Genomic DNA, 144,179 nt, shown 5'->3' with positions numbered 1-144,179 from the left:
GGATCTCCAACCTTGTCGCGATCTGCGACAACATTAAAAGCATTCGACGGAAGGACATATACCCCGTACGGTATCCTAAATAACTTGAAAGTTGAACTAGGAGGGAAAACAGTAGAAATAGATGTTGAAGTCATCGATGGGAATCTTGATTACAACATCCTACTAGGACGACCATGGATATATGCCATGGCCGCTGTTGTGTCGACCTATTTTAGAAAGATTGCATTTCCCTTTCAAGGAGGGATTACAATCGTCGACCAACAAAACTTCCTCCCCAATGGTTCTCAAGTTACAGGAAGCATTCCCATGATCCATGGAAGCCCCCATTCGCTTCAGAATATCGGAGTAGGCCTACTAAAAGATCCTATACTAATGGGAACTTTCGCTCTTCCACCTCCAATTGATTTGGCGGAAGTAGCGTCGATAGGAACCTACAACATGATATCTTCCACAAAGATCTCAGAAAACGATATCAACATGGATCATGCAATGGTTTTTCCCCCGAGCCCAATGGAAATATTATAGCAATCAATGTTTCTGGCATGGGAGGCAAACCCAAATCAACGCTCATCAAGCGTTTGGATGGATAGGTCTAGAGAATATGGTACTCCTTCAGATCCTTGGTCGCAAGTGCATGACACCGACGAAGGAATTCTCCAAGCTATGGTAGTTGAAGGAGCACCATGGAATGATTCCCACCATCGTTCTCTTCTTCCGAATTATGAAGAAGATACTCAAAATGACCTCTACCATCCTTCAGTAGTTGATTTTCTATCAAATACTGTAAATACGGTGGATTCCGAGCGAAACTTGTCCAACATTGAAGAGACTATAGCCATAAATATCTCGACCAAAACAGATGTTGTAGAGAATATTTATGTCAGCAAATGTTGTTCTCCTTCAGAACTGGAAATATATAACGCTCTCTTTTGCGAATTCAGAGATGTCTTTGCTTGGTCATACAGTGAAATGCCAGGCATCGACTCGAGTATCGTTGAACACGAAATCAAGATGTATCCAGATGTTAAACCGGTACGGCAACGGCTGAGGCAGGTGCACCCCAAGAAAGCCGCTGCCATTAAGGCAGAAGTTGAAAAACTCCTCCATGCTGGTTTCATCTACCCGGTTCCGCTAACCGATTGGGTATCGAATATTGTCCCAGTTATGAAAAAACAGGGGACAATTAGAGTGTGCGTCGATTATAGGGATGTAAATCAAGCTTGTCCAAAAGAAAACTACCCTACACCCTTCATTGACCAGATAATTGATGAATGCGCCGGATGCGAAATATTTTCATTCATGGATGGATTCTCCGGGTATAATCAAATAAATATCCGCCCACAGGACCAGTCAAAGACTGCATTCATTTGTCCGTGGGGCACATTCGCATATCGAAAATTACCCTTTGGTTTAAAGAACGCAGAGGCGACATTTCAGAGGGCAATGAATTATGCCTTCCATGACATCAAAAGCATCGTTCAACCTTATCTCGACGACCTTCCGGCTCATTCGCGAAAGCGGACTGATGATCCGCAGCATTTAAGAGCGATATTTCTACGTTGCCGACACTACAAGATACGACTCAATCCGCACAAATGTGTATTTTGCGTCAGTTCTGGTCGTTTGCTTGGCTTTGTAGTCTCCAAGGATGGGATTCGTCTCGACCCTTGTAAGGTCGAGGCAATCATAAATTTGCCTCCACCTTCGAATTTGCTTCAGATTCAGAAACTCTAAGGGAAAGCAAACTTTCTGAGGAGGTTCATTCCAAATTACACCGAACTTGCTAAAGGTTATACACGTCTTTTGAAAAAGGGGGTACCCTTTAACTGGGATCAGGTCACGCAAGCCTCCTTTGATGCTTTAAAAGATTCCCTAATGAAAGCATCATTAATGTACGCCCCTGATTATCAAAGAGACTTTAACCTGTATCTGGCTGCAGCAGATACGACCATCGCAATGGTTTTAGTTTAAGAAGTCGATGGAATAGAACATCCTATTTATTATTTAAGTAAGAACTTAAATGATACAGAAAGCAAATATTCTTATGTTGAAAAACTAGCGCTTGCAGCGGTTCAAGCAATACAAAGATTTCGACACTATGTCCTCTTTAGGAAGACTACCATTCTGTCAGATTGCAACCCCATGACTTATATATTGTCGCGAAAGTTGCCGTTTTTATATGAGACATTCTTGTCATATGACTGGATTAATCAAGCAGTTTTAGCACATAGTTTAAGCTCGTTAAAAAATAAACATAAGACCGAGCAAATGTTTCCACCCGCGTTTAAGCTCGTTAAAAAATGAACTATCCCCCCGGTAAATAACTACCGTGAATGAAGCATTTTCAGCCATTAAAGCCTTGGTCGTGTTTGCACCGTCACCTCCACTTTTCCATTGGCCGATCATTCACCTCCATTTGATTGTTTACCCATTTTGAGGAACAGCTGCGAAGAGTGATTTCACTAGCCATCCTTGTGACACTGCCGTGATTGGAAAATTCCAAACCTTACCTGGAATCAGCTGCTACCCATTTTATCACTCGTTCCTCAAAAGACGAGTCTTCTTTAAGCTCTTTTCATCTGACTCATAAAATATGAAAAGATTGCCGAGTTTTGGCCTTCCAGCTCGTTAAAGCGACCGGAAGTGATATCCCTCCTCTAGATTTTAATCTTTTTGGACCTGAGGGATTGTTGCACAAAAAGATCGAGCGCTTGTTTTGTTCGGCTCATTAAAACTATCGAAAACTCATCCCTTCTGTATTGTTTTATACTTTTTCCGACTTAAGGGATTAGATGACGAAAAAGGAACTTTGGAGTTACCTTTACGTACCTTTTCAGACTCTCTAAAAATGAAAAGGACCGAGTTATCTTTGTCGTTAGACTCGTTAAAAAGATTAATAGCGACAAACTTGTCTTCAGGCGAGAACGAGTTTCCCTATCGCTAGGCTCGTTAAAACATAGCGATGGGTTTGCCCGAAGGGCAAATTATAGAACAAGCATATGTTATCCTCCTCAAGCTTGACAAAAATAAAGAGGTACTGGTCAGCAATGACTGGGGAAAAATTGGGAAGAAAACTCAAAGAAACTTTATTGGTAGCAAGTCGCTCTTGAACATGACACTTCCACTCCGTGCCAGAGTCAGGTTGGGTTGTTTCATTCACCGGTCACATCACCATGATCACGCCATACCATCCACATTTGGGGTAAATGCTACCAATCCATCACATAAGTGTCGCCGACATGTTCAAGAGAAGTCACCTGTGTCCCATCCACTACCATACATTATACTTCATTCTTTCATGACCGCCACCCTGAACCATATATCACCAGATCGTTTTCACCTCCATCAAAATCATTTGCTCCGTTCCGTGTCATTGATGTGGGATTCATCAAGGCCCTCCTTTAACGGATCGCTTTTTGTCGACATCAGCTCATTATCCAAGAAGTTGATCTAGGAACAACCCCTTCAGTACTTTGAAGCTTGCATGCCTCAATGGCAAGTTTCTCACTTCCGGCGACAGGTATACATCAATGACCTTCGACCGAAAGATTTTTGCGTGGTGTTCGACGCCAAGTCCTTTATTCACACCACGTGAATTGTACTGCAGTACCTTGAGGGTCATTATCATTATCGGTGATTCCTCTCGCGCTTGTTAACAGTTTACATCATTGACTGGTAATCAAGCGATGTCTTTCCATGTTCGACTTCAAAACAATGCTCACATGGATCGACTTGTACTTCGAGTGAAGATCGGATGAGATTGAAGACCCCGGATCTAGTTTCATCCATCCGGGCTGCGAGATATATTCAGGAAAAATAAAGACATTGAAATGTGCAGCATTGCAGCACAGATAATCATCCTGCCAAAAAGATGATGACTTCATCAGAATCATCAGTCTAACATCAGACGATTGTCTGTCTTATGTACATGAAAATGAATTTATAAAGTTGAGCATGGGAATGCCCGCCTCAGCTAGATCATGAAAACAGTATGAAGATAATGTATTGTATTGTATCTTATTACAGGTCTCCTCCCCAGCATTAGAAGAACTTCAGATCCTCCTAATAAAGCATTTCACCCGATAAACGGCCTCATACTTTAGGGGGAAACTGTTATAAACATTTTTGTGCCTTACAGCTATAAGCATGAAATGTCCATAAACCAAGGGATCCTAAGTCCCTAAAAGTGTTGTTCCAGCTCCTAAAGAAACAAGGTCAACAAATTACAGCGTCTCCCAGAAGTTCTCCACCAGAAACTGCTCAGAACTAGTCAAATCAGGATCATTTCAGATGCTCCACTAGCTAGCTGTGTTGCAAAACACCCAAATACACTGGCTAGGTGCGTTGCAACGCACTTGAATGCACTACCAGGGTGCGTTGAGCGGGAAATGACAAATGGCAGAGTCATTCCACGAGGTGGAGAGACAATGGAAGCTTCCAGAATCTTCTCCAATGACACTTGCCTCACTGAATTCGACCAGTGATGAGTAAGAGGCTCTCAGTCTCCAAGTGGAAGCAAGAACTGACAGAGAGAAGCCACTAATCAATTCATGAGCTGACTCATCCTCTTTGCATACATCTATATATGGATCCCTCACCAAGAGATCCACAGGCTGGAATTTTGTACATTGCAGAGAATTGTTGTTGGTTTTGAGATAGATATCAGAGTATTGGGTGATTTATGCTTTGTTAGAGGTGAAGAAGGGATTCTATGCTGGGAGGTTGATGCTGGATCAGGAATCATCGGTTGTAACTCCTCCTGGATCTTCTTGTTTTATCAATAAAACTATTTGAGTTTCTCCTACATGCTTGTATATCATTGATGTGTGTTATATTTGTATGTTTAGCTTAAATCTGATCCTAAGCTTTTTATGAACATAAATCCATGTCTTTGTGTAGTTTCTTTCTTCTGTGAACTTGCAGGAACTTGGTGACGCTGGGCAAGTAAGGGAGCAGGTAGCTGGAAGCTGTCAAAGAGAAGAGAGATTGGATCAAAGGACTAGCGCAAGACACAGGTTGGTTCATCTTATTCCTCTTCATTTATAGTTCATAAAGGAGAATACAAGAGTAGTTTTCCCTGTTTGTTTCTGAGGTCTCTGTCACAACCCAGTGGGATAGGGTCGTTCTGAATAGACACTTTTCCCGATAACACATGCTTCCCTTTCAAGAAATTAATTAGATATCCATCTTTATCAAGATACAATAACAAGGTTAATTTACCCTTTTTGCACCAAAAATCAAGAAATCAACACAACTCATCTAACAAGACAAACTTTTCAAGAGATTATTATTTTCAAGAAAGTTAACATAATCACTTTCTCTACGTACACACAAAATCATACTTCCACAGTCACAATAGCTACCCTTATGTGTATGCAACATGTGTTTTTCCTAACACAATTACTTTTACTTCAATGCACATAATCTTTTCATGAAACGAGTATGCTTTCTTGATATGATATGAACACTATTCATATGTCTTTCAAAAATAGGAAACTCTATTTTTGTTTCAAGAGTCTTCTCATAAAAACCATCATTTTCATACATGAAGTATGCACACTTTTCTAAAAATAAAACTATAGAAATGAATATCTATGAGCCTAGAAGCACATCATTAGCTAATTCTATCATGCATGTAATGCATAATTATTTCACAGGAAACTTAGAAATTAGCTAGTATCATAATGCAATTAGCATATATCCTTTCACCAAGAAAACATATTAAATATTCAATCTTTTACTGCATGCGCTAACATATTTTCTTTACCAAGAAAACATATAAAATAATCATTCTTTTACTGCATGCATTAACATATTTTCTTACCAAGAAAACATATAAAATAATCATTCTTTTACTGCATGCACTAAAATTCTTTCTCTATAAAGAATGCAATTACTTATCTTATCCTTGGTAGCCTCCTTGCCTCCATCACCTGTCAGAACTATGCCTTGAAAGGCCTTTCCCTCGGCGGTTCTTGGTCATCGAACCATAACAAAAGAGAAAAGCAAGGCCGGCATGAATTTACTCCAAGTATGAGAATGAATTAACTCAAATATATACAAAAGGACAGAGCTGCTATCTAAATGAATAACACAGTCAAGAAAGAGCATCGATCGCCCTTAAACTCCTTTTATGTTGGCTCATCCAAAGGCACACCCTCTCTATTCAAATTTTTGGGGACTCCCAAAATGTGATCAGATGGGTAAACGGTCAAAGTACATGCAGCAATTTTGGGAGAAATTCAAAGACTGAAATCAATGTTTAACAGTTTTTCCATATGTCACATCTACAGGGAAAGAAATGACAAGGCGGATAAGATCTCAAAAGACGGTCTTCAACAGGATCTGGGCTGCTGGCAAATAGTAGAAGACGATCATGGACAAATCAGCAGATCGAACCAGCCCCCTTATCAACCTATCTGATTTCTGTGGCAAGAAATTGTTGTTTTTATCAAACAGAAAATGTGTAAAACCTCAAATCTTACAGCTACGATTCCGTGGCTTTTTTAAAATCTTTTCAGGAACAGTGGCGGGTTGTTTTCCTCAATTCCGAGGAGACCCGTTTTAGTTTTGCTCTCTTTCACGATTTTTCTATAGTCTCTATGTATGTACACCCGGCATTAAAGAACCACGGGTCAGCACAAATCAGAGACATTCACAGTACTTAAACGGATCAGTTCAGCAGGCATAAGGCAGAAAATTTTGCAATCCAGTTTTGAAAGAAACTCAGAATGAACAGTGATGCTTCGGCATATACAATGTAAACTTTTTATAATCTTAATAAAAAGTTTCGTTTTTTCCTTTGGAAAAAAAAAAAAAAAAAGAGCATCGATCAGATCGATTGCATGTAGCAAACGATCTTCTTTTAAAGAAATAGCATCAATCAGATCGTTTGCATGTAGCAAATGATCTTCCTTTAAAGAAAGAGCATTGATTTTATCCAATTGCATGTAGCAGAGGATTTTATGGAACATGGCATATGCCCAAATCCATTGTGCACGTAATGCAAGTTCTGACAAAATCCAACAAACTTTTCTCATGAAACTATTATTTTTTGAAGCCAAAGCACCGTGATAAATAACAAAACATTTAGCCTAAATGTTGTGATTAAATTCACAACAATACTTTCCATTGCGGATCTTTTCCAGCTTTCTTTACTCACGAAACAATCCTTGCTTCTACTCGTTCTGTTGCTGCGAGGCTTCGCGAGAAGCTCAGTAGAATTGTCCACAAGCAATAGAGCCCGTCCACAAGAAACAAAGCCGACAGTTGCTTGACCGTCCAAGTTTGGGGCCCGCGGTAATAGAATGACCGAGTCCCTGCTCTTCCCTCCAACCTGCAGGCGACAGCCTCGAACTTCCACCTTTTGTCGGCAACCGCTCATTCCCTTTCCATTTGTTTCTCATCCTGTTTCCAATATCAAGAATCAGTTTTTATAACTGATGTGTAACTTTTAACATTACTACTTCATAACTGATTGATTACGATGAGTTATTACGGTAGGGATCTTACAACCTTGAATTTATCACATAGTCTAATTTATAGATAAGTTTAAGTTCTTTAATCTGTAAAATTGGAGTGTTTAAATTTTTTAATCTGTAAAATTGGAGTGTCCCAAGAATTTTTCAAAGTACTGATTTATATATTCTAAAATGTATTTTAAATAACAAAAAATCACAATCTTGATTAAACATGTATCACCAAATTCAATAAAAAATTAATTTCATCTATAAATTAGACATTATAATTTATAACTTCTTCACAAAACACATTGAAATAATTACTTTAAAAATATTAAATTATTTTATTAAACTTTTTAAATTATATAAAAAAATTAAAATTTATTTTAATTACAAAAATATTATAGAAAATTTATAAAAATCTCAATTTTATTTTTATTTTTATACTTAACTTAAAAACTTTTATAATAATATATCTATCATCATATAAAAACTCACATTAGTAAAATCACCAATAATTTTTATAGTAATTGATTTATCATTCATATTTCACTTCAAAGTGGAGTGATCTTAACTACCTCATGGCATGCTCATGGCATGCTCAGCTAGCTATTAACCTAGCTATGTTAGGATCTTTAACCATTATTGTAGCTCTCCACATGCTATTGAAATATGAATTTTTCCAAATACAATTGACCGGTCCTGGAAGACATATTTCATACTTCATATTTGTGAGCGCTTTTTCTCGTGCATCCGCGTGCCCCCATTCTAACTTCCTTGGGTAAGGTCCCATCCCCCTCCCCCAGGGTTGAATAACCCCCTCTTCGCACGATTATTACCAATGTAATCATAAAAATCGAGTTTCTCGGGAATTTTGGAGCATAGATGTGATATTAATCAATATAATCGGTAAGGCTTATAATCAATATAAATGTATTAATATATGAAATGAATTATATACAAAGTAAAGGTTCGAAAAAAATCCTCCTCTTATTATAAATTTTTGAATAGAAAATAGTATTATAATAAAAATAATAATAATAATCAAATATCAAAATTTGCAAAAATTTAACAATAAAGTTCAAAACAATTATATTTTATTTCAAATTGTTAAAATTATTTTTTTTTAAATCGATTAAACTATAATTATATTTAAAATTATTATTGTTATTGTCAAACATTTAACATGTAATGTTTAACATTTAACATTTAATATTTTTTATCTAATGTTGGCCTAAAAAAAAAATCTAATTATTATTATTATGTAACAACACAATAAAAATAAATAAATAAAAATTAATAAAAAAAATTACGAACACCCAAGAAAAAGCAATGGTAAGTAAATAAAACTTATTGTTATACTTACTCTAGAGGTATGGTAAATAAACAAAAATATAAATAAACTAGAGTTGTGGTAAATAAATAAAACATTTTTTTATATTTACTCCATAAACCTCTTTATATTTACTAAAAGTCAAAAAAGAGGTTTTATTTAGGTGAAACCTATGGGCCAAATACCATTTTAATACCATATGCTAAATACCATATTTATAAAAGAGATATAGTAAATAAATAAATATAAAAGAAGTATGGTAAATAAATAAAAATATATCAAATAGCAACATCTAATTATATACCAAGTTTGTGGGCCAAATCCTAATTGATTGCTTGCATTAGATGCATTGATTTAACTTATCCTTTTCATATAATCGATATGAAAAGATGACAAAAGTAACAAGGGTGACAATAAGAATAGTAGAAGAAAATGGTTTGAGATTAATGTACATTGATTTTTGTGTTATAGTAATTCAACATATTAATATTGGAGAGCAAGAGACATAAGGTATGATGTTTACTACAACAACTTGAACTAAAGATTTAAAAGGTTTACGATTTAACTTGTTACTTTTGTCATGTAGAAAAAAAGTAACAAGGGTGACAATAAGAATAGTAGAAGAAAATAGTTTGAGATTAATCACAATGAAGACTATTTGTAATGGACTATATTCTTATTATTCACATTTTCTATCATTCAACAATGTTACATTGTCACTTTGCATTCAAATTTTTTATTTCATGAGTTAAAGTTATTAGCAATATTTATCATCTCAACAAACTGAGGGAACTAAGCAAATTTAAAATTAAAATTTCCAGATTAATCTCAAACATATTTAACATATTTAAAATGAGTATATTAATATTAGAAGTATTTACATATTATTGATAAAATTAATCATATCTTTCATAGATTTTCCTTGCCACAGACGATTGAAATCAGCCTAGAGCCATCTTAACTCTGGATGTATCAAGCGCCTAGAGGGATCAAATCTCTGGAGGTGCAAACATTTACTCAAGTTTTGCACTCAAAAAAGAGGTTTGCACCTCGAGAGGTTTGATCCCTCTGGTGCTTGATAAATCTGAAGTTAAGAGGGATCTAGGTCCGCTTATATATATGTGTGTGTGTGTGTGTTTTTAAAAAGCATGTACCAAGATTCTTGACCATGAAGATGCACTCCCATTTTATTATGGAGATTATTAATATATAAATAGACTTTGTTATAATCTTGTGAGAAAATACCATGGTTTATCAATACCAAATGTCCCAAAAGCCATATAAACTCATTTCATATGACAAATGTTCAAAAAACTTCCCGATTTCAACCATAGTTACCAAGTTCGGCCGTATCGGCAAAAAAAATTCGAAAATTCGTTGATTCTGTTTAGTACCGTGAATAATTTGTTAGTGTCCAATTCGGTATGGGTCAGCGGTGAATGATTTTGGTCAAAGCTTTCTATCAGTTTATGTCAAGCGTCCACTGTGTTGCTCCTGCTGTGTAGAACGATGAAGCTCAGGCTCTGTGTAACCATGGATAGGAATGCTGACAAATCGCTGCTGAATAAATCATAGAGGAAGTAAACAGAGTTTTTCAATTACCTTTTATAAAAATAACACAGCCCGTGGAAATTTGAGAATTGAAATTTTATAAAAATAATGCAGTGACTGAGTTTTTCAATTACCTTTTATAAAAATAATGCAGCCTATGGAAATTTGAGAATTGAAATTTTATAAAAATAATGCAACGAACCTTTAGCTTTAATGCTAATTTTTTTTAGTTTTTATTAAAAAAAAAAATGTGGGTACTTTTTTTATAGAAAATTGGAAAAAAAAAAATAATAATAATTTTTATAAAAAACAAAATAAAAAACAATAATTTTTATTTTATTAAAAAAAGACAATTTCTATCAAATTTCTCTATAAAATGCTAAATATTGTTAGAAATTTGGTTAGAAAATTGATTATTTTAATCTTAGTTTGATTTTAGTATTTCATTATATATTATTTACAAATTGTTCTAGGACATAATATGGTATAATCCAAAACAAATAGCTGATACTAAAATATAAAATTTTTATTAAATAATTAATTTCATTAAAAATGAATCAATATTGACATTAAATAATATAAATAGCTCCTATATATATTTAGGAGGCATCATGTGACTCAATTGTTTTAAATGAGAGGTGACTTAGTAATTTCTATATAATTGCAACTAAAAAAAATATAACTTCTATCTTAACAAAAATTATGAAATAATAAATTGGTTGCAAATTGGTACCTCTTTTATAAAAAACAAAAAACCTAATTTCTATATTTGAAAAAATTATAAATGGAGAAATTTCAGTGTTAAATGGATAACTAGTTAGTAATTTCTATATAATGGCAAATTGCAAAAAAAATGGATAAATTCTATCTTAAAAATAATTATAAATTAGTAAATTCTTTGCAAATTGGAAACTCTTATAAAAAAACAAAAACCATAACTTCTATATTGGAAAAAATTATAAAATGACAAATTTAAGTGTTAAATGGATAACTCCTATAAAACAATAGAGAAAAAGATAAATCAATATTAGAAAAAATTATAAAAGATATCCTCAACTTTTATACAAAAAAATAGAAAAACAGTAACTTCTATATTACAAAATGGATAAAACTTATGAAAAAAAAAAAAAAAGATAAATCCAGTATTAAAAAAATAATAAAAACTAAAAAATGGAAACCTTAGTTGCACTCATATAAAAAAGTATAGAAAAATGACAACTTCTATATTACAAAAAATTATAAAATGAGAATACCTAAAGATAAGTTTGCACTTGTGAATAAAAGAAATAGAAAAATAGTAACTTTCATATTACAAAAAAATATAAAATGGCAAATTTCAGTTTAAAATGGATAACTCTATGAAAAATAGGAAAGGGATAAATCAAATATTAAAAAATACATATAAAAAATATAAAATGAAAAATCTTAGTTGCAAATCCATAACTCCTATACAAAAGTATAAAAAAATGGCAACTTCTATATTACAAAAAAATATAGAATAAGAAATTGAAGTTACCTAAGATAAGTGTGCACTTGTGAATAAAATAAATGATAGTAAAGGTAAATTTGGCTTAGAATAATAATTAAATTTACATGAAAAAGCTAAAATAGTAATAAATGTAAGTATATACTTGTGAATAGAATAGAAAGTAAATTTACATTTTAAATTTTAAATTTTATGTATAAAATAATAAATAACATGTAAAAAATTATGTAGTTACAAATGGTATAGTAAGATTGGTATGCTTAGTAAATTTACATGCTACATGTTTTATATAAAAACAATAAACTAAATTTACAAGTTCAATTTTATATTAAAGTTTGGTAGAAAATTATAAGTTTGCACTTGTATTTTTTTTCCATATTAAATTTAAATTATGGCATAGAAGGTTAGTTCTATTTTTTAAAAATTGTACCAACTAATCTTGTTTTTTTGGAAAAGTAATGAGAATTAACATGGAATTATGTCTTAATGTAGTAGCAAAGTATACTTAGAAATTATAATTAAAAACTTATTCCCTTCCATAAAGAATTGTTGGTCAAATTAGTAGCAAAACAGAATTAGAATTAAGAATTTGTTCTCTTCAACAGAGAATTTTGGATCAATGCATCTACTAAACACTTTTGGAATTAAAAAAAATATAGGGAATTGTAAGTTTTATATTAAAAAATGCAAATATATTTAAATCACATTTTTGTTTTTATTCTCATGGATTTTTTATGATATCCATTACCAGGTTGGAGTATAGTGATTACCTAGATTGTATCCCATTGCAAAACAAGGATCACTGGTGTGGAATTCAAATAGAGGGGCTCATTTTCCATAGTCAACCAGAAAGTTTGGGCATTGCCACATATTGTGTAATAAATTTGGATAAGATAGGACATATAACAAATTGAAATTAAATGAAAACTATTATTTGTTCTTTGTGATCAAATATTTTGTCTTAGTTGTTAATAGACATGTAAATATTAATTTCCTTGTATCTATCCAATTATCACTCTAGTAATAGTTTAGAAATTATTCCTGGCCATATTTGCAATTTTCTACTAGATTCCTAGGAATTAATGTGTTTTAGTTTGACATAGACTACCATGTTTTTAATTCAATTATAAGTAATATCATAAGTAAGCTTCTATAGTTTGAAAATTTTTGTTTTTCAAAATATGTACAAATATAGCTCATTGAATTTGAATGATTTTTTTTCTTGCGAACAGGATACTTGGAGACCCTCTAAAGGACATTGATGGCACCTAGATCGAAACTTCCAGAATGGAAATATCTTGAAAGAAAAAATGATGGAAAAATTTATTGCAAGTTCTGCAATAATACTTATGGGACATCAGTGACTCGAGCAAGAGATCATCTGCTTGGCATTGTGGGTGGAACTGGTGGAGGAGTGGCAGCATATACTAAAATTGATAAAGATGTGAAGAAAATTTTAAGTGAAGAAGTCAATGCTCATAAGCAAGGAAAGGTAGTCTAAGTAGCAAGAAAAAAAAAGAACACAAGATACACTCATGGGAAGAGAAAATGTTATTAATTCAACACCAAGCTCTTTCCCACCATTTGTGGCATTTACAACATCTTTTATGCCATATGGATCACAAAGAGAACCTACTTTACCAGACGTTGATCCAACACAACAAACATTGGAGAAATCTTGGAAGCCATTGGAGCAAAATGAGGTAGATGATGCAGTTTATGATTTTTTCATTGGTTGCAATATCTCTTTCAACACTATCAAAAGCCCATTATTTCATGATATGTTAAAAAAGATCGACCATTTTGGTCCCTCATATGTTCTTCCCAGTTATGAAAGTCTTAGGACCAAAGGAATTGATAGGAGCAAACAAAGAATAGAGGAAAAAGTTAAACCAATAAGGGATTCATGGGCTATTCCTGGATGTACTTTAGTTAGTGATGGTTGGACTGATTGCCAGTCTAGACCTCTTGTGAACACACTTGCTTGTTGTCCTTAGGGAGTGATCCATTTGTCTACTATTGATTGTATGGACAAAACAAAGACTGCTGAATATTTATTTTAGATACTAAAGGACACCATATTATCTATAGGAGAGGACAACGTAGTCCAAGTTGTCACTGATAATGCATCCAATTGTGTTCGTGTTGGAGAGCTATTGATGGAGCATTTCCCTAAGTTGTTTTGGACACCTTATGCAGCGCATTGTATTGATCTAGCCCTTCATGACATTGGTAAAATAGGTTGGGTGCAAGTAAATATATCTCAAGCAAGGCAACTGGTCAAATTCATTCTTAATCACCGATTGAGTTTGAGTATATTTAGAAAACAAAAAACCAGGAATCTACTAAGACCAGGTGACACTAGATTTGCCACCCATTTTATTGCACTGCAAAGGGTAGTAGAGCAAAAAGTTGCATTATGATCATTTTTATGCAATGAAGAGTGGGTGAACTCTCCTTTGTCAAGGTCAGAAGATGGTAAACTAATAGAGAAAACAATCTTCAATGAAATGTTTTGGTCATGTGCAGAAAAAGTCATCTCTATTTGTAAGCCTATTGTACAAATATTGAGGATGGTGGATTCTAATGCTGCATGTATGGGTTTTGTATATGAGGGCATGGATAGGGTAAGAGAACACATATCATTGATATGTAAGAATGATAGTTCAATATATAATCCAATATGGAGAATTATGAAAAAAAGGTGGTGTATGTTGCATATGCCATTACATGTTGCGGGGCTTTTTCTAGCACCTAATTACTTTCATGTTCCTAAGGATAGAGATATCATGGAGGGATTTTATAATTGCATGGAGAGGATGTATCATGATCCTGAGATACAATATCAAATACGAATACAATCAATATCATATAGGCAATGGACTCGTCATGCTTTCACTACAGCTAGGGCTCTACGAGATATGCACCATCTAGAGGTCACCCCTGCTCAATGGTGGTTTCTCCATGGATATGAGACACCTCAACTACAAACATTTGCAGTCAAGGTGTTGAGTCAGGTATGTAGGCATCATAATTATTTATACTTTGTATGTATATTTGCAAATTATTCCATGTAAATTATTATACTAATATAATATTATTTTCATGTAAAAAATAGGTCACTAGTGCATCAGCATGTGAAAGGAGTTGGAGCACTCATGAGTTCATCCATAGTAAGAAAAGAAACCATTTAGGAGCTAGCAAATTGGCAGATTTGGCTAGCATTCATTGCAATTTACACTTGTGGCTGAAATCTTTGGAGGGGAAGAAAACAACTTCAAATATAGTACGAGAGGTTCCCCCTATTTTTAATGCATCTAGTGCAACCTCACAAGCACCAATTGTGGGATCGTCTTCTACATCCACACATCACATCAATGAGAATGATGTCTTGCTTAGAGATATTCTAGATGAGAGTGCTAGTAGTGATAATGCCTCTCTCATGAGTGAATACACTGATGTGGATGAGGACAATGGAGATGAAATGACCTACACACCTTAAGATAATTTTGGCCCTTCATTTATGGTAATGATCATAAATTTTTTATTTATATTAGCATTTTGTATAAGCACATAAGTCTTAAACTATGTTTTAACTTTTTGACATTTTATGATTGAATTGTTCTAGTTTGACATATTATGATTCTTAGTTACTTTTATTGCATTCTTTTATAAGGTTTAAAAGTGTTTATTTTATAGTTAACATTGTTTTTTAACTATAATATATAATACAAAATAAGCATGAAATAAATTATCTAAATTCATATTTGAATCTTAAATTGGATATCATTGTTGTTGTCTTTCAAGAAGATTATCTAGAAGTTTGTAGATATCTACAAAAAAGACCGTTAGGAGTTGTATCAATGTTTGTAGATGGCATGTACATTTTCAAATAGATCTATTTAGTGATTTAGATATAAATTTCATGGTATTTAGAGATCACTTAAATCATTATTTTAATATCCAATGTTTCAATTTTTACATTGAACTCTAGCTTTCTGTGTTGTGACTCATATTATTATATTTTACTTTTACATGTTTTTCTAGTCTGCAATAATAATTATTTGATGTATTTTGATTTTCTAAGTCATTTTAGAGAGAAGGGGACTATAACATTTTAAATAGGAGAAATTAACGTTGGAAATAAGTAAACATAAATATACTTGGTAGAGAAAGATTTAATGAATTTTCATATAATGATTGTTTAAAAAAAAAGTATGTAGAAGATGTATAATGTCGAATTTTTTCAGTATTGAATTTTATTCGAGCGAATTATTTTCATATCCAATCGAATTCAAATTCAAATTTGGTAACTATGATTTCAGCAAAGTGGTGTTGACTTGTGGTGTTGACTTTTAATTTGGAAACTTTCCAAATGAACGGAGGATATTTGACGTGACAGGAATATCCTTCCTCTGCATACGCTTTCGATGGCCATGATCTTTCTTCATGGGAGTTACAAAAAATAAATGAATATTTTAAATAAGAAACTAAAATGATTTGGCCCTGTCCATGGTTGCGCGCCCTTGCGATTCACTGCCGCTTCATTTCAATAGGCTTCCAGCTCACCTCCCCATCTTCCATGAGCCCTCCATGTTGTTTTTGATACACACTTTGTTGGCAACGCACTAGTCTTGAATAAGTCGACGGAAAGTATGGTTGGGAGGTCCAAGGAAATAGGGTATCTGAATAAGTGAGGGACGCTTATGCTTATGCTTACCATGCTTAGGGATAGATCACTTCGGTTCAAAGGCATTCTTGAAAATGGAAGGAAGCTCCTAAACAGAAATGAAGGAATATCGAGGATTAGTACAGATGTATATATACCCGCCCAGTGTTTTCTTTTTATTTAACATTCCTCCCCTGCATTCCATTCAAGTGTTATTTGACAGTGCAGGTTTAAGGATTAGGGATTTGCAGGACTCCGACGATGAGGGTCTCTCGCAAGCAATCTGCATGTGCCATTGGCCTTCCACAGCCTCGTCACAGAGCGGGCAATTGAAATTTGTGGTCGTGGCTCTGGACGGATTCAAGCGACTGCTGCTTTAGATAGTAGAGGTAGTTATACGAAATTAAAAAGAATAAACAATAAATATGACGTTTATCGCTAAACATCCTTACAAAGAACAATTCAAAAAGTTGAATGATCTCTATCATATTATATATATATATATATATTTCAATATGATTTTAGTGACTGCCTTTTCACTTTTACCCTTCTCATACCGTTTAAAATAGTGTTTTTCTTATTTTAAGCATTTCAGGCACAGTTTACAGTACCTTGATTTATGCTAAACGAACTGAAAAGATTTAAGCATTTCCGGCACAGTTTACAGAACCTTGATTTATGCTAAACGAACTGAAAAGAAGGTAAAACCAACCTAATTCAAACAAAACCTTTTCACCCGATTCCACGTTGATTGAGTTAGAAGTTTGAATTTTCCATCTTACAATTCTAAACAACCATGATGACTAAACCACAACTCCACACGAGATATCAACAGTACCCATTGAAATTTACCTGGAAATCTTGTCATTCTCCAATAGCACTGTAATTTCGACATAAGAGATTGACCTTGCTTATTACGAAGAATACCATTTTGAAAATCCACACGAGATATCAACCGTACCCATTGAAATTTACCTGGATATCTTGTCATTCTCCAATAGCACTGTAATTTCGACATAAGAGATTGACCTTGCGTATTACGAAGAATACATAAGATAATCATTTACTATTATAACATTTTGAAAATCTACATTGAGGTTGATGTAGGTGAAGAAGATCGCTAAGAGTGAAGGATCCCTCTTCTCTTCTCTTTTCTTCTCTTCTGTTGTGTTCTGCGTGTATGATTAAAACATATTTTATTTCTATTTTTAATTAGTTTTTATGTTTAATATTTTGTCAAATTACATCAGTGTAGAGTGGATGTGTAGATGTAATGTAAGTATGTAAACAATTTTAAATGTTAGCTTAAAAAATAAAAAGTTAAAAGTGACACTCGTGATGGTGATGAGTGCAAACATTTAAATGTTGGTTCAATTAATAATAAAAAGTTAAAGTAATAAAAATAATAAAATCAATTTGCTATTATATCATGGTTTATCAATAAGACATACACAAAAACCATAACTTATTTCTCAACCAAAATATTTTATCACAATATGAAAAGATTCTAAACCATGATGTTGGTTCAATTAATAATAAAAAGTTAAAGTAATAAAAATAATAAAATCAATTTGTTATATTTTGATTTTTTGAATAGGATTTGTTACAATACCATGGCTTATCAATACCGCATGCCCAAAAACCATAACTTATTTCACAACCAAAATATTTTATAACAATATGAAAAGATTCTTAACCATGGATATTTACCCCCATTTTACCGTGGATATTATTAACTTGTAATTTAATTAGCCTTTGTTACAATACCATGGGCCAATACCATGGCTTACCAATGCCACATGCCCAAAAAAACATGACTTATTTCATAATCAAAATATTTTAAAACAATATGAAAATATTATTAACCATGGATATTCACCCCCACCTTACCATGGATATTATTAACTTGTAATTTAATTAGGATTTGTTACAATACCATGGTTACTATGGCTTATCAATACCACATGCCCAAAAACCACAACTTATTTCACAATAAAAATATTTTATAGCAATATGGCATGATTCATAATCATGGATATTCACCCTCACTTTATCATTGATATTATGAGCTTGTGAATAGACTTCGTTGTAATAGAATGCGATGATACCGTGGCTTATCAAATACAACATGCCAAAAAATCACAATTTATTTCACAATCAAAATATTTTTCAACAATATAACAAGAACCATGGATATTGACCTCCACTTTACCATGGATATTATTAACTTGTAAATAGGCTTTGTTATAATACCATGGCTTATCAATAACACATGCCCAAAAACCATAACTTATTTCAAATAAAAATATTTTATTTTAATTTAATTTTATAACATTTTTTAATTAAAGCTAAAAGGAAAAAAAAATATAATTACTTTTGAGATATATATAAATCCTCTATCCTCACGACTACTAAAGATATTCCCATAGAAATTAAATTAAGGTTTTAATAAAATTGGAAATTAAAATACTTTCATATTTAAAGATGTGGAATTTATATAATATAAATAATATTAGTAAGAACCAACATAGATCCATCTTAAGTAAGGATCCAATTGATGACAACAAGCAAAGCGCAGGGCAGAGAGCAGGGTGAGAGGGAGGAAGATTGTGACAAAGCTGGAGGGCAGAGAGAGAGAGATGGAGGGGGAGAGAGAATGAGGAATGAAAAAAGGAGAGATGGAGAGAGTGTGAGGGAGAGAGGAGAGGAGGGAATATAGAGAGAGACACACACACAATGATGGAGGGGAGAGGGAGGAAGAGGAGAGTGAGGGAGAAAGTGATAGAGTTGGAGGGGATATATATATATATATATATATATATATATATCGAGAGAGAGAGAGAGAGAGAGAGAGATATGGAGTTGTGGGGGGAGAGAGGGAAGGAAGAAGACAGATATAGAGGGAGAAAGGTGGAGAGAGAAGGTGTGACAAGGGAGAAATGGAGAGAGAGTGAAGGAGAGAAGAAAGTGGGTGATGCAGGAGCATCCTGCTCAGAATATTACTGTTCATTTGATTGATTTAGGGGTGATGTTTTTAATTATTTTTAGGAATCTTGTATAGATTGAGTGAGAAATCTTCATGTGAGGTTTTCAGTTGTGAAATATTCTCAACTATGTGAGAATATTAGGGATAATTGATATGTGTAGATCTCGTAGAGATCTTAGGGATTACGAGATCCTCGAATAGGAATTAGCTGAGTAAATTATGGGAAAAATAATGGATTTAGTATAATCCATAGTTATGTAATTAATCTATAAATATATGCCTACGATGAGAGTGAGAAAAAGTGTTAGAGAGAGCTAAGTAGTGGGGAGAATAGATCAGAGCACGAGATGTTCTGAATATATATATATATATATATATATATATATATATATATATATATATATATATATACTGTTATGAACGAAAGGAATTTTGTGTTCAAAACTTGTTTTTGCATGATCTTTTATTATGTAATTTGGTTTAGTTGATTCTTTAAATTGTAGGCTAAATCCTCTGTTAAATACAGGAAATTGTCTGTGAAATTAAAACCTTTAGTGGAATCTGGTGTTTGAGGATCGCCTGGACAAAGGCTTTAATTTGTTGATCGTCGATTGAAAGTGGACAAAGATTGAATGAACTAACAAATCATCATTGATCACACGGTGTATCAATGATGATCTATTTGGAAGAAGATCGACGGTGTTTTTTGGTGAATGTGCACGCACTTTAACACAAGAAATGGACCCGATAACATTATAAAATCAAGTTAAATGATAAATCGATTGTGACCATTGAAGTGATCCGACGGTAATCGCGTCAAAAGATGCACATTGTTTAATCCAGCTTTCGGATGCAATATTTTATGGATTGTGATTTAATCCAGTTGAATTTTGGATCGATCATAGCCATTCATTATGAATGGAAAAGAACCGACGGATATCGCTCCAGAAGATGCGTGTTGGTTAGCATTTGATTCAGACGCGATAAGGTTTGAACTGGATTTTAATTTATTTGGGATCCGCTAAAGAGATCGAGGTAAGATAGTTTGGTAAACAGGGGTTTTAATTGTTTAAATTCTAGTTTGTGTGAAGTCCGTTGATTGAAATGCTTTCAATGTATACATGGGCCCATAACCCACAGGTCCACGTGCGAATTGTGTAATCGGTGCAGCTTTGCTGTCATCAAAATGATATCAGAGCAAAAGAAGATTCTGTGTGAAGAATGATTATACTTGTTAGTGTTAGTATTTACAATTTTTGTGCAAAGTAACAACAGAGGAAGGTGAGAAGATTTGTAGAAACCTAGAGCAAGGAGTGCTCATATGGTTCCAGAGAAGAAAACCAGAGAAATGCCAAAAGATTTAGCTCAGAGGAGAAAATCTTAGTGAAGTATCGTGTAGCAGGGAGAACTTGTTACTGCAGAGCTTTTGATGCAGCTCATGAATGTTGTTACAAGAGATCAAGAAAGCATATGTCAAGGAAAATTAGAGGCGCAACAGAAGCAAAGGGAAAAGAAGAGGAGTCAGTTTTAGAATTTGATTGAGATAAATATTTTCTTTTATCGAATTTCGAATATTGATTTGAATTTGAAGAATTAGTGAAAATGAACATGAAGAAACTTAGGAAAGGTTCAAATAAATGTCAGATGAGTCATGAAGAGCATAGGATAAGTATTGCAGTGATGAGAGCAGAGTTGAATATACTACAGGAATGGTTTCAAGAGAAAGAGAATGAAGACCGAAGACATAGATGGAGAATAAGGAAACGGGTTAAGTGGAATCTATTGCAACAGAAATGGAATGCTATGTTGATGAACAAACTTGGACAAAGACATATTTCTTTGCTGGAGAATGAGAGACTCATAGGAATTAAGTCACAGCAAAGAGGATTTGCTGAAACCCAAAAATTCCATGGTGGGAATTTGGTGCTTGAAGCATCAAAAGAGACCAAAAGTCTGGTATTTTTAAAACTGATAGTTTGTATGTGAATGCAGGTATGGTACTAAATAAGGAATTTGTTGCTATAGAGACAGCTAATGACCATTGTTATGATCAAGAAGTCTTTTGTGAACCTGAAGGAAATTGGGATGATTGTTTTTCATTCCATGAAGTTAAGTTTGCAACTCAATTAGAGAAGGAAACAGTAGCTAAAGAGACAGAAGCCAAAGAATTTGAGACCAAAGAAACTGTAACAAAAGGAGGAAAGGACACCATAGAGAACATCAACTGTGTTGATGTGATTAACAAAGAGGAATTACTCCTAGAGCATGGTGGAGAAAATTGCTTTACAGATATACAGAATTTGGTTGACAGTTCGAGTGATGATGATGGTGAACTTTCAGATTTAGTTCTTACTAATCTCAGCACGACAGAGTTACCTGGAAAAGCTATAGGTGCAGACGGTGAACCAGTTTGAGACTCGTTCAAAATTTGGAAACCAGGAAAATGGGTATTCAAGTTTCCACATGCAGTTCACGAGTCTATATTTCCATAACAGAGGATGATGAGGTATGGAAAGTCGAGAATCATGTTTAATAATTCTCTGAAGATATTATTCTGCGAATTTAATGCTAGACTACATGATGAAGTTATTCCTTTGAAGGACCATCAGCAAAACAGAGTTTGGAATCCTGGAGGTAGCAAGTCATTCATACTTGTAGTTGTCACATTACTACAGAAAAGTGACATACCTCATAGACAAGAGTCTATGATTTTTTTTCTACATCGAGAGTCTGATGCAGGAGCATCCTACTCAGAATATTATTGTTCATTTGGTTGATTTAGGGGGTGATGTTTTTAATTATTTTTATGAATCTTGTATAGATTGAGTGAGAAATCTATGTGTGAGGTTTTCAGTTGTGAAATATTCTCAACTATGTGAGAATATCAGGGATAATTGATATGTGTAGATCTCGTAGAGATCTTATGGATTACGAGATCCTCGAACATGAATTAGTTGAGTAAATTATGAGAAAAATCATGGATTTAGTATAATCCATAATTATGTAATTAATCTATAAATATAAGGCTGCAAGGGGAGTGAGAAAAAGTGTTAGAGGGAGCTAAGTAGTGGGGAGAATAGATCAGAGCACGAGATGTTCTAAATATATATATGTAAATATTGTTATGAATGAAAGGAATTTGTGTTCAAAACTTGTTTCTGCGTGATCTTGTATTATGTGATTTGGTTTTGTTGATTCTTTAAATTGTAGGGTGAATCCTCTGTTAAATACATGAAATTGTGTGTGAAATTAAAACCTTTAGTGGAATCTAGCGTTTGAGGATCGCCTGGACAAAGGCTTTAATTTGTTGATCGCCGATTGAAAGCAAACAAAGATTGAATGAACTGACAAATCATCATTGATCAGAGGGTGGATCAAAGATGATCTATTTCGGAGAATATCGACGGTGTTCACTGGTGAATGTGCACGCACTTTAACACAAGAAACGGACCCGATAACATTATAAAATCGAGTTAATCGATAAATCGATTGTGACCATTGAAGTGATCCGACGGTAATCATTTCAGAAGATGCACACTGTTTAATTCAGCTTCCGAACGCAATATGTTATGGATTGTGATTTAATCTAGTTGAATTCTGGATCGATCATAGCCATTCATTATGAATGGACGAGATCTGACAGATATCGTTCCGGAAGATGCGTGTTGGTTAGCATTTAATTCAGACACGATAAGGTTTGAACTGGGTTTTAATTTATTTTTGATCCACTAAAGAGATCGGGGTCAGATAGTTTGGTAAACAGTGGCTTTAGTTGTTTAAATTCCAGTTTTATGTGAAGTTTGTTGATTGAAATGCTTCCGATGTATACATGGGCCCATAACCCACAGGTCGACGCACGAATTGTGTAATTAGTGTAGCTTCGTTGTCATCAATGGGAGGGAAGAGAGAGAGAGAGAGAGAGAAGGAGAGAAGGGTAAGAGAAAGTGGTAGAGAGGAAGAGGGAAGGAGGGAGAGAGAAATATATATATATATATATTGAAAGAGAGTGTGTATGTTTGGTGGTAAGATAGAGAGAGAAAATAAGAAAGAGACACATAGATATTATATAGTTTTATATAACCAGCCCAGATCCATCTTAACCCTGGATCTATCAAGCGCCGAGAGGGATCAAATCTCTTGAGGTGCAAACCTTTACTCAAGTTTTACACTGAAAAAAGAGGTTTGCACCTCAATAGATTGGAACCCTCTCGGTGCTTGATAGATCTGGGGTTAAGATAGATCTAAGCTAGTATATTATATACAAAATTGTGTTTTGTATTTTAAGCATATAGTATCGTTTTTTTAAACTGATGGTTATGAAAAATATTTTCAATAAATCATATTAATATAATTTCAACCTTATACTAAATTAATTTTAGAATAAAAATAGAAATTTCCCTATAATTCAAATTAGAATAAATTCACCACTTCAAAAGAATAACATATCTAGATACAAAATTCAAGACATTATTCTTCACTACTATATCATAATCTCAATCTTAATGGTAGGGATATGAGTATTTTACACAAAAAAAACTCATTTTGAATGAGAATGTTTCATTCAATTACCATATGTATATTTTTTTACTATTAATTTGACAACCCTTTTTGTTATAGGAAATGCTTCCAAATTGTTACCAAGTAGAGCATCATTCAAAATTATGATCAACATTAAAACTACAATTTAATTATATCACACTATTCTAACTAAAAATCCAAAACATTATTTTCCTAAACCAAACCATTATTATGTGCCAACATATATTAATACTTGTTGCGTACGAGTTATTTTTATTTTCAAGAGTAAAGGAAATATAAGCATTTTGCCTATATCTCATCAAATTCAAGTTTAAAACTACAATTATATATTTAAATTTAAATAGTTCTTATTGTATATTTTGTTGATAACTATTCAAATTTAACATTAAAACTACAATTTAATTATATCACGTTATTCCAAATAGAAATCCTAAACCAAACTATTATTATGTGCGAACATACATTTATGCTTTCTTTGTAAATAAAGTTTTTATTTTTTTTATTAATCGTGTCACTCAATCAGTGAAAAGGCTAAACAATATTGAGATCTTGCTTCATAAATAAAGTATCTATTTATTTTTTTTGGTTAATCGTGTCACTCAATCAGTGAAAAAGGCTAAACAATATTGAGATAGTAGGGACAAATTTGTGGGAATTTTAATTTTTTAAATAACCAGAAAATATATGAATGTTTTGTGTTTAAGAATAATTTAAGAATATTTTAGGGAATGGTCAACCATGTTTTATAAATCAATCATAGTCAATATGGTCAATCACAGTCAACCATGGTCCAACGTTGCATTGTGACAAAGATTGTCTCAATATGAATATAAACCATAGTCAACCATGGTCCAACGTTGTTTTGTGACAAAGATTATCTTGATAAGAAAATCAATCATGGTCAAGCATGGTCAATCATGGTCAACCATGGTCAATCATGGTCAACCATGGTCCAGCGTCACATTGTAACAAGCAATGTCTCAATATGAAAATCAAACATGGTCAACGATGTTTATTTTAAGGTTATAATATTTATCTTATGGTTTATATACGTTGAGCTTATAATATTTAGCCATTGGGTTTAATATTATTCCCTTGGGTTCATAAGACAAAGATTGTCTCAATATGAAAATAAACCATGGTCCATGGTCCAATGTCGCTTTGTGACAAAAATTTTCTCCATATGAAAATCAATCATGGTTAATGATGATCTAATGTGTCATTGTGACAAGGATTGTCTCAATATGAAAATTGACCATGGTCAACCATGTTTATTTTAGGTTTGTCTTAGTATTTATATATCTTGGGTTTATATTATTCTCTTTGGTTTAACATTATTCCCTTGGTTTTATAATCCCTTGGGTTTTTAGTATTAATCTCTTGGGTTTATTAGTCACTTAGGTTTATAATATCAATCATGGTCAACTATGATCAATCATGGTCAACCATGGTCAATCATGGTTGACCATGGTCATCCATGTTTTATAAAATCAATCATGGTCAACCATGGTCCCACGTCGCATTGTGACAAAGATTGTCTCAATATGAAAATCAACCATGGTCCAGTGTTGCATTGTGACAAAGATTGTCTCAATATGAAAATAAATCATGGTCAACCATAGTCATTCATGGTCAATCATGGTCCAATGTCGCATTGTGAAAAATATTGTCTCAATATGAAAATCAACCATGGTCAACCATGTTTATTTAAGGGTTTATAATATTTATCTTAGTGTTTATATATCTTGGGTTTATATTATTCCCTTGGGTTTAATGTTATTCCCTTGGGTTCATAATCCATTGGGTTTTTAGTATTAATCCCTTAGGTGTATTGTTCCCTTGGTTTTATAATATCAATCATGGTAAACCATGATCAATCATGGTCAGTCATGGTTGACCATGGTCAACCATGTTTTATAAAATCAATCATGGTTAACTATGGTCCAATGTCTCTTGAGACAAAGATTGTCTCAATATGAAAATAAACCATGGTCCAATGTCGTTTTGTGACAAATATTTTCTCTATATGAAAATCTATCAGGGTCAATCTTGGTCAAGCATGGTCCAACGTCACATTGTGGTAAGGATTGTCTCAATATGAAAATTGACCATGGTTAACCATGTTTATTTTAGGGTTTATAATATTTATCTTAGGGTTTGTAATATTCTTCCCTTGAGTTTAATATTATTCCCTTGGGTTCATCGCTTAGGATTTTAGTATTAATGCCTTGGGATTATTACTCCCTTGGGTTTATAATATAAATCCCTTGGGTTTATTAATATAAAGGTCCATATTCCTAGGGTCTAATAGTATTCCCTTCGTTCAACCGTGGTTGAGCACAGTCCAACATTACATTGTGATAAAGATTGTCTCAATATGAAAATCAACCATGGTCAACCATGTTTATTTAAGGGTTTATAATATTTAACTTAGTGTTTATATACCTTGGGTTTATGTTATTCACTTAGGTTTATAATCCATTAGGTTTTTAGTATTAACCCCTTGATTCCCTTTGGTTTATAATATCAGTAATGGCCAATCATGATCAATCATGGTTGACCATGGTCAACCATGGTCAACCATGTTTTATAAAATCAGTCATGGTCAACCATAGTCAATCATGGTCAACTATGGTCCAACGTCGCATTGAGACAAAGATTGTCTCAATGTGAAAATCAACCATTGTCCAATGTCGCTTTGTGACAAATATTTTCTCCATATGAAAATCAATCATGGTCAAGCATGGTCCAACGTCACATTGTGACAAGGATTGGCTCAATATGAAAATCGACCATGGTCAACCATGTTTATTTTAGGGTTTATAATATTGATCTTAGGGTTTATATACCTTGGGTTTATAATATTATTCCCTTGAGTTTAATATTATTACCTTGGGTTCATAATCCCTTGGGGTTTTAGTATTAATGCTTTGGGTTTATTATTCCCTTGGGTTTATTAATATAAGGTTTCACATTCCTAAGGTCTAATATTATTCCCTTCGTTCAACCATGGTCGAGCATGGTCCAATGTCGCATTGTGTAAAGATTGTTTCAATATGAAAATCAACCATGGTCAACCATGTTTATTTAAGGGTTTATAATATTTATCTTAGTGTTTATATACCTTGGGTTTATATTATTCCCTTTGGTTTAATGTTATTCCCTTGGGTTTATAATACATTGGGTTTTTAGTATTAATCACATAGGTTTATTATTCCCTTGGGTTTATAATATTAATCATGGTCAACTATGCTCAATCATGGTCAATCATGGTCGACCATGGTGAACCATGGTCAACCATGTTTTATAAAATCAATCATGGTCCAATGTTGCATTCCCTTGGATTTATAATCCCTTGGGTTTTTAGTATTAATCCCTTTGGTTTATTATTCCTTTGGATTTATAATATTAAGCATGCAACCATGGTCATTCATGGTCAACCATGGTCCAACGTCGCATTGTGACAAAGATTGTCTCAATATGAAAATCAACCATGGTCAAGAAAGGTTCAACATCGCATTGTGACAAAAATTCTCTTTATATGAAAACCAATCATGGTCAATCATGGTCCAACGTCATATTGTGACAAGGATTGTCTCAATATGAAAATCAACCATGGGCAGCCATGTTTATTTTAGTGTTTATAATACTTATCTGAGAGTTTATACACCTTGGGTGTATAATTTTAGTCTCTTTGGTTAATATTACTCCATGGGGTTTATAATCCCTTCAGGTTTTAGTATTAATCCCTTGGGTTTATAATATCAATCTCTTGGGTTTATTAATCTAAGGGTTCAACCGTGGTCGTGCATGGTCCAACATCGCATTGTGACAAAAATTGTCTCAATATAAAAACAACAATTGTCAACCATGTTTATTTAAGTGTTTATAATACTTATCTTAGGGTTTATATACCTTTATCATAGGGTTTGTATTTAATTATTTAATTAATTAACAATATTCTTAAATTATGAATGAATTATTTAATTAATTTACAATATTGACATAAATATTTAATTAAAAATATTAACAATATTTATATTAATAAATTGATTTTTATTTAATAAATTAATATTGTATTTAATAAATGTATATTTATTTATATTAATAAATAATAATGATGAATGGATTATAATGAATGAAATTATTTATTTATTAATTACTTAATGGGTTAATTAATAATGACTCAAAATGAATGAATGAATTATTATTATTATTATTATTTATTAATTAATAGTGCTATTAAATTTAATTAGCAAAAAAAATAATAATATTAATTAATAATAGTAGTAGTATTAATTAATAATAATATTCACGATAATCAGTATTATATGTCTTCGGTGTATATCAATGATGCAGGAGCATCCAGCTAAGGGCACCATGACCGGGTGTTGGTCTCAGCTAAGGAGGAGAGGTTCATCAGTATTTAAATTTCATTTGTGTTTGTTAATTAAAAACAATATTAGGAACTTGTCTTATGTCATTGTCAGTTAATAGGTATTTAGGGTCAGCACAGTCAGGTGGAAGTGGTTACAGCCACATGGTTGTCTGGTCTCTTTTATTTTTAGTTTAACTTTACAGTTATTTACTTTTGAAAAAAAAAAATTTAATAACATAAAGGAATATATTATCGTTGTACTCTACGGAACGAGAAAATTAAAACAGTGAGATAGTTATCAACTGCATAACTAAAGAAGCAACTGCAAACAGTTACAGCATGGAAAAGGGTTCGACATTTTTCAGCATAGAAGAATAATACAAAGAGAGAGATATTTCTTTTCATCCCTGAATTCATCTATCTAGTTATTGTTTTTTTTAATCTAATTCTTATCATATGTAACGTAAAGACAGTTAGACAATCTGTCAGAAATCCTTCCAGATTGAACAAAGGCGAAGTTCCCATAATCAAACAACAAGCAGGGGCACAACTTCAAAAACAAATACAGCCAGAAGCATCGAAGACTGAGCACGCAGTTCATCTCATATTGACAAGCTACAAAAGTACCATAATTTGCTACAACCGAAGACATTTACCAACAAATACAACTACAAGAAGAATTCAACCAAGAGGTAACCCTGTGCTTATTAAAAACAAAATTCTTTTTCATTGATCTTTAAAAGCGATTACAGTAATAAAAAAATTGTATGTCGACTTTATAACCACAAGTCCAAAAGTCCAACGACCCTAAGGGCGAGTAAACCCTCCTCCAGGAGTAGAGCAGAGAAAGAAAAGAGGGTTAGGGTTATAACCTTGAGAATCATTACAGTTCACTGGAGAATCATTACAGTTCAGCATTCAACATAACTAAATCGAAGGTCAAAATTGCCATCAACCGAACAACGTTACAACAGAAACCCAGGTCGACCGGCTACACTACAAGATAAAGCAACTAAATAAACCCTTGACTTAACGACTGCAGCAAGGAAAGAACCTACCGGTTCCACTCGAAGGAAGGGCCGAGGGAGAATCCAACTAAAGAGGCACAGCAACCTACATAAGTACCACAACCAAGTGTTAACAGCATTAACTGGAAAGTGAATGACGGATAAAGTGGAAGATTGACAGCAAGAGAGAGTAACGTCGGAAGAACTTACCAGTTCAACAACCAACGCTGGATGAGGAAACCCACATAGGGTCACGGCCATTACAAAACAAAACCCTGCTCGCAAGGAGCAATGACTGTTAGTGTATAAAAAACACTAAGAATGCAACATTTAGCAAAGAACAAAATCTTACCTTGCCAGAGTTGAGCGAACACAGAGGAAAGGGTCATGTTGAGGCCACGACCTGTGTTTACAAGCACGCAGATAAATCAACCAACGAATAACCATACAAGTAGCCGAAGGAACCATAAGAAAGCTCAAAAGAACGAGTGAGAAACGAAGGTGAGACAGTGAGCACTGAGCCACCAAAAGAGCAGAGGAACCCTCACAACAATTCAACAATCAAGTAATAGAGCCAAGATAACAAGAGCGTGAACCAAGAACGTTGAGCATAGTTACCACTTACCAACAGAGAAGCCACAGTCAGCACGGACAGAGCATTGTTTCAAAAACAGTTACAGTCACCCACAGAACCGTAGAGCTCTCAACCCAAATAGAGCAGAACGAAAAATGACCGAGGACGACAAACAATCTAGGGTTTAGCCAAGAGTGGGAAGGAAACCCGAGGCCAGGACAACTGTCCACTCGGCGTACAGAGTCATTAATACAGACATCAATGCAATCCAAAATATCGGTGCTAATCTCTGTTTTATGAACTAATCATATGCCCATTAATTAAATCATTTGTTGATCAATAATTATTGGAGTGATTAATTCACAAGTCACGGGTTGGTGCCATCATAGTGGTATCAGAGCAGGATTTAGAATTTGCCTGAGAAATGGAGGTAGGAAGATGAGGACGTGGAAGAGGTGCTCGGAGAGCAGCAAAGGAAGGATTGCGGGAGGAAATCAGGATCCTTACTGCCCGTTTGGAGGCAGTTGAAGTAGGAAGGAGAAGGGATCCAGAGGTAGGAGATGATAGTGAAGAAGAAGTTGTAGAGACAACAGATGGATCGGATGAAGAAGGGCCGGAAATGAGATTGTTGAGGTTGGTCCTATTGGCGAGTAGTAAGCCTAAACCTGAAATTCCAAATTATGATGGCAGCTTGTCCATAGAAGTTCTGTTGGACTGGATCAGCGAACTAGATAAATATTTTGAGTGTGAAGAGGTCAGTGAAGATCGAAGAGTTAAGTTCGTTGCAACAAAGCTGAAGGGACACGTAGCGCTGTGGTGGGATAGTTTCCAAATAGAGAGAAGGAGGATGAACAAGTTGCCAATAAAGAAATGGTCAAGGATGGTGGCCAAGTTGAAAGGCAGATTTCTGCCCAAGGATTATCAGATTGCACTGCATCGGCAAGTGCAGAATTTGAAACAGAAAGGGATGACAGTAAGAGAGTATATTGAAGATTTCTACCAGGTAAACTTGAGAGCTGGTTATATAGAGGATACCCCGGAGGAAAACAGCAAGGTATGTAAATGGTTTAATATTGGAAATATTAGATGAAATCAGCATTCTTTCCCCGAAAAATATAGAGGATGCATACCAAAGCGCCATGAAGGCGGAGGAGAAGATCACCAGAAAGAAAAATGCTAGGAGAGGATGGGGAACCGGCAGAGGAAGAGGACAGTCTTATGGCAGAGGCGAAATGCTAACAATAGTGAGGAAGGCAGCAGTTCCAAAACTTCTGGGGCAATAGAAAAAGGTGACAGCACTAGAGGTGGCAGGCCATATCAGCAAGGAAGAAGAAATGGCCGAGTTATAGGAGCTAACTATTAGTGCTACAGGTGCCACAAGTGGGGGCACAGATCTTTTGAGTGTCCTGAAGCGGAACAAGCTGGACAAAGAGGTGTATGTTGCACAGCTAGAGGAAGCAGAGGCACCTCCCCAGGAAGCATAAAATGTGCCAGAAATAGGGGAAGCCTTAGTTTTAAACAAAGTGTTGCTGAAACCAACCAAAGAAACAGTTGAACAAACTCAAAGGAAAGCATTGTTCGGAAAGTTTGTAAGTCACACGGGAAATGTTGCACGTTGATTATCGATAATGGGAGCACGAATAATATAGTTGCCACGGAGATGGTGGAGAAGTTTGGATTGAAGTGGTTGAAGCACCCCACTCCTTACAAGGTATCATGGCTCCAGAAAGGCCATCGGCTGTTGGTGGATGAACAATGCGAAGTCGAATTCCATATTGGCAGGTATAAAGACAAGGTTATTTGTGATACTATGCCAATGTACGTATGTCACATACTGCTAGGAAGGCCATGGCAGTATGACAGGAAAGTAGTGCATGACGGGAAGACAAATTGTTATAAGTTTGTCAAAGATGGGATCAAGCACACACTTGTGCCCATCAAGGAAGAAGAGACAGCAGAAACAAGTGGGACGAGAGTGTTACTAATGGGTGGAAAATAGTTTTTGAAGCAGATTGAAGATAGTGAAGTGAACTATGTTGTTGTGAGAAGAGCAAAGACAGTGTTGTTACACACAAAGGTGTCAGATTTGCCTGCGGAAATTCAGCAAATGCTACAAGAATTTAGCGATATAGTAGTGGACGACTTACCAAATAAATTTCCTCCCAAGAGAAGTATAAGTCATCATATTGACTTTATACCCGGAGCAAGTCTAGCGAATAAGGCAGTGTATCGGATGAGCCCCGAAGACAATGAGGAGATCAGAAAACAGGTGCAATAATTGCTAGATAAAGGGCTGATAAGGGAGAGTTTGAGCCCCTGCGCAATTCCAACAGTTCTCGCTCCCAAGAAAGGAGGAGAATGGCGAATGTGCACAGATTCAAGGGCCATCAACAATATTACCATCAGGTACAGATTTCCACTGCCACGGATGGACGACATGATGGACTGCCTCAGTGGGGCAACATATTTTTCAAAGATTGATTTAAAGAGTGGGTATCATCAGATTTGAATCAAGGAAGGGGATGAGTGGAAGACAGCCTTCAAAACCAATGAAGGACTGTATGAGTGGCTGGTAATGCCATTCAAACTGAGTAATGCACCCAGTACCTTTATGCCACTGATGAACGAAATGCTGAAAGAATTCATTGGAAAGTTTGTAATAGTGTACCTGGATGATATATTAATTTTCAGCAAGACGAGGGAGGAACACTTTCGACATGTTCGAAGTGTGCTGGAAAAGTTGCAGCAGAATAAGCTGCTGATAAATCTGAAAAAATTGTACTTTTCTGCAAAAATAATTGGTTTATCTAGGTTTCGTGATTGAAGAAAACGAGTTGAAGATGGACCCAGAGAAGATTGCAGCAATTGTCAACTGGCCATCCCCAAAAAGTCTGTTTGAGGTACATAGTTTTCATGGGTTGGCAAGTTTTTACCGTAAATTTATAAGAAATTTCAGTGAAATCTGTGCACCTATGTTGGACATTATAAAGAAGGCAAGTCATCCTTTTCATTGGACCGAGGCAGCAGAGAGGAGTTTTCAGCTACTGAAGAAGAAGATCACAAAAAGACCGATCCTGAGATTGCCAGATTTTAAAAAGCTTTTTCAGGTTCAGGCAAGCGGTACGGCCATTGGAGTTGTACTTAGCCAAGAAGACAAACCTGTTGCGTTTTTCAGCGAGAAGTTGAATGAGAGCAGGCAGAAGTATTCATCCTACGATAAGGAATTTTATGTTGTCGTCAAAGCACTAAAGCATTGGAGACACTATCTGTTGGGGAATGAGTTTGTTTTATTTTCGAATAATTCTGCACTGCAATATGTGATGCAACAACACTGTAAGCTAAATCACAAGCATGCAAAGTGGGTTGAATATTTGCAGAGTTTCACCTTTGCGTTGAAACACATTAACGGGTAGGCCAACAAGGTGGTAGATGCATTGAGCAGAAGTGCTTTGCTCCTGCAGGAGAGTACGATACAAGTGTTGGGCTTTGAGAATTTGAAAGACTTGTATCAGACCAACACGGATTTCAAAGAGGCTTATGAAGCCTGTCAGAATCCTTTGCTGAGAAACAATAGTCCGTGGTTGGACTATAATTTGCAGGAGAAGCTATTGTTTAGAGGGGGACAGTTATGCATTCCTAATTGTTAAATGAGAGAGAGTATCATTCGGGAGAAGCACAATGGAGGTCTAGCCGGACATTTCAGCATAGACAAAACATTAGAGCAGCTCAGCCATTTTTATTATTGGCCAAAAATGCGAAGGGATGTGCAGAGGTTTGTGACCAGATGTAAAGTGTGTCAGTTGGCAAAAGGACACAGTCAAAATACGGGACTCTACACACCATTGCCCATTCCAAGTAGACCATGGGGCTCAGTCAGCTTGGACTTTGTCTTGGGTCTACCAAGGACGCAATGGGGTTATGATTCGGTGATGGTAGTAGTAGACTGGTTTTCAAAGATGGCACATTTCATCCCTTGCAGAAAAACCAGTGATGCCACTCACGTGGCCCACTTGTTCTTTATAGAGATCGTCAGGCTACACGGTCTACCTAAGTCCATTCTCTCTGATAGGGACGTGAAGTTCACAGGGCACTTCTGGTGCACCTTGTGGAAGAAGATGGACAAGCAGTTAAGTTTCATCTCTGCTTATCACCCGCAGACCGACGGGAAAACAGAGGTGGTAAACAGGAGTCTGGGGAACCTGCTACGAAGTTTGATCGGTGAAAATTCGCGAATGTGGGATCGAGTACTTGCCCAGGCAGAGTTTGCTTACAACGACTCGCCCAATCGCAGCACGGGTTATAGTCCTTTTCAGATCTTATATGGCATGCATCCTCACGAGTGCATGAGTTACGAGATCTAGGACAACAGGAAAGACGGAGTGCTGATGGGGAAGATTTTGCTAAAGCGATGAATGATTTACATGAGCAGGTGAAAATAAAGTTGCAGGACAGCAGTCAAAAATATAAACAGCAAGCAAATTTGAAACGGAGAGAGGTGAAGTTTAATGTGGGGGATGAAGTCCTCGCGCAATGCGCGAGGAGATTTTTCCTAGAGGTGCATACAATAAGCTGAAGTACAAAAAGATAGGCCCCTGCAAAATTCTACCAAAATTTTCAGCCAATGGTTATGAATTGCAGCTGCCACCAGGAATAGGCATCTCGCCCATCTTTAACGTGGCAGACCTATTTCCAGAGGAAGACATTACCGCACGGCCTACAAGGGACACACAGGAAAGGAATGATACTTGGATGAGACAAGTGCCTTATGCTTAGCCCCTCGAGATCGAGAGGATCCTCAACACAAAGGTGGCCAAACGAACTCAGCGGAAAGAGTATCTGCAATATCTGGTCAAGTGGAAGAACCATCCTATTGAGGACAGTTCGTGGCTTAACGCTAGACAGATAGAGCAGGCGGGTTATTCAGTCGAGAAGCTCATGGACCGGAGTCATGAATTTTTCTTACCCTGGGAGCCTGATGCAAGGCCATCGAGCTAAGGGCACCATGACCAGGTGTTGGTCTCAGCTAAGGAGGAGAGGTTCATCAATATTTAAATTTCATTTGTGTTTGTTAATTAAAAACAGTATTAGGAACTTGTCTTATGTCATTGTCAGTTAATAGGTATTTAGGGTCAGCACAATCAAGTGGAAGTGGTTACAGCCACATGGTTGTCTGGTCTTTTATTTTTAGTTTATCTTTACAGTTATTTACTTTTGAAAAAAAAAAACAAAATAACAAAAAGGAATATATTATCTTTGTATTCTACGGAATGAGAAAATTAAAACAACAAGATAGTTATCAACTACATAACTGAAGAAGCAACTGCAAACAGTTTGCTTAACTATATTGTAACATTATAAAATAGATGTACACAACGTGGAAAAGGGTTTGACATTTTTCAGCATAGAAGAATAATACAAAGAGAGAGATATTTCTTTTCATCCCTGAATCCATCTATCTAGTTATTGTTTTTTTTATCTAATTCTTATCATATGTAACGTAAAGACAGTTAAACAATCTGTCAGAAATCCTTCCAGATTGAACAGAGGCGAAGTTCCCATAATCAAACGACAAGCAGAGGCACAACTTCGAAAACGAATACAGCCAGAAGCATCGAAGACTGAGCACGCAGTTCATTTCATATTGACAAGCTACAGAAGTACCAGAGTACGCTACAGCCGAAGCCATTTACCAACAAATACAACTACAGAGAAGAATTCGACCAAGAGGTAACCCTGTGCATATTAAAAACAAAATTCTTTTTCATTGGTCTTTAAAAGCGATTACAGTAATAAAAAAATTGTATGTCGACTATATAACCCCAAGTTCAAAAGTCCAGCAGCCCTAAGGGCGAGTAAACCCTCCTCCAGGAGCAGGCAGCAAAAAGAGGGTTAGGGTTATAACCCTGAGAATCATTACAGTTCACTGAAGAATCAACAACATTCAACATAACTGAATCGAAGGCCAAAATTGCCATCAACCAAACAACGTTACAATAGAAACCCAGGTCGACTGGCTACACTACAAGATAAAGCAACTAAAGAAACCCTTGACTTAATGACTGCAGCAAGGAAAGACCCTACTGGTTCCATTCGAAGGAAGGGTCGAGGGAGAATCCAACCAAAAGGCATGGCAACCTGCATAAGTACCACAACCAAGTGTTAACAGCGTTAACTAGAAAGTGAATGGCGGATCAAGCGGAAGATTGACAGCAAGGGAGAGTAACGTCAGAAGAACTTACCAATTCAACAGCCAGCGCTGGATGAGGAAACCCACATAGGGTCACGGCCATTACAAAACAAAACCTTGCTTGCAAGGAGCAACGATTGTTAGTGTATAAAAAAAATGAGGATGCAACATTTAGTAAAGAACAAAATCTTACCTTGCCAGAGTTGAGCGAACGCAGAGGAAAGGGTCCTGTTGAGGCCACGAATTGTGTTTACAAGCACGCAAATAAATCAACCAACGAATAACCATACAAGTAGCCGAAGGAACCATAAGAAATCTCAAAAGAATGAGTGAGAAACGAAGGTGAGACAGTGAGCACCAAGCCACCAAAAGAGCAGAGGAACCCTCACAACAATTCAACAATCGAGTAACGGAGCCGAGCTAACAAGAGCGTGAACCAAGAACGCTGAGCATAGTTACCACTTACCAACAGAGAAGCCATAGTCGGCGTGGACAGAGCATCGTTTCAAAAACAGTTACAGTCACCCACAGAACCGCAGAGCTCTCAACCCAAACAGAGCATAACAAAAAATGACCGAGGACGACAAACAATCTAGGGTTTAGCCAAGAGCAGGAAGGAAACCCAAGACCAGGACAACTGTCCACTCGGCGTACATAGTCATTAATACAGACATCAATGCAATCCAAAATATCGGTGCTAATATCTGTTTTATGAACTAATCATATGCCCATTAATTAAATCATTTGTTGATCAATAATTATTGGAGTGATTAAGTCACAAGTCATGGGCTGGTCCCATCAATCAACCACATTTACTAAAATGACTTTGGACTGTGGTTGACCAGGGGATTGATATTATAAACACAAGGGAATAATATATCCAAGGGGTTAATACTAAAATCCTAAGGGATTATAAAACCAAGTGATAATAAACCCAAGGGATTAATACTAAATGTATTAATCCCTTGGGTTAGTATTAATCCCTTGGGTTTATTATCCCTTGGATTAATATTATTCCCTTCGGATTTTAGTATTAAAACCTTGGGTTTTTTATTCTCTTGGGTTTATAATTCAATTCATTGGGTTTATTAATCTAAGGGTTGTATTCCTAGGGTATAATATTATTCCTAGGGTTTGTAATTAATATTAATCCCTAGGTTTTAATATTATTCCTTAGAGTTTATAATTCCTTGGGTTTTAAATATTAAACCTATGGGATTATAAACCCAAAGGAATAATAATAAATTTTAGGAATTAATATTATAAACCCAAGGTATATAAGCCCAAAGATAAATATTATAAACCTTATAATAAAGATGGTTGACCATGGTCAACGATGGTCCAACATCGCATTGTGATAAGGGTTGTCACAAAATGAAAATCAACCATTGTCAACCATGTTTATTTTAGGGTCTATAATATTTATCTTAAGGTTTATATATCTTGGGTTTATAATATTAATCTCTAGGGTTTAATATTATTCCCTCGGGTTTACAATTCTTTGGGTTTTTAGTATTAATCCCTTTGGTTAATATCCTTACCTTGGGTTTATAATCCCTTGGGGTTTTGGTATTAAACCTTAGGAATATGAACCCTTATATTAATAAACCCAAGGGGTTGATATTATAAACCCAATAAAATAATAAACCCAACGGGTTAATACTAAATCTCAAGGTATTATAAACCGAAGGAACTAATATTATAAATCCAATGTATATAAACCTTTGGTTACCCATGATTTATATTGAACCTAAAGTATTAATATTATAAACCTATGAATAATACTATACCCTAGGATTATTAACCATTACATTAATATACCCAGGGGAATAATACTAGAAACCTAAGGGAATATAAACCCTAGGGTTTTTAGTATTAATCCCTTTGTTTTATTATTCCTTGGGTTAATATTATTCCCTTGGGTTTATAATCCCTTGGGGTTTTACTATTAACCCCTTAGGTTTATTATTCCCATAGGTTTATAATATCAACCCCTTGGATCAATGTTATTACCTTGGGGTTATAACCCTTGAGGTTTTATTATTAAACCCTAGGAATATGAACCCTTAAATTAATAAACCCAAGGGAATAATAAATCCAAAAGGTTAATACTAAAACTCTAAGTTATTATAAACCCAAGGGACTAATATTATTAAACCCAAAGGACTAATATTACAAATCCAAGGTGTATAAACCCTTGGTTGACCAAGATTTATATTGAACCTAAGGAATTAATATTATAAACCTATGAATGATATTATACCCTTAGGATTATGAACCTTTAGATTAATATACCCTAGGGAATATAAGCCCCATGGTTTTTAGTATTAGTCCCTTAAGTTTATTATCCCTTGGTATAATATTATTCCCTTGGGGTTTATAATCCCTTCTTGTTTTAGCGTTAACCCCTTGGAGTTTTAGTATTCCCTTGGGTTTATAATATCAATCCCTAGGGTTTATTAATCTAAGGGTTCATATTTATATTACATAATTTAAAATTAAATAATAATAATTAACATTTAATATTAAATAATAATCATTATAGAGAAATAATTATTTATAATTATAATTATAATAATAATATTTTTATTACAATAGTTTTTTTTGTATTACTATTCTTATTGTTATATATTTATCAATAGTAGATACAAATGAAGTCTTTAGCTCTATCAACCACATTAATATTTTGTGTTAAGTTTAATTGTTGTATTTAATAAAAAGGGAAAAAAACATAATTATTTTAGAAAATAAATTTTAGTCTTTGATTTGTAAATATTACTAAAAATATTCTATAAAAGTTAAATTCCTACCATCAAATTAAATTAAATTTGTTATTTTAAAAAAAACATGTTTATCAACATAATTATATAAATAGTTCTTATAATTAAAAAATATATTTAAAAAAAATTACTATATACATTTCTAAAAAATTAATAATAATTTAAAATTAAATTAGGAAATTATCTTATTTTTATTTTTATTATAATTATAATTTTTTTCAATATTATTTAAAAAATATGAATAAGTAAATTTTCACAATTAATGATAATATTACTTAAAAAAATTTACGTCTTCTTCATTTATTTATTTTTACACCCTTTTAAAAATAATAATAATAAAAATAAAAACCAGTTTTTATTTAATTCTTTTAACTTATTTCTCTTAAAAAATCTTGCTGACAAATAAGAGGTTCCTGGATTGCACCAAGGAAGGCACGGTGATTCTCAATTTACCCCGTCTTCGGCGCTGAAAAAATACGTCGTCGCCGGGAAAGCGAACGGGTCAAAATACGTTGTCAGATCTGCTGAACGCACTGCGGAAAATCCAAGCGGGGATTTCTCCATCCACATGCATATGAATCAATCAGTCGGTCAATGTACATGTGTGTTTTTTTGTTTTCAGCACTGAAGAAGTGTGGCATAGGCGTACATAATTTTTTTTCAATGTATTCAATATATTTATGCTATGAGATTGGACGCTGAATGAGGAGGTTATCATTAAACTTTCTCAACCATCTGGGTTATACATTATTGACAATGTAAATGTGTTTTGTTATTGGAAATTTTATAAAAAATCTAGTTGGATCATAAAATTGGCACATAAATTAGAGTTAAATAATTGTTTTAAATTGTGATTTTATAAATTTCTAATAAATTTTAATTGGAATTTGTGAAAAAATTATAATGAAATTTTGATTTGTGTTGTTTAAATTAATTTTTTATTTTATATATAAATTCAATACTTTAAAAAAAAATTACACATTTATTACACAAAATTCATAATAAATCCCTATTAAATAAACCAAAAAAAATTCTAAAAAATCAACACATTAAATCGGTGTCAATAGACGCCACATATTCTCTCTGCCAATTAATCCCCGCATGACGAGCACACATTCTCTGTCACATTCACGCTCAACTTTTCTTTCATTAATGAACCTCACGGGATGAACCGTTCGACCCTTATATAATAAAAACTAGATGTATAACTGTTTGTTTACACTGATAAATTGATAATGTTTGTGTATTAAACTTCAAAGGCCGTTGGGCTTTATAGAATAATATAAAAATACGAGCCATCAAGAATCTTCCAATTAAACCCTAACATGCTACATTTCTATTGTATTGATAGCGATTGCTTATTTTATAGATATATTGGGCGATTTCTATTTCTGTCACAGTTTTTAATTAATGCTCTCTGACATGAGGCGCGATAGGGATATAAACGCGAGGAAAAAAAAACTGGAGGAGAAAAAAAAACAGTCTCCGTTATATTTCCCTTCGGCCCCCATGTCAGGAAGCATTAATTAAAAAACTGTGACGGAAATAGGAATGCCCTATAATTGGACTTTCATTAAATGGCCTTCATTAAATGCATATAAATCCGTTATGGGAAACGTGAGCAAGGACTTCATGCAATTTCAATAATAATTTATTTATTTATTTGTGATGCTAACTAAACATAAGGCCTACGTGTCTTTCTTGGCCTCAATCAACCCTTATATCCCAGTCTATCCTAGTCAGCCCACCCGGCCTGTCATGCATTTAAATAGTATCAATTATGTGACGTGAATAGTATAATTGTCTCCCTTCGAGGCTCCGACTCGATCAACACATGTATATGTTAATAATTATTCTATTCTTGTCAAAACACTAATCCACTTTTTTCATTTAAATACACTAATTCTGTTGGAACGGATTTTCACGATTGGAAGGGGTTTTCCGGGCCCCTTCCCTAAAAGATACATGGGTCTCAGTATTCCGAGTCCCTTTCCCAACATAATACGCCGTCGTGGTGAATGAGGCTCCCACGTGGAGAAAAAGTCACCACTGAATTTGTGCCTTGGTAAACACATTATGTGGAATCCACAACAAACGTGTAGTTATGGTCTTTTGCAAAAAGTTTGTGAGAAAGAAAAGTCAAGGTTGGATGTGATGTAAGTGTTAGGGCGTGGCGTGGCGTGGCGTGGCGTGATGTGATGTGATGTGATGTAAGTGTAAGTGTGATGTAATTTTGAAGATAATTTTGGCAACCAATAGATCCATGATATCAGGTCATAAATGAACCGTGGATGTATATGCTCATCGTTCGATTTTGCATGGGAAATATGGTTTGCTATGTCTTTTATAAATGCATTGATAATTTTGTTTAATTTTGGAGATAAAGAATGGATGCGTAATTTTGTCGTCTTGTCTTTTTTTTCTTTTTTTAAATGTTAAAATTAAATTAATTGAATATTAAGTTTTCGAAATGAATTAACAAGTTGTTCGATTGATCATGACCTGTAATTATCACATGAGAGGAGATAATTTGCTCGTATGACCAGCGAAATGATGACTTTTTTGTTCAGTCTTTGTTTGTTCTTCTACATGTTTCATAATGTATTTCGGTTTCTTGGTCCTGTAATTTTGTCTTAAAGTTTTGTGTATGGTTTAAAAACTTAGACCTTCAAGTTAAAAATAATATGGGCTATATGAAAATTTTGCTTCTATGCTATTGGTCTTGCCTCCCTAGTAGTAGACCAAATCAATTCATCTATATTGTACTCAAGTTTTTTCTCAAAGTAATAGAAGCTAAGAAATATAATATTTGATTAATTGTTGAGCATTGTTTTCACTCTTTTATTGACATGCATTAACTTATTAAAATATTTAGCATATATTAAATTTCCTTTGGACTATATATATTCTAATAATGTTGCTTTATTATATAGGTTTTTGTAATGGACTGTGTATTGTGATTATTATGCCCCAACAACCTTCCCATTATTTTTGGATGCACATAAATACTTTTGCATTCATGTCATAAAGATATTTCATGCACTCTATAATATTTTTGTATGGGTTTGAAGTTTGACAATTTCTTCTTTTCGTGCGATACTTACGTATCTATTGTAAATTACATTATTATTGATTTAAATTTGCATGTTTTTTGAGTTGCAAATATCATTTTCATTTGTATTTGCAAATTTTGTTTTTTTCAAAATTCTCACATTAAAGAGTTGTAATATAGACCGTGAAAATTGTACTAACACACACACACACATATATATAGAGAGAGAGAGAGGCTTTGGCTTTGGCAATTGTTAAAACATCTCCTTAAAGTCTTCATCCTTTGAATATACCTCTCTATATGCATCATGGGTGAATGGCTCCATGTGCATTAGAGTTCCCAAAGTTATGACCTTTGATGTGGGTGGCCTTGAAAGCATGACAACCAACTTTTTTGTGATTCCCTTCTTATACTTGATCATTAAATGGAACTGCTACAAGAACTCCATCCACTTGTAATGCTTGTTTGTGGTAGCTTACCCTAGGCCTACATATACTATAGTGGTTGGTGATTTGTGTGGATTATTGTCTCCTTTCCCATTAGATAGTCTTTCCACATCTTCTGAGCTTGCACCAAGGCATAGAACTCTTTGTCACAGGTAGGGTAGTTAAGAACTTCCCCATGAAATACTTCATAATGGTAACATATAGGCCTTCCTCCTTCCATCAAGATCGTTCCCACACCATACCCACTCACATTTGTCTCCACTTCAAAGGGTTGATATAAGTTTGGTAATGTCGGAAGTGTTGCTTGATTGATCTTCTTCTTTATCTCCTCAAAGGCCCTTTTCTAACCCTTTCCCCATTAGAAACTCTTGCCACTTGTTGTTATGGGATGGAGTGATGGAGTTACTACTAAAAATGAGGTTATGATTTCCTCAATCAGGTATTATGTTTCCCCAACAAAAATCTTGACCCCAAAAACATTAGTAGCCATCAACCACTTCATGATGGCCTCCACCTTGGCAAGATCTATCTTCAACTCTCATTCACCTATCACATACCACAAATACACCGAAGACTGGTGCGCAAACTCTCACTGCTTGAGATTTTCCAGCATTTTGTGCTTCTTTAATTCTCTAGAACCTACATCAAATGTGAGATGTGCTCCTCTTAGGTAGCACTATATACCAGTATATCATCCAAATAGACAATAGCAAATGAACCTATAAAAGGGTGAAATACATCATTCAGTATCCTCACAAACGTATTTGGTGCATTGCACAAGCCAAGCATCATGACAAACCACTCATATAAACCTTGCCTGGTTTGGGCAGTGGTCTTTTACATATTTCTTCTCTAACTTGAACTTGGTTATATCCAAACTCGAGGTCCATCTTAGTGAACTATTTGGCTTGTTGTAGCTAGTCTAGCAGATCGTTTTCCTTAGGCAGAGGATACATGCTCTTAAACATAATTTTGTTTAATGCCTTGTAATCGATACACATATTTCAAGTCTCATCTTTCTTTGGCACAATGATGATGGACAACCCACATGGTGAGGTATTTGGTTGAATGACACCCTATTCCAGTAGTTGTTGCAATTGTTTCTTAACCTCTCTTGCTTCTATGACGGATTGCCTATACAACCCAATGTTTCGCAATGGGGAATCTGACAACAGCTAGATCTCATGCTCCACTTCCCTCTTCAACAGTTGCCCTTTATGCTTTTGGAACACACCCTTGTATGCAAATAGAAACTCTTCCAAGTGTTGTTTTTTATCCTAAGTGCACCCCTTAAGGGATGCCTTTGCTCTTAATGACTCTTCTATAGACTTTTCTCTTAAAAATAGTATAACATACTCTTGCTAGAACTGATCGATTTCTTGGCTTGGTTGGAACTTATCAGTGAAATTTTCTTTAGAGGAAATTTTAGCCTAAAAGTGGCCTCCTAAGGAAAAATAATAAAATAAATTTTGGAGTGAAAAGAAGGAAACTATTGTTTTTATTGTATTTTTAGATTATCCCCTTATAGGTTTACTCAATTTTCAAGTGTAGACAACAGTTGGATGCGGAATTAAATTCCACATCCAACGAGTACCCATTATGCATACTTCTGAGAAGACTCGCATTGATAAAAATTGAAGATACATTAAAAATGTTCATAGAACATGTTTTTTAAATGTATCTTCATTTTGTATCAATGTTGATCTTCTCATAAGTATGCATAATGGGTACTCGTTTGATGTGGAATTTAATTCTGCATCCAACAAGCGTATACACTCAAAATTTGAGTAAATCTATAAGGAGATAAGCCAAAAATAAAAAAAAAGCAGTTTTCTTCTTTTCCCTCTCAAATATTTATATATATCTCTTTTAAAATTTAAAGGATTTTGATTGGTTTACATATTATGTACATGAAAATTTCATGGGAACTTTTAGGCTAAAATTTCCTCTAATCCGAACATGCACTTGTGCGTGTTGTTGGTGAAGGATTTTCCATCCTTGATGAGGTGGTATTGGTTGGCTCTTCACATGAATATTACATCATGCATGTACATATAGGGACTTCCAACCACCACTCCACATGCATAAGGGGGAACTACATCTAGTGCTACTTCATCAATAAAATCAACACTAATAGCAAATCTAATGTTGCACTATTTTACTACCTTTATTTATGCATCCTTATTTACCCATCACAATGTATATATGCTTGGATGATCATGAACTTCCAATCCCAATTGTTTTACCAACTCTGTTGCAATGAGATTTGCCTATGATTCTGAGTCAAATAGAGCATCAATATTTGTCTTATTGACCTGTATCTTTATAAGGAAGAGTTTGGTATTTATGTTCTCTTCATATTGTTGAAGGTTACTCAGATTCACCTCCTTCAGCGTTGATCTACAGACAATCTTCTCATCCATGTTCAAGTTGCCTTCTTATTCTTATTATCTTTCTTTTTATTCTTTAGGTTGAGCTCAGGATGCAAGTTTCAACACTTCTCCTCTGTATAACCATCAATGTTACAGTCGTTGTTGGGATGATCTTTGCACAAGTGTGTTGTGGATGTTGTCTTCTTGTATTTTCCTCCTTCCCACTTCTTCTTCCCCTCCTTGGAAGCTTCTTGGTGCTTTTCTTCTTGGACTCACTTGATTTCCGTTTCTTTTAGCCTATGTTCTCCCAGTATTGTGCATGTACACAAGCTTGTCCATTCATCTAAGATTGAACGACATCACTTTCTTCCATAAAATGGTTGTGTATACCCTCTATATACTTGAGGATTACTCTAGGTTCTTCAGGGAGATACCCACATTATGGCCATATTTATAAATTCGATGGTGTACTCCAATACAATCTGCCCATGAATCTTCCTAAAGTAATTCCATTGGACCCACTACTCCTCTACATGATAGGGTAAAATTGTGACTTTATGAGGATTTTAAAATCCTCCTACTTAGTCATTGAAGGCTCTCTCTCCAACCTCAAGGTCTTTGTGTGGATTTCCCACCAATTAAGGGCATGGTCCTCTAATGTCAAATGAGAAAGGAAATGTTGTATCATTCCTCTATATGATGAACACTACAATAAAATTGTAGTTGTTGCAACCAATGATTTAACTTTAGAGCATCAATATCACCTTGATACAACTTGATGTAGACCTTCACTTCCATCTTGAATAAGGACTATGAATGGTTCAAGGCACTCAAACTAGGTTGATCCATTTCAACTTCTCTTTTAGACTCTCTCTCTGTTTCTTCTCAATTTTTCACTCTCCCCTCCAATCTGACCTTCGCATTAGAGCCTCCATCTTCTTCAAATAGCTTGATCTTATTATTTACGACCATCATGAGGAGGCTCACATTGTGGTTTATATCTATGAATTATGCTTCCAACCATGCAAACCTCTCATCTACAAGATCTTGAGGGTTATTAATAGATTTGTTAGCCATGGGTGGGGTTTTATGACTTTCGACTTAGTTGATCTGGATCCCCTACAAATCCTAATATACCCAAAGATACCTACTCTGGTACCAATATGATATGTAAACTACGTTTGTATTCCACTGGATAATCCATCACAATGATGTACTAAAATATGTTATAAATTCTAAAAAATACACTATGAGGGTTTATTTCTCCTTAGATTTATGGATCTGTTATTTACAATATATTGCACATGCATTCAAATTATAATTATGTAGAAATGGAGAATAGAAAAATAAAACTCACAAACCACAAATTAACATAAGATATAACCTAGAAAACCCTTTTGGAAGAAGACTCAATTGGAAGATGAGGTTGCTTTGCTCTATTTCTCTTAATTGAAAATGGATGCAAGTACAAGGAAGTGAGGCATGTGGCCCATGGGATGTTTCTCAACCCCTCTCAATTTTATCTATTACCCTATCCACTCTCAGTTATTATGCTTATCTATGGAAGAAGATGTACTCAAATAGAATGGAACCCCTTTTCCTCCTAGTGGTTAAGTTTGACTCCTTCAACTCTTAATTAGAGTTACAAAATGGTCTCTTCTGGAGTATTCTTCATCATGATCACATGGTTATCCCATTTTCCATGAATAATGGGGTTGATGTGGCATCCTTTCAAATTGTGGTGGTCAAGATAGGAAGGTCAACTTTCGAGTGGCATATGGACTCTGATTGATGTGATTCTTGTGCCGTTGAAAATTTATCTATGTGTAGAATAGCACATGCCACACTAAAGCGGCAAAAATTTTACTCCCAAAAAATGTAATTTGCTATATAAAACTACTCCTGGAAGGTTTTACACCCCAATTCACAAAACTAATACCCGCCAAAAAAATGGTCTTGTGAGCTGATTTCTCCACTTTTTCCACTCTAATAGCATCAATATGGATGAATATAACAATCCAATATTGATCATGAAACTACAAATTTTTACCAATTTTATATCTATGTTGTTATTAATTAAGTAAGTCATGTTATCATAACAATGAAGGCTTCTGCAAACATAATTAAATCATTCAATGGACAATGACATCATAGTTATAAATGCAAGATTAAACATGCAACATAATGAATAAAATAGAACTAATTTAATTCATAACATAAATTACAACATTGATTCAACACATTCATAAATAAATTATGAACACTTATCTTTCTGGGAATCAATCACCAACTAGTTCGAGATGAATGGTGTTCCATACAATTGTAGGCTCTATGTTGCACTTAATCTCTCTACAATAGAGGCCACCTCTAAGTTGACGTTGTGAAACCATAAGGGATATTCTACCCATGGCTTGCTCTAGCTCTCTTCACATAGCCCAATTCCTAAAAGTCACAATACATAAACTCTTATAACTATGTGAATTAACTATCCCTCTTTCCCCATTAGCTTGCACAACCCAAAGAATGGGATCCCCTTCTCCATAATGAACCTCCTCAACCTATCCTACTTCCCTCCAAGAATCCAACTCAAATTGACCAAGAAATATCACTATTGGGGACTCCAAGGATTATTAGTTGTAATTAAGTTTATTCAATGGAAACAATTTCCCTTATGTAATCATAATTCTACACATAGTTTCATGTCACCAATTTTCATAAGTGTTAGATAAACTTGACTCTATAAAAGATTCAAAGTTAATTGGCCAACAATGGTGGATTTGGGCAAATGGTTTTGGTTTCCCATGGTTTTGTTTATGTGGATTACATGTAATGAATCCTATAAAAGGCTTGGGAATATGTCATTCTAATGGGTCGAGAAGGTGAGTAGTGAAGGGTCAGTTGGATGATAAGCATTGTGCTTATGATTTGTGATTTGTTTTTGGTTCTTTTTAATCTTCTCACAATAAATTTATATTTCGCTCTAGTAATTTTTAACATGGCATGAAAGACATATTCACCTGGACTCTCCAAACATGATGGTTTAATGTAGGGATCCAGGAAGAGTTTGTTGGGTGTGAGGATAGTCATCTGCAGCTATTGCAGTGCTACGAAATTTCATGAAAATGAGTTTCACCTACACAATGAGTGCATCGAGGATATATGATTCCTAAAGCTATGAAGAGAATAATTGTGTGAATTTTTGGTAGTAGTGGTTGATAATAAAAATATATATATAAGATTCCATGGACTGAAGATTCTACTCTCCCTAGTGGACAATGTCATGATTGTTGGCTGAGTAGGCGGTACCATAGGAAGCATATGACTAGGTAATTTATTCTAAGCATGCACTCAAATTGTATCATAGAATGCTTCAATGAGATTATTTGTCATAGATTGACTGAATGTGGGTATACATGGGTGAGGAGAGCATCAAGTGTGCCTAGTCAAGAGAATGGTGGCATAAGTGCTAGGATAGTTTCATAATAATTTAAGAATATTTTAGAGAACGGTCAACCATATTTTATAAAATCAATCAGGTCAACCATGGTCTAGCGTTGCATTGTGACAAATATTGTCTCAATATGAATATAAGTCATGGTCAACCATGGTCCAACGTCGTTTTGTGATAAATATTTTCTTGATATGAACATCAAGCATGGTCAAGCATGGTCCAATGTTGCATTGTGACAGGGATTGTCTCAATATGAAAATCGACCAAGGGCAACGATGTTTATTTTAAGGTTTATAATATTTATCTTAAAGTTTATATACCTTGGGTTTATAATATTTAGCCCTTGGGTTTAATATTATTCCCTTGGGTTCATAATCAATCATGGTCAACCATGGTGCAATGGCACATTGAGACAAATATTGTCTCAATATGAAAATAAACCGTGGTCAACCATGGTCCAATGTCGCTTTATGACCAAGATTTTCTCCATATGAAAATCAATCATGGTCAATCATGTTCAAGCATGGCCCAACGTCGCATTGTGAAAAGGATTGTATTAATATGAAAATTGACCATGGTCAACCATGTTTATTTTAGGTTTATCTTAGTGTTTATATACCTTGGGTTTATATTATTCTCTTGGGTTTAATGTCATTCCCTTGGTTTTATAATCCCTTGGGTTTTTAGTATCAATCTCTTGGGTTTATTATTCACTTGGGTTATAATATCAATCATGGTCAACCATGGTCAATCATGGTCGACCATGGTCATCCACATTTTATAAAATATATCATAGTCAACCATGGTCAATAATGGTCAACCATGGTCTCATGTTGCATTGTGACAAATATTGTCTCAATATGAAAATCAACCATGGTCAACCATGGTCCAGTGTTGCATTGTGACAAATATTGTGTCGATATGAAAATAAATCATGGTCAACCATGGTCCAACCTCACATTGTGACAAGGATTGTCTCAATACTAAAATCAACCTTGGTAAACCATGGTCAAACATGTTTATTTTAGTGTTTATAATATTATTCCCTTCGGTTTAATTTTATTCCCTTGGGTTTATAATCCCTTGGGTTCATTATTCCTTTGGGTTTATAATATCAATCATGGTCAATCATGGTCAACCATGGTCATTCATGGTTGATTACGTCTGCCTACTGCGATTAGAAATTCCGAGCTATTAATATCCTTAAATAGGCTCGTAAATGCATTAACCATGGTCGTAGTTAGACCAAAGGCTAAGGTTATCTACATGTTATGTTAACCATCTGGCCTATGTTATTAATAGCATGCTATTGTCCATACATAAGGTATGACGGGTAATAGATATCTAAGTATTTATGCTTGTTGTCAGGTTAACAATGGCTAGTATGCACGACCTTTCTGTAACCCTCGCATTGTGACAAAGATTGTCTCAATATGTAGCTCATTCATGGTAAACCATGGTCCAACATCACATTGTGACAAAGATTTTCTCGATATGAAAATCAATCATGGTCAACCATGGTCCAATGTCGCATTGTGACAAGGATTGTCTCAATATGAAAATAAATCATGGTCAACCATGGTGAGCCATGTTTATTTTAGTTTTTATAATATTTATCTTAGGGTTTATATACCTTGGGTTTATAATTTTAGTCCCTTGGATTTATAATTTTAGTCCCTTGGGTTTAATATTCCCTTGGGTTCATAATCCTTGGGGTTTTAGTATTAATCCCTTGGGTATATAATATCAATCCCTTAGGTATATAATATCAATCCCTTGGGTATATAATATCAATCCCTTGAAGATTATCATGAAATCGAGATTTACAACGGTGCCGAGGGACACGATGACGGAGCTCCCGAATATTCTGCCTAGCAAGGGTTTAGGGTAATTTTTCTCGGTTTACTGCAGGCTCGTCATTTACCCGCAGACCTCCGGCTGGCTCTCGAATGTGTCTGTTCCCTTTGCTGCTACCTTCTGTCGCCGGCGGTCACGGTGTCGTTTCCCTGCTGAATATGGAAGAAGACATGGACTTCGAGGAGGTGGATTACTCACCGGACCCATTTCCCGACCAGCCTATTTTTGGAAGCCCTAACCCTAACCCGACATTTTCTGTTTCCCCTCCGCCTTCCGTATCTACTCCGCCCTAGTGGTCACCCTCCCTGGTCTCACAACATCCTCCCTTCATTTTGGCACCCTCTCTATAGACTCACCTGCTTTGGATTGTCCACTGCTCTCCCTGGTACTCTTCACCTGCTCGTCGCGGTCTCACCGCCCTCGCCCTCATTTGAGCCAAACCCTCCGGAAGACATTCTTCATCTGTCTAGCTCTCCACTGCCTCAGGATCAAGCGAGGACTGAAGCTGCAGATCACACAGCTGGGGGTCCTTCAAATCTCGGCTCCATCCCATCAATTTCTACTGCAAATTCCTCGTCTGGATGCTTTGAAACACCTATGATTAGGGTTAAATTGGCATCTCAATTTCAACAGGATGGGCACACTCCTTTCGACCCGCTTCAGGATCATCCTTCTACGCCCTGGACTGGTAAGCGGAAAGTTAAGTGTGTAAAGGCTTCGTCAAAGGATTTCACCATCCGATTCGGTGAGGGTTTGTCAATGGGTGAAGTCGCGGATAAGGCTAGCTCTGTTCTAGTTGGGCATGTCCATGGTAGGGCTTATTCGGCGGAGAGATTGACCCTCTAGGTACAAGAAATCTGGGGCAATACCCTCAAGGAACTGCTGAAGGTTCAGATCCTCCCTCGCAGGTGGTTTGCTCTGCATTTTTCAAAGGAGGAATATACAAATCTGGTACTTGCTCGATACTGGCATATAGAGATGGCTCCGATCCTCCTTAAGCGTTGGAGTCCATTGTTCGATCCGGATAGGGAACAGATTGGGGCTGGACCACTCTAGGTTCATTTACCAGGACTCCCACTACAGTATTGGTCGGAGGATGTTTTGTCAGGATTGGGAATATGCTCAGCACCTACCTTGACTATGATAAATCCTACATTCAGTCCAAGAATCGAACCCTAGCCCGCATTCTGGTTCATTTGGATACCCGCGAGGGTTTGGAGGAGAAAATCACATTACAATGGAGGAATTTCACTCGGGTTCAGATTCTGGACTATGAAGGAGTCCCGTTTCGATGCAGAAGATGTCATAAGGTGGGGCATATATTCAAGGAATGCCCTCTGGTCAAAAAATCACCTGATCCTCCGATCGCACCAGAAGCCACAAAGGGTCAAGCAGTTTCTCTTCCGGACCGTACTCCTGTTTCGGTCCCTCGGGCCACCATTCGGGCTGCTTCTCCCCCGGCTGCAGAATGTTCGCACAGGACACCATCTCCTCCTATGACGCGCTCCTGGGCTGCTGCTGAGGCTGCGAGAAAAGCGGGTACTCCTCTTTCCTCTCACCCTAACTCCTCTGTATCTAATTCTAGCATTGCATTTCAAGATTCATCATCTTTTAAGCACTTTACTCCCTCCATACCCTGCACTCTCACCATTCCCCCTCCCATCATTTCTACCACCGCTCCATCATTCCCACCATCACCCTCCATTCCTCTCTCATCCTCTAAGGACTGGTCTGAACCGCCTCATTCATACAATTTGCGCTCTCGCTCTCACTCAGAAGGTCAAACACCCTCCTATTCAGGGTTGGGACTTGCCCTCCCTGGATCTTTCACCAAATCGTCTCGTGGACGAAAATATTATTTCTCTAAAGCCATTCAAAAGGCTAGGGCAGAAGTTGTTTCAGGCAAACAATCCTTCTTGGACAAGATTCTTAGAGCGTTGAATACCTAGTGGCGGTTTCCCCCATGAAGTGGCTTTCCTTCAATTGCAGAGGTATGGCTAGTGCCTCCAAAAAACTAGCCTTGTGCAAATTATTTGATGCTGAGTCTGTGGATATCATTATGTTGTAGGAAACCCTTGGTGATGCTGATCTCATCACCAAATCTTTGGAATCCTTAAAACCTGGTTGGCACTTTTATTCTCTTGATGCTATGGGGCGTTCTGGGGGGTTAGCCATTGGATACAATCCTCGCACCATTAAGGTCATATCATCGTGGGGTGGATTAGGGTTTATTGGTATGGATATTTTCTTGGCTGAACTTGGTATGGATCTCTGGATCATTAACATATATGGACCCTGTCATAGGCGAGAGGATTTCTGGAACAGATTCCTCAATCTATCTATAACTTCATCTGATCACCTTGTCCTTGGGGGTGATCTCAATTTCTCCCTGGGATTTGGGGAATCATGGGGTTCACAGGCCCAAGTGGATCCTCTATCAGGGTATATGATGAATTTATTGGAGCAGCATAACCTCTCTGATGTCCCCATGAATAAGCCCCTTCCTACTTGGAGGAACAGAAGGATTGGGGATGCAGCTCTAGCTAGAAGGCTTGATCGATTCCTGATTAAGGTGCCTCTGTTACAATATCTGAATAGATATAGACAATGGGTGGGTTCTGGGGGCATATATGATCACTCTCCCATATATTTGGAGATCCTTGGTCCCCATTCAAAGCCTAAATCCCCCTTTAAATTCAACCATGTGTGGCTACAAGATCTGGGATACATCAAGCTGGTCACTAACTACTGGAAAGCAAATCCCATATCGAGACATAGATCTCTGGCTGAGGGTTTCTGCCACAATCTTTCTCATCTCAAGCAACTATCTATCACCTGGGCTAAAGAGAAAGTACAGAGGGATGATCATATCCTATCTCAGATTGAATCAGAACTAAGTGATTTAATGGATGATTGTAACAAGGGGTTTACAACTGTTAATGAAAAATCCCATCTTATTGAGCTTGAGAAACAGAAGGATAAGATATTGAAGGAGAGAGAGGAAACTTGGAGACTCAAGAGCAGGGCCATTTGGCTTCTTGCAGGAGATGATAACACAAAATTCTTTCAGAACTATGCCAAGGGAAGAAAGGTGTCTAACACTATTTGGAATCTGCCCTTACCTAATGGAGGTGTGGCAGACACTTTCAATAAACTTTCTCTTCTAGGCACCTCTCATTTTCAGAATCTCTACAAAACCCCTCCTGGGTCCAATCTAGCGGACATTATTCAAGTAGCTGGCCATTTTCCTCGGTTTGTGGATGAAGATATGGCAAATGATCTCACCTCACCAGTGACGACTGCTGAACTTGAGGGGACCCTGAAATGGTTTAAAAAAGATAAAAGTCCAGGGCCGGATGGATGGACTATTGAATTTTATCTGGCCTTTTATGAACTCTTGGGACAAGACCTGCTCAAAGTAGTGGAGGAATGCAGGACCACTGGAAAATTATATGATGCCATTAACTCCACCTTCATTGCTCTTATACCCAAGTCTGATTCTCCATCATCTTTCAATGACTTTCGCCCCATCTCTCTCTACAATTGTCTCTACAAAATCATTGCAAAGATTATTGCCAACAGGATCAGGCCCATCCTCTCTCTCCATATATCACCCGAGCAATTTGCTTTTCTTGAGAATCGACAGATTCACGAAGCCATTGGCACTGCTCAAGAGGCCATACACTCGATCAGGACCAAAAAGCTAAAGGGAATCATCTTAAAGATTGACTTGACAAAAGCTTTCGACCGTGTTAGCTGGCTTTACATCAAAATTTTTCTCATTCATTTGGGCTTCCCCCATGATTTCATCACCTGGATCATGCCTTGTGATGAGCCCCAAATTTGGTAACATTTTGGGCTCATTTGGCGTAACTACCCTTGTTCAATCCTTCATTTTTCATAACTTATGCATTATTTTTTAGTATGTATATGTCATTTGTACGAATAAGGGTAGTCACTATTCCTAGGTGGCTAACACGTGCTCATTTCAGGATTTTTTGACACATGTTGAAGCAAAACCGAGCAGACATGGGCTAGGAGACAGCCAAGCTTGGGTTGAGGATTCGTAGGGGGGTTGTCTATGGCATTAAATAGCCTCCCTCAGGATCTTCACCCCCAACTCTGAGCTCCAAAGGCCACCAAAACCGGATCTAGAAGGCAGCCAAGCAGATTTCTTGGAAGGAGCTGTTCACTCACAGTTTGGGCAGCCAAGTCCCATAGATTTAGGAGGCCAACTAGGGCCTTGTAGTGTATAAATGTTAAGGCTTCAGCCTTCGAAAAGGACTTTTGAAAAATTCTTGCATATTCTGCACTATGTGCTGCTAGCTCTGTTTTGTTCTTTTGTAGCCATTATTGGCATAACTCTTGACTTGTTATTATTTTTTGATAATGGGAAGCAGTCAGATTTGATATCAGCTCTGAGAGTTTTTGTAGGAGCCATAGCTCTCGGGGTTGGGCCCAACCTGAGAGCCTAGGGCCTCCTTATTTGTATTGTTATCTTTCCTTTCAGCACTGTGATTTTCCTTTTATGCATATGAAACGAAGTTTGTTGAGCTAGATTTAGTTGTGTTGGTTAAGTAGGTTATTGTTGAGGAATAGAATTACTTCAGATGTGTAGAACAGATTGATAAGGTAAAGATTGATAAAAGCTCCATAAAAGGGTTTCCTGCCCTCTCAGTTTCACCTCTCCCTTATTGGATCAGGGGCTGGAACTGTGGAACCAGTGCTGCTCAACAAAAACACTAGTTTGCTTGACCATGCAATCATTGGTGTAATGTTTTTCATTTGTAGAAGTTAGTCATGCGTTCAGACCTTTTTATATGTTCCTTTGATTAAGTGTTGTACATGGTTCTCTTTGGAAATAAAGTTGTTGTTCATTTGTTTCGTTGACAGTTTGGATAGATTAGCTAAGATTTCGATTGTATACAGGGTTTGGTTGATTCAGTTAAGTGCACACCGTGCAGGGCATATTCATCTTTCTCTCATCCACCTAAGCTTCATCCAGGCTAGCTGCTCCATCTCCTAGTTAGCTTCTTTGTCTCACAACTACTCTTTTGTCCACGTAACCCTACCTTCTTGCTCTTCCATTTCCTTAGCCTTCCTTAAGACAAGTTAGCTCTCCACACCCTCTCATCACTTCATCCATCAGTCACTGGGTCATCTCAGACCCCTGCCCTACCTCTCTATCCATTCATGCATCCTCTTTCACTCACCCATCTTCCAAAATCCAATGTCAGAACATCCTATAGAAATTTCTGAACATCCTGTAGAAATCCCTGAAACATCCTGTAGAACCCCTGCAGACTTCCTGTAGAAGCTCACAAGTGAGGTTGCTGGATAGCCAAACTTGGTGAAACTCTCTGGAAGGGTGTTAGGGACTCCTTAGACCCTCTCTGAACCTTCCCAACCTTTTCCAAGCATTTCTCCTCCTTGATCCACCCCTGCACAGTAAGAAGCCAGTTAAAAGTACATGTATGATAATTTTGATAACATAATCAAAAATACAAAAAAGATGTGTTCTTTAGATAGAGATAGCATAGGCATGTGCATTTCACCTTTGTAGAAGTAATGGCATCTTTTTCAATAGTTTGCATCCTCTCCTTTGCATCAGTAGGACTAGCTGGTAGAATTAGGGTTTGTTAGGGTTTATGTTACTCTTTGACTTTCAGTTTCTTTCTGCAAGTAGATCAGCTTCCTTTGAGTTAGCTTCCATCCATCAGGTACAAAGCTTCTTCTAAGAGCTCATAGAAGTTGGCTTGAGCCCCTAGTGGACTTGTGCCAGCTGACCAGTGACAGCTGCGACAAGAGATAGTACTTGTGCATACAGCACCGTCGCTTCCAAGTTTGTTACGAACTACCAGGTTGATAAGAGTAAAGAAGGGAGTCCCAGGAGTTGCAGCATTATTGCTGCAATACTGGACCCAACAACCTTGCATCACCTCAACCTCCTTTAGTGTACTCATCAATGGATCTGCTTCACATTTCTTTCATGCCGAGAGGGGACTCAGACAAGGATGCCCCCTATCTCCCCTTCTTTTCCTTATTGTCATGGAAGGACTCAGTCGGCTCCTTGCACAGGCAAAGAGAAATGGTCGACTGTTTGGACTAAAAGTGAATGACCTATGTTACCTCACTCATCTACTTTTTGTCGATGACATTCTCATTTTTCTTGATGGTAGCATACGAGACTCTGCCTCCTTTGCTAATGTACTCTCCCTTTTCTCTCGGGCTACAGGCATGATGGCTAACCATGGGAAATCCACTATAACCTTAGCCCACACTTCCATCTAGGAGTCTCGATATGCTCAGCAGCACTTCCCATATAGCATCCTCCCACTTGATCAGGGTTTTAAATACCCGGGGTTCTGGATCAAACCCCTGTGTCAAAAAATTGTTGATTGGATATGGTTGGTCATTAAGTTGGAGAAAAGGCTATCAAATTGGTGTCATCGATTCTTATCTAGAGCAGGAAGATTAGTGCTCATCAAATCTGTACTAGAGGCCACACCTATTTTCTAGATGGCTTTGGCATGGATTCCCAGAAGCATCCTTGCCCGCCTTCAACAGATATGCAACAGATATCTATGGAACATTCATCAAGATAAGAAGATTTTTGCCTGGGTTAGCTGGAATAAGACTGCTCTGCCTAAAAATGGGGAGGTTGGGGATTAAAAGATTTAAATCTCTTTGCTCAGGCTCTTGCTGAAAAAATGGGATGGCCACTACTCACTGGACAAAACCTCTAGACCACTGTCACTTATCACAAATACATTTGGCCTCTACAACTCATGGACTGGGTGCGTCTACCAAGATGGTCTAGGATTGGTATATCTTCTGTTTGGAAAGCTCTGCTTCACTCCTTACCTATCATCCGCAATAATTTGGCATGGAGGATAAATGATGGTTCAAAAGCTCACATCAGTTTGGATCCCTGGATTGGTGGAGGCGATTGACACCATCTTCCGAGAGAGCTTATCCACCTTCTAAATCAAAGAGACATCAAAGTTATCGCTCACATTGCAGATCAGGATAATACCTCCATCTTTGCACAGGGATGGAAGTCTTCTCACTTACTTGATATCCCACCCTAATGGCACCAAATGTGGCAAAATTATACTTCTGCACTGACTGAATCTCACATCAGAATTAAGGAGGGACATGATGAACTTATTTGGTGCTTAGATGATAATGGAGTATATACTCCAAAAGTTGGTTATCTCGGGCTGATTAATAGCAGACAGCCGGAGGTTACTCAAGATTGGTGGCAGACTATCTGGAAGCTTAAAACTCCACCGAGAACCAGGCTCTTTTTCTGGTGTGTGCTTAGTAAAAAAGTTCCCACTGGGGAATATTTAACCCATCGTGCCATATATGGACCGCACTAGTGTGTCCTCTGTAAGCAGGCCTCAGAATCGATTGAACACCTTTTTCTAAAATGTGGTTCTACTGTAAGCCTTTGGCAGTCCATCTCTACATCGATCCAATTTGCTGGCAGATGGGATGGGGAAAACTTAAATCATGCCTGGAGAAACTGGTATACCGCGCATCACGGATCAAAACTGCTTTGCCTCCCTTTGCTTATATGTTGGTCTATCTGGCTGACCCGGAACAGAATTATCTTTGAGGATGGTGTTGCTAGATGGCAGATTATTTCTGCTAAGATCATCTCCGCCTACCATGAACTGCCTGATTTCACAGTGCCTCTTCCTCGACGACCACTTGCACCTGATCCCATTGATAAATCTATCCCCTGGGCATACTTTGATGGTGTTGCACAGGAACATGGGTGTGGGGGAGGTTTCCTATTGTATCTATCTGATCATCATCATTTCAAGGTCAAGCTGGGACTTGGAGGAGGGACAAACAATTATGTTGAATTAATCACCCTCCGACATTTACTGCATTTCTCACTAGGCCATGACTGCATCAATCTACAGATTTATGGAGACTCAAAAATCATTATAAATTGGTTCAATAACATCACTTCCTGCCATGCACACACTCTTAGAAATATTTTGGATGAAGTGGTCATATTCAAATCTCAGTTTAACTCCATCTCATGTCATCACATTTACAGGGAACATAACAAAAGCGCTGATAGGCTTTCCAAGGAGGCCACGCTACTACCCAGAGGCCAGTGGATGATTCAGGAGCAGAGGGGTACAACCCAGTACCAATACTACCACAGGCCTTATATTGATCAGGCATATCATAGGGCAGATAGGCCCTAAATATTTTTGGGACATATCCAGACATAATATTATTCATTGTATATATCATAGTATGTTTTTATTTTCAGACTATCTATTATGTTATCGCCCTGCGTGGTGAATCTATATTGTAGATATCTCAATTATGGTTTTCTATTTCAGACACTATCATGCTATCGCCCTGCGTGGTGAATATGTTTATTACTCAGCACCATTTTTGAAATGGACATGGATGTATATATTTTTGACTTGTATACACTGATATGGCTAAGGGCCAAATGTTGCATATGCTACCAAGCATCTACTATATGTAATTTTTCAAAAATAATGAAAGATTACGATTTTTCCTTTGGAAAAAAAAATATCAATCCCTTGGGTTTATTAATATAAGGGTTCAACCATGGTCGAGCATGGTCCAACATCACATTGTGACAAATATTGTCTCAATATAAAAATCAACAATGGTCAAATATGTTTTTTTAAGGGTTTATAATATTTATCTTAGGGTTTATATACCGTGGGTTTATATTATTCACTTGGGTTTTTAGTTTTAATCCCTTGCGTATATTATTCCCTTAGATTTATAATATCAATCATGGTCAACCATGGTCAATCATGTTCAACCATGATCAATCATGTTCAACCATGTTTTATAAAATCAATCATGGCCAACCATGGTCCAGTGCATTGAGACAAAGATTGTCTGAATATGAAAATAAACCATGGTCAATCATGGTCCAATGTCGCTTTGTGGCACATATTTCCTCCATATAAAAATCAGTCATGGTCCAACGTCACATTGTGACAAGGATTGTCTCAATATGAAAATCAACCATGGTCAACCATGTTTATTTTAGGGTTTATAATATTTATCTTAGGTTTTATATAACTTGGGTTTATAATAGTCTTCCCTTGAGTTTAATATTATTCCCTTGGGTTCATAATCCCTTGGGGAACATTGAGGATGAAAACCACTTCCTCTTAGAGTGCCCCGCGTACAACCACATTAGATCTCAGTTTCATAATCTTTGTCGCAATACTGACCTTCCTAGCCTTTTACGATGTCAAAATTATAGTGAGCTTGGGAGGCTTCTCTCCAAGCTTTTTGAGCATAGAAATAAAATCTTAAATCAAACTAAATAATTTGTTTCTTTAGGTCTGATAGACCAAAGTTTGGTCTCAGTGGACGTTAACCATCATCATCATTAATGCCTTGGAATTATTATTCCCTTGGGTTTGTAATATAAATCCCTTGGGTTTATTAATATAAGGGTTTATATTCCTAAGGTCTACTATTATTCCCTTTCTTCAACCATGGTCGAGCATGGGTCCAAGTCACATTGTGACAAAGATTGTCTCAATATGAAAATCAACTATGGTCAACCATGTTTATTTAACATTTTATAATATTTATCTTAGTGTTTATAGACCTTGGGTTTATATTATTCCCTTTGGTTTAATGTTATTCTATTGGGTCTTTAGCTTTAATCCCTTTGGTTTATAATATCAATCATGGTCAATCATCAACCAAGTTTTATAAAATCAATCATGATCAACCATGGTCCCACATTGCATTGTGACAAAGATTGTCTCAATATGAAAATCAACCATGGTCCAACGTCGCATTCCCTTGGATTTATAATCCCTTGGACTTTTAGTATTAATCCCTTGGGTTTATAATATTAATCATGGTCATTCATGGTCCAACATCGCATTGTGACAAAGATTGTCTCGATATGAAAATCAACCATGGTCAACAATGGTTCAACATCACATTGTGACAAAGATTCTCTCTATATGAAAATCAATAATGGTAAACCATGGTCCAACGTCACATTGTGACAAAGATTGTCTCAATATGAAAATCAACCATGGACAACCATGTTTATTTTAGTGTATACTTATCTTAGAGTTTATGTACCTCGGGTTTATAATTTTAGTTTCTTGGGTTTAATATTATTCCCTTGGGGTTTTAGTATTAATCCCCTGGGTTCAACCATGGTCAAGCATGGTCCAAAATCGCATTGTGATAAAAATTGTCTCAATATAAAAATCAACAATGGTCAACCATATTTATTTAAGGCTTTATAATATTTATCTTAGGGTTTATATACCTTTATTTTAAAGTTTATATAGTGTTTATCTTAAGATTTATATTTAATTAATTAACAATATTCTTTAATTATAAATGAATTATTATTATTAATTATTAATTAATTATGAATAAATTATTTAATTAACTTACAATATTTATATAAATATTTAATTAACCATATTAACAATATTTATATTAATAAATTAATAATTATTTGTATTAATAAATAATAATAATGAATGAATTTATTTATTACTTAAAGAATTTATTAATAATGAATAAAAATAAATAAATTAGATCTTTGTCGATGTGTTTTGAATTATCCAATGTAGATCATTATAGTACAAGATGAAAAAGACTTTGGCATCAAATTAAACATTATGATAGAATAATGAGATTTAATTAAATAAATATTATTATTAATAAATAATATTATCACCATGAGATTTAATTAAATAAATATTATTTATTAATAAATAATATTAAAATTATAAATATTCATATTATATTGAATTAAAAAATAATTAATAAACAAATTAAATCCAGAAATAAACCAAAAAAACACTTTTCAAAAAATCAACCGACTAAATTGGTGTCAATAGACGCCCACATATTCTCTCTGCCAATTAATCCCCGCATGATGAGCACACATTCTCTGTCACATTCACACTCAACTTTTCTTTTATTAATGAACCTCAAGGGATGAACCGTACGACACTTATAGATGTATGACTTTTTGTTTACACTGATAATGTTTTCAAAGGCCGTTGGGGAATTGGGCTTTATAGAATAATATAGAATCAAGAATCTTCCACTTTAAAACGCTAAACATGCTACATTTCTATTTGTATTGATAGCGATTGCTTATTTTATAGACTATAATTGGACTTTCATTAAATGGCCTTCATTAAATGCATATAAATCAGTTATTGGAAAAGTGAGCAAGGACTCCATGCAACTTTAATAACATTTATTTATTTATTTGTGATGCTGACTAAACATAAGGCCTACGTGTCTCTCTTGGCCTCAATCAACCCTTATATCCCACTCTATCCTAGTCAGCCCACCTGGCCTGTCATGCATTTAAATAATATCAATTATGTGACGTGAATAGTATAATTGTCTCGCTCTGACTCGAGCAAAAAATGGATGTTAATTATTCTACTCTTGTCAGAACACTAACCACCTGTGTTAATTATTTTAATCTGCTCAGACTATTAATGAGTTATTTTATCAGTAGTGAGATTTTTCAGAAAAATTTTTGGTGGTTTTTTCCAGTTTAATTTCTCAAAAATTTGATACGAATTTATTGAAATCACAAGTTTGTTCGGTAACTCCTGCACAATTGAAGTGCCCTACGAATTCTTTAGAGTGCTGAATCCATACATACAGTGAAAAACCAAGTTTAAATAACAGAAATCAAGATTTCACCTCAAATTTTTCCGTCGGATTCCAGCACCGAAAAGTCCAAAAAGTCGCACTAAAGACAACTCCGAATACTAATCCATTTTTTTTGCATTTAAATACACTAATTCTGTTGGAACGGATTTTAACGATTGGAATGGGTTTTTCGGGCCCCTTCCCCACAAGATACATGGTCTGAGTGTTCTGAGTCCCTTTCCCAACATAATATACCATCGTGGTCAGCAAGAGTTATTCAACTTGTTGCGCGGAAGTTAATGCGCAATGACTATATATGTTTATTGTTAGATAATCTAGTTGTCTTTAGTGCGACTTTTTGCAAGCTTTCTGTTGGCTTTTTCCGGTCTAATTTCTCTAAAATCCAGCAGGAATTTACTGAAATCACAAGTTTGATGGGTAACCCCTGCACAATCAAAGTGCCCTAGGGTTTTTTCATAGTGCTGAATCCATATATACAATCAAAATACCAATTTAAATAATACAAATCAAAATTTCACCTAAAATTTTTCCACCAGATTCCAGCACTAAAAATATATATATAAAAAAACACACTAAATACACCTCCTTAAATAATCTACTTGCTTAAATTTAAGGTGGAAATATACAGCTGATCTCATCACCAGATCTTTGGAATCCTTAAAACCTGGTTGGCACTTTTATTCTCTTGATTCTATGGGGCGTTCTGGGGGGTTAGCCATTGGATACAATCCTTGCACCATTAAGGTCATGTCATCGTGGGGTGGATTCGGGTTTTGGTATGGATATTTTCTCGGCCGAACTTGGTATCGATCTCTAGATGATTAACATATATGGACCTTGTCATAGGTGAGAGGATTTCTGGAACAGATTCATCAATCTATCTATAACTTCATCTGATCACCTTTTCCTTGGGGGTGATCTCAATTTCTCCCTGGGATTTGGGGAATCATGGGGTTCAAAGGCCCAAGTGGATCCTCTATCAGGGTATATGATGAATTTATTGGAGCAGCATAACCTCTCTGATGTCCCCATGAATAAGCACCTTCCTACTTGGGGGAACAAAAGGATTGGGGATGCAGCTCTAGCTAGAAGGCTTGATCGGTTCCTGATTAAGGTGCCTCTGTTACAATATCTGAGTAGTTATAGACAATGGGTGGGTTCTGGGGGCATATCTGATCACTCTCCCATATATTTGGAGATCCTTGGTCCCCATTCAAAGCCTAAATCCCCCTTTAAATTCAACCATGTGTGGCTACAAGATCCGGGATACATCAAGCTGGTCACTGACTACTAGAAAGCAAATCCCATATCGGGACATAGATCTCTGGCTGAGGGTTTCTTCCACAATCTTTCTCATCTCAAGCAACTATCTATCACCTGGGCTAAAGAGAAAGTACAGAGGGATGATCATATCCTATCTTAGATTGAATCAGAGCTGAGTGATTTAATGGATGATTGTAACAAGGGGTTTACAACTGTTAATGAAAAATCCCATCTTATTGAGCTTGAGAAACAAAAGGATAAGATATTGAAGGAGAGAGAGGAAACTTGGAGACTCAAGAGCAGGGCCATTTGGCTTCTTGCAGGAGATGATAACACAAAATTCTTTCAGAACTATGCCAAGAGAAGAAAGGTGTCTAACACTATTTGGAATTAGTCCTTACCTAGTTCTGGGCACCTCTCATTTTTAGAATCTCTACAAAACCCCTCTTGGGTCCAATCTAGCGGACATTATTCAAGTAGTTGGCCATTTTCCTCGATTTGTTGATGAAGATATGGCGGATGATCTCACCTCACCAGTGACGACTGCTGAACTTGAGGGGACCCTGAAATGGTTTAAAAAAGATAAAAGTCCAAGGCCGGATGGATGGACTATTGCATTTTATCTGGCCTTTTATGAACTCTTGGGACAAGACCTGCTCAAAGTACTAGAGGAATGCAGGACCACTGGAAAATTATATGATGCCATTAACTCCACCTTCATTGCTCTTATACCCAAGTCTGATTCTCCATCATCTTTCAATGACTTTCGCCCCATCTCTCTCTGCAATTGTCTCTACAAAATCATTGCAAAGATTATTGCCAACAGGATCAGGCCCATCCTCTCTCTCCATATATCACCCGAGCAATTTGCTTTTCTTGAGAATCGATAGATTCACAAAGCCATTGGCACTACTCAAGAGGCCATACACTCGATCAGGACCAAAAAGCTAAAGGGCATCATCTTAAATATTGACCTGGCAAAAGCTTTCGACCGTGTTAGCTGGCTTTACATCAAAATGCTTCTCATTCATCTGGGCTTCCCCCATGATTTCATCACCTGGATCATGTCTTGCATCACCTCAGCCTCCTTCAGTGTACTCATCAATGGATTTGCTTCACATTTCTTTCATGCTGAGAGGGGACTCAGACAAGGATGCCCCCTATCTCCCCTTCTTTTCCTTATTGTCATGGAAGGACTCAGTCAGCTCCTTGCACAGGCAAAGAGAAATGGTCGACTGTTTGGACTAAAAGTGAATGACCTATGTTACCTCACTCATCTACTTTTTGTCGATGACGTTCTCATTTTTCTTGATGGTAGCATACGAGACTCTGCCTCCTTTGCTAATGTACTCTCCCTTTTCTCTCGGGCTACAAGCATGATGGCTAACCATGGGAAATCCACTATAACCTTAGCCCACACTTCCATCCAGGAGTCTTGATATGCTCAACAACACTTCCCATATAGCATCCTCCCACTTGATCAGGGTTTTAAATACCTGGGGTTCTGGATCAAACCCCTGTGTCAAAAAATTGCTGATTGGATATGGTTGGTCATTAAGTTGGAGAAAAGGCTATCAAATTGGTGTCATTGATTCTTATCTAGAGCAGGAAGATTAGTGCTCATCAAATCTGTACTAGAGGCCACACCTGTTTTTTGGATGGCTTTGGCATGGATTCCCAGAAGCATCCTTGCCCGCCTTCAACAGATATGCAGCAGATATCTATGGAACGGTCATCAAGATAAGAAGATTTTTTCCTGGGTTAGCTGGAATAAGATTGCTCTGCCTAAAAAATGGGGAGGTTGGGGATTAAAAGATTTAAATCTCTTTGCTCAGGCTCTTGCTGCAAAAATGGGATGGACACTACTCACTGGATAGAACCTCTGGACCACTGTCACTTATCACAAATACATTTGGCCTCTACAACTCATGGACTGGGTGCGTCTACCAAGATGGTCTAGGATTGGCATATCTTCTGTTTGGAAAGCTCTGCTTCACTCCTTACCTATCATCCGCAATAATTTGGCCTAGAGGATAAATGATGGTTCAAAAGCTCGCATCAGTCTAGATCCCTGGACTGGTGGAGGCGATCGACACCATCTTCCGAGAGAGCTTATCCACCTTCTAAATCAGAGAGACATCAAAGTTATTGCTCACATTGCAGATCAGGATAATACCTCCATCTTTGCACAAGGATGGAAGTCTACTCACTTACTTGATATCCCACCCCAATGGCACCAAACATGGCAAAATTATACTTCTGCACTGACTGAATCTCACATTAGAATTAAGGAGGGACTTGATGAACTTATTTGGTGCTTAGCTAATAATGGAGTATATACTCCAAAAGTTGGTTATCTCAGGCTGATTAATAGCAGACAGTCAAAGGTTACTCAAGATTGGTGGCAGACTATCTGGAAGCTTAAAACTCCACCGAGAACCAAGCTCTTTTTCTGGTGTGTGCTTAGTAAAAATGTTCCCACTGGGGAATATTTAACCCATCGTGCCATATATGGACCGCACTAGTGTGTCCTCTGTAAGCAGGCCTCAGAATTGATTTAACACCTTTTTCTAAAATGTGGTTCTATTGTAAGCCTTTGGCAGTCCATCTCTACATCGATCCAATTTGCTGGCAGATGGGATGGGGAAAACTTAAATCATGCCTGGAGAAACTGGTATACCGCGCATCACGGATCAAAACTGCTTTGCCTCCCTTTGCTTATATGTTGGTCTATCTGGCTGACCCAGAACAGAATTATCTTTGAGGATGGTGTTTCTAGATGGCAGATTATTTCTGCTAAGATCATCTCCGCCTACCATGAACTACCTGATTTTACAGTGCCTCTTTCTCGACAACCGCTTGCACCTGATCCCATTGATAAATCTACCCCCTAGGCATACTTTGATGGTGCTGCATAGGAACATGGGTGTGGGGGAGGTTTCCTATTGTATCTATCTGATCATCATCATTTCAAGGCCAAGCTGGGACTTGAAGGAGGGACAAACAATTATGTTGAATTAATCACCCTCTGACATTTATTGCATTTCGCACTAGGCCATGACTGCATCAATCTACAGATTTATGGAGACTCAAAAATCATTATAAATTGGTTCAATAACATCACTTCCTGCCATGCACACACTCTTAGAAATATTTTGGATGAAGTGTTCATATTCAAATCTTAGTTTAACTCCATCTCATGTCATCACATTTACAAGGAACATAACAAAAGTGCTGATAGGCTTTCCAAGGAGGCCACGCCACTACCCAGAGGCCAGTGGATGATTCAGGAGCAGAGGGGTACAACCCAGTACCAATACTACCACAGGCCTTATATTGATCAGGCATATCATAGGGCAAATAGGCCCTAAATATTTTTGGGACATATCCAGACATAATATTATTCATTGTATATATCATAGTATGTTTTTATTTTCAGACTATCTATTATGCTATCGCCCTGCATGGTGAATCTATATTGTAGATATCTCAGTTATGGTTTTCTATTTCAGACATTATCATGCTATCGCCTTGCGTGGTGAATATGTTTATTACTCAGCACCATTTTTGAAATGGACATGGATGTATATATTTTTGACTTGTATACACTGATATGGCTAAGGGCCAAATGCTGCATATGCTACCAAGCATCTACTATATGTAATTTTTCAAAAATAATGAAATATTACGATTTTTCCTTTGGAAAAAAAAATATCAATCCCTTGGGTTTATTAATATAAGGGTTCAACCATGGTCGAGCATGGTCCAACATCACATTGTGACAAATATTGTCTCAATATAAAAATCAACAATGGTCAAACATGTTTTTTTAAGGGTTTATAATATTTATCTTAGGGTTTATATACCTTGGGTTTATATTTTTCACTTAGAAAGAATATTCTTCACTTGGGTTTTTAGTTTTAATCCCTTGTGTATATTATTCCCTTAGATTTATAATATCAATCATGGTTAACCATGATCAATCATGTTCAACCATGTTTTATAAAATCAATCATGGTCAACCATGGTCCAACATTGCATTGAGACAAAGATTGTCTCAATATGAAAATAAACCATGGTCAATCATGGTCCATTATCGCTTTGTGGCACATATTTCCTCCATATGAAAATCAGTCATGGTCCAATGTCACATTGTGACAAGGATTGTCTCAATATGAAAATCAACCATGGTCAACCATGTTTATTTTAGGGTTTATAATATTTATCTTAGGTTTTATATAACTTGGGTTTATAATAGTCTTCCCTTGAGTTTAATATTATTCCCTTGGGTTCATAATCCCTTGGGGTTTCAATATCAATGCCTTGGGATTATTATTCCCTTGGGTTTGTAATATAAATCCCTTGGGTTTATTAATAGAACGGTTTATATTCCTAGGATCTAATATTATTCCCTTTGTTCAACCATGGTCGAGCATGGGTCCAAGTCACATTGTGACAAAGATTGTCTCAATATGAAAATCAACTACGGTCAACCATGCTTATTTAATGTTTTATATTATTTATCTTAGTGTTTATATACCTTGGGTTTATATTATTCCCTTGGGTTTATACTATTCCCTTTAGTTTAATGTTATTCCGTTGGGTTTTTAGCTTTAATCCCTTCGGTTTATTATATCAATCATGGTAAATAATCAACCAAGTTTTATAAAATCAATCATGATCAACCATGGTCCCACATCGCATTGTGACAAAGATTGTCTCAATATGAAAATCAACCATGGTCCAACGTTGCATTCCCTTGGATTTATAATCCCTTGGGTTTTTAGTATTAATCCCTTGGGTTTATTATTTCTTTGGGTTTATAATATTAATCATGGTCATTCATGGTCCAACATCGCATTGTGACAAAGATTGTCTCGATATGAAAATCAACCATGGTCAACAATGGTTCAACATCGCATTGTGACAAAGATTTTCTCTATATGAAAATCAATAATGGTAAAACATGGTCCAACGTCACATTGTGACAAAGATTGTCTCAATATGAAAATCAACCATGGAGAACCATGTTTATTTTAGTGTATACTTATCTTAGAGTTTATGTACCTCGGGTTTATAATTTTAGTCTCTTGGGTTTAATATTATTCCCTTGGGTTCATAATCCCTTGGGGTTTTAGTATTAATCCCTTGGGTTCAACCATGGTCGAGCATGGTCCAAAATCACATTGTGATAAAAATTGTCTCAATATAAAAATCAACAATGGTCGACCATATTTATTTAAGGCTTTATAATATTTATCTTAGGGTTTATATACCTTTATTTTAAGGTTTACATAATGTTTATCTTAGGGTTTATATTTAATTAATTAACAATATTCTTTAATTATGAATGAATGAATTATTATTAATTATTAATAAATTATTTAATTAATTTACAATATTTATATAAATATTTAATTAACCATATTAACAATATTTATATTTAATTACCAATATTTATATTAATAAATTAATAATGAATTTATTTATTACTTAAAGAATTAATTAATAATGATTAAAAATGAATAAATTAGAGCTTTGTCGACGTGTTTTGAATTATCCAGTGTGAGTCACTGTAGTACAAGATGAAAATGATCTTGACATCAAATTAAATATTTGAAAAAAAAATAACCATTATAATATAATAGTGAAATTTAATTAAATAAATATTATTTATTAATAAATAATATTATAACTGTGAGATTTAATTAAATAAATAATATTAAAATAATTGTTAAAATATGAGTATTCATATTAATATTGAATTAAAAAAATAATTAATCAAAGATAAACCAATCAAATCCAGAAATAAACCAAAAAACACTTTTCAAAAAAATCAACCGATTAAATTGATGTGAATTGACGTTCACACATTCTCACTGCCAATGAATCCCGCCTTACGTGCACACAATCTCTGTCACGTCCACGCTCAACTTTTCTTTCATTAATGAAACGAAGGGTTGAACTGTTCGACCATTATAGAATAAAAAAATAGATGCATGACTTTTTGGTTACACTCATAATGTTTGTGTATTCAATTTCAAAGGCCACTGGGGAATTGGGCTTTATAGAATAATATAAAAATACGAGCCATCAAGAATCTTCCACTTTAAAACCCTAAACATGCTACATTTACATTTCTATTCGTATTGATAGCGATTGCTTATTCTATAGACTATAATTTGACTTCCATTAAATGACCTTCATTAAATGCATATAAATCAGTTATTGTAAACGTGAGCAAGGACTCCATGCAATTTTAATAACATTTATTTATTTGTAATGCTGACTAAACATGAGGAATATATGTTCTCCTCCACGCATTCATTTACATGAGAGAGGTGCCTACGTGTCTTCCTTGGCCTCAATCAACTCATATATCTCATTCTGTCCTGTTCAGCCCAATCGGCGTGTCTTGCATTTAAATAATATCAATTATGTGACGTTGAAGAGTATAATTGTCTCGCTCCGACTCGATCAAAAAATGTATGTTAATTATTCTACTCTTGTCAGAACACTAACTACCTGTGTTAATTATTTTAATCTGCTCAGAATAATAATGAGTTATTTTATTTTTAGTGAAATTTAAAAAAAAAAAGAAAAAAGTGGGTTTTCTTTATTTAATTTCTCAAAAATTTGATAAGAATTTATTGAAATCACAAGTTTGTTCGGTAATTTCTACACAATTGCAGTGCCCTACGAATTCTTTAGAGTGCTGAATCCATACATACAGTGAAAAACCAAGTTTAAATAACACAAATCAAGATTTCACTTCAAATTTTTCCACCCAATTCCGGCACCGAAAAGTCCAAAAAGTCGCACTAAAAACAACTCCGAATACTAATCCATTTTTTTTGCATTTAAATACACTAATTCTGTTGGAATGGATTTTAACGATTGGAATGGGTATTTCGGGCCCCTTCCCCACAAGATACATGGTCTCAATGTTCCGAGTCCCTTTCCCAACATAATATACCATCGTGGTCAGCGAGAGTTATCCAACTTGTTACGCGGAAGTTAATGCGCAGTGACTATATATGTTTATTGTTAGATGACTATATATGTTTATTGTTAGATAATCTAGTTGTCTTTAGTGCGACTTTTTGCAAGCTTTTCTGTTGGCTTTTTCCAGTCTAATTTCTCTAAAATCCAACAGGAATTTATTGAAATCACAAGTTTGATGGGTTACCCCTGCACAATCAAAGTACCCTAAAAATTTTTCATAGTGCTGAATCCATATATACAATCAAAATACTAATTTAAATAATACAAATCAAAATTTCACCTAAAATTTTTCCACCAAACTCTAACACTAAAAATATATATATAAAAAAACACTACATACACCTCCTTAAATAATCTACTGGCTTAAATTTAAGGTGGAAATATACAGCGTTGCGCATTAAATACCACGCAGCAAACTAGATCTTTTTGTCCGTTGTGGTAACACTTTATGTGGAGTCCACAACAAACGTGTAGTTATGGTCTTTTGCAAAAAGTGTGTGAGAAAGAAAAGTCAAGGTTAGATGTGATGTCAAGTGTTATGGTGTGGATAGTCAGATCGACTAAGATTCCATTGGAACACGTTTACTTCTGGATTTGTATTATAAATTAGTATAAGGTGTGTTTGATATTTATATAAATAAAGAATCACTTAACTCTCAAATCGTAGTGTTCGTGTTCATATGAGAGCAGTGACGAGAATGTATGAAATGAAAAAGCATAGCTAAATGATATTATTTTGTCAAACTTTATAGATAAATAATAGATGGGTAATTTTGTCTATATTTATCATAAAAATATAGATAATAAAAAAATTATAAAAGTGATTTTAAAAAAAGGGTTAAAATTAAATTAATTAAATTTAAAAAAAAATGGTTAAAATTAAATTAATTAAATATCAACTTTCTTAAAAGTGGGTGTGAATTAATAAGTTGTTTGAATGATCATTACTTGTAATCATCACATTACAAGCAAAATGATGACTTTTTTTGTTGAGTCTTTGTTCTTCTACATGTTTCATAATGTATTTCAGTTTCTTGGTTTATGTAATTTTGCTTATGTAAAGTCTTGTGCATGGTTTAAAAACTTAGACTTTCAGGTTAAAAACAATATAGGCAATATGAAAATTTTGCTTCTATGTTATTGGTTTGGCCTCCTAGCAGACCAAATCTGTCTATCTATATTGTACTCAAGTTTTTTCTCAAAGTAATATAAACTAAGTTATATAATCATTGATTTATTGTTGAGCATTGTTTTCACTCTTTTATTGACATACATTAACCCTTACTAAAATATTTTGCATATATTAAATTTCCTTTGGACTATGTATATTCCAATAATATATTCTAATAATGTTGCTCTGTAATACAGGATTTTGTAATTGATTGCGTATTTGTGATTATTATGCCCCAATAACCTTCCCATTATTTTTGGATGCACATTAATACTTTGAATTCATGTCATAAATATATTTCATGTACTTTATAATATTTTTGCATGTGTTTGAAGCTTGACAATTTCTTCTTTTGATACGATACTTTCTATATCTATTGTAAATTATATTATTACTGATTTAATTTTGTATGTTTTTTGAGTTGCAAATATCATTTTCACTTGTATTTGCAAATTTTGTTTCTCACTACATTCTTACATTAATGGGATGTAGATCATAAACTTTTTACTAACATTACTAATTTAAACATGAGTAGGATATATATATATATATATATATATATATATATATAATTTGACTTTGGCTTTGGCAATTATTGAAACATCTTCTTAGAGTCCTCATCCTTTGAATATGCCTCTCTATGTGCATCATGGGTGAATGGCTCCATGTGCATTAGAGTTCCCAAAGTTGTGACCTTTGATGTGGGTGGCCTTGAAAGCATGACAACCAACTTGTTTTTGCTTCCCTTCTCATACTTGTTCACTAAATGAAACTGCTACAAGAACTCCATCCACGTGTAATGTAACATTTTTAGTAACTTACCCTAGGCCTACAGATACTATAATGGTTGGTGATTTGTGTGGATTATTGTCTCCTTCCCATTAGATAGCCTTTCCACATATTCACAACTTGCAACAAGGAAGAGAGCTCATTGTCGTAGGTAGGGTAGTTAAGAACTGCCCCAAAATACTTCAGAATGGTAGCATCTAGGCCTTTCTCCCTACATCAAGATCATTCCCATAACATACCCACTCACATTTGTCTCCACTTCAAAGGGTTGATGTAATTTTGGTAATGTCAAAATTGGTGCTTGATTGATCGTCTTCTTTAACTCCTCAAAGGCCCTTTGCTAACTCTTTACCCATTAGAAACTCTTACCACTTATTGTTATGGTATGGAGTGATGATGTTACTACTAAAAACGAGCCTATGATTTCCTCAGATATTATGTTTCCCCAATAAAATCGTGACCTCAAAAACATTAGTAGGCATCAACCACTTCATGACGGCCTCCATCTTGGCAAGATCTATCTTCAACTCTCCTCCACCTATCACATATCACAAATAAACCAAGGACTGGTGTCCAAACTTGCACTGCTTGAGATTTGTCAGCGTTTTGTGCTTCTTTAATGTCTCTAGGAGCTACATCAAATGTGAGATGTGTTCCTCTTAGGTAGCACTATATACCAGTATCTCATCCAAATAGACAATAACAAATGAACCTATAAAAGGTGAAATATATCATTCAATAGCCTCACAAACGTAGTTGGTGCATTGCACAAGCTAAGCATCATGACTAACTACTCATACAAACCTTGCCTAGTTTGGATAGGGGTATTTTACATATTTATTCTCTAACTTGAACTTGGTCGTATCCAAACTTTAAGTCCATCTTGGTGAAGTATTTGGCTTGTTGTAGCTAGGCTATCATATCATTTTTCTTGGGCAAAGGATACATGTTCTAAAACATAATTTTGTTTAATGCCCTGTAATCGATACACATATACCAAGTCCCATATTTCTTTGGTATAATGATGATGGACGGCCCACATGGTGAGGTATTTGGTCGAATGACACCCTATTCCAGTGGTTGTGAATTTTTTTCTTAACCTCACTTGCTTCTATAACAGACTTCCTATACAACTGAATGTTTGGCAATGGGGAATCTAACAACAGCTAGATCTCATGCTCCACTTCCCTCTTCAACAGTAACCCTTTATGATTTTGGAACACACCCTTGTGTGCATATAGATACTCTTGCAAGTGTTGTTTTTAATCCTAAGTGCACCCTTGAGGGATGACTTTTCTCTTACTGACTCTTCTATAGACTGATTTTCGCTTAAAAATAGTAAAACATACTTCTTGTAGAACTGATTAGTTTCTTGGCTTGGTTGGAACTTACTAGTGAAATTTTCATTAGAGGAAATTTCAACCTAAAATTGGCCTCCTAAGGAAAAGTAATAAAATAAGAGATAAATTTTGGAGTGAAAAGAAGGAATCTATTTTTTTATTGTATTTTTAGCTTATCTCCTTATAGGTTTACTCAAATTTCAAGTGTAGACATTGGTTGGATGCAGAATTAAATTCCACATACAATGAGTACCCATTATGCATACTTCTGAGAAGACCCGCATTGATAAAAAATGAAGATACATTAAAAATATTTGTAGAACATGTTTTTTTAATGTCTCTTCAATTTTTAATCAATGTGGGTCTTCTCATAACTATGAAAAATGGGTACTCGTTGGATGTGGAATTTAATTATGCATCCAACAAGTGTATACACTAATTTGGGTAAACTTATAAGGAGATAAGCCAAAAATACAATAAAAAAGTAGTTTTCTTCGTTTCCCTCCAAAATATTTACATATATCTCTTTTTAAATTTAAATGATTTTGATTAGTTTACATATTATGTACATGAAAAATTCATGGGAACTTTTAGGCTGAAATTTCCTCTAATTCAAACATGTGCTTGTGTGTGTTGATGGTGAAGGATTTTCCATCCTTGGTGAGGTGGTATTAGTTGGCCCTTCACATGAATATTGCATCATGCATGTACATATAGGGACTTCTAAACACCACTCCACATGCATAATGGGGAGCTACATCTAGTGCTACTTCATCAATAAAATCAACATTAATAGCAAATCTAATATTGCCCTATGTTGTTACCTTTATTTATGCATCCTTATTTACCCATCCTAATGGATACGTGCTTGGATGATCACGAACTTTCATTCCCAATTTTTTTACCAGCTCTATTTCAATGAGATTTTCCTATGATTTTGAGTCAAATAGATCATCAATATTTGTCTTATTGACCTATATATTTATATGGAAGAGTTTGGTATTTCATTCTCTTCATATTGTTGAAGGTTACTCAGATTCGCCTCCTTCAGTGTTGATGTACATACAATCTTCTCATCCAAGTTTGAGTTGCTTTACACCTGATTACTCAAAAATGTAGCCATGTGACTTTCTTCTTAGTATCTTTCTTTTTGTTCTTTAGGTTGAGCTAAGGATGCAACTTTCAACACTTCTCCTTTATATGAACGTCAATGCTACAGTCGTTGCAGTGGTTGTTGGGATGATTTTTACTCTAGTGCGTTGTGGATGTTGTCTTCTTGTCTTTTCCTCATTCCCACTTCTTATTCCCTTCCTTAGAACCTTCTTGGTGCCTTTTTTCTTGGAATCACTTTATTTCCCTTTGTTTTAGCCTATGTTCTCCCAGTACTATGCATGTACACAAGCTTTCCCATTCATATAGGATTGAATCACATTTCTTTCTTTCGTAAATGGTTGTGTAGGGAGATTACATAGGGTTACTTTAGGGAGATACCCAACATTATGGTCATCTTTATAAATTTGATGGCGTACTCCAATACAATCTTCCCACAAATCTGCCTAAAGTAATGCCATTAGATCCACTTCTCTTGTACATGATAAGGTAAAATTGTGACATTATGAGGATTTTAAAATCCTCCTACTTAGTCATTGGAGGCTCTCCCTCCAACCTTGAGGTCTTTGTGTGGATTTGCCACAAATTAAGGGCATGGTCCTCTAATTTAAAATGAGAAAAGGAAATCTTGTATCCTTCCTCTATATGATGAACACTAAAATAAAATTATAGTTGTTGCAACTAGTGATTTAACTTTAGAGTGTCAATATCACCTTGACACAACTTGATGTAGACCTTCACTTCCATCTTGAATAGGGATTGTGAATGGTTCAAGGTACTCAAACTAGGCCGATCCCTTTCAGATTCTTTTTTAGACTCCCTCTCTGGTTCCTCTCAATTTGTCAATTTCCCCTCCAATCTAACCTTTGCATTAGAGCCTTCATATTCTTCGAATAGCTTGATCTTATTATATAGGTATTCCATAAGGAGGCTCACATTGTGGATTATATCTATGATTTATGCTTCCAACCATGCAAACCTCGCATATACAAGATCTTGAGGGTTATTAATAGATTTTTCGACCATGGGTGGGGTTTTATGACTTTCGACTTAGCTTATATGGATCCCCTGAAAATCCCAATATACCCAAAGATGCCTACTTTGATACCAATATGATCTGTAAACTATTGTCTATATTCCACTGGATAATCCATCACAATAGATGTGCTAAAATGTGTTATAAATTCTGAAATATACACTATGAGGGTTGATTTCTCCTTACATTTATGGATCTTTTATTTACAATGTATTGCATACGCATTCAAATTATAATTATGTAGAAATGGAGAATATAAAAATAAAACCCACGAACCACAAATTAACATAAGATAACCTGGAAAACCCTTTTGGAAGAAGACTCAACTCGAAGGTGAGGTTGTTTTGCTCTCTTTCTCTGAATCGTAAATTGATGCAAGTACAAGGAAGTGAGGCATGTGGCCCATGGGATGCTATAGTGATCAAAACAGCTCTATTTTCTCTCTCTCCCTATCCACTCTTAGCTATCATGATTATCTATGGAACAATATGTACTCAAATAAAATGCAACTCCTTTTCCTCCTAGTGGCACAATTATAACATAGTGTGATAGCCTCCTAGTGGTTAAGTTTGACTCCTTCAACTCTAAACTAGAGCTACAAAATGGTCTCTTCTGGAGTATTCTTCACCATGATCACATGGCTAGCACATTTTCCATGAATAATGGGGGTTGATGTGGCATCCTCTCAAATTATAGTGGTCAAGTTAGGAAGGTCAACTTTTGAGTGGCATATGGACTCTGATTGAGGTGATTCTTGTGTCGTTGGAAATTTATTTTTGTGTAGAATAGCACTAAAACATGCCACACTAAAGCGGAAAATATTTACTCCCAAAAAATGTCATTTTTTTCCTAAAACTACTTCTAGAAGGTTTTAGACCCCAATTCACCAAACTAACACTCGCCAATAAAAATGGTCATGTGATCTGATTTCTCCCCTTTTTCCACTCTAATAGCATCAAGATGGATGAAAAATAATATAAAAATTCAATATTGATCATGAAACTACAAATTTTCACCAATTTGCTATGATACTAATTTTTCATCTATGTTGCTATTAATTAAGTAATGCATGTTATTGTAACAATGAATGCTTCTCTAAACATAATTAAATCATCCAATGGACAATGACATCATAGTTATAGATGCAAGGTTAAACGTGCAACCTAATGAATAAATTAGAAATGATTCATAACATAAATTACAATATTGATTCAACACATTCATATATAAATTATGAACACTTATCTTTCTGGGAATCAATCACCAACTAGTTGGAGATTGTTACAGATCCATTTGAGCACATCATTCCCATCATCCAGATAAGTGTTTTAGGGCTCATCAAACCCTAATTTCAGTTGCTACATGCCCTAAACAAGTCAACCTTTTGAATGCCTCCTTCCCAAATAGTTTCATGGCCTGAAGGCATCCTCAAATGACCTCTAGAGGGACTAGCGCAGTTAGGTCCATGCAAGGGTGCATTGCAGAGTAGTTGAGTCCATGCCAGGGTGCTCTGCAGAGCACTTAGGTCCTCTTTGACCTGCGCTGGGTGAGTTTGAGCAAAATTCACATAGAATTTAGGGAATATTCTTATCTTCTGGAGCCTTCTAGATGATTCCCACACTTATCATCTCCTATGAGCTCGAAAATGGATGAGGAATGAGTTAAGATACATCCTATCCTCTCATCCCTTCCTCCATGGAACTAATTCTAAGTATGGAAGGCCATTCAATACACTCATTGATGACAAAACCTCCTCCATCTTCCTATAAATTGACCACTCATCTAAGTGTTTAGGGGCTGGACTTTGATTATTGTAAGGAGATAATGCTAGTTTGAGAATTGAGGCTATTGTAAGTGCCATTATGCTACCAGATTGTCATGCTTATGATGTGATGTGGATGGAACCAAAGCCGGAGGAGTGACTTCGAATCAAGCTTCATGGTTGTAATTCTTCCTTCTATTCAATAAAGTATTTGCACCTTGTGATGCCTATATGTATGAAGGTATCTGATTCCATTTACTTGTAATCAATAGATCTTTTTCTTAAATGATCGGTTCTTTGTCTTTTGTTGATGCTTACAGGTACTTCTCAAGCATGTTAAGTACGGGAAGGAGCGATAGTATCGATACAAAGGAGACAAGAGGAAAGCGAAAGTACAAGTAGGTCCTCTCGTTCTCTTTTTCTTATCTATTGCTTATAGAAAAAGGCTAAAGTGATTTAAATTGTTGTTCTAGATATAGCTATTGTCTAGGGAATTAGTATTTATATGTAGATACCAAATTATTCATAACAGAGATGAAGGATGTTCCATCCAATTGTAGGATCTATGTTGCACTTAATCTCTCTGCAATAGAGGCCATCTTTGAGTTGAGGTTGTGAAACCACAAGGGATATTCTACCTATGGATTTCTCTATCTCTCTTCACACAGCCCAATTCCTAAAAGTCACAATACGTAAACTCTTGCAACTATCTGAATTAACTATCCCTCTTTCCCCATTACCTTGCACAATCCAAAGAATGGGACTCCCTTCTCCATAATGCAATTCCTCAACCTATCCTACTTCCCTCCAAGAATCCAACTCAAATTGACCAAGAAATACCACTATTGGGGACTCCAAGGATTATTAGTTGTAATTAAGTTTATTCAATGGAAACAATTTCCCTTATGTAATAATAATTCTACACATAGTTTCATGTCACCAATTTTCATAAGTGTTAGAAAAACTTGACTCTGTAAATATTCAAAGTTAATTGGCCAATAATGGTGGCTTTGGGCACATGGTTTTGGTTTTCCATGGTTTTGTGTATGTGGATTACATGTAATGAATCCTATAAAAGGCTTGGGAATACATCATTGTAATGGGTCGAGGAGGTGAGAAATGAAGGGTCATTTGGATGACTTGGCTAGATTTTGGACAAGGGACTAATAGAATTCTTTTAGCTAGTTTTTTCCCTAGATTAGGGTTTATCCAAGATAACCATTGTGTTTATGACTTGTGATTTGTTTTTGGTTTTTTTAATCTTCTCACAATAAATTTGTATTTCTCTTCAATAATTTTTAACTATGGCATGAAAGAAAAATTAACTTGGACTCTTCAAGCATAATGGTTTAATGTAGGGATCCAGGAAGAGTTTGTTGGGTGTGAGGATAGCCATATGCAACTATTGCAGTGCTAGGAAATTTCATAAAAAGGAGTTACACCTACACGATGAGTGCATCAAGGATATATTATTCCTACAGCTATGAAGGGAATAATTGTGTAATTTGTGGTAGTAGTGGTTGATAAAAAAATAAAATAAGATTTCATGGACTGAAGATTCTAATCTCCCTAGTGGATGATGCCATGATCGTTAGCTGAGTATGTTGCACTATAGGAAGCATATGACTAGGTAATTTATTCCAAACACGTGCTCAAAGTGTATCATAGAATGCTTCAATGAGATTATTTATCATGGATTGACTGAATGTGGGTATACATGGGTGAGGAGAGAATCAAGTGTGCCAAGTCAAGAGAATGGAAGCATAAGTGCTAGGATAGAAATAACAACAACAACAATATTAACTGAATGTGGGTATACATGGGTGAGGAGAGAATCAAGTGTGCCAAGTCAAGAGAATGGCATCATAAGTGCTAGGATAGAAATAACAACAACATAGAGTCAAAATGTTTTTTAAGTACATGTAAATGGGAATATGACTGTAAGACCCGATAAGGCATGCATACCCCTAGGAAATAATCAATAAAGTCTAGAGTTAGGCCTAGGTGATAGGGGGGCATGGTGAATTACCATATATGCTAGATATAAATATGAAGGGGGTAAGGCTTGGAGGTGAGTAGTGATATTGCACTTGGATGGTTTGGCCAAATTTGGTTGAGGGAAATCACAAGTCACCATTTAAGGGGGGAAGGTTGCTAGGTAAACTTGACTCAGTGAAAGAGTCAAAGTTACGTAGTCAACAATGGTGGTTTTAGGCACATGATTTTGGTTGCCCATGGATTTTTTTTTTTTTAATTTATGTGTTTTACTTGTAATGAATCCCTTAAAAGGCCTGTAATACTTCATTGTAATGGACCAGGGAGGTTAGTGATGAAGGTTCAGCTAGTTAAGTTGGTCGATTTTTACCTAGGGACTAATAGAATTTTGTTAGTTGGTTTTCTCCCCTGGATTGGGGTTTTTCTAAGATAAAAAATGTGTTTATGATTTGTGATTTGTTGTTGGTTTCTTTTAATCTTGTCTCAATAAAATTATATTTATCTTTGGTAATTTTTAACAATAAGTTTAACATAGCAACCATATGATAGCTTAAGCTCCTAGAGAAAAAGCCATGAAAAGTGAATGCCAATTCTCATTTGCACGACTCAAAATTGTGGATTATATTTTACCTGCATGGGAGAGATTGTGTTCCTTCATTAGAAGAACAAATATTTCTCTTAACCACTAATTCCAAGGTTAAAAGGATTTAAGATTACCATAAGGCTTCGGTTAAATAACTTAGGGTAGTAATAAAATAATATCATTTTCCCCTTATCCCTAAGACTCTTTTGATCAAAACTAGGGTATTACATCATATTTGTTACTTATGACTAAAGAAAATATGGTGGGTGGCTAGGATAGATATTTAGAGTCACCGAGAGGTTGTATGTGAAGCATATCTCATGGGCAAGCATGGACAAAAAATTCCATTCGGTAAAGGATATACTTATAGGGAAAGGAAGATTCATCTAGATCTTTCTCAAAATGCCATTTGCAAAATGATATGCTTGGAGAGAAAAGAGGCTATGTGTAGATATTTGTCAAAATTTCGCTTGGTAAAGGATTGTCTTAGAGAGAAAAACGATTCATGTAGAAGTATTTATCTTCCAAAGAAGACAACATAGATTTTTTATGTTAGATGTTTTTTATTTCATAATTTTAATTAATTTTGTAACTAAGAAGGACAATGAGGAAATACATCACACTTTACATCCCATAGAAAAATGATATTGTAAAAAGAAGGAATAGGCTATGGAGACGATGTAGTGCAAGTCAGAGAACAATTATACTCCTAATAAATATTGAGTAAATACAATACACACACTCTTCCATTTCCATTGTTGAGGTTAATAACATGAATCCAGAAAATCATGGTATGGAAAGAACCTTGATGCCATCTCAACATTTTGGCTCAACTATTTATGCATAGTTCTTGAGTACTAGATATTAAATGGATAAAAATGGTTTTTCAAAGCATATAAATTTGTTGATATTGAAATTGACAAATGTTGTTTTAGCAGTCATGTGGTGATTGTTGAAAGTCCCAGTCCATTTCAACATAAATTAGACCATAAACGAATTTTGGAAAACGATGAATATGGTGGAAAAAATAGTTGTGGTGAATGAGTCAAATGAGTTAGAGAAGGTCTGAGGAATTAAATCCAACATTATTTCAATGATGTTACTATTGAAAGTAGTTCATATTAACAAGAAATAAATGTTGATTTGAAGGGATATGAAGGCAAGAAACACTTAAAATATGGTACTATAAGATGTTGGATGATGTTAGATTAGAAAAACTTACTCAACCAAGAGAAATGAAAAAAAGGGTAAGAAACTTGAATTGGTTAGTTATGTTTTAATAATTAAAATTCACAAATTTATTGAGACTTTTTTATAAAGAATTTAAATAGGTACCATAATGTAAAAGATCCATGCAAGTAGAATATGATGCAACTGATAAAAACTCAAATTTGGTTGTTGGAATAATTACTTGTTGATAAAAAATAGATAAGTTGAAAGTGGCTAAACAAAATGAAGATGGAATGCATGGAAAACACAAAGTAACATTAGTTGCAAATTATTTTTCTTAACAAGAAGGGGTAGATTGTGAAGATAATTTTTACCTCAACTATGAAGATGGACATGGCCAAGTTAGTTTTATATTTGTATGTGTTGTTTGACTAGAGTGTATATGAAATGAATGTTAAGAGTGTCTTCCTCAATAGAGCCAACCTCAGGGATTTTATGTTGTAAAAAAAGAACAGTTGGAATATAAACAAGTGAAGACTCTCTCTATGGTGTGAAGGAGGTCCCTAGATCCTACTACATCAAAACGAAAAAATATATGGGATACTAGACATTAGGAATAATTATTTTTTATCCTAGATTCTATGTTAATAGTGAGAATGGTGAAGTCCCGATTTTGGTCAGATTTGTCGAATCCATCATTATCATACGTGTTGAGGTCAAAATGATTTCAAATATAAAATTTGAATCATGTTCTACTTTAGGCACTATTGCAAATATAGAAGAAACGGTGTGAGCATATTGACAACATAAAGGAATGTTCTTAGATTCCCTTAAAAATAATTAAAAAGTTCAATTTTTAAGGGAATCTTTTTTTTCTTAATTTTAATGTTATTTTGTGAAAAAGAACATGACAAATTTTCATGAAAAAATAAATGATAGACAATTATAGATTTTGCAAAATACCATAAAATTTTAAGCCAAAAAATGAAAATATCACAATTTTCAACCTCAAATGTGATAGAATCCTAACAAAAATTCATTCTTTTTAACGAGAAGACACAAATACTATATGTTACTTAATATATGGAAAAAACATATGTTCATATTCAAGAAGTGCCTTACTATGTTAATTCTTCTTCATTTGGAACAATATTATCAAACAATAAATTTGATAATCCTCCAACTTCATCTTCGTTGCATTTTCCTATTAAGAGTTGAGGAAGAATATATTGTGATAGTTACTTTGAAAAGTTAGTTGATTTTGTGTGAAAAAGTTGTTGACACTTTGAATATAGCAAAATTTTGCATAGGGACAAGTGGAAATAACAATTTGGTATGAAAGTAGGATTAAATCTTTAGAGGTGTTCCTCAAAATCAAGTTTAAGGAAAGTAAAGTTTTACGAGCATAAGGTGACTATGAAGGCAGAAGCAATTGAGGTAACCCAGTTATTTAAAAACTTGAAAAAGTTATCAAGTATTTTTATAGTCTATGGTTAGACGTTGTACGTTAAGAGAAAGTTTTATAGCAAGTAGCAGTGGGATAAAAAAAAACAAAACTAGAAGCCTAACTCCATAAACCATGTAAAAAAAGAAGTAGGTCAAAATAGTTGAACGTGAAGAGAAAGATTCATTTTGTGTTTGTCACTTAAAATACAAAAACCAATGTGAACCAAACATATTGGTATATTGATTCAAGTGCATTGTGGCATTTTACTTGTAAGAGAGATTAATGTCTTGATTTTTGAAGAAGATAAACATATTTTTGATTCTTTGAATTTTGGTGGTAGAAATCATTACAATGGTGAAGGAAAATTAGCAAATTTGAAAATCCAAATGAAATATTAAAAAACACTCTTTCTCTATTCATTCTAAGGTTAAAGAAAACCTTTCTCTTTATCAATGAGATTAGGAGACGTAATCCCCATTTATATGTTTCTTTGTATGATGATAAGGGTTACATTATAGATAAAAATAACAAAAGGGTGATCAACATGGGTGTAGAATAACGTGCGTTTTTCATATTCTTCAATGACGAAGAGGCTAAGAAAAAGCCTTGTTGGCCAAATGTGTACATGATATCAACATATCTTATCATCAAAGCAACATGGAAATTTGAATCTTTATATACTGTACTTATGACTAAAGAAAATATGGTGGATGGGTGGGCTAGATGTTTAGAATCAATAATTATTTAAATTTAATTTGAAATAATTACATTAAATATAATGGGGTAATCTATTTATTTATTTTTAAATTATATAAAATTTTCAAATTTTAATTTAAATATTATAATATTATTAATCTGATCTATTTTAACTTTGGATCTTTCGAGTTTTGACAGGGATCAAATTTCTTTTCACTCTAAGAGAGGTTTGTGTCTTAAGAGATTTGATTCGAAGTTAAAGTGGATCTAGGCTAGTCTAATTCCCCCTTTGAATAAGTTATATTCCAAATGAATACCATGGGTGAATACCATGAAACTATTTTTATTTTGATGTTATTTTTTTATTAATTTTATTGTATTTTGACAGAGCAAAAATATTTTCATGTAGGGTTATTTTTATTTTCTTTCATTTTCACCAAGTTAAAATGTGTCATTTTATTAAAAAACCCAAAATATTATATTAAAAGAATGTTATATTATCTTTTAAAATAAAAATATTATATTCAAAATGTAGAGTCCAAACGCTACCAATAGTAAATTGACTAATTTAGTTTAATCTTATTTTCATTATTATTTTTATATAATTTGATTGAGACAAAATATTACAGAGAACAAAATATTACAACATCTCTACTATATATATTAATAAAATATTATACAAAATATATATTATTATATTTTCAAAATTTTATTTAATTAATAAAATGTTATAAAAAATACATATTATTATATAAATAGCTCAAATTCATTTCTCTTTAAAAATTTTAAAATTAACAATAGCCTTTAAAACAATTCATTAATTACTAATTCATAATATAAGTTTATATTCTCTTCTTAAAACAATTCATTAATTACTAATTCATAATATATGTTTATATTCTGTTAAAAAAAAACTCAAAATTACTAATAGCCTTTAAAACAATTCATTAATTACCCATTTCATAATGTATGTTTATATTCTCTTCTTAGAAAAAAAGCAACTTAAAAACCATTCATCTATCATCCATATGAAAATTCTAACATTGGTAGTAATTGGTTTATCATACATATGGAAATTAGGGTACTCTTAGCCTCGGTAGTAATTGGCTTATCATACATATGGAAATTAGGGTACTCTTAACATCAGAGTGTGTTGGCAATGTTTAAACCTCCTATAAAAATATGTTGTACTAAACTTTTTCATATAAGAAGTGTGGGTGATAAGTTTTTTTAGGAAATAAATAATATTATAATTAAAAAAAATTAATTAAATATCAAAATTTATATTAAAAAAAATAGAATAAAAATTAAATTTATAAATTAAAATTATATGAGTAATTTGAATACTTGAGAAGATGTGTTTCCTCTTAAAAGATTAGAAGTTGAAATTTACATAATTAGAATATATGATTTTTCATAAATTTTAGTTTTAATTTTAAATTTAAATTAATAAATTAACACATTGTTTTAAAAAAATAAAATTTATTGATAATCACCAAAATTACCTAATCATAATGTTATTGTGGGTCTCTAGTCTTTTACTATGAAAAATATACCATGAGCAACACAAGACGCCTTCTATCCATAGACTTTTTGAGTGCAAAATTAAATCAAAGTAAATACAACTAGTGAGTCTATACCAACAAACATTTAGAAGACCAACACAATAGAGCTTCCCTACATTAATTGACTTGTAAAGACTAGAAAACAAAAACCTCAATAGCTACCCACACATTGTAAAAACTAAGAAAAGATAAAAGCATCCACCTCAATGGGAGTGGTTGCATCTTTGTTACACTTTAAGCTTCTGTGGTAGTTTTTGGAGTAGTATGATCCGGATTATCCACAATATTATTGAGTGTAGGACTTGAGCATGCTGTTAAGCCCACCCTGATGTGTTCTAATATATTGTTCAAAAAATTTAGTTGCAACTGCATATCATCCAACATCAATAGTATATTGTCCTTAGCATTATTTATAATGAGAAAAACCTTACCCGTGAGGATTTTTATTTGCCAATACAAATCAACAATATGCAAATACTAGTTTTGGCAGCCCCAACTATGCACAGTGTTTGGAACTCAAGTTGCCACATCAACGAACACATTTGAATCTGAGTGACAGTTACGCTCCTAAACCATTTCCTCTTCAGCAATCCTAAGTTCCTATTGGATCTCCTAAGAAGTTTGATGGTGGAATAACTGAGTTGATTATTTTTCTCTACAATGTGCCTATGAGCCCCCCTGTGATCCATGACCATTTCTACCTTGGCGACATTGTGTTTTGTGTCTAGTAATCACTGGAATAGGGAGGAGGAGATGAAACAAGGGAAGAGGTGAGGGGGCAAGGGGTTGAAGAAGATGGATCCAAGGGAAAGACTAAAGGCCACGAGAGAAGAATAGGGAATTGATAAACCCAACCAAGAACTTGTGGCAAAGCTAATTGTGTAGCTCAAAGATGCAAAGGGAACAATAGAACTTTCCTACCAAAAATTTCTAGAGGAAAGGCAATGGAGCAAAGAAAAATTTATCACGGGAATATAATTACCGGAGAGAGGAAGGCTCCATCATGAGTTGAAGTAAGAGAGATCCAAGTACTACCCAACATCTAGCGGGTGCCATGATGAAGCTATGGATGAACATACAAACGGAATCACTAAGTGTAATGGCCATGATATCCCAAGTAAATAGTTTGGAAACATGTATATTCTAGTGAATGAAGGGCGACTGGGTGTGTCGACTTCATTCATTACTCAAGATGACAGTAACCTTGCCCCCCCTCATCGCCTTGTCTTTCCCTTATCACACCATATCTAATTTTTTAATATTTTTGATTAAAAATAATTGAATTTTTATTTTTAATATTATTTAAAATTAATTAAAAACCTCCCTGATCAGGGTGTGAGTTGGACCTAATGGGTACGTCGTGGTCCACTGTCTAATGCAAATCCCAAGGAAATCTAAGGCCATCCTCCACATGCATGCAACACTTGGAGAGGTGGCGGTGCACATGTGAGGGTTAAATGTCAACTCGAAAGGTGGTAGAGACATTAAGCAGGTTGTGAAGGTGAGTTCGTCCTCTGTTGTGTTTGGTAAATTGGTTTGTGTGCTCTACTCGTTGTGGATCTGGTTTGGGCTGCTCGTCCTGGGGAAGACGTCGACTCAGTTTATTCTTGGGCAAGGACTCTATCACTGGTATATCTCCACTCTTAATTATGCTCTCCTTGCATCTATGGATCTTCATCTCTGTCTTTGGGTATCTGAGATGAATGGAACAGTGTGAGTCGGGTGTGATTGGAAAGGAATTTACAGCATGGTTGGGTCAATTTTGTGTGTCGAGTCTCTAGTCTTTTGTGTTTTTGTGTCAATGGTCTATGAAATCTGTCTCTCGCACATGGGTTCACGCGGGGTTAGGCCTACGGGCTAGTCCGGGTTTCGCTACGATCCATGCCTTTGTTATGTTGGATTTGTTAAGGTTTTGGTTTTTGGTGAGTCATGTTTGGTTATTGAGGACCCTGATTATTTACGGTTTTGGAATATGGCCAACACAATTCACAGTCTCTGGCCTGGTCTTAGTAGGCACAATGTCATGGTCTGGGCTGAACTATGGGAAGCTTCTTGTGTCAGTTTTGTCCTTGTGGTAATGGTATATTGCATATGGTTCCAGTGCATGGTTGTGGGTGGGACCTGGTCTAGGGGAAGCTCAAGGATTTACTGCTCTTTCTTTCTCCGGGGTTTTTCCTGTGGATGTTTCAATATGTCATTATAGGCCCGATTACAGGCGATGGTGGAGCAATGGTAGGTGCAGGACAGTAACTCCTTGTTGGGTGCCTGTTGACAAGAAGCTTTCAATCTGGCTCCTTATTTTGTTGGTTTCTTATGCAATTTTGTTGGCAGGTGTTCAGGGTTGGAGCGACCCTCGACAGTGTCTTGCTCCTGAGCCTAGATTTTGTTTGGGTCATCCTCCAGATATCGAGACAACCAATTATTTGACTTGTAGGTGTAGCAAAATGGTTCGTGCCTCTGGTAAGGGAAGGAATGGTCGGGGAGGCTGTGGTCGCGGGAAACAGAGGAAAGCATCCCCTTCTTAGGCCATCCAACCTAGCTCGTCCTAGGGAACTATGCATGGACATAAATCGACATCTAGAATTATCCAAGAAGTTGTTCAGGCGTATCATTCAGGCAGTTCGACCTCGGTTAAACAACTCATAGCAGATTGGGAAGAGGAGATTAAACAGACATATGAAAGTTTGGAAATTGATTTGGATGAGTGGCAAACTCTGATTCCTGACCTTGACCATACCTGTGGAAGATCCACTTAATACAAGCAAACGATCCACTTATATTGGATGATGAGAAGCCTTTTGGCTAAAGCCTTGGAGCAGTTCCCCCGAGGCATGCATATGTCATCCCTTGGGAACTCGAATTATACTAAAAAGTTTCAAAAGATCCAATTTCAATTGTTGCAGCAAAATGGGTGCCTCAGCTGCATCAAGCAGCACATCCCATGTATTCCTCACATGAAGCTGTCAGGCTCTACTGTGAAGGACCTTGCTCTAGTTGATTCAGCTGATGATGAGTAGAGTGACAATGCGTGCCTAGTTATAGTTTTGTATGAAGCAGTTTCAAATTTTTAGGAATATTATCAGTTATGTTTATAGATATCTAGCTAGTAGGAAGAACAAAGACTCTCAGACATATATAGCGTGGCAAGTAAGACTTATTATTTTTTGTTTATGAATGGCTTAGGTGGTCAACAGGCCGTTTCCTTCGAGGCAAGTTGAGACCACCTAACCTTCTAACATGTGGATGTAACCACTTTTTTGATAGAAAATTAATGGAAAAGTCCTACCAACCTTACAAAAAAAAAATTAAAAAACAATAAATATATAAGTGATGGGAAACTTCACAGTTATTCATATTATTATTAGAGATTTCTAGAAATACACTAAATAATCATCTGAAAAATTAGATAGATAAAAACATTACATAGTTCACTTTCAGAAATCTCCAACCATTCATGAATGTTGTCTAAGTTTTTTTTTACTATTCACTTTATAACCAACAAAAAGTTTTTATTTAGTTATTTTAACAAAATTTAAACAGAAATTGAAAGTGGATGAGGCTGACAGATGCGAGATTCAAGTATCCCACCAAGAAAGGCACGGTGACTCTCACTTTACCGCATCTTCAGCGCCGACAAAATCCGTCGCCGCCGGGAAAACGAACCGGTCACAACTCACAATACGTTGTCAGATTGGCTGAACGCACTGCTGAAAATCCAAGCGTGGATTTCTAAATGCATATGCACGCGCATAGGAATCAATGTGCATGTCTCTTGTCATTTGAAATGCGCTTGGAAGCATTAAAATGGGCGTTATGTCGTTGTCAATAAAGATGACCATCACACTGTCACAATCACCATCTAACTGTTTCTTTCATTAACGGCTTCGACCATTCAAAAATAGTTGTATTGACTTTATTGTTTTCGCTGATGAATGTGTGTGTATAAAACTTCAAAGGCCGTTGGGGATTTCGCTTCCAGCGACTAATATTAAATTGCGAACCATTAAGAATCTTCCACTTCAAAAGCCTAAACATGCTACATTTATATTTCTACCCATAGTGATGGCTTATTTTATAGACTACAATTTGATTTTATTTATAACTCACTTATTCGAAAACGTGAGCAAGACTCCATGCAATTTCATTAACATTTATTTATTTGTGATGCTGACTTAACATAAGGAATATATGTTCTCCTCCATGCATTCATTTACATGAGAGAGGTGCCTACGTGTCTTCCTTGGCCTCAATCAACCCATATATCCCATTCTATCCTAGTCAGCCTACTTAGCGTGTCTTGCACTTAAATAAAATCAATTATGTAACGCGAAGTGTAATTGTCTGCCAAGGACTCAATCAAAACATGTAGGTTAATTATTCCATTCTTGTCAAAACACTTTTTTGGCATTTAAATAAACGCTGACTCTGTTGTCACAGATTTTAATTGGAAGGGCTTTCCGGGTCCCTTTCCCCACAAGATACATGGTTTCAGTTTTTCGAGGCCCTTTCCCAATATAATAAACCGGCCTCGATGAGGTTCCACATGGAAAGAATATATGACTCGGCAAACACTCACAACAAAGGTGTAATTATTGCGGAGTTTAAAGAGGTGATGTTTTCGTCTTTAAAATAATGGAAATTCGGGTAGGATTTAGATAAAATTTAGCGGAAATTTAAGGTATAGCTATCAAGTTTCAGGATTTTGGATGTCCTAGGGGTTTTTGATGTCGCGGAATCTATTTCAGCCATAAAAAAATGATCAAACACTCTTACAATTAGATTTTTTGAAAAAAATTTGTTGGATTCCAGTTAAGAAAGATTCTTCGGCGAAAATCACATGGAATATCATTTGTCGACGCGTTTCGAACCAACCAGTGTGGTTCATCGTCAGGACAACGCCTGTAATTATGGTCTTTTGCAAAAAGAGTGTGAGAAAGAAAAGTGAAGGTTGGATATGAAGTCAGTTTTGTGGCATGGCTACTGAGATCTAAGATTCCATTAGAAGAATAAAGTAGTTTAATCATAAGGAGTTTTTTATTTATTATCCTGCCGCAGGTAGTATTACACGTTTGTGAGAGCATTGACTATGAATTACTTTGCTATTTGACTAAAAATCATATAGCACTTTACAAAGTTAACCTTATAAAGAAAAAATATATTTATTTTTTAAAATATCTTATTTTATTTTTCTCTATTATCATTGACTATAGTCTTATTTTACAATGATTTCTTTTTGTACCTCAGTGATTATCGTTGTCATAACAGCGTTGTTCTGGCGCTGCACTTTGTACAGTTTATTAATGAGGAAACATTTAATCATACGGACATATTCATCTTATATGCAACAAAATAATCGAATTTTTATAACCTCGTCGTGGGAAGAAACGGTTGAAACCCACCATACATTTGCATCAAAAGTTGCAGCAGGAAAATCAAAGGGTTTTTTTTCATTTTTAAATAGGAAAATTAAAGTTTATTTGATAAATATGGTTAAACTAACCACTAGTCCACAATGCAAAACTTGTCAGAAAATTGCCAAGACGCTGAACCATAAATGTGATCAATGCAATTTAATGTACGGTTTTGCTCAACTGCCCACCCATACGGCATGAACTTCACTGCCCACTCATCAACATCCATGTGTATTCAACGCACCCCACCTCTTTCCATTAAAACAAAACCCTCCCTCTGCCATATATAATGCATACCCCTTCCATCGCAAAACCCTAAGTGTCACAGCCCCAATTCTTTTTTCCCGAATTGAGCTACGTGTGGCACCGGCTAAATGTTTCAATATATTAATTTCTTTATCATTTTCCGAGCTACACCTATAACATTCATCTTTCATCTTTTTATTCAGTTTAAGTGCGGAATAACTTAAACAACATTCACGACATTCACAAATGCACAAGACACATTTTTCATATAAAATATCATTAAGTATAATTTTTTCAGATTTTACAACATGTTGGGAGATAAACGCGACCGGTTTATAATTTTACACAGAAATATGGTGAGTTGCTTGGTCGGTTGGCTTGTTGCACGACCCGACTGCAACTCTGTTCAGACTCACCCACAACCTCGGCGCCTTGACTCGGCCCTGTCACACCGACAGTTCAACCTTGTCGCACCTCCGTGCAGTCTCGCCCACACTCTGTGTGATGTCGCCCCGTCGTAATACCTACATGCAGGTCCGCCCTACCTGCGGCCACCCTACATGATAGGCCAACCGCATGCAGGTCCGCCCAACCCACGCCCTGTGCACACGACTTTGCCCTCGATCCTGCGACGGGTCGACCCGCCCATGTGCGGTCGCCCTCGCTCTTGCCCACGTTGTTTCTGTTTCAACTCCACCCCACCTACAGGCTCATACCTGTTTGGCTCTGCTCCCCGACTCGTATGTCGTGTTGTTATGCAAAGCTCGTTCGATGGTTCCTCCTTGGTTCATCGCCTATGTGTTCTTATATGCGTGTTTGGACGTGGGGAGGGGGCCTGGCTTAGTCCAGCCGACCCATCCTCACTCCAACTTAACAATCCAACACGTCGGCCAATTCGTCGGTCTTGGTGGTGCGCTTAGCTCGTTTCCCTCCACTCATCTGCCTATAAACCAAGATGTCTCGAGCACCCAACGCTTAGTTGTTTTTGGTGTTGGCGCCCCTCAACTCGTCGGTTAAGTGCATTCACCCCGGCTCGTTGGCTAAGAGCGCCCGCCCAACTCGTCAGTTATGTGCGCGCCTGCCCAGCTTGTTGGTTAGACGCACCCCAACGACTTGCCCACCAACTCGTCAGTTAAACGCACCCGGTGTGGGTGCCCGACTTGCCCAAGTGCAATGGTGGCTCGGGGGCTTGACATCCTCCCCCACCAGAAGTCATTGTCGTCCTCAATAATCCGGCTACTCTCATCAAATCAACGTCATACTCATCAATCTCCTTCCATCTCCATAGTGAATCCTTTGTCTCCCAGCTACTCTCCTTTGGTGTGTTCTTCCATTTATCAAAGAACTCTCGTCGTGTAGTACTCCCAACACCCATAGTCCGAAGATACAGAATCTTCTCTAGAACAATGTGTGGCCTGTCCACAATCATGGTTGGTCCCCTCGGTGGTTTTGTCCTGTCTGGATGATGTGCATCAAGTCGACATCTCTTAAGCTGACTCATATGGAACATAGGATGTTTCGAACACATGTGGTTCAGAAGCTCCAACTCATATGCAACTTATCCAGCCCGCTTATTTACCTAGAATGGCCCTTCATACTTCCTCGTCAAAGATCTCGCAGTCCCTTTCGGTGGCTGAAATTAATCTCCGGTGATCCTCAGAAAAACCATATCCCCAACATTGAAGTGTGCATCCCGTCTATCCTTATCTGCCCATTTCTTCATCCTCCTTGCAACTTCATGCAAGTGCACCCGTGCCAACTCCAAGGTCTCCTCCCATGCTGTCATGAATCTCTTCGCATGTGGACTCCTCATAAAACCTCTCGATAACACAATGTGTGGAGCAACTGGCACTTGTCCATTCACCAACTCAAATGGACTATACCCGGTTGTGGAACTCTTCTGCATATTGTAGCTAAACTGAGCCACATCCAAGAGTTCAGGCCAATTCTTCTGATCAGCCATCACATAATGTCTCAAGTAGTCCTCTAGTAGTGCATTAATTCGTTCAGTCTGCCCATCTATCCGCGGATGGTAACTCGAACTCTGTAACAACTCTGTCCTAACCAACTTGAACAAAGTGGTCCAAAATCTGCCTGTAAAACGCAGATCTCGGTGTGATACGATACTCAATGGTATTCCCTAATACTTCACAACAAGTCTGGTTACCAGGTGCAAGCCTCAGAAGTGATGATTAACGCTATGTGATTCATTTCACTAGTTTCAATCCCACTTCTTCACCCCTGTGAGCATCACCCGATGCAATGAATGCTAAGTGGACTATTCAAAAATCATGAGAAATTAGTCAGTTACGAATACCTCTCATGGAAATGGTCATACATGAATGACTTACTTAACACAGTTGAATCCCAAAAAATGATATCTAATATAATGCACTGCGAAAACCCCTTAATACTTAAATCAAAAGAGTGAAGGGAACTCTACTTGAATGGTTCATGAGGCACAATACTTGCTAAGGTTTTGCAAATGGGGTAGCAAGCTAAGTGAGCTTAATTGTGGGGAAAAACTCCACAGTTAAGCGCGCTTGAGCCAGAGGCGATTTGGGATGGGTGACCTCCCAGGAAGTTCTGGTTGCCGGGTGCAAGCCCCGGAAGTGATGATTGACGCTATGTGTTCATTTCACTAGTTTCAATCCTACTTCTTCACCCCTGTGAGCATCACCCGATGCAATGAGTGCTAAGTGGACTATTCAAAAATCATGAGAAATTAGTTAGTTACGACTACCTCTCCTGGAAATGGTCATACATGAATGACTTACTTAACACAATTGAATCCCAAAAAATGGTATCTAATATAATGCACTGCGAAAACCCCTTAATACTTAAATTCAAAAGAGTGAAGGGAACTCTACTTGAATGGTTCATGAGGCACAATACTTGCTAAGGTTTTGCAAATGGGGTAGCAAGCTAAGTGGGCTTAATTGTGGGGAAAAACTCCACTTGTTAAGCGCGCTTGAGCCAAAGGCGATCTGAGATGGGTGACCTCTCGGGAAGTCCTGGTTACGGAGTGCAAGTCCCGGAAGTGATGATTGACGCTATGTGATTCATTTCACTAGTTTCAATCCCACTTCTTCACCCCTGTGAGCATCACCCGATGCAATGAGTGTTAAGTGGACTATTCAAAAATAATAAGAAATTAGTCAGTTATGACTACCTCTCATGGAAATGGTCATATATGAATGATTATATGATTCATTTCACTAGTTTCAATCCCACTTCTTCACCCCTGTGAGCATCACCCGATGCAATAAGTGTTAAATGGACTATTAAAAAATCATGAGAAATTAGTCAGTTACGACTACCTCTCATGGAAATGGTCATACATGAATGACTTACTTAATGCAATTGAATCCCAAAAAATGATATCTAGTAATATTTGTGTTTTGTTGTGCGGAAAAGTTGTCCATGTAAAATAATTATCAAAAGAAAGCATTAATGTGAGAGAATTACTAGCTATTATTAAATGTACAACAATATATTAATAGTCATGTTAATAATATTAAATGTAATAGCTATTGGAGTTTAACTCATTAATTATTAATTAAAAAAAGTTAATAACTGCAATATTATAAAAGTCGTCCATGTAAAATAATTATCGAAAGAAAGCATTAATGATGGAAAAATAATAGTTATAATTAAATGCACAATAGTCTATTAATAATGAAGTTAATAATAGTTAAATGTAATAACTATTGCAATATTGAGTTTAACTCATTTATTATTAACTATTATAGGTTAGTAGGTTTCCTTGTAATAGCTATAGTATTATAAAAATGTAATAGTTTGAGGAAACTATTGTTGCTGTTTAATTATTACAATTATTAACATTTTGCTATTATTATTGTGTTGCTATTATTTATAGTTTCATAATTAACTCCAATTAACTCCAGAGAGCTAATTAATTAATAACTATTTGTTATTCTTTATGTTTTCATTTATATTTTTATCGTTAATACTTTGTGCAGAGATTTTTGCTTTCATTTTCATTGTGCGGAGGCATTGCTAAAACAATTGAAATAAAAATAACCAATTAAAAAGGTCAAACCCGTCAAGCATAGACATCTCTCTAGAGTGAAAGTTTTTCGCACAAAGTTTTCCACACAAAGCTCTATGCACAAGCTTCAACAATAATTTAATTGACATGAAATGTCTTATGAAATTTTTGAGGGTATGCGTTTGGCAATTGCGTCTCAGAGATATCGTTTGCATTAATAGTGCCAAGAAGTTGATTGTGTGGGGAAATGTGTTTTTTTTTCTCACTCTTGCACAACCATTCACTCATGTTGTGCAATTAAGTATTTAATAATTTTAATATATAGTTTTATTCATGTTTTCGAAATTAAAAAACATCATAAAGGAACGATCAAGAAAGATATGATATCGTTTGCATAGTAGTGCACAACCATTCACTCATTGTGCAATTAAGTTTTTAATAATTTGAATATATAGTTTAAAGTTGGATTGAGTTACAATTATGTTTTTAATCATTTGAATATATAGTTTTATTTCTGTTTTCGAAATTAAAAAACAATTAGTTTTTTAATAATTTGAATATATAGTTTTATTTGTGTTTTCAAAATTAAAAAGAAGCCATAAAAGATTAATAATTTGAATATACAATTTAAAATTGAATTGAGTTATAGTTTGTTTTTTTATAATTTGAATATATAGTTTATTTATATTTTCAAAATTAAAAAACAATTATGTTTTTATATGTAATAGCTATTGCAGTGAAAATTTTAACTCATTAATTATTAACTATTAATAAAAAAAGCTAATAGTTGTAGTATTATGATAGTTGTCCCTCTAAAATAATTATCAAAAGAAAACATTAATGACAGAGAATTAATAACTATAATCAAATGTGTTGTAATAGTCTATTAATAGTCAAGTTAATATTAGTTAAATATAATAACTATTTCAGTGCAGAGTTTAACTCATTAATTATAGGTTAGTAGGTTTCATTGTAATAGCTATAGTATTATAAAAATGTTAGTTTCAGGAAACTATTGTTGTTGTTTAATTATTACAGTGATTAATAGTTATAGTTTATTTTGCTGTTACTATTGTGTTATCATTTATAGCTTCATAATCAACTCTGGTCAAATAATTAATTAATAGTTATTAATTATTCTTTATGCTATTATTTATATTTTTATCATTAATTTTTTCTTTCATTTTCATTGTGCTAAGGCATTGCTAAAATGGTTGAAATCGAAATAACCAATTTAAAAACTTGAATGGCTAAAGAGTACGTGTTAGCATTGAAAATGGGCGTAGAGTTAGCAGTGTGTGAAGCATTACTTGTGCAAAGCTTTCCAACTTTCCACACACAGAAAGCTTCACGCCTCCCCGCAAGCAGAGCTCCTCACAAGAGGTAGTTTGTCACCACTTTATCAACAAAAGAAAGCATCAATGTTGAAGAATTAATAGCTATAATTAAATGCAAAATAGTCTATTAGTAGTCAAGTTAAAAATAGTTAAATGTAATAGCTATTTAATTGTCGAGTTTAACTCATTAATTATTAATTATTAATGAAAGTGTGAACATTTATGTTTAATAGTAATATTTGCATTTTAGTTGTGCAAAAAAATTGTTTAGAAATAATAGCTATAATTAAATGCACCATAGTCTATTAATAATCAAGTTAAGAATATCAAATGTAATAACTATTGCAATGCAGAGTTTAACTCATTAATTATTAACTGGTAATAAAAAAATTTAATAGCTATAATATTATAAAAGTTGCCTATGTAAAATAATTATCAAAAGAAAACATTAATGGTGGAGAATTAATAGCTATAATTAAATGCACAATAGTCTATTAATAGTTAAGTTAATAATAGTTATTGGAGTTTAACTCATTAATTATTTACTATTAATGAAAGTGTGAACATTTTTGTTTAATAGTAATATTTGTGTTTTCATTGTGAAGAAAAATTGGCCATGTAAAAAGTTGTTTATTACATGTTAAAAATGATAAGAAATATTACAATCCACTTGAATACCTTGGTGTTAATTTATTGTCCTTTTTTTGTTGCTTGAGGGACATTTGTTTATATGGTTGTAGTCTCACAAATACCCAATCCCCCACTTCAAATTCCTTTTCAGTACAATGTTGATATGCTTGTTGTTTCATCTTATTTTGTGTTATAACCAAGTTTCCCTTCAATAGTTTGAGAACCTCTTATTGGTGTCTTGTGTGGTCCTTGTTGGGACGCAAAATTGACGTTCTTTTATGCCTATTTTCCCTATCTTTTCCTACGATTTTGACTTTAAAATCCATGCATTGTCCCTTCGTCAACCATTATTGACTAAAGTATGTTCTCTTTTGCATCTCATCCTTACTATCTAGTTTTGGTTGTAATTTGACATAAAGCTATTTGCTTTAGACTTTTTTATTAATGAATTGACGAAGAGTTATTTCAAGGGATATGGCTTGTTGAGATACTATTACAGGATGATATCTCCTTAGTTCTGCCTTGCTAATGATGGAACAAAGACTATGCTAACATTGTTGTTACAACACCAAGCTTATTCTGGATACTTTGTTCCTCTATGATTAGAAACAAAGACCGACATGGACAGACACACAGTTAGATCCAGTTTGACCGTTGAAATGAGACATTCATGGACAACATAACCTACTTAGAATAGTTGGGATTTCCAAAGGATATATCATTGTAATTTAGAAATTTGTGACATCTCTATTTCAATTAAGACAATTTTCTATAAGACAATTTTTGTATAATCTCGATTTGGATCACATGAGAATTGAGAGATTCTCATGATGATCTCGCTTTTTGAAAATAGGAATGTAATATGAAATTATAAAAGAATGTACTCATTTCCCGTGAGGAAAGCATAGATATAGATCAGAGGAGGGAGAACCATCATTGTAATCCTGTACTGAAACTTTCATTAATGCAACTCTTTACCATTCATGGCTCCATATCTCTTTCATGATTAACTTGCGTGTTGTGTAATTCACTAGCCCTTGCTAAGGAGGAAGGGCCCTCCTTCTTAGCAAGGATCACTAGTTAGAGAGGTATTGTAGTAATACATTTATTTCCTCTTAGTTGCGAGTTATGTGTGATTTACTATTACTGTTACAAATCTTTTTCATGCGTTGAATAGTTGCAGGATTATAGCTTTTATAATTGTGTAATAGCATAGGTCCTAGACCAGTCTCTTCATCAGGTGTGATGGTTGTTTGATTTCTATTATAGTTCTTTGGTTTGTTTAATTGAATGGGTGTTTCAATAATTATTTGAGTGTTGAATGGTTTCTAGGAGTGTTGTTTGAATAAGAGTGATCATGTGACGAAGTGTGATTTATTCTGCAAAGTATGTCTTTTCCTTTTGAAGCGTGAGAAAGATTTAGATTGTGACAGCAAGTGTGTTTGGAGTGTTGAGAGTGATACTTAAAATGATTTGTTTTTTGATTTTTCTAATGCTAGTTTCCATTTGTTCGTGCATATATTTTGCACAATAGCCTTGAAACAAAAAGCCTATTCGGATTGAAAATTTATGTGTGAGACGGATTGGTTGTTCTAATTTAAAAGGACAATTGATCCACCCAATAGTCCTCTACAACTTGAGACTTTATAGTTCCTTTTAAGGGTGATTTGACGGATGGAGGATGATATCCATAAAATTCTATAAATGGGGACATTTTTGATGAAATATGGAAGGATGTGTTGTACCACCATTTTTCCAAGAGAAACCACTTGACCCATTGTGTATTTTTATTAGATGCAAATCAACATAGATATCCTTCCAAAGATTTATTCATAATCTAAATTTTCCCATTAGGTTAAGGATGGTAAAATGAGCTACGAGCCAATTGAGTACCCAAACAAGAAAATAAATTCTAGTGAAAATTGGATACCTGTCACTTACAATATTCTTCAATATTCCATGTAGCGTTTTTATTGTTTTCATGAATGCTTTTGTCATTGTACTTGCTTTAAAAATATGAAAAAGAGAGAAAAATTGGGTATACTTTGTTATTCAATCTACAATTACCATAATAAAATTATTTCCTTCATATTTGGGTCAAGATAGATAACAAATTCCATTGAAACTTCTTCCCAATGTTGGCTTAGAATGGCTAATGGTTGTAGGAGCCATGGTGTCTTGAGTGTTTCTCCCTTATTCTATTGTAAAACCACACATTCAACCACAAACATTTTCAAATTTGTTTCGAGACCTTCCCAGAAAAATATTTCTTGATCTTACAACATGTTTTCAAGAACCTTGAATGTCCTCCTATAGGAAAAGTGTGTAATTACAAAAGGACATTTTGTTTGAGTTGAAAATTCTTACATAAGTATAAGCGATATTGATACCACAACAAATCATTCTTCCACATAAATATTTCTACTACATCAGGGTCCTCCTATAGTTGTTGAATGATCTTGCATACCTTCTCATCTTGCTTCCATTTGTCCTTGCTTCTTCAACCCAATTAGATTGTGAAATAAAAATAGCACATAATATACCCTTGTGTCTTCCTCTTTCCTTTGGAGTGTATTTTCCACAATATTTTGTTTTCCCTTTTTGTATATAATTTCAAATTCATAACCTAAAAATTTTGTAATCCATTTTTGTTGCTCTTCTAAATATAACTTTTGTTCCAAGAAGTACTTCAAACTATCATGATCTATTTTTACTTTGAAGTGTCTTCTTGTTAGTTATGGATGTCATTTCTTAAGTGCATGTAGTATGGCCAACATTTATTTTTCATAGATGGGTCTCAGTGATCTCTTCCCTTTAAGTTTTATACTTTCAAAAGTAAGGGGCCTTCCTTCTTGTACTAAAATTGCATCAACACCATGGAATGAAGCATCACACTCCATAATGAAGGTTTTGTGAAGTTAGGTGTGACCAGGGTGAGAGTTGTGCGCATAACATATTTAAGTTTTTCAAAAGATTTAGTTGCTTCTTTATTCCAAGAAAATGTTATTTCTTTAATAATTTTGATAGAGGTGCTACTACTTAACCATAATTCTTTACAAATTTGCAGTAGTATCCTATTAATCTGAAGAATACTCTAAGTTTCTTCAAGGTATTTGGGATTGACGATTCTCTCATAGCTTTGATTTTGTTAGGGTCAATGTTGACACCTTAATGGGATAAAATATGACCCAAATATTCCACTCCTTGAACTCCTAAAGCACACTTGGAAGGATTTGCATATACTTTTTTTCTCCTCCAATAGTGTGAAGTTCTTGTCAACATGTTGTACATGCTCTTTCCAAGATTTGTTTTAGATTAGTATGTCATTAAAAAATACTAGCAAAAATTTTCTAAGGGAAGGTTTGAAAATATAATTCATCAAGTTTTGAAATGTTAAAGGTGCATTAGTAAGTCCAAATGGCATAACCAAAAACCCATAATGAGTTTCATCTGCTCTAAAGGTTGTTTTGGGAATGTCTTCTTACCTCACTCTAAAATGTGGATATCCAGACTTGAGATCCAACTTAATAAATAAAATTGCTCCATGGAATTCATCTAATAATTCATGAGTGATAAGAATAGGAAACTATATTTAATTGTCATTTTTTTGAGCTATCTGGACACATATGCTATGAACCATCCATTTTTAAGAAAAACACCATTGGTGAACATAAAACATTTTGGCTAGGTTGAATTATGATATATTCTAACATTTCTTGAACCATATGCTCAATCTCACTCTTCTGTGCATATAGATCCATGTAAGGCCTAATTTTAGGTGGTACACTTTTAGGTTGCAAATGAATAGCATGGTCATGATCTCAAGCAGGTGGAATGTAATAGCCCTAGGTTAAAAATCCATGTAATAAAGTTAATAAAGGCAAAATAATAACCATGGTCATGTGACACGTATTCCAAGTTGAATGTTGGGAAAAAAACATAGTGATGGGGATCACTTGTGATTAAAAAATGGCTATGGAAATTGGCAAAGACAAAGTGGAATTAATTGACATTTTATTCATGAAAATAACGGAAAATAGGAGAAAAGGAAGGTGAAAGGTAACAGGTTGCATGTGAGGAGGAAATTGAAGTGTCAAAATAATGAAAATTTTAAGAAAATAAAGGCCTCAATAATAAAAAGGCTTATGAAGATCAGTTCACAACTTTTGTCACTTAAATTTTGGAACTCTCATTCTATTCTCTCTCTCTCATACTCTTGGAAACTTAGAATTTCCTTGGAGCACTCTTGGAGGAGTGTGGCTTGCTTGGGATTTGGAGCAAGAAGGAAAAGGAAAAGCAAGAAAGTGCAAGAGGATAGCGGGGTCAACAACCGTGATGTGGATTCACTAGTTGAGGGTTGAGGTGGTTTGGCCTCTAGAAGCCCTGGTTTGATTTTCTTGGTTTATTCCATGAGATCCCACATTCATGCTTGGAATGTGGCACAGGGGTGATTGGCTGAAAGAAATATTTGGTTCAGCCCAATCTATGATCAGGTGGTACATGGAAGTCGTTGACATGGTTGGATTTGCATATGTTAATAAGATCTCTTTTCCTCTTATGTTCTATGTGTAAATGTACTTTTTATTATGTGGCTATGATGGTTGTTCTATTATCATTATCTATCTAGTTATATGTTGGTTACAAGTATGGTTTTATGACAGTATTGAGTTATGGATCTCATCATGTTTTGGTTAGTAGATGAAATGTTAATGAATGAATGACCTAATAAATGATAATGCAACTAATGTGAGAGGGCATCAGATCTTCTTGATGAATCTCAGATAAGTATGAGGTCCCTATGTTTAGATGTGTTTATATGACCAGTACATTACATGTTGATGATGTGTTTGATGAAATTCCTATCATGGTTAAGATGACTCTGGTCATTTCCTTGTTCAAGTTTTGCATTAGAGGCCTTGTCTTCTTGTTATTTATCATTCTTGAGAGTTTCATCAAGTTCTGGGTAGAGGCTTGGGTCTTAGCCTGAAAAAGTGGCTTAAATCTCATAGTCGCTCGCATAGAAGTAGCTAAAAAAGACTATAGTCACTGGAAAGCAAGCTTGTGGGAGCGACTGGAGGTTAGCTCAATTAAAAAGCAAGTTAACTTAAGGGTTGGGTACCTGGAGTGGTTGAATATCCGTTGGGGGTCTCGTAGCTCCTGAGGAAGGTCAATTTGGTTTTGGTTTTTCAATTACACTTCCTTAACTATACTTGGGGAGTTGAATCATATCATAGTAACTCTTCATCACATATTTACCCTAGTGGACCGGTTAGCTGGAGGAGGGTGTTACATGGAAGACCCTTATCCATCTGTCCAAATACCTTGGAATAATTTTTGATAAATTTTAATAGATCCATTGGAGTAGAGGAGATAGATGTTTAAACATATATTGAACAAAATTATGCAATTACATCATGGTGTCCCCTTTTTAGCAAATTTTTCAAGCTATTAGAGCTTATCACTTTAGAGGGTTTATTTTAGATACCACTAAGTTCAATTTCCTTTCCGTCCAAGGAAAATCTCATGAAAAGATCTCGAAAATTGAGGGCCACTATTCCCAATGGATATAACCATTGGACCCATAATAAAACATCAACAACACACATTTGGAATCCAGTCATAGGACTATCCAAAAAATATGTAATACCCTCCTCCCACATCTACCCAAGTAACTGACCAACCGGGGTAAACATGTGACGAGAGGCTACTATGATTGGATTCAAACTCCTAGGTGACCTTTAGGAAATGGAATCGACATAAGCACATAATAGATATCTTCCACATCATCAACAAGACTCCTAAGAACCATCCCAACCTTTATGGTAACCAACCCCTGGGTCCCACTAAGGATTTAGACCACTTGACCCGTGGATGCTCCCATGATACAAACTTGACAACGTTTAGGAGGCTCTGAACGTTCTCATGACAAGGCATGCCATTGTCCAGGGACTATTTTTCTCAGTGATGTGCCAACATCATCGAGATTTGAGCCACTTTTTTAGGCCCATATCCCAGGTCACTGCTCAACATTAAATGACACCTTCAGAACAGAAAGATAACAAGGACACATTGATGTAAATGTAAATACTTGAACAAGCCCTTAACCAGGCCCCTACTAGCCATGACATGAATTTCATGAAACATATCAAAAATATGTAATCTACAGGTGTAAACAACAAGTTTAATCATAGGGGTCTCATACTTATTTGATAATCACTATGAAGCATTGTTCCCATATATCATTTATTGCATTATCATCTATTAGGTCATAGATACATTGTTCATTCATTTACAAGTAAAAAAACGATGAGAGCCATGCATAGCCACTGTCATAAAACATATACATAACCAACATAAGAGCAACAAAAATACCAAGGAAATCATAGCCATATGATCCACATATAAACCAGTACAATACTCATAGAAATACAAGGAGAAATAACCTCATATTGCTGATGCAAAATCAAAATCCGAGGATGGGACTACCACGTTCCACCCGACCATAGAATGGATGATCCAAATATCTCTTCAGCCATTCACCCCTATGCCATATTCCAAGCATTAATGTGGGACTCAAACCAAAATAACCAACCAGGGCATCCCAAGGCTAAACCACCTCACACTCATCAATAGAAGCTAGGCTTTATCGTAATCCATCCTGGATCACTAGGCCAACACAATAAACATGTAATAATAAGCTTTACCATGATCTCCACCATATCACTAGGCTAAAACAAGCATGGATGGCACTATATTTGTCCACTTACACCGTGAAGAATTTTCCTATCTCCTAGCCTCTCTGACTTTAGAACAATCCACACCAGATCAGTAGGTCCTAAAACGAGATGCATTCTCCAGGATTTACTGTATATCCCAACCCATGATTGCTAGGCCCAACGGAGAGAAATCCACCTCTTAGCTTTACCGTATATCCTGCCATTCACTGACAAGGATCTCTAGGCCCACTGAGGCACACAATCCTAGCTTTACCGCAACCCACATTCTGGCTCAGGAGTTACTAGGCTAGTGGCTTTACCATAATCCACAGTCTGGTTCAAGGACCACTATTCCATGTATTATATCATTCAGAGATCCACCTCACTCAAATTTGAATCCATCCATCAATCCAGCTCAACCAAAACATGAGAACCCCATCACACCATGGCTATCCCGAAATGGAAAGGCTAGGCCGAAAACACTATCACACCTGGAAAAACCCATGCCATGACAGAAAAAAACCACATGCAATACCATGCATGCCAAATCTAGCAAGGAAAATACACAGGCAAATTAATACCTACAAAGAATATTGTTGTAGTTGCTTGATATTGATCTTCCTTGCTTTCTCCTTCCTTCCTCTTACCATCTTTGCCTTTCTTGATCCAATGCCAAAATGCTCCAAGAAAACTCTAAGTGTCCAAGAGTGAGAGAGAGAGATACATAACAATGAGAGAGCTCCAAAATTGAACTGACAAAAGGTACCAATTGATCCTCAAAATCCTTTTCATCAATTAGGCCTCTATTTTCTTCATTTTCCTCCTCACATGGAACTTGTGACCTTTCACCTCCCTTCTTTCCTAATTTCCATTATTTTCATAAATAAATGTGCTAGAATGCCATTTTTCCTTTCCAAATCCTTTTCCTTTTCCTTTTCCAATTTCCTTAGCCATAATAAACCTAGTGAACACCCACTAGGATGTTTTCCCCCACATTCAGCTTGGAATAAGTGTCCCATCAATCGTGGTTATTAATTTTTCCTTTATTAACTTTTATTACATAAAATTTTCACTAGGGTTGTTACAGAACCATCCCCCTTGGGGGACACCATCCTCGGTGTTCAACCACATCTATAACTTGGAAAAACCACTGAAAAGAAAATATACTGCCCATGGAGCTTTATAACATAAATCGATGCAGTATTTATAATGATCACCCTGTTGAGAAGCAAACCAACATGAAAACATAACAACATGACAAGTATAAATGACATGGCACCTATACCAGTTATTGGAGCCTTATAACATAGCTCAGGGTGGTATTTACATCCATATACGTATGTACATATACCAAAACATCACCAAACATGTACCAAAACATATACCAAAGACATACCAAAACACCATACCAAAACTACCTTGCCTCAACCAGCAAACAATGAAGGATACATAGCCTGCATTTGATCTGCCATCTCCCATGTAGCTTCGTCAAGCCCAAAGTGCCTCCACTGCACTTTAACCTGCTTGATTGCTCAGTTCCGGAGCATGAGCACCTTTTTCTGCAATATACACTGAGGCTTCGACTGGAATTCTCCATTTGGTTCCACCTACAATACAGACTAGTCAATCACTTGAACAACATCTTTAACATACTTCTTAAGCAATGGAACATGGAAAACATCGTGGAATTTCACTGTCGGAGGCAATGCATGTTGATAGGCTACTTGCCCAATCCTCTCAATAATATTGAAGTGTCCACAAAACCATGGTGCCAGCTTGACAATGATCAAATCCATAAGGAGCTCTTCTTTGGTTTGATGTGCAAGTACACCTGTTCCCCAACCTGGAACTCCTTGAACAACCTGTTCTGATCTGCATAGCTCTTCTGCTTATCTTGTGTTGCCTTTAGATTCTTCTTTATAACTTGCATTTCTTGTTCCATGCCCACCAACATGTCCGGTCTAATCAACACTCTGTTAATTGGATTGCTCCAACGGATGGGAGTATTGCAACTCCGCCCATACAATGCCTCAAACAAACTCATCTTCAAATATTCCCGATACCCATTATTGTAAGCGAACTCTACCAGTGGAAGATACTCTTCCTACTTTCGATTTTGATGCATCACACACATCCTCAACATGTCCTCCAATATCATGTTGACCCTCTTAGTCTATCCATGTGTCTGCGAATGATAAGTTGTACTGAAGAAAATCTGTGCCGAAACCTGCAAAAAAATCCTTTCCAAAACTTAGAAGTGAAGTTTTCATCCCTGTCTGACACAATCTTCTTTAGAACACCATGCAATCTAACCACATCTATGATGAATACATGTGCTACATCGCTAGCTGAGAATGTAAACTTCACTGGAATGAAGTGCGCAACCTTCGTCAACCTGTCCACAACAACCATGATGGAATCATGTTGTCTCACTGTCCTCGGAAAACCTATGATAAAGTCCATGGAAATGACCTCCCATTTCCATTATGGAATCGCAATCGGTTGTAGCAGTCCACTTGGATGCTTACACTCTTCCTTCACACGCTGATAATCGAAACACCTAGCCACAAACTCTGCTACATCCTTCTTCAGATTCAACCAATAATAAAATTTCTTCACTACGGTCAATGTCTTCTGGTAACCTGGGTGACCTGGATATGGTTTCACATGAATCTACCTCAATATCACCTTCTTGAGCTCACTACTGTCTGGTATATATATCATGTCCTTAAATCTAACCAATCCATCTGCTATAAGACAATAATCCACATCCTATGCACTTGCACCTGTACTGGTACCTGTACTACTACATGTACCTATACCTGTACTCTGCTGCAACTTGTGCACAATCTCCATATACCTGACATCCTGCTGACCTGCCTACAATATCCTATCATGTAAGTCTGTCCCATAAGAGCTCATAGCTGCTAAGTGATTTACTTGTACCCTCCTGCTAAGAGCATCTACTAGCCTGTTCTCCTTTCCCTTGATGTACTTGATCTCAAATTCAAACTCACTGATCGTGGCCAACCATCTAGCTTATCGAGCATTCAGATTTGGTTAGTCAAACAAATACCTCAACCCAATGTGATCACTCATCATCAAAAACCTCCTACCAAGAAGATAGTTCCTCCACATCTTCATTGCATGTATGATCGCTGCTAACTCAAGATCATGTGTCGGGTAGTTTTTCTCGTGCTCGTTTAGTTTTCGTGACTCATAGCATAAGACTTGCCCTTCCTGCATAAGGACTCCACCAAGTCCTCTCTTGCAAGTATCTATACATACTACAAACTCTTTGTCCAGATCTGCAATCTGTAACGTTGGTGCATGTGTCAACAACTGCTTAAGCTGCTCAAAAATGGCATCACACTCCTCTGTCCATTCAAACTTCTACCTTTCCTCTGCAATGATGTAATAGGATAAGAAATCCGTGATAAGTTCCTGATGAACCTCCTGTAATAACCTGCTAATCCCATGAAAGATATCCCCTGATCCACATTCTTGGGACCTACCTACTCCATGATGGCCCTTATCTTTTTTGGATCCACTGTTATGCCCTCCTTGGAAACAACATGTCCCATGTAGTGTACCCTAGTCTGAAAGAAAGTCCACTTGCTGAGTTTAGAATACAACTGATGTTTTCTCAACAACCTCAACACTACTTCTAAATGCTGGACATGCTCTTCCTCATTTTTAGAATATACCAATATGTCATCAATGAACACAATAGCAAACTTATCCAAATACGGACACAAAACACTATTCACCAAGCACATAAATGTAGTTGGAGCATTAGTCAAACCGAATGGAACTACAACAAACTCATAATGCCCATACTAGGTTCAAAAAGTTGTCTTGTAAATGTCCTCCTCTTTGATGTGTACTTGATGATATCCAGATCTTAGATCAATCTTTGAGAACACTGCTGCTCCCTTCAGTTGATTAAACAAGTCATCAATCCTCGGTAACAGATGCCTATTCTTGATGGTCACTTTGTTCAACTACCTGTAGTGAATGCACAATTTGAGAGTACCATATGTTATGCAACTAGCTCACAAATAGATAGATCAACGACTTAAAAATTATCATATTGAGGGGGAAGCCCCCTTTACATTACATAAATGAACAATTCTTGGATTATTTAAACGAAAAAACCTTCTTTCTATATATAGGAGTCTAAGGAGTCACAATATAATTAGATCCGACATAACAATAATAATGTAAGGGCACAACAATAACAATAGTGGGCTTCTATGGGGCACAATAATAACAATATGGAAACTACATGGGCATATCAATAACAATAAGGGGGATACACTGACAATAAAAATGAGGGAATACACTAATATTATAGGGACCTAACATGCCCCTCTCCTTCAAAAAAGTGTTGTCCTCAACGCTTGAGTAGTTCTAGATGTTTATGTATAAAATTCTCATCCTTCCATGAGGAACCTTCAGCAGGTAAGTTCTTCCACTTGATGAGATACTTTGAAATTGATCGATTTTGTAGCTATCAAGTTCTTGTTTTCGTGACTGCTTCAGGTTCCAATATGATTTTTCCTTCCACGTCAAGTTTTGGCAATATTGTTTGTACTGGGAACTTGTCACCGAGGGAAAATTTTAAGGATGGAAAATTATCTTGAAGCTTAAAAACATTGGAAAATATCACTAGTCCCTAATATGTAAACTATAAAAATTATTCAAATTTATAATGATTTTATATATACACTTTATATAATGTTGGTGACTTTTAAGGTAAAATAATTTTATATTGTAAAATTTGGGAAAATCATTTTTATAAAAAATGGAAATTGGAGAACCTGTTTTTTAGAAAAATCATGGAAATTAGCCCACCTGTGAATATTAGCCCCTAAAATTTTCCATGTTGTCACCTATAACCTTCTTTAAGCATGAAACATGGAAAATTGGGTGCACTCTGGAAGATGCAGGAAGATCCAATTTGTATGCCATAGTACCAATATTTTGCAACACCTTGCAAGGACCATAATATTTTGGTGATAATTTATTATCTTTCTTAGCTTGCTTGAGGGACATTTGTTTGTACAGTTGTAGCCGTAAAAATTTCCAGTCACCTACATCAAAACTTCTTTGCCTGTGATGTTGATCCAATTGTTGTTTCATTATATTCTGTGCCAAAGTGAGGTTATATTTTAGGAGTTTGATAACTTGTTCTTGATTCTCGGTGGGATATTTTACTACTTGAACCTTATAATGATTGTCCAAGACTTTTTGGAGATCTAGAGAAATAAATGATTTCGATGTTTGAACCTCTAGTGAACACAATTGTGCAATTACGACCCATTGTTCTTTCTTTAAAATATTTTTCATGCCATTAGAGTTGATTATATTTCCTAGTTTCCTTGTGATACCCCTTAATTCAACTTCCTTTCCTTCCCAAAAAAATTTCAAGAAAAGTTCTTGAAAATTAAAAGCTATCATACCCAAAGATTGTAACCATTGGACTCCTTGTACAACATCAACACCACCCATTGGAATGGAAAGCAAATGACTATTCAATACATAGTATCCCATGGATAACTTGATATTATGGCACTTTCCAGAGAAATTTATGGTTCCTCCATTTGCAACCATCACTTGACACTCTGGTGCTGGATATAGGAAGCAATTCAATTCCTTGGTTATCTTACAATGAATAAAATTATGAGTACTACCCAAATCAGTCAACACTATTACCTTTTTCTTTTTGATATGTCCTTCTACCTTCAGAGTTTGAGGATTGGTAATTCCTGCCAATGCATTACAAGATATGGTCGGATTCATTTCTTCTTTCTCTAGGGTTGGTTCCTGGTGTATATCCTATTATTTTGACGTTTCTTGTTCTTTTTCTTCCTCCTCTTCACAATCTATGTAAATTAATTTCTTCTCAGCATACTTATGACTTTTAGTGTATTTGCTATCACAATTGTAACAAAGCCCTTTTGCTCTTTTTTCTTCCAATTTTTGTGGTGTCAACCTTGTAAGTTGTGGAAGGCTAGGAGCAACAACACTTCCATATTTATAGTTGTGAGTGGTAGGCTTCCTTGTTGCCATAATTTTGCTTTCAATTTTTCTTGCCAACTTGAATGCCTTCTCCAATGAATCAGGTTCCCAAAGGCAAGCCTCATTTTGGATGTTATCCTTTAAATTCCCTATGAAGACATCAATCCTATGCTCCTCTGGAATATCATTTACCCTTATATTCAATTTTTGGAAGTCCTCAATGTGCTCTGCCATTGAACCCTTTTGTTTGAGATTTATCAATTGGCTAAAGAAGGTGTTGCTCTTTGTATCCTCATAATGTGCTATCATTTCCTCCGTAAAAATTGACAAAGTGACAAGTGGTTTACGAGAACAAAGTCATCGATATCATAATGATTGGGTTCTAAATATAAAGTTGCAATGCATACCTTTTGTGTGTGATGCACATTATGAAGATCAAAATATTGCTCCATTTGTAATATCCATGTTACCAGATCCTTGCCATCAAACTTCCTCATATCGATCTTTGTAATATGGTGGGTCTTCAATCCAATGTTAGAGTCTATGATATCATGATTAACATTTCTTTTCTTCTCGTCATGAGTTTCATCTAATACATTTTGGCCATTAGGAAGCATTTCTTGTAGCAACTTTGTCAAACCTTTCATGTCTTCTTTTAAACCATTCTTCAAATATTCCATGTTGCCTTTCATTTTTCTTATATGCCATTCTTCAAACCTTCCATGTCTGATTTTAAACTATTCTTCAAACCATCCATCTTAGCTTCCATTTCATTTTTGGTTACTCTTTGTGAGAGCGAAATTTGTTACACTTGGTCTCATAATTTTGATATATCATGTTGCATTTCTTCCTCTTCTTCATGCGTCATAGTAGAGATTTATGGTTGTTTACTAGGTGTTTCTATTTTATTGCTTCAAGGAATTTGTAAATCAAACAATGATATTTATGCTTCACTAATCCCTTTTAATCACTTCAAACTGATTTTTCAAACAAAAGTCATGCAATTTTTTTAAAAAGTACACACATTTTTCTTACTTTTAGGAGCTCGATCTTAAAATGATTGTAACTATGTAATTTCATATCTCCAAGTTCTAAAATTTATTCTTGTGCTATCTCTTTGAGTCCCCTTTCCAACTCCATAATTCTGATAGATATTGGATTCTTCAAAAAATAGTTATGGCAAATCTCCCACGATGACCTGATTATGGACTGGTTCAGTAGAGAGAAGTTGTATGTGATGCCACATGTCATTGTTTCAACCTTCAGCCCTAAAATTTCTACAAAAATAACTATAGTTCGTTCATTTTCAGTCACTTTTTACAGAATTCAAATCTGATACCTGAAATGAAAGTTATGACGATTTTCCCTAGGTCACCTGTTTGAGACAGAATTTGGGAGCCTGCAAAAACCATAAATTGCTCAGAGAATATCTCTGAAAATATAGCGAACCAGGATCTGAAATCTTTACATGACGTTCTCTGTGATTTTGGATCTAGGTGGTAAAAATTTCAGCTTCTGAAGCCTTGTAGAAAACAAAATATGACGATTTTCCCTATATCACCTGTTTGAGACAAAATTATGGAGCCAACAAAAACCCTAACTTCCTCAGAGCATATCTCTAAAAATATAGCCAACCAAGATATGAATTCTTTACAAAACTTGATCTAAGATTTCGACTCCATGTGGTAAAATTTTTAGCTTTTGAACCCTCATAGAAAAAAAGTTATAGCACAAATTCCAAGATGGCCTGTTTGAAGAAGCGAAACCGTAGAATCCAAAGCTCTGATAACAAATGTTATGCAACCAGCTCACAAATAGATAGATCAACGACTTAAAATTATCCTCTTAGAGGGGGAAACCTCCTTTAGGTTACATGAATGAACAATTCTTGGATGATTTAAGTGACAAAACCTTCTTTCTATATATATGATTCTAAGAGGTCACAATATAATCAGAGTCGATATAACAATAATAATGCAAGGGCACAATAATAACAATAGTGGGCTTCTATGGGACACAATAATAACAATATGAGGACTACATGAGCACAAAAATAACAATAAGGGGGCTAGACTGACAATAACAATAAGGGAATACACTAGTATTATAGGGACCTAACACCATATTTCTTCTTCACAAAAAATACCTGTGCACCCCATGGTGACACACTTGGCCTAATATATCCCTTGTCCAATATTTCCTTCAATTGCAACTTCAACTCTACTAACTCAGGTGTGCTCATCATGTAAGGTACTTTTGATGCTGGAGTTGTCCCTGGAACTAACTCAATAGAGAAGTCTACTTCCCTGTGAGGTGGCAACTCTGAAATCTCCTCAGGAAATATATCCTGAAACTACTGTAGAACTAGGTACCTGCTCAAATCATTTTCATCCTCAACTTCCTTACCTTTGTCACTAGAAATATGTACGAAAAATAACACACACCCTTTCCCGCGTCTGTGCTTTGCCTACATAGCTATCACCATCCTAACTGAAGTGGATTTCTTGTTTCCCTCTAGGACTCTTGGTTCCCCATTGTCATCCACACACTCAATGGCTTTGTCATAAAAATCCACCTTGGTTCTATGAAGGTACAACCAATCCATGCCCAACAACATACTGTATGATCCCAACGATAATACATTCAAATGTGTTGCGGTAGGCATACCATTCAAATCAAATGCACAAGCTTTTAGCCAATTATGAACTCGCTTCTTTGTACCTGTAGTCAACTGCACTAACCAAGATTCTGCATGCACTTCTTTATTCAAACCACACTTATCCACCAAGTCAGAACTAACATAACTATAATTATATCCAGGGTCAATCAAAATAGAAATAAATTGATCACAAAGCTTACCGTCCATCTCAATGATAGATCCCTGATGGTCTGCCTATTTGTTATCTAATGTTGCATAAATATGAGGAATGCCCTGACTAACATCCCTAACAGTTTGTGCCTCATGTGCACTATATATCTTAGGCCTACTACCCTGATTATGTGTACAATATATCTTAAGGTGATCCTTACTGCATATCCAACATTCCAACCGACTAGTACCCTCACCTTTATGCTGCCGCTGTGACCCATGTCCTTGTCTAGCTACATTGAACCTCTTTTGTGGTGCCATGTTTTCTTTCTCTTTTGCATTATGAGGCCTTGCTCTTTTTGGCTGCCAGTTAACTTTACCTTCATATTTTCCTTTCCATCCTTGCTAAGGTTCATTCTTACGCTTTGACTTTTCATAACAATGCTTCAATTTCCCAATAAATTCCTCAAGTGACTGAGCCTCATCATACTCAATCTGATCTCTAAATTCTAATGGAAATCCACTGAAAAATCGTTGAACTTTAGCCTTATCATCTTTAAGATACGATACACAACTCAATAAATCCAGGAACTTAGTCATGTACTCTTCATCTGTCATTGATCCCATCTTTAGCTAATAGAATTCTTTGGCCTTACAGTCGCAGTACATTTCTAACAAGTATTTCTTCCTAAAAAGCCTCTTGAACTCGTGCCAAGTCAAGTCATCTGTCCTGATGTCTCTAACCCACTTCACATCTTCCCACCAGATGTCTACTTTACCTCTCAGGTTGAAGATAACTATTCTAGCCTTCATATTATCTGTGTACTCATGCAACTCAAATAACTTCTTCATCCCAAGTATCCAAGCCTCTGTATCTTCCAACTTCTTCACATCTCCATCAAAAGTAGGTGGCTTTTCTTTCTTAAACTCATATAACAAGTATCCCCTATCAATCCTCCTGTAAGGATGATAACGATGACGATCATGATCCCTGTCAGAACCGAAACTAGAATAATACTTGTATCCACCACCTCTCCTATCCAGAGTATCCAACAATCTGCCATCTCTAACCGTGTCATATGTTATCACTCCAATTTTTCTTTCGAAGTTAATGAAGGAAGAAAATTCAAAGGTAACCACAAACCACTTTTGGAGATCAGGACCTAGCCTTCCTGATGCTCAGAGAGGGCTCTCTCTTTATAATTTAACTTTGTTTTAGTTAAGATGATTTTAGGCTAGTTATTGCTTGCACTTGGGTTTTGGTTTGAATTTGGGTGGTGGGATCACTTTACTTAGATGAACAGAGGTTTTATTTTACCATTGGGCTATGGGGTCGAATGTCAGACAAACAAGACTGGATTCAGTTCTAAAAACAGTGTCTACAGGGCAAGATAGATGAGTTACTACAGATCTCAAAGGCTAAATGGTGAAATGGTTTCAAATCGGATCTAGGGAACAATTAAGGGTTCCCTAGGCTGGAATCTGGAAGGAATGAAAAAAGTCAACCGAGATGGGAGAGCAATTAAGGGTTCTCAAATCCGGGTATCAGAGGAAAACATGTAAATGACTAACTGTGAAAAACAGAGTGTACTTAAACAAATTCTGAGTGATATCTCTAGTTAATTCATTCAAATTTAGAACACATTTAAGATTATGAAACACATAAGAAGGTAACAAAATCAAACAAAGAAGGTACTTCACTGCAAATAGCTCATCTCATGAATCCTGTAGCGAAATGCTTTTATTACTTGCTCCAGTCTGTTCATTTGAAAATGGTACAATCACCCTTAGGTTTTAAGATCAAAATAACTCTACAAATGTAAAATAATCCCCCATAATACTTCGAAGTCTGAAGTATTTATACAAAAAGGAATTAGAAAATATCTCAAACTGCATTAAGAATTAATCTAGGAAAAAGAAATATCTTCATGCAAGAAGATAGAGACAACTATTGAACTATTGCTTGTTGTCCCTGTTATTTAGGTTCTGTTGGCTTTGCTATTTGATCTTTTTCCATTTAAGCTGGGTGGATGTTTGGTCTTCACGCTGGATGTTTTGTTTTACTTTAACCTTTCATCTTATACACTATAACCTTGTTGATGTATCAATACCCTTTTACTGTGCTATTTTACTTTTTACTGTACACTTAAATTTTTAATGTGTATTTTACTACAATAAATCAATGAGTTTTTCCCATCTTTCCTCATCTGGTAATTGGATATTGAGCATCTTTCTGTATATTTCATCTGCCTCTGTATACTTGGAAAAAGTTGGCTTATTAATAAACAGGTGTTTTACCTCATGCTGGAGGTAAAACAAGTTTTCAAATGTTTGATACAATACTTTGCCTGTTGGTATGTCCTTCATGAACGAAGTGTTTACCTGACCTCTGGCCACTTCCCTGATATTTTTATTGTAATCTTCCTGTGTCCTTAGATTATCATTTATAACTAAGGGATTAGGTAATCCTTTTTCCATCAAAAGTTCGAATTTAACCATGAACATGTCAACAGCTAGTTGCATGGTTTGACATTTATCCTCCAAGTTTAACATCAAATTCCTCTTAGTGAGGACTTTTCTGACTTCCAAAATTGTACTTGTCCTGTCAGGTATCTCAAGTTCTTGCAGGTCATACTTATTCTTGGAGTTGAGGAAGTGGATGATTCTTGTAGCTTCCTTTCGCATATCTCCAAGTTCTTCCTTGACTTTCTGAATGGATTTCGTAGCCTGCTTTATTAAATCAATTTGTTCAAAAATAACCTGGATGGATGGCCAAATATCATTGACAGTCAATGATATTGGCCCACAGTTGCTCTTTAGCCTTACCTATAGGTTCACTCAGTGTCAGTTCTTTCTCCAAACATTTTATTCTTTCATTCATCCTTGTGGCCTTTTGTTTTTCTTCTTTGTACACGATTTGGGCCAATTTGTAATCTGTCTCCAAGATGGTGACTTTCTCCTTAAGTCTATTCATCTCAGTGGTCTGAATGGACATTTCTTCCATTGCTTTGACTAGCTTGTTTGCTTCATCACCTGTGGAGCCTGTTGCTGTTGATCCTGTTGCTGATGTAGTAGCCGATAATGCAGTGGCCATTGGAGCAGTGGGAGCTAAAGATGTTGCCAATGTAGAAGGTACAACAGTGGTAACTGTTGGAATGACAGTTGCAGGAGCATTATCCAGACTAGCTTGTTTGAGTTGCATCAAGCTATCTAGTTCTTTCTCCATCTCCTTTAACTGGTCATTCAGTTGTAGCACTAAGTCCATCATTTCCTCATGATTGGTCTGGATTTCCAGGACTTCCTTTGTCTGTGGGTGCTGTAAAGGAGGAAGCTTAAGATGTTTCTTGAGGGCTGTTATGTCCTCATTCTCTTTCTTGACTAATTTCTCTGTGGCCTTTCATAGTGCCACATGAAACTGTTTCTGAATTTCATTTGTTGAAGTAACCTGTCAGCCTCTGGTCCAACCTCTCTGTTGTTGCAAATGAATGGGCCCATTTGGTTTTTCACTTTGAACTGGGTTTTATTCCTATAACCTAAGAAGTGGACCTCATCAGATTTGATGATTTGTCTGAAGTATTCAAGAGCAATTATCCTCATGGGGAGGTATTTGGGCAACTTATAGGGGGCTAGCTCACAACCATAAATTCTGATCTTAGTGTGGGTTTGGTACAAGTACCAATCTCCCACCTTGTTGTTCTTGGCCAATTGCAGTACTCTCTTGATCTCTGGGTTAATTCTAGGCTTTGTCTTAGAAGTCAGCATGTTCATGACTGGGTACACAAAAGATTCTATGAAGTCTTTGTAGGTGAATGCTATGGAAAACTTGTGGACCAAGGGTGTCCAGTAGATCACTGATCTCTCTTTTTCCTTGGTGTCCAATTTCTGGATCCTCACAGGGAAATTTTCTATCTGGTAATACAAAAACATGTAAAACAACACTGAAGAGTATTTGAAATCTCTTTTAGTGGGCAGTCTGGTGAATTGTTCATGCATTCTGTCTGCATTGAACTGAGCATAATAATACATAATAGTAGGAGGCTTTCCTGGAGTGAAAATGGACAGGAAGGCCATGATGACCTCATCCACATGCTCATCTGATGTGTATCCTAGGATGCATGAGAGCATGGTGATTATGCACTTGCCAGTCTCTGAAAAAAGTAGTGGCAACATAGGGTGGAGTGTCTATAGGAGTATGGCATTCCTCAATGATGAACTTCTAGAAAATTTGTCTGATTTTGATTGGGTCTAGTGTGATGTACAGGTCCAACAGATTTCCAATGGACAAAGGGGTTTGATTAGGGCCAGATTGGATTTGAAGCATTTGGTTGATTGACTCAGGTGTAATGGTGAACAATAACTCATGGTTTGGGGCAACAATAGCCCTTTGGCTAGGGATATAACAGGCATGCCAAAATGTACAATGTCTAGGAATGGGTGAACTTCTGGGAATGTATACTTGGGAAAATTGGATTCCCAAAGGTGAATGTCATCTACATGGTTTAGAAACCTATCCTTACTCTAGCAATGGATTTTCAGAAGGTGGCCTGGAGTAGCAGTGTCTTTAATTTGGAAATCCATGTCTGCTAGGGCCAAATGGTCAATGTCCAGGTGAGGGTTTGACACAGGTCTGACATCCAGAGAGGTTTGGGCAGCCATCTTGAGGATAAAATGTGGGAATTAAGCTTGTACAAATTGTATAAGTGAAGTCTGAATGTGTCTGGTTCAGAGATAGGGTATTGGCAGTTTACAGGATAGGGGTTTTGGTATTTTGGGGGGAAATACTCTCAATTCAAAGGGAAATCAATTAGATTCAATTAATTATTTCTTGAATTAATTGTACGTTTTAAACTGAGAGGTCCGTTCTGGTTCTCTGTTGAAATACCTAGAATTTTTGGTTCAAGATGCAAACTAGTTTTGAATGGTGGCTGTAGAGGGTTCAGTCGCGCACTGGAGAGCTGAACTGGGATTTCAGAGCGTGTTTGGGAGGCAGTTGGTGGTCAAATCTAGTTGCAGAAGCTTAGGGTAGCACAGGAAAAGCTTGGAAGCTTTCGTAGAGCAAGTGAGCGAAAAAGGGTGAAAATGGGCGTCTTTTGCCTTTTAACCAGCAACGGTTAGAAATTGGCAAGGAAATTTATTATGAACAGTGATGGTTTTGGGCTTACGCGATCACACTGCTTTTGAGCAATGGGTGGTATTTTCCCGAGAGCACGCGACTTAATGTGGTGCGGCCACGTAACCCAAGGGGGCTCGATCAATACCGCCCATATTGCGTGCTCTCTGGCTAGTAAAGGTCGAGAGATGGGTGGACGCGATATGGCTGAGGGTTGTAGGATCTAAGGGTGCAAGATCCAATGGCCATCGCGTGGCGAAGTTTCACGGTGAGAGATGGGTGGACGCGATATGGCCGAGGGTCGTAGGATCTGAGGGTGCAAGATCCAACAACCATTGCGTGGCAGAGTTGTACGGCGAGAGATGGGGTGGAGATTAGCAAGGCCCAGGGATTTAATTACAAGGGTTTTGTAATTATTTAATGGATAAGTCGGGGATTTAATATAATGTGGGTTAAATAAAATGCACGGGTTTATGGAATAGAACTAGGGTTAAAATGCGGAGGGATTTACTTAACCACACCAAGGGGGTGGGTTACAATCGGGTAAAAAGTGAATATGACGGAGGCTAATAAAGTAATGGGGGGGATTTAAACTTTGGATAAAGGGTTTTATGGGTTTTTAGGGAAATTAATAAGGGAAAATGATCTTTTCAAAGGGGAATGGGTTTCACACTAGGGAAAAGGGGTTTTTGGGTAGGGGAATGAATTTGGAGGGTAATTTGCTAGGGAATGTGTGAAACCAAGGGGCAAGGGTGAAAATGAAGGGAAAAGGTGTCTTCATAAGAAATGAAGGGGTAAAAGGGGAAATTAGTAAGTATTTAGTGGGGGGTGAAATGAAATGAGGGGAAGTTAGCCAAATGAATTGTGAACATCCTTTCACTTTCATAACTGCTACTGCACACTAAAACACATGATTAAACATGATAAATGTTTCTTTGTTTCAATGAACTTTGTACTTTCTGCAACCTTTCTTCTACTTACCCTTTTACTTACCATAACATTTTTTTCTTCACTTTGTTGGGTGCATTTAAGCTAGTAGACCATTTCCTTTCCTTTTTCTTTTGAAAAGTATATTATCTACTTCTAACCTTATATCTTCCAATGGCTCAGATTAAGCTTATGAGCACATTTTATTTCTTTACCTATCTACTGATCTGCCAAGATTAAACAGTTTGGTCAGATCTTTATTCTCTAACTATAAACAGAAAGTTTAAAGCATAAAGTAGTCAAGATTAAACAGTTTGACTATCATGGGTTGTGGCATGTATGACAAGTTGCACACAACCATTATTTTAGACAGTAAAGTAAAGAGTAGTGGCACTTGGACTTGCATACTTTCATGACCTTTTTTTGTTTGGGGTTCATATTTTTTCAATTTTTTTTTTTATCTTTTCTTATTCTTTTTGTCCTTTTATATTTCTTTTAGGACATACCCTCTTTACATTTTTTAATTTTTATATGGAAAACATTTGCAGAAAGAAAAGGTATGTACAATATTACAAGACTTAACCATAGTCAATTCAAAATTATGAATCCTATTATTATAGGACTCTAACAGTGGCTCCACATGGGGATGGCATTTCCTAGTGAAATGTCAAGAACTCTAAAGATCAGTAGCCTTTGAATTGTGACTGTAGTTACCTTGTGAACTGTCCTTCTGTGATTCTGCTTTATTGATAGTTATGATAGTGAATCCTTCAAAGCTCAGGGCCTTCTCTCCGGGCTTCAACTTCAAAGGATTACCATCCAATCCAATCTACACTCTGCAATGTTATGTACAATGATGCAAAGTAAAGTGAACTATTATTAGTCAGTGGAAAAATAATGCTTCAACATTCTACCATTAACAGGTCCTCCTCGTAGATCTGATCCATCTATCTCTCTCAAGAAAAAGGCATTGTTGCCCCTGTAACCATAAATGACATAAGGCCCTTACCACAAAAAATCAAATTTTCCATGCTTGCCTTTGTCTTCTCTCCTTGAATCCCACTTAAGGACTTTATCTCCTATGTAAAAATCATTTGCTTTAGTCTTTTTTATCAAAAACCTTCTTGATTTTGTCATGGATTACCTGTGATTTTACATATACTTCTTCTCTGGTCTTTTGTAGGTGTATGGTCTGATTTATTCTTCTCAGAATATCATTTGGTTCCACTTGTAATTCCTGGATGATCTTCATCACTAGTACTCCTAACGATGATAGAAAAACAACATCCATCCCATATACTAGCTGATAAGGTGGTGTTCCAATGGACTTCTTAGTAGTCAGTCTATCTGCCCATAGGGCATTGACTAACTTCTTGTTCCATGTATTTTGTTATCTTCTAGCAATTTCTTAATGATATTTACCAAGATTTTATTAGATGATTCTGCAAGTCCATTACCTTGAGGGTAATAGGTTGTGGAGTGGCCAAGGGTGATGTGGTATTTGTTACAGAAGTCTATCATTCTCTTGGATTTAAAGGTAGCTGGATTATCAGTAATGAGCTTATGGGGACATCCAAATCTTGACAAGATATTATTCTCTAGAAATGAGATTATGACAATGTCTGTGGCTTGTCTAGAAGGTATGGCTTCTATCCATTTGTTAAAATAGTCAGTGGCTATCAGAATCCATTTGTGCTGAGTTGAGGAGGCTGGGTGTATTTCTCCAATGAAGTCTAACCCCCATTGTTGAAATGGAATTTCAGTGGAAATTGGTTTAAGAGGCAAGGGTAAAAGTTTTCTCTTTCCCTCAAATATCTGGAATTTACGACAGGAGGTCACATGTTTCTTAACATTTGCAAACAAAGTGGGCCAGTAGAAACCAGTCCTTAGGATTTTGTCAGCAGTAGTCTTCTAGTACAAGTGTCCTCCACAATCCCCTGCATGAAACTCTTGCATGATTTTATCAACTTCATTTTTCAGTAAAAAATTCAAAAGAATACCACTATTGTCTTTCCAAAATAATTCATTATCTATGATAAATACGTTAATGACTTCATATTTAAAAATCTAGCTTTAGTTCTTGTTAAACCAGGAGGAGCTTGTAAATTTTGTAATACAAATATAATATCTGCATACCAGGGTGAATCAGTAAAAGGTTCATTGATCGGTGGAGTCACCATCTCTTCCTGATCATCAAGGGCACTAATGAAGTTTATATCAAGGGCCTGACAGTTCGATTCAGCCATGAGTTTGGCTAAACCTTGGCCTTTGATAAGATTAGTTGGCTTTATCTCTATGTCATATTCCAATATTGTGGCAATCCATTTGCCTCTTTTCCCTTCAAGCCCATTTTGTGTTAAAATGTCCTTAACTACAGAATTTGGAACATAAGCAATAATGTGAGAATACATAATGTATACTTTGAAGTCTTTGATAGCCTTTACTAAAGCTAATGCTTGTTTTTCCATAATATTGTATTTGAGTGTGGCATCTCTTAAGGATTTACTAAAAAATACAATTGGTTGTTCATATCCTTGGTTGTTCTTTTGCAGCAAGACTGTTGCAATGGTGTGTTCTGAAGAAAAAGAAAAAATTATAAAATCCTTGTTAAAATCAGGACTTATCAAGACTGGAGTTTTGGCTAAGGCTTCCTTGATGGCTTCAAAGGATTGTTTGGCCTCCACTGTCCATTTAAGTGTTGAGTCCTTTCTTAGCATGTTGTTTAATTCTCTAATCAGTTTTGCTACATTTGAAATGAATCTCCTAAGAAAGATTATCTTGCTTAGAAATGACTGTAACTCTCTAATATTTCTAGGATGGGTAATGGTCAAAATGGCCTCTATTCTAGCAGGATCTATTCTAATCCCATCTTTAGATATGATATGTCCCAATAGTTTTCCCTCTTCTAGACCAAAGAGTGTCTTTTTGGGATTTAAATAAATCCCAAATTTTCTACATTTGATAAATACTCTTCTCAGGTGGTCTAGGTGTTCATTGTCAGATTTAGAGAAGACTGTGATTTCATCATGGTATACTACTAGGAAGTCATGGATCTCTTTGGCAAAAGCTATATCCATAGCTCATTGAAATGTGGCACCTGCATTCATTAATCCAAAAGGCATCTTCAAAGACATGAAGATACCCCAAGGAGTAGTAAATGTAGTTTTGGCTTGGTCCTTTGGTTGAACTAAGATCTAGTTATACCCAGAGAATCCATCTAACAGTGAAATCCTGGATGATCCTACTACCCTCAGAAGGATGTGGTCCATTTTTGGTAGAGGATAGTTATCTTTTAGTGAGACCTTGTTTAAATTTATGAAATCTACACAAAGTCTAATTTCCCCAGTCTTTTTCCTGGTAGTGACTAAGTTTGAAATCCAATCTGAGTATCTAATGGGGGCTATAATTTGGGCATCAAACATTCTTTTAACTTCTTTCTTAATAGACAGCATAAGAACTGGGTTTATTCTCCTAAGTTTCTGTTTAAAAGGTTTATGATCTTCTTTTAGAGGTATTTTTTGTTGGATTATGCTAGTGTCATAAGATTTTAAGTCTTCATAACTCCAGGCAAATACATCGTGGAACTCTTTAAATAGATTGATGTATTTAACCTTTTCCTCTGGAGGTAAGGCTTTTGATATTTTAATGAGTTTTGGTTTATCCTCAGTTCCTATGTTAACCTCTTCTATGTCAGATCTCAAAGGTTCCATTTTGGGTTTCCTAGTTACATCATTAGAGTCAAACAAATCTTCTAAAGGGACTAATCCCTTAGGCAAAAAATTATTTTTCAAATTAAGAATTTCTGAATCATCATTCATTATTTCTTCAATCTCTACATTCTCTAAACTATCTATTTCTACTCTAGTAAATTTAGTTGGTTTAGCTATATCTAAAATATTTACATCTATGTTACTTTCTATATTATTGTCTACTGTACAGTCTATATCTATCTTACAATTCTGAAACTCACCTTCATTGTTCATGAAATCGTAAATCTGAGAATCCTGGGAGAAAATCTGCCAATACTTCAGGTTGTCTGGTATAACAGGCCTATGTTTGACTTTTGCAGTGTATTGATGGTTGGGTTGAAATGGAAATTTACAGGTACTAGAAAAAGTGGCCAGACTGTGGGCCTACATGTTTTGTTTTCTAGGAATGGCAGCAAAGTTTGTTTCCAGGAGGTCTTTGATCAAGTCTAGAACAGTTTCCCTATATTGACCAAGTCTGGGATTGTTTACAGAGTATTCACCATTAATCTGTTTAATAATCATCTCTAAGTCTCCCATGATGGAAACTCTTTTGGCTCCAAGTTTCCTAACCAATTGTAACCCTAGAATTAGGGCTTCATATTCAGCCATGTTATTGGTACACTTGAAGTTCAATCTGAAATCATGTCCCTCAACATGATTATTCTCCATATTATGGATCCACACTCCTGCACCAACCCCTAACCTATTGACAGATCCATCAAAGTCTAGATGCCATAGGGACTCATGAAAGATGTTCTCACTATCAGTTGTTTTGTATTTCAGGTCTTGAGTTGTGATTTCCTTATTGTCATGTTATGCATTGTACAAGATAAAAGAGTCTGTATCTGAATGCATGGAGTATATGGGAAAGTTTTGTGGTTTTTCATCACTACTCACCATGTATTTCATCAACGTCTCTCTATATAGTTTTCTTGGTTGGCCAAAAATAGATATGGTGGCATAAGACATATCTAACTGCAAGGATCCCTGTAGTTTTTCTCCCCATGAGCGAGATAGCAGCATTCCATATTTAGGTGGGATGTCCGAAACTACTATGTCCATTAGAATACTCTTTTCAGGGCACTGGACAAGAGTTACACATAAGTCCTTGATCAAACTAAGGCATTTAACTTGGCTAGAGTCAAAAGGAAACAAATCCTTATATGGTCTGGTAATGTCTAGGTTCAGTCTCTCCATGATTGCCTTTGGCATCAAATTATGGGATGCCCCTGAGTCTAACATAGAATTATGCAATATTTTGTCATGAATGTTTAGGCTAATGTAGAAAGGAGGAACTCCCCCTTGCTGATGAATACCATTGGCCTCAGGGCCAAACAATAATTCAGGTTGATCATCATTCAAGTTAACAACATCCTCTCCCTCTCCTATGTTTAAAGTTTCAGTTATCTGTGACCTATAGGATTCATTCTTTACTAGTTCGGTCAAGGGAACTGATATCTTTAATTTTGTTATTTCAGTTTTGATGTTGAAAGGGAGCTGAGCTTTGTTTGTTTGATTTAGATCTTCCTTAACATGTGCAATTTGTGTGTTCTTATCTTGTTTCTCAGTACTAGGCATTTCAATCTATGTTTCTACCATTTTGCCTTGATTTCTCTTATTTTGATTAATTTCAGTAATTGTCTTTGTTTGAGTTTCAGTGGAGGTTATATCTACAATTTTAGGGGTAGAAGTCTCCAGTTTTCCCCTAGGGAGGATTTGCAACACTTTGGTAACTGGAGCTTCTTTTATTACCTTAGTCTGGGTCTAGATGGATCTATTAATGGGAGTCTCATTGTTCTTTTTACTTCTTGTTGGGCATGGGATCTCCCCAAGGCAAGTTTTGGGGCTTAAAACCCAAGTTTTGACTAAGTCCATTGTAAAGACTCCGTGATTTGTGGGCGCGGAGTGCGAAGTTGTAATAGAGTCATAGGGTTGTCTGCCCTTACCTTTGTAAATGTAGTGTCGGTTTAAGAGACCTAAACATGGTCCGCAGACCATGGGATTGTATAAATAGAGCAAGGCTCTAAGTGTAAAGAGACATCATATAAGAAATTGATGAAGCATTGAGTTGAACTGTAGAGTTGTGTCTTTGGGTCGTAAGGTAGGAGAAGGCTCTGCAGCTGAGTGCGCAGAGGCCTAGTAGTTCGCAGCTGAGTGCGCGGACCCCTGCAGCTGAGTGTGTAGGGTGGGTTGAGTTTGTAACCATTGAAAGAATTAATAAAGAGAAGTTTTACCATATTTCTGTGTATATTTTTCCTATTTTATGCATTGAAGTATATTGGGTATGAATTGTAAGTTTCCTGTTTATTTACTATGCGAACTTATGTGAATGTTTTAAATAAGTAAATTTAATAGAAGTTATCTATGTACGCGAGGATAACTAGCTTTTATAAGAAGATAAGTAGGATCCATGGGGTGACTTGGGGGAATAGTGTAGATCGCTGCTCCAGCAGAGCGAAAGCCCCATAGCCCCTGGTTAGGGCTGCGCGAAGACGAATATAACAAGGCGCGAAGGCCCTGCAGGTCAGGGAAGTGCGCGAACTAACCTGCGCGCAGGTATTCACAGTTGGACTAAATCAACCTCTCAGACATATCAAGGGTGCGGAAACTTGGTTCCAGCATCCCCCCATACTACTTCGTGTGAGACCTCAGTCCGCGCTCCGTGGACTATTGCCAAAAGGGCCAGTAGTATAGGGATTTGTTTGGCTAATTAAACTCCGAACCTGGGTCAGGCCCCAACAAGCCAACAAATGGTTCCATTGCCAGGACTGGAATCTACATAAAGATGCCTGATGTTGTATCATTGGAATCCAACTAAGAAATAATTTGAAGGTTGGTTGGACAGGGAATTCACGAGTTTGCGGTGCAAGAGAATAGGAATCCGCGACTATCAAAAGAAGAGTGGTTAGACTGCTACCTGTACACAGAGATCCACAAAATTTTCTTCGCATCTTTCCCTACTGAGTTGTACGAGTGGATCACGAAGTTAGCAGATAACCAAGGAAGGTGCAAGCTTGACAGTCCTATTGTGTGGACCCCAGAGTTGGTGCGCAGATTGGAAGCATCAGAGGATAAGATCACGTGCGCTGTTGATCACTGGCTTGATCGAATTATAGGAGGATTCATTACTGAGTTCGTGGTAGATACTTCAGTCAGCTATAGCGAGGCAGAATGACGCTTCCTCAAAGGACTGCGAGGTAAGTACGTTAAGTCTCTGAACACTTGGATTAAAATGCTACTATGTGAAAAGTGGATTATGTGAATACATTGATGTTCGGGGCTACGCGAAGTGGGAGAATTTACAAAAACGAAGGTAGTACAGAACTAGAAACTAGCCCCTTGATTTCACCTCCGCGAGGGAACGAGGAAGAGCTCGCGAAGGTCTCACCAAGAAGCGTGATCAATTTGATAAGGCAGAGGATCCCACACATACCACCGCCAGTTTCACCACCTTCACCCCCATCTTTTCCCTTACCACCTCCGCCACCACCGTGAGTCAATATGGCAAGCATGATAAAATTGTTGGTGTTCAAGGGAGTAGGAAATGAAGATCCGGACCAGTTTTGGTTCGTGATAAAAGTTGTATGGGAAGCGCAGGGAGTTACAGACGACAATATAAAGAAAGCGATGTTGGTCAGCGCTCTACAGGATCGCGCACTGACCTGGTATATTAAGCATTCTAATGACAATCTGAATGCGGGGATCGCAGACATCCAAACTGCGCTGAACAGAGAATTTAGCAGGCCGAAGTCAGAGGCGCATTCGATCATTGGTTTCAAGGAGATCATGATGCTACTAGGCAAGACCCCCTGGGAGTTATATTAGAGAATGAAGTGCACGATTCACAAAGCTAATATGACTTTGACGGATGGACAACATCGCGAATGGTTTGTAGCATAGCTAATGCCACATTTGAGGAACACGCTATCACAACAAAGGTTAATAACTCATGCAGAGGGCTTGGAGATCATGATGACGTTGCATGAGACCCCGATACAGGATCTTAACCTGGGAGTTCAGCAGATCCACGCACAACTGAAAAACTTGTGCCTTGAGATGCAGAGTCTGAAACAGGACAAGACAGCTCGCCCGGAAGTGCGCGACGAGGTATTGTGTGTTAAATGTAAGGGTCAGGGTCATGATAAGGACCACTGCCCAGTGTTCATGAATTACCTCGTAGGAGGAGGACTGATGTTGTTAAGACCGGAGGCCCAAGCAAGACCTAGCGCGGCGCCTGCATTATGGTGCGTGATTTTTCAAATAGGAGGAAAACATGCTACGGACAACTACCATTTGTTGCAAAAGTACACGTAGAATTCGCAACAGTTGTTCTGTAATTTCTGTAGATCAGTGGGACATGATGAGCGCACCTGTAGAAGCTATGAGCTGATGATGGATAAGACTCCCACCTACAGAGTTCAGGCTGAAACATGGCCCCTTGACCAGAACACAGGAGTGGCGCAAACCGAATTTCAAGGGCGCAGACGAGGCTTAGGTAAAGGAGGACCTGGAAGAGGTCGCAGACAACTAATATGTTACAATTGGAGGGGCCAGGACATTATGCCCGTGATTGTACAAATCCAACGCGTCCATCATGTTTGTATTGTACCTTGTTTGATCATGAGACGGAGGATTGTCCCACACTGATAGCGAGGTTGCGCAACAAGAGAGCACTCCAACCTCCCTCGACTCAGAACCTACAAATGATGAGGTCTAAGCCGCGCTAGGAAGACCCTAACGTAAACATTGTGCTCTGAAGTGGGATGATGACAGGGGATGATAAAGGCAAGCAGCCGGAAGATAGTACTTGGGTTTGCAAGGCTCCGACGAAAGAACTAGAGTTTGATTTGGAGTGTGCTAAGGAAACCTTCATGGAAGCTAGGAAGAGCTTCGCTGATGCCTCCACTTCAGGAAGAAAAGATAGATCGAAGCCAGAAATGGACCCATCAATGCTCACGACATTCCTAGAAACATGCATGAAGCTACTGTGCGACAGCAAGGCTGTAAAGGGATTGCAGGAACTCATAAATAGATGCGTTGGGACTGCGCCAGGAGAACCGCGCGTAGTCTAGAAGATTAGAAAGCATGCGACGAGGATAGGAAGAGAAATGAGATTGACTATACATATTGGAGAATATGAGATGGACCAAGTGATTCTGGATTTAGGATCGGACGCGAACGTTCTGCCAAAGCAGACATGGGAGCGCATGGGAAGGCCTATGCTATAATGGTCTCCTATCCAGCTGCGAATGGTGAACCAGCAAAAGATCATACCTATGGGGAGATTGTAGGGAATCACCGTGGATATTGAAGGGGCAAGCGCGCTAGCAAACTTTGAAGTGATAGAGATTGTTGATGACAACAATCCCTACCCCGCGCTATTAGGAATAGATTGGGCCACTGACATGAATGGGGTGATAAATCTGAAGAAGCGCAAGATGATTTTTGAGAAAAAGTCTCTGCACATAGTCGTACCTTTGGACCCTACAGAAGGATTGCGCTACACAGAGCCAGTGCGCGACTATGAAAGCGACGATGACTTAGACTGCATCTACAAGATAACCGCGCGAGAGAAAGATTGGGTAAATCACACTGCAAATAGATGAATCTCATGGGAGTGCGAACGCTCTTGTACGTCGGATTCGGATGAAGAGATAGAGCGATGGCAGAACTAGTTACACGAAGTAACCACGCTAAATTGCAACATGATGACAAGATCGTTGCATTGCGTATCAACAGAAGTAAGGGATCTGCCTACATATTATGGGTTAAGTGAGGTAGATGCTTTCCTGAACAGATTTGAAAGAGAGGTGTTAGAACAACAACGTTTCAAGGCTTTGAAATGGGTACTACGTGCTACAACCGTGAGGTGGTGGGGTACGCACCAAGGAAGCTTTGAGGACTGGTGCGAATGTAGCAGAATGATGCGCATGTGTTTTGGGAAGCCTCAGATGCATCTAAAAGACAAGTATGATGGACGGAATTATCCGTGCACGCATATTTCCAGATGGGTACAGGCATATGCTAAACAACCTGTGCGGATGCACATGGACTTCGCGTTCGGGAACACGGTCAATAAGCAGGTGTTGGAGAGGCAATGGTGCGAACGATCCCTCCAGTTGGGACGACAAAGTCTGGAAAGAACGAGTGCGCAGAAGGCTACCCATGCAAAAGCCTTTAACGAAGTGTGTGAAACTCTTAACAGGGTATATCATGTGCAATGGAGTGATTGGGACCTGCGTGTACCAGCAGTTATATGGGCTTATAGGACCACGCACAAGAAACTGACGAGGCAGATGTCTTCTACGTTGGCCTATGGAGCAGACACTGTAGTTACAATCAAGCACAGTATGCCTAGTCCACGCATAGCAACACCAGTAGATATGACGGTTCGCGGAGCCTTGGAAGAAGGGATTGCGCAGCTGAACAAAGCAGAACGCTTGGGACCTGAGGAAGAAATCCGACATGGTGATCTTAGGCTCCAAGAACTTATGAAAGAAAGGGTGTGATTAAGGGAGAAAAGCACTCTGGTGTAAGCAGAAGTCAAAAAGCTTGAGGACGAAATAAAGAAGGATTTTCATGATAAGAAAACTAGGGTGATAAAACAGGGTGCGCACGATTACGTTGACGAAATTGGGGACTAATGCCGAGAGTTGATCAATTTGATGCATTGGATTGGACCATATATTGCTAGGAGGATCACCCATGGTGGCGCGATGCAGAGGGTAAAGTGCGCGACGTGGACAGTGACAATAAAAGGCATATTTTCTCCAGGTAATGTGACGGATGACCGATTGGAACACTATACAGGTGGCGCGGCCACCTAACTAGCTGTGGGAAGTATAGTCTTAGCGCTCCTGGCAGTGGAAAGGAGGCATAGGACTATAAAATACTCTTCCCAAGAGCTGTGCGATGTCGAGGGTGCGCACAGGAGCAAAGTGTCACAAGGTCCGCAACCGCGCAAGGGGAGCTGCGCTGCCGTGTGGTTTGGCTGGAAAGTGACCATTGTAGTCACTATTCATGATGTGATGCTTGACTTGAGACCAAATGGAGCGGGTGGCAAGCATTTAAGATGAGCTTTATGGGCAAGATTTGGGAAAATCTGCTACCAAGGGAGCATTAATGGACTGGATTTGGGGGGAATGGTCGAATTCAAATTCAAAAGGCGTTATAAAATACAAAGGGCTGCCCAGCAAACAACACTTGGTCATTTGCGAATTGAGCTATCGTGCACCCCGCGTATTTCGAACCGAGCCCTGTTTGTCCTATGGAGAGCATTGGTTGAGCACCTGAGTGAACGGTTGAGAGATTTCTGGATGAACAAGATGGCAGCGTCTGAAGAAGCCAGGGAAATCGCAGAGATGACCACCGAAGAAGCCGCGCAGGCCATGACCATAGAAGATGCCCCTGAGAGTGTCAGGATTGTTGTGGAAATCCCTAAATCACCGCACATGCCAAGACCGAAGAAAGACAAATAGCCCATGATTTTGGTGTGTGTGTCCCCTCGAAACCCGCTACGAACCAGATTAACAATGGAGGAAAAAGGGAAAGCAGTTAATCTAGAAACCGATGAAGAGGAAGAAGATCTTGAGGATTTCATAATCGAAGAAGACGAGGACGAGGGCATGGAGGAAGAAACTGAGGCTGCGCACCCTCCAACAAAGCTGCCCACGTATGTTCCCCGCAGAAGGGGAAGGCAAAGGTTCCCAAGGACCTCGATGAGAGAAAGAGCTCTCTACAGACTCTGCTCCTCCCGGATGATATCATTTTTGAAGGAACGCACCTGGGATGGGTGCCGAATTTGAAGTTCGAAGATTGGGATCTCGCTGACCATGAGAAATTCCCTCACTTGGAGACCGCGCAGCTCATGAAGTCGAAGCAGAACACCGCGGCGGGAGTTATAGAATTGGAGCCGCACAAGTGGTTACGTGGAGTCGAAAAGGCAGGGTTGTTGAACTTGCTTTGGGTGTCGCATTACCATCGCGCCCTAGTGACTATCTTCGTCAGTAGGTAGCTGCTCTGCCTGGTGCATGGTGGGTTTTTGTGGCTGGAGGATCCCATCCCCATCATAGACCACCTAATCCATCGAATTACCCGGCTCCCATGTAAAGGAGAGGGCCCCATAGACATTTCAGAGGGTAAGAGCAGTGATTTGGCCATCACGGAGGCCATGAAAAAGAAATACAAGCTAGAGAAGAAAAAGAGGGGCTATGTAATCTCCAGCATCAACAACAAAGCAGTCAGAGTTGCGACTCAGATACTAGCAGGTAAGCTCATGCGGAAGTGCCGTGCGGATGAGGTGCTCGTGTCAGTGGTGGCACTTGTTGAACAATGCGCAAAAGGGGTCCAGTTTAACTGGTCTGAATTCTTGTGCAAGGAGTTCCTAGAGAATTGCTGCAAGGCACAGGAACAAGAAAAAACTTTCCACTATGCATGGCTTTTGCTGTCCATAGTGCTAGTGGCTGGGGAATTGCCGCAGGACACCTAGTTCCCCATAATTTCAAGGGATCTCCTGGAGGCCGCGAAGTACACTTTGATGTGGGCCACTAAGGACGCGAACCGGATCCGCAACAATAAAATATTCTAGGTGTTCATGGAGATGAACATCAGAATGGGGATTAACCGCAAGCCATGGTTATCACCCACTGTCTACAACAGCCTGCAAAGTTTCACAGAGTTTAAAGCGAACTTTCATCACATCTACCTCAGGGCACGCAAGGACCCTGCAAAGAAGTGGAATGAACTACCTTATATATCCAAAGATGATGTGATTTTCAACGTACTTGAGACATGGCCACCAAAGTGGCACACTCCAGACATCTCTGCACTGGAAAAGTCTACTTCACAGAAAAAGAAGGAGGAAGCAAAACTGCACGTGGCACAGTTGGCGAAAAAAAGAAGGAAAGAAGTAGCAACAACAAAAGCGCAGGAGGCAAGGGACACTACACAGACATCAGCAGAACATAAAAAGGCCGCAACAGCATCATAGAAGGCAGCAGAGAAGGAGTACAAGGGCCAAAAGTCACCTTCGCCAGAGCAAGAGCAAGAGATGGAAACAAAGATAGAGAAGGGCGACGCAGACCCACAGACAATGTCAAGACTATTGAATCGCTAGCGGACGAGAGAGCAGATGGGGTCGCACAAGAAGGTGAAAGCATCTAAGTTGTCGATCGACCCGATCACCCTTACTGAGGGTGATCTGCATGATATAGGTGAGACGGTGCGCAACGTCACCATAGAGGCCCTCCAGAACTTTGCGGAGGAGAATCAGATTGTGTTGGGGGCCCTTCGAGCATAGATTCAGGAGTTGCAGGTGTGCGCTCCTCAAGTTGGTACCCTCTCAACCAGCCTCACAATAGGAACAGCTGTAGCCGAGGAAATGTTGCGCGCTCGTACAACCAACACAATAGTGCTACCAGAAGGGGCACTGGTTACAGCAAATGAGGCCGACTGGCCTACGATTAGTACATTGAAGGGGATAGGGATCAACATGGCTGCGCTCCCGCAAGAGACGCTCTATGTTCTGCAGGATGGGATTACTGCAGAACTGCGGGCTAGGGAGAGCCGCGTGTTGCAGGTGCTGAGTGAGCAGAAGATCAACATGGAGCAGTTGAGCTTGCAGCGTGACGAGGTCGTGTCTCAGAATAGGCAGATGGTGCAGGTACTGGAAGAAGCCTACCAGATGGTCCCTGAGCTGGCCATCCCAGCAGAAGCACTAGTAGAGGTGCGCATCCAGAGATTAGCAGCAGGGGTGTGTGAGGTGCGAGAATAAATGGCTAAGGTTCAACTGGAGCTGAACCTTCAGATCGTAAATTTGAGGTTGAAGGCGCAACCTTCAACTCCTCTAGAGGTAAGGGAACAATATGCCATCGCCATTACATCAGGGCTGGGGGAGATCAGCAATGCAGTAAGGGACTGCACTAGAATGTTGGAAGAATCATTCGAGGTCCTCATAAATCTACAGGAGGACCTGAACATACAGCGCTTAGAAACAGAGGCGCGTGAGCTACAGTAGCAGTACGAAAACGTCAAAGGGACCGCACATATGGTGGCCTTCACTAAGAGGCTCGCGCAAATGCAATAGGCCAAAGCGCTTAAAGAGCAAGTAGATGCAACACAACACAAAGAAGCAGCTTGAAGGCGCATGTTCAGCCTTGGATCAATGAGGCCTTTGTAATCACAACAACAATAGAACGCAAGCTCGCGCAGATGCAGGGGATGCAGGAACAGATACAGGGGACCAGTTCCAACGCCGTGGTCTCAGAGAAACGCGTACAAGAGATACTGTAGGCAGCTGCTCAGTGCGCTGCCAACCTTGCAGCAGTCCGAGCAGAGTTGGGAGGTCTCCGTGCGAAGATCTCCGCACTGACAGAGTGAATCGAGGTCGAGTCACGATGTTTGTGTTGGGGGCCTGTTGTGCGTGGGATCCCCCCAAAGCAAGTTTTGGGGCTTAAAACCCAAGTTTTGACTAAGTCCATTGTAAATACTCTGCAATTTGTGGGTGTGGAGCGTGAAGTTGTAATAGAGTCATAGGGTTGTCCACCCTTAGTTTTGTAAATGTAGTGTCGGTTTAAGAGATCTACCCATGGTCCGCGGGCCATGGGATTGTATAAAGAGAGTGAGGCTCTAAGTGTAAAGATACATCATCTAAAAAATCGATGAAGCATTGAGTCGAAGTGTAGAGTTGTGTCTTTGGGTCATAAGGTAGGAGAAGGCTCTGCAACTGAGTGCGCAGAGGCCTAGTAGTCCGCAGCTGAGTGCGCAGGGCGGGTTGAGTCTGTAACCGTTGAAAGCATTAATAAAGAGAAGTTTTACCATATTTTTGTGTATCATTTTCCTGTTTTATGCATTTAAGTATATTGGGTATGAATTGTAAGTTTACTGTTTATTTACTACGCAAACTTATATGAATGTGTTGAATAAGTAAATCTAATAGAAGGCATTTGTGTACGTGAGGATAACTAGATGTTATAAGAAGATAAGTAGGATCCATGGGGTGACTTGGGGGAATAGTGCACATCACTACTCCAGCAGCGCGAAAGCCCCACAACCCCTAGTTAGGGCTATGCGAAGGTGAATATAACAGGGCGTGAAGGCCTCGCAGGTTAGGGAAGTGCGTGAAGTAACCTGCGCGCAGGTATTCACAGTTGGACTAAATCAACCCCTCAGACATCTCAAGGGTGCGGAAACCTAGTTCCAAAATCCCCCCATACTGCTTCGAGTGAGACCTCAGTCCGCACTCCGCGGATTATTGCCGAAAGGGCCAGTAGTACAGGGATTTGTTTGGCTAATTAAACTCCGAACCTGGGTCAGACCCCAACAAGCCAACACTTCTTAAGCTATATTGTTTGTGTACCTCATATATAGCTGACTCATATCCTTGTTTAAAATCAAAGGATTCACTAGATTCTAACTGCAACTGTTGCAGCATATATAACTCCTATTCTTCTTGAGTAAGAAAAACAGTGTCTTCATCTTTGGTTTCTAGTAAGTTTATCTGGGTATCATCCTCTCCTTCTTGGGTCTGTGAATCCTCAACATAGTTCTCTTGGAAGGGAGGCCTAATCTGTTGATCTGGTATAGCATTCTTTCCAGCATTAGGATTCTTCCTAAAATTGGGGTTTCTTATTGGGGGTGGTTGTTGATTCTCCCATTGATTTTTCCTCTCCATGTTTTCTAATCTATCCATTATTCTCTCTAAACTCTTAGCTAAAATATCTACCTTTCCATCTGAAGTGGAAGTTTCCTCTTTAAATACAACTTTCTTTTCATTTCTCATTCGGGCTTTCTTGGCTAATAGGTTGGCCTCTACACTAACAACATTGCTTTGCATTTGTTCCAGTGTTTTAGGGTTTCTTTCCCTTAATTTGTATGACATGTCAGCATCAAAACACTCATGGAATTTAATTAATTCTCGGTCAGGTGGAGGTTTAATATTGGCTAGAATTGCAATGGGTTTTTCTTTCTCTCCCATCTATCAATGAATAATCTATGAAAATTAGCTAAATCTGCAATATGGTTGGCAGGAAAGGCTTTGAACCATTTCTTGACATCCCTAGTTAAAGTTTGGGCAAACAACCTCATTTGGACATCTGCTTCATCTATCTCATGCAACTCAAAAAAGTTAGACATCTTGTTTACATGCTGTTGGGCAGTGTACTGACCAGTAGCATCAAACAAGAAGATTTTACTCTGATAATCTGCGGGCATGGCATGGAGTTGTGCAGGTAAAACTAGAGGTGCATATCGGTTTGCCATAGTTGTGATTCTGGTTTGACTAGGGGGTAAAGTTGTGGTGCTTGAGGAAGGGCTTGAAATAGATGGAGATGAACTAGATGATGGTGAGGATGGTTGATGAATTACTGGTTTAGGGGATTGGACTGTGGTGGATACTATTGGTGAGGTTATGGTGAAAGAAGGTGTATTTACAGTGAGTGAAGACTGTGCAGAAAATTTCAGAGGCAGCAGTAGTGAGGGCAGCTAGTTCAATAGATTGTTGAAGGTAAGAACTATCTATATTGCTGATCAATGTAGAGGTCAAAGCTTCTAACTTGTCAAAAGAGTCCAAGACAAATTTATCTAAATCTGGATGGATAACCCTTTTTGATTCAATGAGTTGAGTAAACTCAGGGTCTAAGACTGTTTCATGGATGGCATTCTCAGATTTAGTTCTAAATAATGAGAAGTCAAATGACAAATCAAAAGGGATTTCCTCTAAAGTTGACAACTCCTCAAGGAGTGAATTGACTTTGACTAACTGGCTACTACTTTCTTGAGTTTCTACTGTTTTGGGTTTTCTTAGAATTTTTTTTGGGTCATCAACTACAATTGTAGGGCTTGGATCTGGGTTTGCCCTGGTATAGTGAATCTTCTTGGGAGCTAGAATTTTAACTTTTTTTAACTGTTTTTTTATGAAATTTTTTCAAGATTAACTTCAGAAAAATGACCTTAAGGGGCTTAAGATTAAATTTAAGGTTTCCTTAAAGTTTTATGAGATTGAGGATCGAAGTCCCCAGTATGGTCGCCAGAAATGTTATCACTTCAATTTTTCTTTTGAAGTTAATGAAGGAAGGAAGGTCAAAGGTAACCACAAACCACTTTTGGAGATCAAGACCTAGCCTTCCTGATGCTCAGAGAGGGCTCTCTCTTTATAATTTAACTTTGTTTTAGTTAAGATGATTTTAGGCTAGTTATTGCTTGCACTTGGGTTTTGGTTTGAATTTGGGTGGTGGGATCACTTTACTTAGATGAATAGAGGTTTGCTTTTACCATTGGGCTATGGGGTCGAATGTCAGACAAACAAGACTGGATTTAGTTCTAAAAATAGTGTCTATAGGGAAAGATAGATGAGTTACTACAGATCTCAAAGGCTAAATGGTGAAATGGTTTCAAATCGGATCCAGGGAGCAATTAAGGGTTCCCTAGGCCGGACTCTGGAAGGAATGAAAGAAGTCAACTAAGATGGGAGAGCAATTAAGGGTTCTCAAATCCGGGTATCAGAGGAAAACATGTAAATGACTAACTGTGAAAAATAGAGTGTACTTAAACAAATTTTGAGTGATATCTCTAGTTAATTCATTCAAATTTAGAACACATTTAAGATTATGAAACACATAAGAAGGTAACAAAATCAAACAAAGAAGATACTTCACTACAAATAGCTCATCTCATGAATCCTGTAGCGAAATGCTTTTATTACTTGCTCCAGTCTGTTGACTTGAAAATGGTACAATCACCCTTAGGTTTTAAGATCAAAATAACTCTACAAATGTAAAATAATCCCCCATAATACTTCAAATTCTGAAGTATTTATACAAAAAGGAATTACAAAATATCTCAAACTACATTGAGAACTAATCTAGGAAAAAGAAATATCTTCATGCAAGAAGATAGAGACAGCTATTGAACTGCTGCTTGTTGTCCCTGTTATTTAGGTTTTGCTGGCTTTGCTCTTTGATCTTTTGCCCTTTAAGCTAGTTGGATGTTTGGTCTTCACGCTGGATGTTTTGTTTTACTTTAACCTTTCATCTTATACAATTTAACCTTGTTGATGTGTCAATACCCTTTTACTGTGCTCTTTTACTTTTTACTGTACACTTAAATTTTTAATGTGTATTTTACTACAGTAAATCAATGAGTTTTTCCCATCTTTCCTCATCTGGTAATTGGATATTGAGCATCTTTCTGTATATTTCATCTACCTCTGTATACTTGGAAAAAGTTGGCTTATTAATAAATAGGTGTTTTACCTCATGCTGGAGGTAAAACAAGTTTTCAAATGTTTGATACAATACTTTGCCTGTTGGTATGCCCTTCACGAACGAAGTGTTTACCTGACCTCTGGCCACTTCCCTGATATTTTTATTGTAATCTTCCTGTGTCATTAGATTATCATTTATAACTAAGGGATTAGGTAATCCCTTTTCCTTCAAAAGTTCGAATTTAACCATGAACCTGTCAACAGCTAGTAGCATGGTTTGACATTTATCCTCCAAGTTTAACATCAAATTCCTCTTAGTGAGGACTTTTCTAACTTCCAAAATTGTACCTGTCCTGTCAGGTATCTCAAGTTCTTGCAGGTCATACTTATTCTTGGAGTTGGGGAAGTGGATGATTTTTGCAGCTTCCTCTCGCATATCTCCAAGTTCTTCCTTGACTTTCTAAATGGATTTTGTGGCCTGTTTTATTAAATCAATTTGTTAAAAAATAACCTGGATGGATGGCCAAATATCATTGACAGAGTCAATGATATTGGCCCACAGTTGCTCTTTAGCCTTACCTATAGGTTCACTCAGTGTCAGTTCTTTCTCCAGGCTTTTTATTCTTTCATTCATCCTTGTGGCCTTCTGTTGTTCTTCTTTGTGCATGATTTGGGCCAATTTGTAATCTATCTCCAAGTTGGTGACTTTCTCCTTAAGTCTGTTCATCTCAATGGTTTGAATGGACATTTCTTCCATTGCTTTGACTACACTATTTACTTCATCACCTGTGGAATCTGTTGTTGTTGATCCTGTTGCTGATGTAGTAGCCGATAATGCAGTGGCCATTGGAGTAGTAGGAGCTAAAGATGCTGCCAATGTAGAAGGTACAACAGTGGTAACTGTTGGAATGACAGTTGTAGGAGCATTATCCATACTAGCTTGCTTGAGTTGCATCAAGCTATCTAGTTCTTTCTCCATCTCCTTTAACTGGTCATTCAGTTGCAGCACTAAGTCCATCATTTCCTCATGATTGGTCTGGCTTTCCAGGACTTCCTTTGTCTGTGGGTGCTGTAAAGGAGGCAGCTTAAGCTGTTTCTTGAGGGCTGCTATGTCCTCATTCTTCTTCTTGATTAATTTCTCTGTGGCCTTAACATCACTTGGGTCATGGCCTAGTTCAATGATCAAGTCCTCCAAGGATTTTATCCTGGTGTCTTTGGCCTATGAGGAGGCCTTTTCCAGCTTGAATTGGGCTGTCACATTATCCAATGAATCTTTTAGCTTAAAAGCATCCATGGCCTTTTCTGTGAGGGTGGAGTAAATCATTTCTCCAACCTGCTTATGGAACTCTATCTGATCAATGGGATGAACATCCCTGGCCAACACCTCAAAATTTGTCTTCTTGTAGTCTATTGAGGTCTTTGGTTGCTGTACAGTGGGCTGCAAAAATGATACCTGCATTTTCCCTGCTTTGATGTCAAAGGCTAACATTAGTCTGGTTTGGTTTGGCGGTGTAAGCTTGAGGTATTGGGCATATGTCTCTGCCTTCAATTTTTCATTCCTCATCTTTATCTCTTTGAATCTATCTTTGATATCCTTTTCCTTGTCAGCTGGCCTGACATAGGAAGAAACCTCCATATTTTGTTGTTTCTCTATCATCTGTGTGTTGGAGGTTGATGGCTGTTGTGTTTCCCCTGATGCAACTACTTCTTTACTTCTCTGCCCCATTGCCTCAGTGTCAGTTATTTCCTCTGATGCAATGTTCTCCTCCTGTTCAAAGACAAGATTCAACTTGGGCCTCTTGCTTGGCTCAAACAACTCATCAGTAGTCTCCATGGCAGAGCTAGATGCCTCCTCCCTATTCCTCTTAGGATTCTTCTCTTCATTGGTTGGGGTCTGTATGACAGGAGGAATGTTCATTGGCTCCCCTTGTTCTGGAACCTGCAGGAAAGAGTTGTGATCAAATTGTCTTTCAAGATCAATGAGTGTGTTCTCTACATCCACAACAGTGTTGTCCATATCAATCAAGGTGTTCTCCACCCACTCATCCTGGTTAGCAAACTGTTCAATGTCAGGTCTTGGGTGGTGGATGTATGCTCCCAACTTGACCCTGAGTCTAAGCTTGTTTATGACCCCATGAGGGTCATAGTGCCACATGAAACTGTTTCTGAATTTCATTTGTTGAAGTAACCTGTCGGCCTCTGGTCCAGCCTCTCTGTTGTTGCAAATGAATGGGCCCATTTAGTTTTTCACTTTGAACTGGGTTTTCTTCCTATAAGCTAAGAAGTGGACCTCATCAGAGTTGATGATTTGTCTGAAGTATTCAAGAGCAAATATCCTCATAGGGAGGTATTTGGGCAACTTATAGGGGGCTAGCTCACAGCCATAAATTCTGATCTCAATGTGGTTTTGGTACAAGTACCAATCTCCCACCTTGTTGTTCTTGGCCAATTGTAGTACTCTCTTGATCTCTGGGCTGATTCTAGGCTGAGTCTTAGAAGTCAGCATGTTCATGACTGGGTACACAAAAGAGTCTATGAAGTCTTTGTAGGTGAATGTTGTGGAAAACTTGTGGACCAAGGGTGTCCAGTAGATGACTAATCTCTCCTTTCCCTTGGTGCCTAATTTCCGGATCCTCATAGGGAACTTGTCTGTCTGGTAATACAAAAACATATAAAACAACACTAAAGAGTTTGAAAACTCTTTCAATGGGCAGTCTGGTGAATTGTTCATGCATTCTGTCTGCATTGAACTGAGCATAATAATACATAATAGTAGGAGGCTTTCCTGGAGTGAAAATGGATAGGAAGGCCATGATGACCTCATCCACATGCTCATCTGATGTGTATCCTAGGATGCATGAGAGCATGGTGATTATGCACTTGCCAGTCTCTGAAAAAGTAGTGGCAACATAGGGTGGAGTGTCTATAGGAGTATGGCATTCCTCAATGATGAACTTCTAGAAAATTTGTCTAATTTTGACTGGGTCTAGTGTGATGTACAGGTCCAACAAATTTCCAATGGACAAAGGGGTTAGATTGGGGCCAGATTGGATTTGAAGCATTTGGTTGATTGACTCAGGTGTAATGGTGAACAATAACTCATGGTTTGGGGCAACAATAGCCCTTTGGCTAGGGATATAACAGGCATGACAAAAATGTACAATGTCTGGGAATGGGTGAACTTCTGGGAATATATACTTGGGCAAATTGGATTCCCAAAGGTGAATTTCATCTACATGGTTTAGAAACACTCTAGCAATGGATTTTCAGAAGGTGGCCTGGAGTAGCAGTGTCTTTAATTTGGAAATCCATGTCTGCTAGGGCCAAATGGTCAATGTCCAGGTGAGGGTTTGACACAGGTCTGACATCCAGAGAGGTCTGGGCAGCCATCTTGAGGATAAAATGTGGGAATTAAGCTTGTACAGATTGTATAAGTGAAGTCTGAATGTGTCTGGTTCAGAGATAGGGTATTGACAGTTTGCAGCATAGTGGTTTTGGTATTTTGGGGGGAAATGCTCTCAATTCAAAGGGAAATCAATTAGATTCAATTAATTATTTCTTGAATTCACTGTACGTTTTAAACTGAGAGGGTTATTCTGGTTCTTTGTTGAAATACCTAGAATTTGTGGTTCAAGATGCAAACTGGTTTTGAATGGTGGCTGCAGAGGGTTCTGTGGCTTCAGTCGCGCACTGGAGAGCTGAACTGGGCTTTTAGAGCATGTTCGGGAGGCAGTTGGCGGTCAAATCTGGTTGCAGAAGCTCAGGGTAGTGTAGGAAAAGCTTGGAAGCTTTTGCGGAGCAAATGAGCTAAAAAGGGTGAAAATGGGTGTCTTTTGCCTTTTAACCAGCAACGGTTAGAAATTGGCGGGGAAATTCATTATGAACAGTGATGGTTTTGGGCTTACGCGGGGAGGCAGTTTCATTGCTTATCGCACCGCTTTTGAGTGATGGGTGGTATTTTCTTGAGAGCATGCAACTTAATGCGGTGCCGCCACGTAACCCAAGGGGGCTTGAGCAATACCGTCCATATTGCATGCTCTCGAGCTGGTAAAGGTCGAGAGATGGGTGGACACGATATGGCCGAGGGTCGTAGGATTTGAGGGTGCAAGATCCAACGACCATCACATGGCGGAGTTGCACGGCAGGAGATGGGTGGACGCGATATGGCCGAGGTTCATAGGATCTGAGGGTGCAAGATCCAACGACCATCGTGTGGTAGAGTTGCACGGTGGGAGATGGGGCGGAGATTAGCGGGGCCCATGGATTTAATTATAAGGGTTTTGTAATTATTTAATGGATAAGTCGGGGATTTAATATAATGTGGGTTAAATAAAATGCACGGGTTTATGGAATAGAACTGGGGTTAAACTGCGGAGGGGTTTATTTAACTGCACCGAGGGGGTGGGTTAAAATCGGGTAAAAAGTGAATATGGCGGAGGTTAATAAAGTAATGGGGGGGGGGATTTAAACTTTGGATAAAGGGTTTTATGGGTTTTTAGGGAAATTAATAAGGGAAAATGATTTTTTCAAAGGGGAATGGGTTTCACACTAGGGAAAAGGGGTTTTTGGGTAGGGGAATGAATTTGGAGGGTAATTTGCTAGGGAATGTGTGAAACCAAGGGGCAAGGGTGAAAATGAAGGGAAAAGGTGGCTTCATAAGAAATGAAGGGGTAGAAGGGGAAATTAGTAAATATTTAGTGGGGGGTGAAATGAAATGAGGGGAAGATAGCCAAATGACTTGTGAACATCCTTTCACTTTCATAACTGCTTCTGCACACTAAAACACATGATTAAACATGATAAATGTGCTTTTGTTTCAATGAACTTTGTACTTTCTGCAACCTTTCTTCTACTTACCCTTTTACTTACCCTAACATTTTTTCTTCACTTTGTTGGGTGCATTTAAGCTAGCAGACCCTTTCCTTTCCTTTTTCTTTTGAAAAGTAAACTATCTACTTCTAACCTTATATCTTCCAATGGCTCAGATTAAGCTTATGAGCACATTTTATTTCTCTACCTATCTACTGATCTGCCAAGATTAAACAGTTTGGTCAAATCTTTATTCTCTAACTATAAACATGAAATTTAAAGCATAAAGTAGTCAAGATTAAACAGTTTGACTATCATGGGTTGTGGCATGTATGACAAGCTGCACACAACCATTATTTTAGACAGTAAAGTAAAGAGTAGTGGCACTTGGACTTGCACACTTTCATGATCTGTTTTTGTTTGGGGTTCATATTTTTCATTTTTTTTTCTTTTGATCTTTTCTTATTCTTTTTGTCCTTTGATATTTCTTTTAGGACATACCCTCTTTAAATTTTTTAATTTTAATATCGAAAACATTTGCAGAAGGCAAAGGTATGTACAATATTACAAGACTTAACCATAGTCAATTCAAAATTATGAATCCTATTATTATAGGCCTCTAACATCATCTCTATTTGACCTATGACCACCATGAGACCTACTACCATATGCCCCATTAGTTTTGTCCTCCTGTCCATGGCTGATCCAAAGTGGCCCTTGTCGCTGCAATTCTGATAAACTTTGAAGGAGTATATCATTAACCTCTACTTGTTTCTCTTGTGTCTGCATGATTTTGTCATTGTCTGCCTTACAACTCCTTATTTCTTCCTTCAAGTTTCTCAATGTGTCTGCCAAATTAGAAGAGTGCCCAACACCATGCTGCTCATCTAATTCATAGGGAGAGTCTTTGTAGTCTACCATCTTGCTAGTCATTTTGATCTCTTTCCTACAAGGCATACTATGTCAACTAAACCAAATCACAATAAACCAACATACCTTAGCATAATTCGAGGAGGATATCTCATCTGCAAGAACAACCAATCAACGTACTACATGTATAACATAATCATGATAGAATATATACATATAATACATAAACACATAACCATGTAACCATCAGTCTAGTTAGAGTCCAGTCATCAATGCATGACCATATCAACTACATGTACCATGACCTCATGCATGACAACACAACCATACCAATGTACACTGACAATATGCAAGCATAAACAACATGTAACCAATCATACACTCATGATGACATACTTCATAACAACAACATCCTCTTTCACATGGCAACATCACTACAACCATGACTGACACCATGCATATGCAACAAGCACATAGACCACAAGGATGATTAACACACGTACAAGCGACATGAGTGCATGACCAACACACTGCCAATCTAGCCCAAGGGATGAACCATGCTCTAATGCCACTTTTTAACATCCTCCTCCCACATCTACCAAAGTAACTACCCAACTGGGGTAAACATGTGATGAGAGGCTACTATGATTGGACTCAACTTCTTAGGTGAACTTAAGGAAATGGAATCGATGGAAACACATCATACAAACCTTCCACATCATCAATAGGACTCCTAAGAACCATCCCAACCTTTCTAGTAACCATCCCCTGGGTCCCACTAAGGTTTTAGACCACTTGACCCCCGAACTCTCCCATGATATGGACATGACAACGTCCAAGAGGCTCTGGACGCTCTCATGACAAGGCATCCCAATGTCTAGGGACTGTTTTGCTTAGTGTTGTGCCAACATCCCTGGGTTTTGAGCCACTTTTTCAGGCCCGCCCAGGTCACTGCCCAAAATTGAATGACACCTTCAAAAGAGAAAGATAACAAGGAAACATTGATGCAAATGCAAATACTTGAACAAGCCCTTAACCAAACCCCTACTAGCCATGACAGGAATTTTGTCAAACATATCACAAATATGTAATCTATAGGTGTAAACAACAAATTTAAGCATAGGGATCTCATACTTATATGAGAATCACTATGAAGCATTGTCCCCTCATATCATTTGCTACATTATCATCTATTAGGTCATAGATACATTGTTCATTCATTTACCAGCAAAAACATGATGAGATCCATACATAGCCACTATCATAAAACATATACATAACCGACATAATAGCAACATAAATACCAAGGAAATCAGAACCATATGATCCACATATAAACCAATATAATACTCATAGAAATAACCTCATATTTATGATGCAAAATCCAAACTCGGGATGGGACTACGACGTTCCACCCAACCATAGAATGGCTGAGCCAAATCTTTCTTCAGCCATTCACCCCCGTGCCATATTCCAAGAATGAATGTGGGACTCAAACCAAAAGAAACAACCAAGGCATCCATAGGCTAAACCACCTCCCCCTCATCAATAGAAACCAGGCTTTACTGTAATCCATTACGGATCACTAGGCCAACATAATAAACATGTAATAACATGCTTTACCATGATCTCCACCAGATCATTAGGCCAAAATAAGCATGGATACCACCATATTTCTCCACCTACATCGTGAGGCATTTTCCTGTCTCCTAGTCTCTCAGGCTTTACTGCAATCCACACTGGATCACTAGTCCCTAAACCAAGACCCACTCTCTATGCTTTACTGCATATCCCAACCCATGATTACTAGGCCCAATGGAGAGCAATCCAACTCTTAGCTTTACTGTATATCTTTCCATTCACCGGGAAGGATTCCTAGGCCCACTAGGCACACAATCCTGGCTTTACTGCAACCCATAGTCTGGCTCATGGGTTACTAGGCTAGTTTCTTTACCGTAATCCACAGTCCAGTTCAGGGACCACTAGACCATGTGTTCTATCATTCATAGATCCACCTCACTCAGCTTCAAATCCATCCGGCAATCCAGCTCAACCAAAACATGAGAACCCCATCACACCATGGCTATCCGGAAATGGCAAGGCTAGGCTTAAAACACTATCAAACTTGGAAAAACCCATGCCATAATAGAAAAATAACCCCATGCAATTCCATGCATTCCAAATCTAGCAAGGAAAATACACATGCAAATTGATACCTGCAAATAATACTAATGTAGCTGCTTGATCTTGCTCTTCCTTGCTTTCTCCTTCCTTCCTCTTGCCTTCTTTTCCTTTCTTGATCCAATGCCAAAATGCTCCAAGAAAACTCTAAGTGTCCAAGAGTGAGAGAGAGAGAGAGAATAATGAGAGAGCTCCAAAACTGAACTAACAAAAGGTACCAACTGATCCTCAGAAGCCTTTTTATCAATTAGGCCTCTATTTTCTTCATTTTCCATTATTTTCCTTCATTTTCCTCCTCACATGCAACCTATGAGCTTTCACCTCTGTTTTCTCCTAATTTCCATTATTTTCATAAATATATGTGCCAAAATGCCTTTTTGCC

This window comes from Pinus tabuliformis, chromosome J, assembly GCF_031772625.1.
Source record: "Pinus tabuliformis cultivar Carrire ecotype Pingquan chromosome J, CPIR1, whole genome shotgun sequence".
Lineage (NCBI taxonomy): Eukaryota > Viridiplantae > Streptophyta > Pinopsida > Pinales > Pinaceae > Pinus > Pinus tabuliformis.
Note: the sequence above shows the minus strand (reverse complement) of the source record.